Source organism: Bufo bufo, chromosome 1 (assembly GCF_905171765.1).
Source record: "Bufo bufo chromosome 1, aBufBuf1.1, whole genome shotgun sequence".
Taxonomy (NCBI): Eukaryota; Metazoa; Chordata; class Amphibia; order Anura; family Bufonidae; genus Bufo; species Bufo bufo.
The window spans coordinates 527,145,589-527,289,767 of NC_053389.1; the positions used below are offsets into that span (position 1 = coordinate 527,145,589).

The following is a 144,179-nucleotide window of genomic DNA, read 5'->3' on the forward strand; positions in this document are numbered from 1 at the left end:
GGCTCGAATTAAGGAGCAAATTGATTCTAAACAAATCATATTTGTTACGAATTTTACAAATAATCATCTGAAAAACAAATTGGAAGCTTTTCTTATTCGCTTCAGACGAATTACATACAATGGTGAGCAGCACCATTTTACTGTACATGTTGGCGGGCAAAACCACGAGGGAGAAAGAAGAAGGATGCTTATATAACACTGGGGGTGGATTCAGAACATTTAATTGCACCTATGTCTTTAAATTACAGGAAAAAAACCACCTGCAATTTTGGTATCATTTAATAATGTGTACTAAACCGGTGACTTTTCATTTATAGTCCTCATAATAAAATGACTGGAAAATGGAGAAAGATGCTAAACGAAAGACCCATGCCTCTTCTTCTCAGAATCAAAATGTGGGTAGCATCACCAGAGTAGTAGTAGTAGTAGTAGTAGTAGTAGTAGTAGTAGTAGTAGTAGTAGTCACTACTGAAGATAGTCAAGAGAGTCTCCTTGTTGATGAGTTGTATGAGAACAGTCAGAGTTTGGATTGTTTATGCATAGCTGTGTTGGGTGTGGTAATAGTGGCACCAATAGAGGCAGTGGTAGCAACAGTGGCACACAAGGAAAACACAGAGCAGGGAATCGAAAGAGGGGATAAGGAGCTCACAATGAAATATCACAGTCTCAGAAAAGTGGTGGGGAGAATGAGGACTATGACAAGGATTGTGTGTGTAAATTAAATGAGCCATAGGCATTGAAAAACAAACATAGACACCACGGCTCTATTGCAGCACACAAAGCCCAGTTATTGTGGGAAAACAGATTTGGTAGCGCAACAAGAGTGTCCTCCTTCTCCTGGTCTTCTTTACATCCATGTGCAGTACAGTGTGCTTGGCATCCTCATCATCACTTATTGACACTCCCACTCCTCTTCCTAATCAGCTCCATTGTCAGCCATCGATAATATGTGTGGCCAGGAAATAACTCCACATGCCTAGTAATCTGCTAATGCGCAGGCTTAAATCTCACCTGGCCAAGTTGCTGGCAGTGCATTCTCAGCTGTACCATTTAGTGGAATCTGCTGCCTTTAGGGAGCTGATGGTGTATGCTCAGCCTTGTTAGAAGACACCTAGCTGTTATTAATTCTCCCAAAAAGCCAACTGTGCCTTGTATTCACGTGGTGGAGAAAGTGGGCCACTCCTTGCAATTCCCGCTGTGCAAGAAGGTGCATGCCATGGTGGTTACCTGGAGCAGCTGTTATAGGAAGAGACAGTACATGTATTTCACGGCCTATTGGGTCCATGTTTTTCACAGAGAGGCTGCACAGCAGCAACAAGGCCAGGTTCTATTGACACCTCCACATTTGTCTCGGTCTGGTTTCCACACAAGCCGCTTATCCGCCTCCTCCATGGATATCCTCCTGTCCCCAGCAGCAGCATAGTAGAGCTTTGCTCCCATTCCCTCTCCCTACTATCATATATAGAGATGAGCAAAGTATTGGAAAATTCGATACTTCGTCATGAAGCACATTTCTTAGTAAGTAGTGGGTGCAAAGACAGGGAACAGCGATTGCACTGCTCCCCGCCATTATATCCCTCAGATGCCGCGTTCATAGCTGAAAATAAAATCATACTTACCCTCATCCATTTGGTCATGAAGAGCTGGCCGCCGCAATTTGAAGATCTAGCATGAAATCATGCGCGCCCGTGATGACATCATCACATCAGCCGGCGTGGTGATGTCATAGGTCACCACACACCACACAGCTCTTCACGTTCAAACAGATGAGGTAAGTATGATTTATTTATTTTTTTCCACCATTCAGGGAAAATCGATTTGTTATTACGAAGCACGAGGAAATTTGGCTTTGAGGCAAATTGAATTTTCCATGAAATTCGGATCAAGGTCCACTTTGTAGACTTCGATTCTCTCAACACTAATCATATGTATAAAGTGAAGCATTGCCATGTGATGTTAGAGCTGATCGGATTGAGCAACAGTTGCCACCAAGCTGATCACTTGCTAAATTGCATCAAGCAGCAAACAACCTGCTGTCCCTCCATCAGCAAGGTGGTCAGTGAAAATAGTTGCAGTATCATGCCTGCACTGAATAACAAATGAGGATTGCATGGTGTACATAATAAACCTAGTCGTGCAACCCTTTAAAAAAAAAGTACACTGACTTGCGAAAGGTGCTGGTAACAGGGATCTCAAGTCTCCCGGCCGTTCAGGGAGTCTCCCGCTATTAGATAGCGGCTCCCTAACACCCCCATGTGAGACAATATATCCCGGAAAGGTTCACTGATAGCAGAGCAGAGAGATAAGAGAAGTGACAGGACACAGAGTTTAGATTACAGGTTGAATTAACCCTTTAGGGTCAAATTGGCTTCTCAAGGAGATATATATGTTAAAGGCATCCCTTCTTCTGTCTCATTCAGTAGCTATAGAACTATTGAGAGAGTTGTATTTTTATTAAATACATTTACACATTTAACCCTCCATTTAAATTTTATTATTTACCCCAGTGTTAAATTCACCCCCCCGGATGCTTGATTTTTTTCCTACAGTCGGGTAGATAATTAAACACAGGGTTTTAAAGATTAAACTTCCTGACTCAGACCAAGAGCCAACTCAGCGAGTCAGCCAGTTAATCGAAGCATCCGCACATGCGCATTGCGCGACCTAAGCTTCGGTTCACTTGCTTCTTGTCAGCTCAGCGAATGAACCGAAGATTCGATTCATGAATCGGTTCATGTGAAAGATCCGAACTTCCCATCTCTAGTTTACTCGCAGTAAACCTTTCCGGCAACCTGTAGCAGTGTCCCCTTCTCGGCGTGTGCGCACAGTGCAAGAAGAAGCCGATGCCAGCAGTCCGCAATGGTGCATCAGGCTGAGCCTGTGCGCACGCGCGGGATCTCAAAGCAGGAGAGGGGGAGGGAGGGAGAGGCGGCACTGAGGAGTAGAAGTTGGCGCTGGGCACGAACGGCGATGCGTGCGGCCGGGCACCATGCATCCACAGACCTCCCCTGCTTGGGCACCTTAATTCAATGATTGACAGGTTAGTAAAACCTGTTTTTCCGCAGAATAAAGCCACAAATAGCTTTTATAAGGCCACCTTAGAAATCAGAATGCTACCCTGGACATGAGCATATGTTTAGCTCACAGGGCTTATAGGTGGTGACAGAATCCCTTTAATCATATACATAAATATGATAATTTGGGGCAGGGTAATGAGCCCAGTCCTCCACAACATAGAGCAAAGTGTGCAGATACTGCATATGTCTGGAAAATGTAATAAAAAGTTCGTGAAAGAAAAAAAAATGAAAACCTCCCTGAAATGAGAAGTGCACCTCCCTGAAATGAGTTTTTGCAGGTTGGGATGTCTGTGGTAATATCCAGGAGACTGTCCTCGCATTTCAGCCATTCTTATGTGACAAAGAATGCTTTCCTGGACTTGCAGCGACAGAACGGTCTGCCGTTACACTGCTTAATCCACAACGTTCCAACTCGCTGACATTCCAATTTGTATATGCTATAGTGTCTGTATAAGCAGCGTAGAGCCATGAATGATTTTGGCATACACCAGACCACCTCAGCAGGAAACATGTGTTGTTTCATGGTCAGGCAGTGGTGGCTCATCAGAGATGCCTGTTGAGTACTGAAGCCATGCAAAGAGGCCACAAAATTTGTCAGAAGGGACAACTGCAGCATAAAAGATGTCATCCCCTGATATTTGTTCTAGAACAGACGCTTAAGGGACCACTGCGGAAGAAGAAAAGCTTACACATCTTGCTGTCTGTCTTGCAGCTGTTTGGGACCCAAAAGGAGAAAGTCCCATGGGGATGAGGATAAGGAGCTGCCACTGGAGGAGAAGGAGAGGAAGGAGAAGTAGTCGGTGGTGGAGGAGCAGGATCATGAGGATGACGATAATACCAACAACAACACCCAATCATTTTAGTCGGGGGAAGGACTGTAAAGAACTGGCTCCATGGGCACACTGGCTAGAATAGCAATCTGTATGCTTGCTTTCTTACGTACTGACAGGTATATCATTCACACAAAGCAGTCTGATGATTACTGGAAAGCTATGCTTTTAGTCCCTTGCTATAAAAGGAATACTGTATGGGTGAATGTTTTCCTCCTGTTAAAAGAAAAGCCAAATTTACTGTAGTGCTCTGGAGCAATGGTACTTTTGACTATGGACATTTGAGGACATTTACCCTTATTGCTACTATGCAAAGCCATCCACCCCATACTTTATTGTACTGTTCTTTATGCTATTGGGTGCAGTTACCTGTATACTGTTTCATATTGTTAAACTGCATTGATATGTTTATTGTAATATATCCTTCCTGTTCATCTGCACTGCACTATGGAATGGGTTAATGCACAACCAGTTAATACTGAGCGACATTATAGCTTTCCACCTATGTAAAGTTTTGGATGGAAAAAAACAGACACTCTGACCTTCTGACTGTCTGGTTTAGCTCTGTTGTTTAGGTCTGAAGACTTGTTTATGTCTAGAAAAACTGCTTATTCATTCCCATACACTTGCATTAAAGCTCTTTACAAGTCTATAACAAAGGTAAAATTGTAACAGTGTTTCTGTTTAGGCTGTGATTCTCTACTCCACCCTCCCACTCCCAGCTAGAAACTGTATATAAGGAGAGCTGTCAGAGCAGATAGGTACCAGTGCTTAGTAGAAGAGACTCTGCCCATCTGCAGATAGGGAACAGGGTTTTGTAAGAAAGATTCTTCCAGACTGCATGAGCGACCAGAAGAAGATGCTGAGATGGTGATGCTGAGCCACAGACCCCAGGTTACCAGCCTGTTGACCAGGGATCCAGCTGGATGACTGAGTCACACACCTTGGGCCACCAGCCTCTCGCCAGGGTACCAGCATTCTGAGAGAGACAGGGACAGCTAAATCAGGCCTTTCCTCGGCATAAAACCTTCTTCTGCCCGGGAGGAGACTGGAGAAGCCAGCCCGATGCCTTGCCTGTATTGTTTTGCACTTGAGTTCATCCAGTAAAGAAGTACACTGGTTTACTGCAGACCCTAACATTCTGGACTTATTTGCCATTGAGGTGTACCATACTTTTTCATCTCTTCCAGAGGTATCAACACCTGGTGACAACACTGTGTCTGGGGGACCCAGCGTCGCGTTGACACCACCCCAAACTCAGCTACTGCACAGGAAGCACTGTGTATGCAGCTTGCCACAGCTTTTGGTGAGTAGACACCTGCCACCTGTGTGTCTTAGGCCTCCCTCTTCCTCCGCAGAGTCAATCACCTTCCGCCATCTCCACTACCACAGGCAACAGAAATTGCAGCAGCCAGTTCAGTATCATGATGGAGAAATGTGCTGCATTGGACTGAGGCAAATTAGCAAACAGACACAGTACAAAACTACTGTGAAGGTTGTACAATGAGGGCAATACTACTGTGAGGGGGTGCAATTTTTTTTAAGTATTGGGTGAGGGGGTGCCAGAGAAAGGACCTGCCCCAGGTTCTAAACACCCTAGGCACGCCACTGACTTGCGGGCATGACCAAAGTGTTAGAGTGGCATTTTATATTCAATAGCTGTTGGCAGAACGATCAGATATTTCTCCCAACTCCCTCCCAAGTTGGAAGCTCCCCACGTACTTTAGACTGGCGGTTAAACACACCATTGTGTATGAGGGCCTTTAGTTCAAAGATCTGACGCCCCCACTATCTCATGGGCAGATTGCTTAGATCCTGTAACATTACAAAGTGTAGCACACTATACTGCTCCAGTAGAACCAAATATCACAGTGCAGCACTGACTGATCTATTGAATGTGTGCTTGACAGCTAAATTGGTCACAAAAATGATGTTTTAAAATATTTAAATTAGCCTCTAGGAGCAACAGGGGCATGGCCATTACATCAAGAGGCTCAGCTTTCTCTACAACTGCCGTGCCCTCTGCACTTTGATTGACAGGGCCAGGCAGTTTAAAAGTGATCACACCTGCCTGAGCTGAGAATCTAGAAATAACAGCAAAGACCTCATTGGTCCTACAGGCTGATTTGCATATATTAAAACATTATTTTCCTTAGCAAAGCGGGCGCATATGAACCTGGGACCAACACAGATGCCTTCAGCTGCCCAGCCCACATCCAATATGTCAGCCAGTTTCATAGGTGCAAATGCTGACCAATCCCTTTTAAAGCTAGGAGCATCAGAGCATTATGTACCTAGCCTGCGACTGACTGTTCAGGGGGCTCATGTGGCTCACTGGACATTGGCCTACTGGGAGTCTTCCTGGTGAAGTCTATGGCAAGTCTGCCCCTGCTGTTGACTAATTGAACATACTGTAGGTCCTCTCCCACACGAGATTCGAGTAACTGCCTGCCAAGTCTATCTACAGGATAATGGGATTGTTTCCAAGTCTATGCTGCAATTTACCCTTAGGAACAATCATTTATCTTTTGCAAAAAATATATATCTACAACACTGTATAATCACCATGGGTGGTAAAATTTAAGAAAGAATATAAGAAGGGTTTGTTTATTATTGAGCTGATAAAATATAGCTTTTGTTTGTTACTGTTAAAATAAAGTAACCGTGTCCAAAATTAAAATCAGGGAACTAAATTGTGTTTCTGGTTCTGCAGGCTGGGTGTCCCTTCTAAATGCAAGCATATATGGCTCCTAAATGCAGGCTCACAAGTTGGTAATGGATCATTTATGTGTGAACCCTAAATGGTTGGCTGATGTTGGAGCACCTGCCCTGAGACAACGGCAATCCCAAGCCAATCAGCTTACGTTCCTCATATGGGACAGCTTCCACTCCAAACAGAAAACCCCCAACGTCTACAGTCAGGCCATCAGATATAATCATAACTCTTCAAGCCCAACAGACTGTCAAGGTCCCTCTCATGACAGAGGTGAGAAGATCAAAGAGACTGGCGAAATGTGAGGGTATTTGACAGTCTTTCTGTTTTTTCCTTTCAGTGTTATGTTTGATAATGACCACACCTCTTGTCAGGTGCAGCTTGGAGTCATTACTGAGGCCTCATTTAGTTCTGACTAACACTACTTACCTTGCGGTTGATATTTCCTGATTGAGTTGGTTGAGCTGGTGTGTTGTTATTTTGCATCTCCTGCTCCTCCATTCTGCTTTAAGCTAAGTGGATTTTGTCTTGCATTTTATTGTTAGCTTGTGTGTGTTGTTGTCTAGGTGTCAGGGAGACGCTGATTCATTCATCTGGGAAGGAACCAGTAGTCTGATTCCCTTCCACCATTCCTAGGGCCTTCCAGGGTCTTCAGGGCCTAGGTTCTGGTGTATGAGTATTTCCACCTTCAGGGAGAGGTCTAGGGATTCCTAGGAGGTCACCATACCTCTCCCTTAGCTTTGAGGCCAAGACTCCGGTATATTCCTTCTGTGTGTCATTTGGTGTTACCCCCTCCCCATTACTCGTGACACAGACAGGGATGAACATTATTAAACCATCTTAAAAGGACAATGTATGACCAAGTCATCGGAGCCACAAGGATACCCAAAAGGCAACCCCTCCAATATAGTGAAAAAGAAGATAGCAATCGAATAACTTTAATAAGACCTACAACCAGTGGCGGATCCAAGGGGGGCAACGGGGCAATTGCCCCCCCCTGAGCTGGCGGCGGCGGCGGGGCACAGGGAGATGAGCGCTTCCTCGCACTGTGGAAGCGCTCATCTCCATAGTCATCTGTATCGCCGTCCTCAGGACAGCGATACAGATGGCTGTGCTGAGGCAGGGGAGGGAGAGGCGTGTCCCTTTCCCTTCCTCTGATAGGCTGGAGGCACTAGGCTGGCAGCCTATCAGAGGCCGGCGCAGGCGGCGCAATGACGTCATCGCGCCGCCTGAGCCGTACAGCGTGGGAGTTTTTTTTTTTTTTATATATATACAATACTTTTGCTGGCACATGGGGGGGCTGTTATTAATACTGGCACATGGGGGGCTGTTATTACTGGCACATGGGGGGGCTGTTATTACTGACACATGGGGGGCTGTTATTACTGGCACATGGGGGGCTGTTATTACTGGCACATGGGGGGGATGTTATTACTGGCACATGGGGGGATGTTATTACTGGCACATGGGGGGATGTTATTACTGGCACATGGGGGGATGTTATTACTGGCTCATGGGGGGCTGTTATTACTGGCACATGGGCGGATGTTATTACTGGCACATGGGGGGATGTTATTACTGGCTCATGGGGGGCTGTTATTACTGGCACATGGGGGGATGTTATTACTGGCACATGGGGGGATGTTATTACTGGCACATGGGGGGGCTGTTATTACTGGCACATGGGGGGGCTGTTATTACTGGCACATGGGGGGGCTGTTATTACTGGCACATGGGGGGGCTGTTATTACTGGCACATGGGGGACTGTTATTACTGGCACATGGGGGGGCTGTTATTACTGGCACATGGGGGACTGTTATTACTGGCACATGGGGGGCTATTATTACTGGCACATGGGGGGCTGTTATTACTGGCACATGGGGGGCTGTTATTACTGGCACATAGGGGGACTGTTATTACTGGCACATGATTGGGGGTTGCTCTTGTTACTGGCACATTTTTTGGGGGCACTATAGGGGCATCTACTGAGGCCACAAATAAGGGGTAATTTATATGAGGCGCTCTGTACAGTACAATTTTATACTGGGACACATTATGGTGGGTACTATGGGGAAGGGGGGAGAGGAGTACTATGGGGTCATCTATGGGGGGCACTAAGCAGGGGTATTTTATACTTGCAAATTATAGGGGACACTGAGGGCATCTACTGGAGCATTTTATACTGGTACATTATGGGGGGCACTAGGAGGAAGGGGGGAGAGGAGCACTATGGGGGCATTTACTGGGGGCACTATGTAGGGGTATTTTATACTGGCACATTATGGGGGCACTATGGGGGCATTACAAGGTTTTTTTTTTGCACTGTCGGGGGGGCATTATGGTGGGCTTTATTACTCCCCATGGTATGACCCCCTAGTAGCAGCACCAGCCTCTCCCTGCTCTGCTATCCCTCCTGCCCCTTCTCCAAATCCTTATTATGAAATCTTTCTCATTAGGATAAAACACAACATCAGCTCCGCCGAGCCCCCAGCCAAAGTGTTGAAGTGGTGTCCGAGATCCCCAAGGGCCAAGCCAAGTCAAGTACTGTAATTGTAAGTTTTCATGTGAAATATGTTTGTTATATACATATAGCATACACTGTGCCCCACAATATACAGTATACCTCTACACTGTGTAGTCTATTCTATAAGCACCATTGTTTTGTGGCAGCGGACAGAAAATAATCTGGAAGTGCCCCTCCCGAGACCAGGCTCTGGATCCGCCACTGCCTACAACCCACAGCTAAGAGGTACTAATGAAAACTACAAAATGTGCTATACAAGCATGACTGTCTGAAAACAATAAGGGTCATTTGCGCTGCAATCTGGGACTTTTTCCCCTTTTCCGCCACACAGCAGGTCTAAAAAAGGGTGTGTGCCGTGGATGGGGAAAAGAGTGGGCCAGCAGGCCCATCTCATTTATCAGTTTCTACGCCCGTTTTAAGCATAGAAAATGGTCTAAAACTACACCAGCAAGGGAGCTGCCGTAGATATAGACAAGTGTAAAGTCCACCCAATTTATGTAATGGCTGGCGCCTCTACATAACTTAGGCAGATGAAAGGCCAGCGCAGGAGGGATGAAGACCAGAGTGTAAATCACCGGTTTTCATAAATGTCCCCCAATATTCCCAGACCCTCTCCTGCTATAACACAGACAACCACCAAATCTGAGAAATGTTTTGATCAGGAATTTATTGCCCTTTGATGCACAAAAAGGTAATGTAATGTAAGGATCTTCAAAACCTCTCACCATGTAATGACTAAAGTCAGAATACAGCTCCCAATACACAGCAAGACTATACGATTCCTTGGACAGTAACATACAGGGGCATTGCTATGGTCTCAAAAGATCCAGGGTCCAAGTCTCAATGCATATATGCTGACTTCTCGATTCCCATCCCCGAGCCAAAGACAAATTTTAATTTCTGGATGGATATTGCTTTTTAAATTAAATCCAGCACTGCCAAACATATTCTATAGCACTACATACCTATTACATCCAGTGACTTACTGGTGATGACTCCTCTGAGTCATCGCTCAGAGTTTGCCACACAAAGTGCCATAGAGATAGTACTAGTACTACACAAATAATGCCCACTTCATAGATTGCTGCAACACATTGCCCTCAAAAATAATTAAGCGCAGCACATAGTGCCCATTAAAGTAATGGTGCAACAAAAATGCTGTCTCACAAAAGTAATTGTGTCAAGCTGTACCCTAACAAAAATAGTACTAAAGCAGTACTTTCAAAAATAATTGTGAAAAGCAAAGAGCCCCAATAGTAATGCTGCTCACCAAGTAGCCCTAAATTTTTTGTGTTAAGCAGAGCTTCCTCAACAATTATAGTGCTCCCTTATAGTGCCCAAGAGTTACTGTGCCAATGTGCCTCATAAAATAGTGCTCCTAAAAGTTCAAACAATAGTAATAATTCTCTCTGAATGCCTTCATTTGTAATAGTACTCACTACAAAGCTTCCATTAATAATAATGTTCCCCATAGTGCCACCTCTTGGAACAGATTTCCTATGAGTCAATGTATGACTTTTTAACTAGTCTTGGAATGTGACAAGGGAAAATAGCCAGAGTGAGATGCCTTGGATGGATCTTAGGGAGGGACTGACTCCGAGACCAGCTTTGTTTGGAGACTTAATGACAATGCTCCATGGAAAAATTATATGCAAAGAGGTATTTTCCAAAGAAAGGGAACCATCTTGATAGGTGGTGCTAATGCATTTAACAAAGATGTTTCAAAAAAGTGTGTTTGAAGAAAATCATTATCTCTAAAACTGTGAGTAGACTTGCCAATATAATGTTCAAATAAATGTTACACTGAGCATGTGGCTGAACAGCAGCTTCCCCATGGTGCCAAGGAGCCACAGCAGTGAACAGAGGAGGGGGCTGGATTGTAGTATGCAAAAATACACCCTCTGATACCTGTGTTGGAAAAGTAGAAATTATCCTATTAAGGAAATCTGGTGAAAACTCCTTAAAATGATCTTGCTCTGTCTTCTCTTTGTGTCTTAATTGTTTATATATACTACACTTATAGCTTTTTGCAAAGGGGATAACAATAATACGGAGGTTTTTTTTTCCAGCTGGGGTATGGACATGGTCACCTGTGTAGATTCAGCCATTGACTAGCCTCAATGGCAACTTGTCACTTGGGGACACATCATTTCTGAAGCCAGTCATTGGCTGCAGTGCTACGTGTAAACATGTCTATACCCCAGCTGCAAGAAAATGAGCCGGGGACCAGAAGATGGATGAAAGGGAGCCAGGGAACAAGACTGGAGCAGTGGGGAGGAGGTAAGTATGAATCTTTTGATAGGCAATTCAGGCTAGGCGCAATCAATTAATAGTTTATTCATGGAAAAAACTCCTATAGGATCTTCTTGTCTTGATGAAAGCATAATGAAAGATACACTTATTATTAAATGTATTATTTTGTGGTCACTATTTCCCCGGAGACCTCCGACCTGTTCTTTTGATATCCTGCCTCGCCTATTGGTTACAATTAGGTCTAGAAGTGCCCCAATCTTGTTGGGTCCTGCAACAGTTGTGAAAGGTAATTGTCTTTTATTATTGACACATCACGCACTTACATGTCTGTAGAGATGGCCCTGCGGTTCGCCCGGCGGTTGTTTCGCGGCAAACTTTGCTAGTTCGCGGTTGGGCGAACATATGGCGATGTCCGCCGGAGTCATATTCTTTTACATTGTGAAGAACTTTGACCCATGACACATCCATCAGGTGGGACAGGACAGCCAATTGAGACGTTTCAGCACATGGACATACCCCCTACCTTATAAACCTGATCTGGCAGCCATTTTACATTCAGTCTTTTGCCAGTGTAGGGAGAGGTTGCTGTGTGGAGCAGGGACAGGCTGTTAGGGACACCAAATGCTAGCTAATAGGGCCACAAAAGTCTTTTTAAGGACTGGTATAGGTGTGCTATCGATAGGTGTGACTTACTGAGGGGTGCAATATACTTATAATATACTTTTTAACATAGAAAGTATATTATAGTGTATTTGTATTGTGCAGCAGTTGTGTGTGTTTCTGCTGCGATACTGCAGCTATACAGAGTACCAAACGCTATTGGAACAAATAATTTCAACTGGTGTGATATACCAGTTGCCCCCCCAAAAAACTGATTGAGGCAGGGGTGTGATATACCAATAATATACTTTCTATATAGTGCATTTGGGTACTGCAGCATTTGTTTGCGGTTTTGCTGCGTTACCACATCTACACAGAGTGACAAACGCTATTGGAACAAATAATTTCAACTGGTGTGATATACCAGTTGCCCCCCAAAAAAACTGATTGAGGCAGGGGTGTGATATACCTATAATATACTTTCTACTAGCCGATGACCCGGCGTTGCTCGGGTATTTATTGCAATTTTATATTAAATAACAGTGACTTTCACAATGGCCGCCTCTTTAATGGTGACTGCCCCTTTAACAGTGACTTTCACAGTGGCCGGCCCTTTAAACGTGACCGCCCTTTTAACAGTGACCTCCACGGTGCCCGCCCCTTTAACAGTGAACTCTACAGCGCCCGCCCCTTTAACAGTGAACTCCACAGCGCCCGTCCATTTAACAGTGAACACCACAGCTCCCATCCGTTTAATAGTGGCCCCTGCCCCCATGCATGTAGCAGTGTAATTGTGCCATCATACGTCATATGACTGAATATTTAAGGACCTGCAAACTGCTAAAACCTGTGATCAGTTGTTATGGCAACCTGGAGTAGGACCTGCAAGCTTCTATTGGCTGATAAGGGACATGTGACCGTGTGTAAGGCAGTTTGGATTTAAGTGAAAGGCTGGCAGGCTTGTATTGGCTAATGCAGGTCATTTTTTGGGAATATCTCGGGAATGGTACGTTCTAGAGAGCTGAGACCCCCGCTTTCCAGGTAGCAAGGGATGTGTATACTAAGTTTCGTAGAAATGGATGGTTGCGTTTTTGAGTTTTCGCTGAACATGCATACATACACACGTACGTCCTTTTTTATATATATAGATATAGTGCATTTTGGTACTGCAGTATTTGTGTGGGGTTCTGCTGCATTAACGCAGCTACACAGTGACAAACGCTATTGGAATAAATAATTTCTACTGGTGTAATTTACCAGTTGCCCCCCAAAAAAACTGATTGAGGCAGGGGTGTTATATACCTTCTTCCACAAATACTGTTTGCTTTTCTATAGGGACTTTGTCACAGGGTCATTTTGAAAATGACAGGCAGAGGAAGAGGCAGGCCATTCTGCAGGGGTGGTAGGGGTCGGGCAGGTGCACCAGGCCGGAGCCTAAGACTACTTTCACACTTGCGGCAGAGTGATCCGGCAAGCAGTTCCGTCGCCGGCAAAATGAACATTACCGGACATTTTTCATGCAACGGATCCGTCGTTCCGTCGAAGGAAATTCAAGCCGGATCCATCAATCCGTTTCATGCCGTAGACTGTTTTTGATGGATCCGTCTGCCGGATCCGTCGTAATAGCGGATCCGTCTATTCCGTTGTCTTCCGTTTTTAAACAGAAAGATGGATCCGGTATTCAAATTTTATAGATGAAAGAGATGCAATCTGATATGCAAATACTACAGTGGCTATAAAAGACAACCGAAGGTCACTTACCACTCAGAAGCTCCCTCTTAAGATTGCAAAGATGTTGCCGGACCATATTCGTTTTGGATTTCAGGCCCTAATCCTGGTTTCACGCTGGAGAAGACGTCTTCAAGCTAGACGGCGTCGTAATCATCACTATTGGGTGCAGCCAATAACCTCTGCAAGAATAAGAAGGGGAGTTTTTGAAACTCTGTTTCCTGAATTGAGGGATTATCCTGAAATTTTTTTAAATTACTTACTGATGACCGTAGAAAGTTTTGATGATCTGTTACAACGTGTGTCACCTCACATTTAAAGACAAGAGGGACTGGCTCCGCCGCTGTGTTTCCCCAGCAGAACGTCTATAGCTGACCATAAGGTAAAGAACATACTTATTATATATAGTAAAATTTATTTTGAGTATAAATTTTTTACAGATGATATTTGAGGTTTTTAGTGTGACACCATAAATCTTTTTGAACCCAAATTTGCTCTGTTATACTGGCATCACAGTACAAAGTGCATAATTTTGACCACAAAGGATGCTCAGCATTATTATTTTGACTTCTACATCTTGTATGCTAAAGTTTTCATCCATATAATGGTCATTAACGATGTAGAATGAACTGTGATCAATATTGGTCACCTTGGAGAACAAATCTTTATTGTTTCTTTTTCAAAAAAATTATATTGGCCGCATAAAAAATCTTGACCAAACAAAAGAATGGAAATAAGGTCCCATAGAATTGCGTTCGATTGATGTACCTTGTATATTATGTTTTTCGAAAATCTTTTTAATATGATTACCCTAATTTTATAAATTTTTTTAGGTTTCTGGCAAGGGGTGAAAGTTTCAGCTCACTGCATTTTCAATTTCGCCTAGGCATATCAACTGTCTCCATAATTGTGAAGGAGACATGTCGTGTTTTGTGGGAACAACTGCATGATGATTTTATTCCACATCCTACTAGACAGCATTGGACAGAAATAGCTGAAAAATTTTGGGAAGTTTGTCAGTTTCCCAACTGCATTGGTGCAGTAGACGGGAAGCATATTCGGATATCAAGCCCCAAGGAACCGGATTAGAGTTTTACAACTACAAGAAATATTTTTCGATAATCCTAATGGCCATCGCACAATATCGTTTTGTTACCGTCGACATAGGGGCCTATAGACGCACCAATGATTCAATGGTATTTAAAAATTCTTATATGGTCCGTAGTCTATATAACAGACAATTTGATTTTCCTCTGCCTCAACCACTGGCAGGTACAGATGGCCCACCCATGCCGTTTGTATTGGTTGGTAATGAGGCCTTCCAAATGTGTGTGAATCTTCTGAAACCATATTCAAGCCGCGGATTAGATTTAAAAAAAACGCACATACAACTACCGCTTGACCAGGGCTCGAAGAATGGTAGAATGCACATTTGGAATTTTGGTAGCAAAATGGAGGATTTTCACTAAACCAATTTATATGAAGGTTGAATCGGTCGATGAGGTTGTAAAGTCTGCTGTGGTGTTACACAACTACCTCCTTAAAAAGAACCACATTTGGAACAGATACCAGAGGACAGCGAAATGGCAAGCATTCAAAGTTTTGGACCTCGGTCAAATGTAACAGTTTCCAGGATGAGAGACTGTTTTGCAGAATTTTTCTGCTCTGAAGCAGGAAGGGTGGACTGGCAGGACCGATTTGTATAAACATTTTGTGATTAATTTTCAAATAACCTTTAATTTCTGTTTGTTTGCCTGTTTGTTGGTGGTTACAGTGTGTTGTATTTGTTTTCGATTGGATTTTTGGTTCAATAAATATTGTTTTGCAATGCACTTTTATTTTTTTAATTATATTTATGTGCCCACGATAGAGGAGCAACACATTCTTGCGTCGCTCCACTGGCGATGGTATATTATGTGAGGCATGTTTATAGAGACTCATTTTCAATCTCCCCACGCTAGAGAATTGACACATACTTTTGTCACTCCACTGGCGCTGGTAGATTCTGTCAGGCCTGTTATGGAGACTGAGGTTAAATCTCCGCACGCTAGAGGAGCGACACATACTTGTGTCGCTCCACTGGCGCTGGTAGATCCTGTCAGGCCTGTTATGGAGACTCAGGTTCAATCTACCCACGCTAGAGGAGTGACACATACTTGTGTCGCTCCACTGGCGCTGGTAGATTCTGTCAGGCCTGTTATAGAGACTCAGGTTCAATCTACCCACGCTAGAGGAGCGACACATACTTGTGTCGCTCCACTGGCAATTGTACATTTGTAAAGGACTGTTCTACATATGCTAAAGTTATCTCCCATCGCTGGTGGAGCGAACTGAGTATATGTCGCTTCAAAAGCGATGTGAGATGCTAGATTTTATTAAACACTTTTTAAAAAAAATACAAAAAAAATGAAATTTTTCAAACAAAAAATATTTTATTGTAAAACATAAATATTTTGAAATAATATAAATGGAAATTTTTTGCAAAAAAAAAAGGCTACAAATGCCTGTAAGTAGGACCTGTGGGAGTAGAAGGTTGGGTGGTGGAGGGCCGAACACTGGTTGGTCCCCCTCAATCCTGTTCCTGTGCCCCTGTGGACATATAAGTGTGTGTTGGGGCAAGCACAACAGAGGGAGTATGCAATCTGGAGGGGGGAGCAGGAGAAGGAGTTGACCGAGCATGAGAAGAAGGAGTGTTGAAACTGGTAGCAGGAAAGTAATGAGGAGGAGAAGGAGAAAAGTGTTGAGTAAAGTGAACGGTGGATTGGGAATGGGGATGGGGAGGCTGGGATGGGAGCTGAGGAGGTTGGAAAGGGAGGAAGGTAGTTTGGGAAGGGTGTTGTTGAGGTTGGGATGGGGGATAGGGCATGGACGGGGGATAGGATGTGGGGCGGTGCTGCACTTGCCGCAAGACACTGTCCACCTGTCTTCGGGTCTGAAACAGCTGGTCGGGCGTAAATCGTTCCATCACGGGGAGCAACGATAACCAATAGTGATGCACCGGACCCAACTGCGATGTCTACACCGCCCCCTCCTGCAGACGTCGCACTGTGTCCTCCAAAGTGGCAACTCTATTGGTGAATCCCATCAAGGACTCCTAAACGAGCATTGTGAGATCCTCGTAGTCCGCCTGACGGCTCCTACCAGTCCTCTGGCGATGCATCAATGCCTCAAAAAGTGGTGCCATTGTGGCCATTGTTGAGTCGCCAGAGGGCACAGGTAGGGGAACATTGAGGTCCCGACAAGCTGTTGGAGTGGGACGAGAGGGACCCGCTGTGGGCGGCTCTTCGGGGACCGCCTCTGGTGCGTCAGCCTCTGGAAGGACTTCACGAGGAAGTCCGGGCGTCCGAGTACTGCTAGATGTGCTGTAAAGGAAACAAAAAAAATTATTAATGAAAAAATTGAGAACTATATGTGGATGTCCCAGACAGAGTGTCAAATGACAGTCTGCCTAGGCCACACACATAGATTGGAGATTAACATTCATAATTATTATAAACATTAGAGCTTACCTTCGCAGCTGTAGGGTACCTAATGCGGCCGCATATCGGTACAGCTGCTTTTGGCTTGCTCTTGAACCACTCGGGCGCTTGACCTCCTCGTTATAGACCTTCTTATAGCGGTCCCTCATTGACCGCCACCGCACCAGGATTGTCGTTCCTGTCCACAAGAAAAAACATAAAAAAATAAAATATTATATAAGTTTTCAGACATGGTTTAGTATTTGATTGAACCTGCCACAACAACAATAAAAAAAAAAATATTGATGTTCACTATAGGTAGCAGTGACCAACTTCAACCAGACACAAAAATAATTTTGATTAAAAAGTAGACATAAGCAGTATGCAACTGTATACTTATGGCATTCCTCCCGTTTACTTTTATTGAGGTCGTCCCAATTTGGCACTATTGCCTCACATATCTCGAGCCAGAGGAAGCGGGTAGCATGATGGTCTGCGTGGCGACGGTTGGTGTGGTCCCACAGTGGTGGTTTGTCCTCCACCATCTGGATGAGGAGTTCATTGTCGATAATCAAACCGCCAAAGTCCTCCTCATCCGTTCTGGTGGAGACTCTGGAACCCTAAAAATAGAAAAAAATAAAATTAGAACCTCACACGAACACGACCACCGCGTGCTCCCCGACTTTCTCTGGCTTTTGCTTGACGACCTCTATTGGAGTCAATAGGACGAGCTGCCTGTAATAGAAATAACAATAATAAAAAAAATTCAAACATACAAATCGTAATATTGAGCTTAAAAAAAAAAATTACTAAAATTTACCGCTTGCTGTCCTCCACCACCGACTTCCTCCTCTCCTGCGGTCTCTGGGCCGGGAGGCCTCTCCTCCGCAGATGATGACTGGGAAATAAAAAAATGAAATATTTAAAATGCAATCATAATATTATAATGCTGAATGCTTAAAAAATTTGCATACCGTGTCATGTCTACGACGACGTCTTGGAGGAGAGATCCCGGCCTCAGTAGAAGATGATGAGCCTATATAAAAATAAAATAATTATTAGATTTGAACTATTATTAATACAACAAACCCACACAAATAATACTTACTTGATATTCTTGTCGAAAATTTTTAAAATATTAACATCTGGCTGGACTGTTTGGGTTTTCCCAATTGTGCAAGCGAGGCAATTCTTTATGAAATTTCTTTTCCGGTATAAACAAATTTCTTTGTATATTTTTTTGACTACATGAGAGAGAAAAAAAAAAGAGTTACCATTTTGCAGGAATACCACCCCTAGCATCCACTATGTACTTGCACCACATGCATTGCCTATGCAAAACTACTTAGGCACTGCATGTGGAGCAAGTACATAGTGGATGCTAGGGGTAGTAGTCATAAGGACTACCACCCCTAGCATCCCATCTACTATGTACTTGCACCACATGCATTGCCTATGCAAAAATACATAGGCACTGCATGTGGAGCAAGTACATAGTGGATGCTAGGGGTAGTAGTCATCAGGACTACCACCCCTAGCATCCACTATGTACTTGCACCACATGCATTGCCTACGCAAAACTACATAGGCACTGCATGTGGAGCAAGTACATAGTGGATGCTAGGGGTAGTAGTCATCAGGACTACCACCCAGGGCCGGCCTTAGGCCTTTAGGCGCCCTGTGCGAGAAAGCTTTACAGCGCCCCATAGTGACCACGCCCCCTCAGTAACCACACCCCTCAGTAACCACACCCTTTCAGTGGTCACACATTTCTCCTCCAGATGGGCAGCATCAGCACATCTCTGTCCCACCCCCGCCCCCGCGTCACCATGGCATTGGCACATTTCTCCCTGTCCCCTCCAGATGGGCAGCATCAGCACATCTCTGTGACAGAGATGTGCTGATGCTGCCCATCTGGAGGAGAAATGTGCCAATGCCATGGTGACGCGGGGGCGGGGGTGGGACAGAGATGTGCTGATGCTGCCCATCTGGAGGAGAAATGTGCCAATGCCATGGTGACGCGGGGGCGGGGGGGGGGACAGGGATGTGCTGATGCTGCCCATCTGGAGGAAAAATATGCCAATGCCATGGTGACGCGGGGGCGGGGGTGGGGACAGAGATGTGCTGATGCTGCCCATCTGGAGGGGACAGGGAGAAATGTGTCAATGCCATGGTGACTGGGGGGGTGGGGGTGGGGGTGGGGGGGGACAGAGTCTGAGATGTGCTGATGCTGCCCATCTGGAGGAGAAATGTGCCAATGCCATGGTGACGCGGGTGGGGGGGACGGGACAGAGATGTGCTGATGCTGCCCATCTGGAGGGGACAGGGAGAAATATGCCAATGCCATGGTGACTGGGGGGGGGGCAACAGAGACTCTGTCCCCCCCCCCCAGTCACCATGGCATTGGCACACTTCTCCCTGTCCCCTCCACTTGGGCAGCATCAGCACATCTCTGTCCCGTCCCCCCATCCCCCATTGCACTGTTGGCACATTCACATAAATCATAATCATTTCTCCAAATAAAAAATACCTATATGTTCTCTAGCTGTAGTGCTGCCGGCTGCCGTGTGGGCCTTGCTGTGTCTGCTGGCTGGGCGCGCTCCGTCTTCTCTCTGGGGGCGGAGCTCAGTGGCTACGCTCCAGCAGCCACTGGTCTGCTCTCTTAAAGAGACAGCAGGCAGGCCAGCCAGGCAGCAGAGCAGAGCTCAGAGCGGCCCCGAGCCCCGCCCCCTCCTCACTCCTTCAGTCCGGATCGGAGCGCAGTGTCACACACTGTGAGTGTGACTGTGTAAGTTCGCCGCCCGCCTGCAGGCCCTGCAGAATAAAGATTTGCGTCACGGCGGGCTGTCGGCCGCCCGGCGCCCCTGTTGCTATGGCGCCCTGTGCGGCCGCACAGCCCGCACACCCCAAAGGCCGGCCCTGCTACCACCCCTAGCATCCACTACGTACTTGCACCACATGCATTGCCTATGCAAAACTACATAGGCACTGCATGTGGAGCAAGTACATAGTGGATGCTAAGGGTAGTAGTCATCAGGACTTCCACCACTAGCATTCCATCCACTATGTACTTGCACCACATGCAGGCCCTATGTAAAAGTACATAGGGCCCCACAGGTGGTACAAGTACATAGTGGATGCTAGGGGTAGAAATCAACAAGACTACTACTTCTAACATGACCTATTTACGACAGCTCCTATGTATAAATACATAGGAGCTGCTTATATTTCTTTTTTACTGCAAACACAAACCAAAAAAAAAAAAACTTTCTACTCACCTCTAATGGTGTCCACCCTTCTCCCTCGCAGGCAGGATCGAAGAGAGAACAGGAAGTAGACTGCGCCCACAGCTCCTCCTATTCGATTGCGCAGGCGCAGAAAGAAAAGCCGGATCCATCACAAAGATTTCCGTCATTTGCCTGATCTACGGATCCGGCTCTAATGAATTCCTATGGAGAAAAACGCCGGATCTGTCATTCCTGCAAGTCTTCAGTTTTTTTTCGCCAGAGAAAAAAACCATAGCATGCTACGGTTTTCTTTATTGCCTGATCAGTCAAAACGACTGAACTAAAGACATCCTGATGCATCCTGAACGGATTACTCTCCATTCAGAATGCATGGGGATATGACGGATCAGTTGTTTTCCGGCATAGAGCCCTTTTGACGGAACTCTATGCTGGAAAAGAAAAACGCAAGTGTGAAAGTACCCTTAGTGGGAAGTTGCAGAAGGTGCGTGCGATTACGTCAAAGGACGCACCAGAGTTGGTTGAGTGGCTCACTCAGCCTTCCGCTTCTGCACCCTCCTTATCCTCTCTATCTGCACCCTCTTCACTCTCTGCTGTGTGCACCCCCAAAGACACCACCACCATATCCCCTCCGCTCGAGTCAGAGGAATTATTATTCCATCTATTCCAAGACCTTACCAATGCGCAGCCATTCTTGGCATCAGATCAGTCTGACGACAGTACCCAGATCAGCCCAAGGAGGGTGGTCCCCGCTGTTGCTGCCTACTTCGAGATCTCTAATGTCAGTGGTGGTGATGATGACGTGTCGATGGACGTCACGTGGGTACCCACAAAAGAGGAAGAGGAGGGGAGTTCAGAGGGAGTGACGGAGCAGCATATAGGAGGAGAAGGAGGAGAAACAGGCAGAATTTCCAGTGTACAGGAGGCAAAAAGAAGACTGCTAATGTATCTGGAACAATCCATCTACAATGCACGGTCACATCTGGCGCTCTCAGGACACCGGCACATGGCCCACAGTGTGGGCTTTTTTTAACGTGTACGCTGCTGACAATAGTGTTGCCATCTGCATTCTGTGCTGTCAACACATAAGTCGCGGTAAGCCCAATACTCACCTAGGGATGACAGCCTTAAGAAAGCACCTGGCCTCCCTTCACCGAGCCGAATGGGAGTAACACCGTCAAAACCCACAAAGCCACACTCCCGACACTCCACGTCCTGCCTCTTCTCCTCTCTCCTCCCATTTGTCCTCCACTCCACCTTCCACCGTGCTGTTGTCGTGTTCATCTGGCAAAAGGCAGGCTTCCATGACTCAAATGTTCAAGCGAAAAAAGATAATGACACCGGATAACCCTCTTGCCAAACGGCTGACTGCCAGCTTGTTGGAACTGCTAGCCTGCCAACTACTGCCATATTGTCACGGCCAGTGAGACTCCTGTTCCTCTGTGTTCAGAAGGAACAGGTCGTCTTACCCTGCTCCTAGTTTAGGGCCGTCCTGAGGGCTAGCAGGGACTACAAGGTTCCGGAGCATGAGCCCTCCTACCATCAAGGTCGGCTCATGCAGCTAGGAGTCAGGGACAGATTAGGGATGCGATTAGGAGGTGACCTGCTCCCTAAATCTGTCCTCCTGGTCGAGCAGCGACCACCATCTTCCATCATCGCATGGCTGAGGGTTTTCCCCATCCTCAGCCGTGACACATATAAACTGGTGGACTCAGAGGCCTTTAGAAAAATTGTGGCCATTGGCACACCGCAATGGAAGGTCCCCGGAAGGAAATATTTCTCCCAGAAGGGCATCCCGGAGCTATATTGCCACTTTCAGCGGCAAGTGAATGTATCTCTGGCACACCGTGTCGGTGCCAAGATACATCTGACCACAGACACGTGGTCTAGCAAACATGGGTACATAACTTTTACTGCCCACTGGGTGAACCTTCTGACGGCTGTCAAGCATGCAACCCATGGCACCCATGTGGATTTGGTGTTACCGCCATGGATTGCATGCAGACCTGCCTCTTCTTCTCCTCCTCCTACTCCATCCTCCGTCTCCTCCTCAGCTGACTTCTCCTTTTCCACTGCTACCGCCTCTCCCCCAAGCTCCCCAGAACCTATTCGATGTGCCAGGTGAGACGTTGCCATACTGTGCTGCAGCTGTAGTGCCTGGAAGCCAAGAGCCACACCGGTCCTGCACTCCTTTCAGCTTTGCGGTCACAGGCTGATCAGTGGCTAACCTCGCTCAATTTGACAGTAAAGTGGTGTGCGACAACGGTGCCAATCTGCTGAGTGCGCTGAAACAGGGCAAAATGACACACGTGCCGTGCATGTCACACATCCTGAACTTAGTCGTGCAGCAATTCGTTGCCAAATACCCCGGGGTCCAGGACATCTTGCGGCAGGGCAGGAAAATCTCTGGCCATTTTAGAAGATCCTACACGGCCATGGCTTGCCTTGCTGACGTTCAGCGGCAACAACACCTACCCGTCAGACTTGTGACTGCCCGACGCGCTGGAACTCCACCTTGCATATGCTTGATAACCTGCTCCAGCAGAAACGTGCACTTAACGACTACCTGTACGAATTCTGTGGCAGGACAGGTTCTGGGAGCTTGATTTCTTTTTCACCGCGCCAGGGGCTGCTCATGCGCGACGCATGTAGACTTCTGCGGCCATTTGATGAGATCACTAAAATGGTCAGTTGCAGCCAGGGCGTCATCAGTGACATCATACCTTACGCCTTCTTTCTGGAGCATGCATTGTGTTGTGTCATTGATCAAGCCGTCGAGGAGCAGGAGCAGGAAGATCAGGAAGTCGCAATGCTGGATGAATTCCCCCTGAGACAAGTCAACAGGAGTCAGAGGAGGATGGTTCCGGGGCAGAGGAGAAGGAGGAAGAAGAGCATGCTTTAAACTTTTCTGGGATCCTTGGTGTTATCCGTGGCTGGGGGGAGAAGACCGAGGACGACATTATCCTGGACGATGAGCAGGAGCCAGGCCACTCCACCGCTTCCAGTTTAGTGAAAATGTGGGACTTCATGCTCCAGTGTTTCAAGAGGGACCACCGTATAAAAAGTATAAAGGGCAAGGACCAGTACTGGGTGGCAACGTACTTAGACCCCCGGTACAAACACAAAATGGCGGACATGTTACCAGCATCACAGAGGGCTGTCAGAATGCAGCACTTCCAGGCCTTGCTTCGAGAAATGCTGCATTCTGCTTTTCCACTCACAGAGAAACAGTTGTGGGTACCAATCCAACAGCGCATGCAAGAAGAGGGCAGTTTGAAGATGTGTTGGTCACTTCGGATATGAGATCATTCTTGCAGCCAACCCGACAGCTGCCCATTGGATCCAGCCTCAGGGAACACCTAGACCGACAGGTGTCCGACTACATCGGGTTAACGGCCGATGTGGACGCTCTGAAAAGCGAGGAACCCTTGGACTACTGGGTGTGCAGGCTTGACCTGTGGACTGTAGACTAACTAAGATATAGACCGTTCGAGTAATAGGTACCTGGTAATTGCGTAGAAAATATATGGAAATGTGGTAACCTTTAATAATTAACTTTTATTAATACTTATAATAAAATAAATGCCCTTAGATATAGGTGCAGAAAAATGGAGAGGGGTGGACATCCACCCCACTCGTGGTGAGTATACGGTACTCCTAGGGAGGGTGTAGGGAAGAAGGGGAAGGGAATGCTGGGTCTCAGCCCCTATTATTACCCTGGTCAGAGGGCCCTTCTCCTAGTACACCGCAACCTCCTATACTACCCCTAAATGTATCCCTGTGCAGTGCTCCGACTGCCCAGCTTCGTCCTGAGGGGGTGGGAAAGGGGGGGAGGGAGTCCCTAGAGGCAGATCAGGTACACCACCCACAGATTCGCTCCCAGGTCCCTGGAAACGACTGTGAAAGGCAACACTAGACCAGTGAAGATCTGTGTCCTGCAAGAAATTGTATGTTAGGGTGTCACTTCGTGAGTCACCCAACATTCATAGATGATTTGTGCTGAAAGGATCAGTAACCATGAGATGGCCCAACGCGTTTCTCTGATGTATTTCAGTTCGTCAGGGGCCCACAGGGATTGATATCAGCAACAGTATCAATGGCCTACCCTCGGGTGGGGGCAGATCACCAAAATTTCAAACAAACTGTGCTCAACAGTGGTTAATGACAACAACTGTGTAGATATATAATTCCGACTTCACAAAACTCCCATAGTGTGGCAGTGTAACATTAGCCGCAATCACAAATGGGGGTGGAAGGATAGAACTTATCTCGTCAGGAGTGACCGGTCAGTGGACCTGTTCCCACGATACAGACTAGTTCCTGTTCCTCGCCAGTCTGTGCGCTGGATCCCGCGTGTGGTAGTACCGCAGACGACGCCGGCACCGCTGCACCATTTAAAGCCGTCCGCGTCATCATTGCTCCGCCCATCATCCCGATCAGGTGACCCATCACGTGACCACAACGTCATGGCCACGTGGGGCGTCATGTGATCGCAGGTCCTGCGACCATATTAAGACAGGGAGAGATTGATAGGGAGATTTTCACGGTAAAGGGGCGTGCTCACAGTACTTAAGTCACACCCGCTAGCCCCCTATGATGGAGTCTCATTAGAATATCTGAGTAATTAAATACTCATGAGACCACGGCGGAGATAGTGTGTGGGGATACCCTACAGGGATAGGGATACCCCACACTGTAGCAAAAGGATGAATGAAATTCCATATTCATTCAGATGGATGGTACGCCGCTGTAGCCCACACAAAAAGTGCCGCGGCGTAACCCAGAGTATTTTGGCCGGTGGAAATCAAAAGGTTAAGGCTATGTGATTAGACTAGATCCCCTATCATGTTATACAGGGGAGAACTTAATGCACTTCAGGCACTGTTGCACATTTCACAACAATGTGCCTAGATGTTAATGACATGTCAAGAAACCATGCAATGGCAAATACAAGCCCGAATGACACCAGAGTGTGCCGCTGCGCAGGAGGTAGGGGATTAACTCAAATAAAACAACTAAATGAAAGTTGTTCATTTAATCCTTGTGGGTGGACAGTTTTTAGTTGAAAGATCCACCAGGTCTCTCTTTGTAGGATCTTTTGGTCCCAGTCGCCTCCCCTATTTGGGGGTACGACGACCTCAATACCCATGAATCGAACTTGTGAGTAATCCGACACCAGAGTGTGCCGCTGCGCAAGAGGTAGGGGATTAACTCAAATAAAACAACTAAATGAAAGTTGTTCATTTAATCCTTGTGGGTGGACAGTTTTTAGTTGAAAGATCCACCAGGTCTCTCTTTGTAGGATCTTTTGGTCCCAGTCGCCTCCCCTATTTGGGGGTAGGACGACCTCAATACCCATGAATCGAACATGTGAGTAATCCGCGCGGGGGATGCCTATTACTTACTCTGCTCCTGAGGAAGGGGTTTATGTATCCCCGAAACGCGTTGAGCCCACCTGATTTAGTTACCTATTAAAGGGATTATACCAGAATACCCTTGGTGTGGACTTCCGTATTTTCCAACTATTCTACAAACGAACCAGGCGAGGGAGGTGGTTGTATTGGGTGTCTTAAGCTATATCCCTCTACACCCCTCCCTAGTGAAGTGAGTTTCGGTGCTAATTCACCTTTTACTTCATGTTTTTATGTATTTTACTGAATATATACTAGCTGCTCTCTGTAGCTCCATAGGGGCTTTTAACTATTATACATAGCAGCTTGTATACATACATTTATATATATTCATTTTAGGATATTTTACACTGTAGCATCTACTACATTTGATTAGCGGTAGGCGCCATTTGGTGATTTTTTCATTTTTATCTCTCTCCTCTTAGTTAAATACAGCAGCATAAAAGGCCTTTTCTGTCCGTTGAATGTCTAATGTTTTGGGCCTGTGACGACCACGTGTTTCAACTATTATCATTAGTTTTTTTTTCAAGAGGGGGATTTCGTTAGCCATGTTTTTAATCCAATTTTATATTTTTAGTTCTTTTAAACATATGTATTTACATGTATTTGTATTGGCCTTCAGTAAAATTTATATCCTTTGACCATCTAATAGACCTCCAACCACATACTTACTTGTTCTTTTATGTACGCTGAATGCATCATTTTTGGGGCCTGTAGTACACTGGCCTGCTGGAAAATTGATATCCAATGACCGTGTAATCTACCTTCAGCCACTTACTTACTTGTTATTTTATGTAAGCTGAATGCATAATTTTTGGGGCCTGTAGTACACTGGCCTGCTGTAAAATTGATATCCAATGACCGTGTAATCTACCTCCAGCCACATACTTACTTGTTCTTTTATGTAAGCTCAATGCATAATTTTTGGGACCTGTAGTACACTGGCCTGCTGTAAAATTGATATCCAATGACCGTGTAATCTACCTCCAGCCACATACTTACTTGTTCTTTTATGTACGCTGAATGAATAATTGTTGCGGCCTCGGAGGAATTCAACACCAATGACGACCATGTGTTATCAAATTTCAACTATTATCATTAGGGTTTTTTTCAAGAGGGGGGATTTCGTTAGCCATGTTTTTAATCCAATTTTATGTTTTTTGTTCTTTTAAACATATGTATTTGACCTGTATTTGTACTTGCCTGCAGTAAAATGTATATATCCATTGACCATGTAATATACCTCTGGCCACATAATCACTTGATCTTTTCTGTCATGTGAATACCTAATGTTTGGGGTGTGTAGTCCAGTGGCCTACAGTAAAATTTTATCCATTGACCGCATAATGTACCTCCTCGAGCTACATAATCAGAATTTCTTTTATGTCAGGTGAATGCCTGATTTTTAAGGCCTATACTCCGGTGGCCTAAAAAAAAAAAATTCTAGGCTCAAACAGGGCACATTTCAGAGAATTTCCCTTTAAGATGCATTACAATGTCCCCTGATTAAGATACATATTTTTTGTTGGAATTTTTGTCATTAATCCCCCTCTAGTATGTCACTGTCCAAGTTGTGGGACTATTTGTACACTTTTACTAAGTATTTGGTGGCTGCAAATATGAGCTGAAGGTTTTTCAGGTTCGCTTGCCATTAAAGTGAATGGGGCACGGCGCAAACTTGCAGTTCGCAAACATTTGATTGTGTTCGCAAACCGTCCCAGCCGATGTTCATCCATCACTACATGTCTGTGCTCCCGCGGTGAGTCCAGCCACAATATGGCGGCATCACTCTGTTGGTATAGCAATTAGCCCTGCTAACAGTGGAGATGCTCTACCTATCAGAGAGCCAGGATGGTGGACCAATCGGGCACTGTGCTTGCGTCATATGCCTCCTGAGTAGTGTTGATCAAGCACCAAAGTGCTCGGGTGCTAGAGTAGAACACTTTGGGATGCTCGGGTGCTCTACAGAGCACCAGAGCACATTGGAAGTCAATAGGAGAACCCAAGCATTAAACCAGGCACCCCCTGCTCTGAAGGGGATGGCATCTAGTTCATAGGAAAAAGTCAGAAATTTATGGAAACACCACTGAAATGGTTCAAGAATAATGAGAATAGTGATGAGCGTGAATATTCACACATTTTTATTTTATCTATCATTAATAAACTTTTATTATAAATATTTTACCTATCATTAATAAACTTATAAGTATTATTTTACCTACCCTTAAAGAGATTCTGTCACCAGGATTAACGATATAGCAATATTTATATGTGCCCATCAGTCTCCATGCAGCGTTTCAAATGATCCCACTGTTTATACTCTGTGTGTGTTAGATTCTTATAAAAAACGATCTTATTGATATGTAAATCACCTCCGTCAGGAGCCCAAGGAGTTGTCACACGATATGTTGGAGCCGAGCCGCGCCCATCGATCCGGAGCCCAGCACCGCCTACCACTTAATTTATTCACTCCACTATCCTTGACGTCAGTTCTTCTCAGTGCCGTAATCTCGCGCAGAGGGAGCCAGCGCATGCACAGTTGACTCGTCAAAGCCGGTGCCAGTAGTCCGCACGGGCGCAGACTACAGTGTCCACTGCGTCTGCGCAAGATTACGGCACTGAGAAGAACTGACGTCAGGGATAGTGGAGTGAATAAATTAAGTGGTAGGTGGTGCTGGGCTCCGGATGGATGGGCGCGGCTGGGCTCCAACATATCGTGGGACAAGTCCTTGGGCTCCTGACAGAGGTGATTTACATATCAATAAGATCGTTTTTTATAAGAATCTAACACACACAGAGTATAAACAGTGGGATCATTTTAAACGCTGCATGGAGACTAATGGGCACATATAAATATCGCTATATAGTTTCAGACCTGCGGTTTGCGGCTTTTATGGGTCGTTGCGGTGGGCGGGCGGCAGTGTCATCGGGTCCCCGTGCAGCATCGGCACTGCCTTCCGGTGAAGAGCCTGTGAGTGAGATCCAGCCCCCTGGATCTCACAGGCAGGAAGCTGTATGAGTAATACACACTGTATTACTCATACAGCCAATGCATTCCAATACAGAAGTATTGGAATGCATTGTAAAGAGGATCAGACTGACAAAAGTTGAAGTCCCAAAGTGGGACAAAAAATAAAGTGAAAAAAAAAGAGTTGAAAAAATTAAGTCCCCCCCCCCAAAAAATTAAAAGTTTCAAGTAAAAAAAAAATTTAAACGTCATTTCCCCCAAATAAAGTAAAAAAAAATTGGTAAAAGATAGGAAAAAAGAAAAAGTTGACATATTAGGTATCACCATGTCCGTATTTACCAGCTCTATAAACATATCACATGACCTAACCAATCAGATGAACACCGTAAAAAATAAAAACTGTGCTAAATAAACCATTTTTTTGTCACCTTACATCACTAAAAGTACAACAGCAAGCGATCAAAAAGGCGTATGCCCACCAAAATAGTACCAATCTAACCGTCACCTCATCCCGCAAAAAATGAGCCTACCTAAGACAATCGGCCAAAAAAAGTATACATATTAGGTATCGCCGCGTCCGTAATAACATGTTCTATAAAAAATAGCACATGACCTAACCCCTCAGGTGAACACCGTAAAAAATAAAAAATAAAAACGGTGTAAAAAAAGCAATTTTTTTGTCACCTTACATCACAAAAAGTGTAATAGCAAGCGATCAAAAAGTCATACGCACCCCAAAATAGTGCCAATCAAACCGTCATCTCATCCCGCAAAAATCTTACCCTATCCAAGATAATCACCCAAAAACTGAAAAAACTATGGCTCTCAGACTATGGAGACACTAAAACAAGATTTTTTTTGTTTCAAAAGTAAAATCATTGTATAAAACTTACATAAATCAAAAAAGTATACATATTAGGTATCACCGCGTCCATAATAACCTGCTCTATAAAAATATCACATGACCTAACCCCTCAGGTGAATACATCACAAAAAGTGTAATAGCAAGCGATCAGAAAGTCATACGCATCCCAAAATAGTGCCAATCAAACCGTCATCTCATCCCAAAAGAAATGAGCCCCTACACAAGACAGTCGCCCAAAAAATAAATAAAACTATGGCTTTCAGAATGTGGAGACACTAAAGAATAATTTACAAGAAAATGCTTTGTTATGTAAAACTGAAACAAACAACCAAAAAAAGTAGTCATATTTGGTATTGTCGCATCCGTGACAACCTGCTCTATAAAAATACCACATGATCTAACCTGTCAGATGAATGTTGTAAATAACAAAAAATAAAAACGGCCAAAACAGCTATTTCTTGTTACCTTGCCTCACAAAAAGTGTAATATAGACCAACCAAAAATCATATGTACCCTAAAATAGTACCAATAAAACTGCCACCCTATCCCGTAGTTTCTAAAATGGGGTCACTTTTTTAGAGTTTCTACTCTAGGGGTGCATCAGGGGGGCTTCAAATGGGACATGGTGTCAAAAAAACAGTCCAGCAAAATCTGCTTTCCAAAAACCGTATGGCCTTCCTTTCCTTCTGTGCCCTGCGGTGTGCCCGTACAGCAGTTTACGACCACATATGGGGTGTTTCTGTAAACTACAGAATCGGGGCCATAAATATTGAGTTTTATTTGGCTGGTAACCCTTGCTTTGTAACTGGAAAATAATTATTAAAATGGAAAATCTGCCAAAAAAGTGAAATTTTTTAATTTTATCTCCATTTTCCATTAATTCTTGTGGAACACCTAAAGGGTTAACAAAGTTTGTAAAATCAGTTTTCCAAAACCGTATGGCATTCCTTTCCTTCTGTGCCCTGCCGTGTGCCCGTACAGCAGTTTACAACCACATATAACAAAGTTTGTAAAATCAGTTTTGAATACCTTGAGGGGTGTAGTTTCTAGAATGGGGTCATTTTTGGGTGGTTTCTATTATGTAAGCCTCACAAAGTGACTTTAGACCTGAACTGGTCCTTAAAAAGTGGGTTTTTGAAAATTTCAGAAAAATTTCAAGATTTGCTTCTAAACTTCTAAGCCTTGTAACATCCCCAAAAAATGAATTGTCATTCCCAAAATGATGCGAAAAAAGGGGTAGTGACGTATTAAAACCTAACTTTTAATAGGATAGTTATAAATCCCAGCTGGGAAATGGACCCCTACCTGACAAACAAAACACAGACACAGAAAAACAGGGGACCTGGTGTGGCAGGTCACCCGATGGTCAAATTGACGTACACGTCCCAGGGTGGAACGGGACGCGAGCTGTATGACCAGTAGGCGTAAACAAAATAACAATAATAATGAAGACCGTGGCATGTGCCGTGGTCTATAAACATGCCAGGGAGGCGAAAATAAGGGTAGGTCTTACCGGTGGTGGGCAAGAGGACCAACCAGTCCAATGCCCTAAGGGAGGTGTTCTCGCGTGTGGATGCGTCCCCCAGTGGTGGTCACTTTGTGCAGGAGGGCCACAGAGAAGAAACTGTCCCTGGTGTTGCCCTACTTGGCCTAGAACTGCCCTAAAGTGCCTACTAATACGGGGTCCGATCCCCGCAAGGGGTGGCCCTGTCCGGAACCTAGCCCTAAAAACAATGACCCTAAATGGCCCTGTGAGGACAGGGGAGAGGGCCCTGTGGGGCTCCAATGGCCTGGGTCAGCCAATGAAAAAGAGGGAGGGGGATTAAACGCTAGTGTGGATGGCTGTAAAATATCCCATACACTAGTATAGATGGATACTCTAGGTCCCCTGTTTTTCTGTGTCTGTGTTTTGTTTGTCAGGTAGGGGTCCATTTCCCAGTTGGGATTTATAACTATCCTATTAAAAGTTAGGTTTTAATACGTCACTACCCCTTTTTTCGCATCTTTTGTCTATTTACGAGTAGATTTGTTGGGGGGCGCCTTTGCACTACCCCCAAAGGACCACCCTTTATTATTTCTCTAATTCCCAAAATGATCCAAACATGAAGTAGACATATAGGGGAATTTAAAGTAATAACTATTTTTGGAGGTATTACTATGTATTATAGAAGTAGAGAAATTGAAACTTGGAAATGTTTCCAAATTTTTGGTAAATTTTGTATTTTTTTTATAAATAAAAATGAATTTTTTGACTCCATTTTAAAAGTGTCATGAAGTACAATATGTGACGAAAAAACTCAGAATGGCCTGGATAAGTCAAAGCGTTTTAAAGTTATTCACACATAAAGTGACACTGGTCAGATTTGCAAAAAATGGCCTGGTCCTTAAGGTGAAATATGTCCGTGTCCTTAAGGGGTTAAACTGCGCCAGATTTATTACAGTGTCTAATGCTGGATGATAAATCCAGCATACCTACAGACCATCTAACTCTATAACATCTGTTTGTTGGCATAGTTTACAAAAAAAAATGCCATTTTAGCACATTTTGTAACACACAATGTTGCATTCTAAACCACATTCCTTTCTGCTAAACCATGTCCCCTGTCGGACGAGATGGAGAAAGTGTCTAAAACTGTCTTGTACAGTTAATAAATCTGGTGCAAGGCATGCACACCAGTTCTTTTAGCATATAGACTGCTAAAATTCTGGTTCATTTTTAATAGTGAATCCACTCCACTGAGTCTATGGATATTGCATGATTGTGATAAAGGTTACATGTGGAGGAATTTACTTTACTGGGTAAGCATTTTTATGGTTAATCCTGGTGCAATGGTTAATCCCGGTTTATTTTTCAGTAGATACAGTGCCTTGCAAAAGTATTCACCCCCTTGACTTTTTTCATGTTTTTGTTACACTACAGCCTTAAGTTCAATGTTTTGTTAATCTGAATTTCATGTGATAGATCAGAACACTATAGTCTAAATTGGTGAAGTGAAATGAGAAAAATATATAAATAAAACTATTGTTTAGAAATAGAAAACAGAAAATTGTCATGTGCGTATGTATTCACCCCCTTTGTTAGTAAGCCCATAAAAAGCTCTGGTGCAACCAATTACCTTCAGAAGTAACAGAATTAGTGAAATGATGTTGTCACGATCAGTGTGGGGGAAAACGACTACACTGAGCACAGGAGGGGAGGGGAACAGTAACTGGGCCTGGAAACTAAGGAAGGAACAGGACACCTCCTAAACAACCCTGATCCGGACACTAACTACCTATCAATATGAATAGACCTTGAAGGTAGGAATATTCATATGCTATATACCTAGGCCCTAATTTCCCTATAAGGTCCTGGAATAAGGTTAGGACCCATTCCTTCCCAGATGGACGAATTGAAGTCTCTGTCTCAGGCCCAGATACAAACAACAGGGAATAATGCAAAACACAAACAAACGCAACACTTAACTTCTGAAGAGAGGGACGAGCTGGAACACCAGAGACGACCTCACACAAGCTCAGCCAAACCCAAATTAAGCTATCTACCCCATAGTCAGAAGGTAGGGCTCAGACTATAAAGGGTAGAAGTGATGACCACTGAGCAACAGCTGAGAAAAGGGAAATGGTCATTAACCCTGTCAATACTGAATCAAGAGAAATCAAGGAGGCTGTTAGATTCCTCCACGCTCAGCCAGTCTTCTTGATCTCCTGACATCAGTCACCTGAGGGACCGTGACATATGTCCTCCTGTGTGCAATCTAAGTGTCATATGATCTGTCATTACATATACACACCTGTTTTAAAAGGCCCCAGAGGCTGCAACACCTAAGCAAGAGGCATCACTAACCAAACACTGCCATGAAGGACCGGGCAAGGAGGACATTAATCAGAGAGACAGCACAGAGACCTAAGGTAACCCTGAAGGAGCTGCAGAGTTCCACAGCAGAGACTGAAGTATCTGTACTAGAGATGGCCTTGCGGTTCGCCCGGCGGTCGTTTTGCGGCGAACTTTGCATGTTCGCGATTCAACGAACACGCGAACATATGGAGATATTCGCGTCTGCCATATTCTTTTACATTGTGAAGAACTTTGACCCATGACACATCCATCAGGTGGTACAGGACAGCCAATTGAGACGTTTCAGCACATGGACATACGCCCTACCTTATAAATAAACCTGATCTGGCTGCCATTTTACATTCAGTGTTTTGCCAGTGTAGGGAGAGGTTGCCGTGTGGAGCAGGGACAGGCTGTTAGGGACACCAAAACGCTAGCTAATAGGGCCACAAAAGTCATTTTAAGGACTGGTATAGGTGTGCTATCGATAGGTGTGATACACAGAGGGGTGCGATATACTTATAATATACTTTTATAATGAGTCAAAAACACATAGATCTATATAGTGATCACCTGGAAGTCAGGGGCCTAGGGGCTAGGGGCTTACTAGGGCCATTTTTATATAGGGTAAGGTTCCGGACGGGGTCGCTCTTATCAGGGCGGGTGGTCTGTGGTTAGGCTATCAGGACCAGAATAGCACCCCCCTGTAGGGCAATATCAGGGACAGTTCTTTGCCCACCCTGTCCTTCAATATCACATCATCATCTAGCCCAGGGATAGATGTTTTTTGCTTTCCCTCTGGGATTCATGGATGTGCACTGGAACCCCCCGGATTGTGGTAGGACATATGGTTTCTTATTTGGTGCCGCTGAGCACTTGTTATTGCCTACCACATCTATGCTTTTTGCTTAACTTTAATCATTTAATTTATTTTCATTTTGAGGGATATCTTTTCCATTCACACGTCTGCAAAATGGGTCTGCATCCGTTTTGCAATTTTGCAGAATAGGTGCAGCCCCATTCATTTTTAATGGTGCCGGAATGTGCTGTCCGCAACCACATTTGCGGATCCCCACTTCCGCATCCGTGCTTCCGTTTCCGCCAAAAAATAGATCATGTCCTATTCTTGTCTGCTATTACAGACAAGATTAGGCATTTTCTATTATAGTGCCGGTGATGTACGGTCCGCAAATTGCGGAATGCACATTGCCGGTGTCCCTGTTTTGCGGATCCGCAAAACACTTACGGACGTGTGAATGGAGCCTCATAGTAACATTATTAAAGGTTACGTTTTATCTTTATGTATATTCTAATGGATTGCCTTCTGTGTACAATGTTTAATATACTTTCTATGTTAGAAAGTATATTAGTGTATTTGTATTGTGCGGCAGTTGTGTGCGGTTCTGCTGCGATACTGCAGGTATATAGAGGGACAAACGTTATTGGAACAAATAATTTCTACTGGTGTGATATACCTGTCGTCCTCCCAAAAAACTGATTGAAGCGGGGTGTTATGTACCAAAATACTTTCTTTATAGTGCATTTGGGTACTGTATAGTGCATTTGCGCATGCGCGTATGAGAAAATTATATTGCCGATATTTCGCATTGAACAAAATAATGAATGAAGATCGCAAATTCGAATAATACATCTGGTATGTCACTGTCCATGTTGTGGGACTATTTGTGCACTTCTAGTAATTATTTCTTGGCTGCAAATATGAGCTGAAGGTTTTTCAGGTTCGACTGCCATTAAAATGAATAGGACCCGCCGCGAACTTGCGGTTCGCAAACATTTGATCGCATTCGCGAACCATCCCGGCAGATGTTCGTCCATCACTAATCTGTACATAGGACGACAATAAGCCGTACGCTCCATAGAGTTGGGCTTTATGGCGGAGTGGCCAGAAGAAAGCCAATACTTTCAGCAAAAAACAAAAAGGCACATTGTGAGTTTGCGAAAAGGCACGTGCGAGACTCCCAAAATGTATGGAGGAAGGTGCTCTGGTCTGATGAGACTAAAATTTGACTTTTCGGCCATCAAAGAAAATGCTATGTCTGGCGCAAATCCAACACATCACTTCACCCAAAGAACACCATCTGTGTATGCTGTGGGATGGGACTGGGAAACTGGTCAGAGTTGAGGGAAAGATAGATGGTGCTAAATACAGGGATATTCTTGAGCAAAACCTGTACCACTCTGTGTGTGATTTGAGGCTAGGACGTATACGGAACCATTCATTTCAATGGTTCCGCAAAAAAACCTGAATGTACTCCGTATGCATTCCGTTTCCGTATTTCCATTTTTCCGTTCCGTTTTAACATAGAACATGTCCTATTATTGCCCGTATCCGTTCCGTTTTTGCGGAACCATCTATTGAAAATGTTATGCCCAGCCCAATTTTTTCTATGTAATTACTGTATACTGTATATGCCATACAGAAAAACGGAACGGAAAAACGGAACAGAAACGGAAACACAACGGAAACAAAAAATGAAACAACGGATCCATGAAAAACGGACCGCAAAACACTGAAAAAGCCATACGGTCGTGTGCAATAGGCCTTAGGCTGGTGAATAGTTATGCACATTGACTTTTTTTGTTATTTTGTCCTATTTGTTGTTTGCTTTACAGTAAAAAAAAAAAAAAAAACATCTTCAAAGTTGTGGGCATGTTCTGTAAATTAAATGAAGCGAATCATCATACAATCCATGTTAATTCCAGGTTGTGAGGCACCAAAACACAATAAAAGTCAAGGGGGGTGAATACTTTTGCAAGGCACTGTATATAGGTTGGACATGCCTAGAAAAGTTTAGATATCTACTTTAATCCCATTTGGTTTATGGCATATATAGCATTACAATAAAAGAGAAATAAAATGTGAAAATATATCATATTGACTAATGTGTTTGATTGCTACCTTGAGGGAAAAAAGCATCAACAAGCACTTTGTCGGTTGCGGTTCTATCTTCAAATTCATAATGAATCATCAAAATCGTCTTGACTCATCATTTTTCCATAACTGGTATTACTAAATGTATTTCAATTATTGCTTCCAACCTCAGGATATTGCTAAGCCCAGTTAAGAAAATTTTGAGACAAGTCCGTTTATCTTCCAACCTTTCTTTTTTGGAATACAGTGCTTCTCTGTAATTCATCTGTGTCTTAATTTACACCCTCAAATACATGTAATCTTAAACATGACTGGTGCAAGTTGGTAAATCTATGGTTTACAAAGGGATAGCATAGTACCTTCAGAATTAAAACTAAAACCTTTAAATGAAGACCAGTAGTTTAATCCTGATCTGACATAGAAATGAGCTCCCAGCTAGCTAAAGGCTTTTCATTACCTACATGATAATGATGTGAATTGCTGAATGTAGCTACTATCTAAGCTAATGGAAATCCACAAAGACAACCTACAGACTGCATTTTGCAAGTACAATCCAGAATAGTCTCAGAGAATTATTCTAGTTGATGAGGACTAAACAGCATAGGCCTTTTTCATACAGTGCAGGTTTGATGAAGTTTTTAATGCGTGATGCAGGTGCGTATATAGCATATAGGAATGTGCAGCCATAGCTCATTGAGTTTATGTAAAGCAGTATGTTTTCTGCAGTAAGAAAAAAAAACACATTTGACACCAAGAGTGGAGAAAAGAGCAAAACGTTGGCGATATACACCGATCAGTGAAAACATTGAATCCTTGTGTCTAATACTGTGTAGCACCCTTGCCAGCAAAACAGCTCTTACCCCTCAAGGCATTAACTTCTAAAATCTGAAGTTGTACTATGGTATCTGACACCAAGGTGGAACCAGCAGATCCTTGATGTACCGTAATGTGTGGTGTTGTCTTCATGGATCAGACTATTTTCCATCATCCTCCATCCCACACATGCACAAAATCAAATTGAACTATGGGGAATCTGGAGGCCAAGAAAATACGAGAACTCTTTGGGGGTCATTTATGAAACAGAAATACGTCTAAATTAGGTGTTTTTCTGGTGCAGATTGCGGCGCAAAGGTTCTTTTCTCCGCCAGGTCTAAAAAAAGTGGGCGTGGTGTGTGGGCTGTCTTACATTTAGTAGTGGCAGTGGATCCGATGAAGTGATGTAGAGGCCGGCGCCTCTACATAACTGTGGCGGATCCACTGCCAGTGCAGGGCTTTATTAAGAATGACTTCTAAAACACCAGTCTTAATAAATGTGCCCTTTGTCTTTGTCAAATGATTCCTGAACTTTTTAGAAGAGTGCCAAGGCACATTATCCTGCTGAAAGAGGCCACGGCCCTTAAGAAATAGTGTTACCATGAACAGGTACATTATACTTTGCAACATCACACTGCCTCCACCAGCTTGCTTTTTTCCCCATAGTGCAGGGATGGGCAAACTGCGGCTCTCCAGCTGTTGTAAAACTACAAATGCCTTCATGCCCTGCTGTAGGCTGATAGCTGTAGGCAGACTGGGCATACTGGGATTTGTAGTTTTACAACAGCCGGAGAGCCGCAGTTTGCCCATCCCTGCCATAGTGTATCCTGGTGTCTTCTCTTCTTTGGGTAAGGGACACACAAGTACACTGGCCATTCACAGGATGCAAAAGAAAATGCCATTCATCAGACTGGTTAACCATCTTGCTGGAACTTATAATCAGTAGATTATGAATTTGTATACTACATGTGCTCTTTTTTTGTCATTTATACATATATGATCTCCTTAAACAATCGATGTAACTAGATAAATTGTTCACAATAAGATTATCTTTCTTCTACTGATTCAAGATGGTCTACAGAATTAGAATTATATTACCCCCCCCCCCCCCCCCGAGGCTTTTTCTCCGATGCTCATTGTCTTCACCAAGTTTACAATGTACTCAATGGGCCAGATTTATCATTACTCTGACAGCTCACTCCACTTTAACATATGGCTAAAGTCAGTTTTAGCCAAGTCAGATTTATGATCGGCCCTTTAAGACTGTAATAAATGTGGTTTGACGGTAGCAGTTTATCCGTCAGTAAGCAGCTTTACAAAAGTCGCACGTTTTTATGAAAAAGTCGCACGTTTTTATGAAAAAGTCGCATGTTCTATTAAAAAGTCTCATAAGATAAGCATGGTCCTCACTGGAGTGAAATTGGGACTTTTTTGCGACTTTTTTGCGACTTTTTTAAATAGTCCCAATAGTAAATCTGTCTAGAGATTCATTTACATAAGAAAACACGCCCACTTTCAGAAAACTGGCGAGCATAGTGCAGAGCAGAAAAAAGTCGCAAATTTGTGCGCAGTTTTAGCGTTTGGGACTTTTTTGGGACTTTTTCACTCCATTATTCTGACCTGAGCTAATGATAAATCTGGCCCAATGTACTTTGGATGACCTGCCAAGAAGTGTGGGAAATAAACCACTCTGCTCATGTTTCAGACTCTGAAAGGCTGATTATCTTTCATATACCAGCATTACCTTTATATAATGATATACTCTATGAAGAGAATAGATTCTTGAGCACACAGGAAACTTAGTAGAATTGATCTTTAAAGTATGTATATTCTCACAAAACAAAACCCTAAATCCTTCTTAAACAGCTGTAAAAATGTCGTGTGTAAGCTACAAATTTTGTATGTTTCCTCTCCACTCTGTTGGTACATTTTCTTTCTCCATGCATGCCGAGTAGGTTGGCTCTTCCTGATGTATTGTCAGTGTAGTGAGATCTAATTCAATCAGATGTTTCTCCTGCTGACCCTTTTCCTCATTCTGTTTCACTAAAAGACTGAGAACCTGCAGGTACCTTGCCCTACAATATGGTTTGGTATATTTCTGACCAATTACAGAGAGCCTTCAGGTTGGGACTGGGATCTACAGGGTCTATAATCAAAACGTGTAGTTTTGATTATTGGGGAAATAATATTGACAACAGCATGCTTTAAAGGATCACCTCATGTACATCGTCCCCATGCCTTTTTTCAGTTTCGACTCTCCTGAACCCGTTTTCACCATGTAAATAAGACTAGTTTCCCACTAGTGGCAAGGAACTCTGGCAGGCTGTTCCGGCGGGTGAACAGCCTGTCGGATCTGTGCTGCCGCTAGTGCACACGTGCCCCCAGACAACCACTCCGGCCCCATTGACTATAATGGCGGCGGGCCGGAGGTCCGGCGGCAGCACGCAAACAAGATGAGAGGCGGCAGGAATAAAACTACGTCCGGAATAAAACTACTCCCAGTAACACAGGAGACATGTAAAAATCAAAATAAGAAGAGTTCATCAGACTGGTTGACCTTCTTCCATTGTTTTATGGTTGACATGCACATTGTAGGCACTGTTGGAGATGGAGTCAGCATAGCAAGTCTGACTAATCAGCCCATCTATGTAGCTCCATACATAGAAGCTGTGGTCATTATAAAAATTGTGAAAACGACATATCTTAATTAAGGCCACCTGGTGCCACACAATCAAGTTCATAAATCCACCTTACCTATATATGCTCTTCTTATGTTGATTTTTACATGTCTCCTGTGTTCCTGGGAGTATTTCCCTCGCCAGTCCGTTAATTTAAAAAATAATAATATATATATATTTTTTTTGCATTTTATCCAACTATTGCTTTATACTCTGACTTCTATATTATTAGATATTATTTAATCTATTCCGTATAATGCTCATTAGCACTATGGATAATTATGTACTCTGTATTGTAATATATATGGAATTAGAACATTTCTATTTTCACCATATTTGTTCACTTATGTTTCAAACTGGGTTGCACACAGTGGCGTACTGACCGGTCGGGCACTTCGGACATGGTCCGAGGGCCCGGCCGGGATGGGGGCCCGCCGCAGAATAACAATGTGTTATGCTGGCCTGGTAATGGTGGTAATGGCAGCGGGGCCCGGTGCACTCATTGTATTCTATCGCTCCGGGCCCCGCTCACTGTAATACTAATTTTCATATGTGAACAAGAAGAGAAATCCTCTGCGATCCTCTCCCTCTCTGTACTCACAAACTCAGTAGCAGGCAGGCCAGGCAGCAGCGCCTGCTTCATTCATAAAGTGGGAGGAGCAGGCGCGTGACGTCAGTGAGTTACGCTGCCGCCCGGCCTGCCTGCTACTGAGTTTGTGAGTACAGAGAGCTCAGAGGGAGAGGATCGCAGAGGATTTGTTCACATATGAAAATTAGTATTACAGTGAGCGGGGCCCGGTGTAATAGAATACAGTGACTGCACCGGGCCCTGCTGCCATTACAACACCAGATGCCGGCCCCCAGACCCTGTATTGGGGGTCATTCACTCACAGGGACACTGTTATGGGGGGATTTGTGGATGACACATATATAGCATAAGGTGCTATATATGTGTCACCCACAGTGCCATCCACAGAGCCCCCACAACAGTGCCATCCACAGAGCCCCCACAACAGTGCCATCCACAGAGCCCCCACAACAGTGCCACCCACAGAGCCCCCACAACAATGCCATCCACAGACCCCCCACAACAGTGCCATCCACAGAGCCCCCACAACAGTGCCATCCACAGAGCCCCCACAACAGTGCCATCCACAGAGCCCCCACAACAGTGCCATCCACAGAGCCCCCACAACAGTGCCATCCACAGAGCCCCCACAGCAGTGCCATCCACAGAGCCCCCATAACAGTGCCATCCACAGACCACCATTAGTTCAAAACCCACCAAAAGCACACCTCTTGGTTGAAAATATTTTTTAATTTGGCTATTCCCCACCCCTCTTGTAATTGTTCCGCTACTTGTGGGCTGCGCGGGCATGAGTTCAGTCACTTCGGTGCGCAATCCCGTCCTGCAGCGCGTGATCCCGCGAGACCTGCCGCTGTAGGTCACGGGTCTCGCGGGATCACACGCCGCAGGATGGGATTGCCCACCGAAGTGACTGAACTCATGCCCGCGCAGCCCACAAGTAGTAGATCAGTGGAACAAGTACAAGGTGGAGGGGACTGTTTCTAACAGAGGATCACTAATGGACGCTGAGATTAGATCACCCCATACGAAAGCATTGAATCAATGCTTTCCTATGGGGAAAAATCTGACCCTGGAGGTCATCATGCAGAGTGTGAGGACGTCCAGCATCAGATACCGGACCAAAGGTCTGTTTTACTCCAGGAAGCCCTCAGGTGGCTGCCAGCGACTAGAGGCTGACTTATTGCTGGAACGTAAACAATGCAGTTTCTCTAGAACATTGCAGCTCGATTTGCAAAAGGGACACTGTACCCAGACCACATCAATGAGCTGAAGTGGTCTGGGTGCCTTTTGTGTCGCTTTAACTTTTAAATCTTATTAAAGATTGTGTAGGGTGTGGCTGGAGGCGGGACAAGGGTGGGGCTTGCAGCAGAACATGGGTGGGGCCTGTAAGGGGGCCCTTGATTTATTTTGCCCGGGGGCCCTGAGGGTTCTCAGTCCGCCCCTGGTTGCACAGCATGCTTGTCCTGTCACTTTTACTTCCCTTCACTCACACAGTTTTGTTATTTGCGTTTAAGGTGTAATATGCATCTGTATATATGACGCACATTTGTTATTAATTTAATATGAATAGTGTGTATTTTATCACATTTTAAATATTTATTCACCGATATCTTGAATTTTTATAATGCAACACTATACCATCACTTTTGATTGATGAGCATTACGGAGGTGATCCTGATTGATCGGGATTTGAATTTGCCCTTTGAGGTGTCTCATGTAGGGCTGACTTGTTTTTTGCTGATGCATATCTTAATCTATTCAAATTTGGCTGATGCGTCCTATGGCCACATTTTTTCTCTCTTTCTTTTCCCTTACAATGAAGGTCCAGGGATGCGTATGTCATCAGTCATGTGACCTTGGCTATGGATCACGTGACCAGATTGATCACATGGTGGTGCGTCACTCAGGTGGTGCACGCATCATTGGTCATGTGATCTAGACACAGGTCCTAGAAGTCATAGGATGAGGTGCTACTTGCATTATATTAGGATATCTCTATTATTCATATTTAGTTTAGCTTGCCCTCTCTGCATTGGTTACTAATATAGGACTATGGGTCTGTGGAGTATATGGTAGCGCGCTATTGTTGAGATGCGCGCACCAGTGGCCATGTGTCCCCGGTATAAGTTTAAGTTCTCAGACCTTACACAGGTCACATGATGGTGTGTCATTCAATATCACCCACCCAGTCTGGTTTTAATAAATTGATTACTAATATAGGGCCAGGATTGGCTCTGAACTAACAGCCTGTCAGATGATTTTAATCATTCTCATTAATGTAGCAATAAAAGAGGAGGTACCACTGACATCATGCATCCCCGGAAAAAGGCGAAACGGCGTTGGGTGGAGGAGGCTGAGAGGTCGACGCGCCACACACGGTAGTACAGAAAACTTTCTGGTATTTATGCTTGGTCTTTCTGTCTTTCAAGTGCTCATATTAAAAGTTTTTTTTTACCTGGAAATACTTTAATGTGCTGGTGACAGTTTATGTATACTATATTACCTTTGCTGCTACTGGTGTTGCTCGCTGACTCTGTGGCTCCCTTTTCGTTTGTCCTCTCTTTGGGGGTTTCCATTTGCTGCTAATTTTCACTGTTTGTTTTATGTGTTTTTGTCATATTTAATAAACACATTTTACTATTTTCAATATGGAGGTTGTGTTTATTTGATATCGGTTAGGGTGATTTAGCATTTAAAATGCCTCTGTTCATCAGATATTAGTATCCGAATTTTTGTTATTTAGTGTGAAACTAGCCTAAGGCCTCATGCACACGACAGTTGTTTTTCTCTGCCTCCGTTCGGGTTTTTTTTGCGGATAGGATGGGGACCCATTCACTTTAATGGGTAGTTCATCCGTTTGTGTTCCGCGTCCATTGTTCGTGTTTCCCTTCAGCAAAAAAAATAGTGCATGTCCTACTTTTTTCACATTTGCGGAAAAGGATAGGCATTTATTACAAGGGATCTGCGGAAAAAAACGGATACATACTGTATGTAGTGCTTTCTTTTGCTGTTGCCTGGCTCCCATTGTTAGACAACAAGACCAAAAATATGATGCTATTATGTATAGTGTATTTGTTTACCATATTAGGACTTGTTAGGCACATTAGGACACATTAGGCAAAATTGTATTTTTAGGATCATCTATAATGTAGTAGAAACATAGGAGTCTATGAGTTAGATCCCTACTGGAATCACTATCAGCATACACAATAAATGGGGTTATCCCATGAACAGTGTAAAAAATGGAAATCATACATAATCTAGTCATGACAACATATTTCTAACACAGTTAGAACCAGACCTGTATCCCACATGGGTCCAGAGATCTCCCCATCCATTGCTCCAATTGTTCTGCTAGATTTATTTCAAGGTGTCAGCTTAGGGGACGTGTCCATTCTACTGCATCTGGTGGCCGTTGAAGGATGGAAATTAGCACTTGTTTCGTCTCGGTGAGCAGGACAGAGAAATTTGAAAAAGACCAAACATACATTTTTAATTACATGCAATTACAAAAGTATTCAGATCAAGGTGCTGGTTTGGAAATTGTAGAATATTTTTCAAGGGACAAACCCTTTAAGTATATGTCGGGCGAGCCTCCTGTTTTGGCAGGATCAACCAACCATCTAATATGTAGGGAGGTCATTAATTCTCCCCTACAACAGATGTCATGGGAAAGAAGGATCTGGCATGTTGCCATATACACACTCGTGCTCAACTGTGCCTACATGTATGCAAGAGAACTATATGACACATCTCCATACTCGGTGGAGTACAAATTATTTTTTTGTCCCATATTTAAGATGGTGTTTGTCCAGTAATACATGAAGTAGCTGGCTGCTTGTTTCTATATGTTTCATGAGGTTGCTGTGCCTTGTAATCACATCCAAAGGTATTCCAAATTAGCTCTGGAGAATATTCTTTTCAAGAACACTAAATACAAATTTAATCAGACTCTTAAAGGGATTCACACTATTTTATTGTACTCACAGGATAAAAAACATTTACAAATGCATCATCAAAATGAAATAAAATCGGGTGACATGCTGAGTCTCAGCCCTGATCCCTATGAGAGATGGCAGAGTTACACTATTTATGTTTGTATTGTTTTTAGTGTGCTTGAAAAGGAACCTGTACCAACTTTTGATGGCACTACAAGGCACCGCAACATCACAACATGCATAGAAACAAGAAGCCAGTATCTACTGAGTGTAATACTGGACAACACTTCCTGGAAAAGGAGACAATGAGAACTTTCTACTTCTAACATTGTTGAGTGGTGAGTAGGGATGAGCGAACCCGAACTGTATAGTTCGGGTTCGTACCGAATTTTGGGGTGTCCGTGACACAGACCCAAACCCGAACATTTTCGTAAAAGTCCGGGTTCGGTGTTCGGCGCTTTCTTGGCGCTTTTTGAAAGGCTGCAAAGCAGCCAATCAACAAGCATCATACTACTTGCCCCAAGAGGCCATCACAGCCTTGCCTACTAATGGCATGGCTGTGATTGGCCAGTGCAGCATGTGACCCAGCCTCTATATAAGCTTGGGTCACGTAGCACTGCACATCACTCTGCTGATACAAGTGTAGGGAGAGGTTGCAGCTGCGACGTTAGGGCGAGATTAGGCAGTGATTAACTCCTCCAAAAGACTTCATTCAGTGAACGATCTACAGCTGTGGATCATTGAACTGCTGCTATTCAATTGCTCAGTGTTTTTAGGGTGCCCAGAGTGTTTTTCAGTCACTTTTTTCTGGGGTGATCGGTGGCCATTTTGTGGCTTGCTTGTGCGCCAGCACAAGCTGTCACCAAGTACATTTAACCATCAATAGTGTGGTTATTTTTTGCTATATCCTACATCAGGGTCAAGCTTTCATCAAGTGCATTTAGCCATCAATAGTGTGGTTATTTTTTGGCCATATACTACATCAGGTGCAGGCTGAGCCTGTGTCACCCAAGTGCATTTAACCATCAATAGTGTGGTTATTTTTTGGCCATATACTACATCAGGGGCAAGCTGACCTTGTCACCCAAGTGCATTTAACCATCAATATTGTGGTTATTTTTTGCTATATCCTACATCAGGTTCAAGCTTTCATCAAGTGCATTTAACCATCAATAGTGTGGTTATTTTTTGCCAATATACTACATCAGGGGCAAGTTGAGCCTGTCACCCAGCGCCTAAAAAATAGGCCTCACATTTATATTCATCCAAATCTGTACTGTTTTAGCTGGTCAAGTTATTTTTACTGTCCGTCAAAGCACAGTTTTTGTTCTGGGTTGAAAAACAATTCCCAAATTTGCAATTCTCAAAATTAGTAGTTTCTGCTGTATCAGGCCTACTTTAAATCTATCCCTAAAAGGGTATATTAGATTCAAGGTGCTGATAGGGTAATTCTCAAAAACTTAACACACACGCTACAGTGCAGATCAAGTCTATTTCTGTGATTAAACGTATACCTGTCACCCAGCGCCTAAAAAATAGGCCTCACATTTATATTCATCCAAATCTGTACTGTTTTAGCTGGTCAAGTTATTTTTACTGTCCGTCAAAGCACAGTTTTTGTTCTGGGTTGAAAAACAATTCCCAAATTTGCAATTCTCAAAATTAGTGGTTTCTGCTGTATCAGGCCTACTTTAAATCTATCCCTAAAAGGGTATATTAGATTCAAGGTGCTGATAGGGTAATTCTCAAGAACTTCACACACACGCTACAGTACAGATCCAAGTCTAATTCTGTCCGTAAACGTATACCTGTCACCCAGCGCCTAAATAATAGGCCTCAAATTTATATTCAGCTAAATCTGTCATTACTGGTGTGCCTGTATTAGTGTAATACGGTACCTAAATAGATAGCCAGATAGTGTTAGGTGTCTGTAAAAAAAGGCCTGAATTTTAATTCAATACATTGGCCCGAATAATATTTTTCTTATTGTGGTGAACGGTAACAATGAGGAAAACATCTAGTAAGGGACGCGGACATGGTCGTGGTGGTGTTAGTGGACCCTCTGGTGCTGGGAGAGGACGTGGCTGTTCTGCCACAGCCACACGTCCTAGTGAACCAACTACCTCAGGTCCCAGTAGCCAGCAGAATTTACAGCGATATTTTGTGGGGCCCAATGCCATTCTAAGGATGGTAAGGCCTGAGCAGGTACAGGCATTAGTCAATTGGGTGGCTGACAGTGGATCCAGCACGTTCACATTATCTCCCACCCAGTCTTCTGCAGAAAGCGCACAGATGGCGCATGAAAACCAAGCCCATCAGTCTGTCACATCACCCCCATGCATATCAGGGAAACTGTCTGAGCCTAAAGTTATGCAGCAGTCTCTTATGCGGTTTGAAGACTCTGCTGGCAGGGTTTCCCAAGGGCATCCACCTAGCCCTTCCCCAGGGGTGGAAGAGATAGAATGCACTAACGCACAACCACTTATGTTTCCTGATGATGAGGACATGGGAATACCATCTCAGCACGTCTCTGATGATGACTAAACACAGGTGCCAACTGCTGCGTCTTTCTGCAGTGTGCAGACTGAACAGGAGGTCAGGGATCAAGACTGGGTGGAAGACGATTCAGGGGACGATGAGGTCCTAGACCCCACATGGAATGAAGGTCGTGCCACTGACTTTCACAGTTCGGAGGAAGAGGCAGTGTTGAGACCGAGCCAACAGCGTAGCAAAAGACAAAGAGGGGGGAGTGGGCAAAAGCAGAACACCCGCCGCCAAGAGACTCCGCCTGCTACTGACTGCCGCCATCTGGGACCGAGCACCCCAAAGGCAGCTTCAAGGAGTTCCCTGGCATGGCACTTCTTCAAACAATGTGCTGACGACAAGACCCGAGTGGTTTGCACGCTGTGCCATCAGAGCCTGAAGCGAGGCAATAACGTTCTGAACCTTAGCACAACCTGCATGACCAGGCACCTGCATGCAAAGCATGAACTGCAGTGGAGTAAACACCTTAAAAACAAGGAAGTCACTCAGGCTCCCCCTGCTACCTCTTCTGCTGCTGCCGCCTCGGTCTCTTCTGCTGCTGCCGCCGCCTCTGCCTCTTCCTCCGCCTCTGGAGGAACGTTGGCACCTGCCGCCCAGCAAACATGGGATGTACCACCAACACTGCGTCACCAAGCATCTCAACCATGTCACACGGCAGCGTTCAGCTCTCCATCTCACAAACATTTGAGAGAAAGCGTAAATTCCCACCTAGCCACCCTCGATCCCTGGCCCTGAATGCCAGCATTTCTAAACTACTGGCCTATGAAATGCTGTCATTTAGGCTGGTGGACACAGACAGCTTCAAACAGCTCATGTCGCTTGCTGTCCCACAGTATGTTGTTCCCAGCCGCCACTACTTCTCCAAGAGAGCCGTGCCTTCCCTGCACAACCAAGTATCCGATAAAATCAAGTGTGCACCGTGCAACGCCATCTGTGGCAAGGTCCACCTAACCACAGATACGTGGACCAGTAAGCACGGCCAGGGACGCTATATCTCCCTAACTGCACACTGGGTAAATGTAGTGGCGGCTGGGCCCCAGGCGGAGAGCTGTTTGGCGCACGTCCTTCCGCCGCCAAGGATCGCAGGGCAACATTCTTTGCCTCCTGTCTCCTCCTCCTCCTACTCAGCTTTCTCCTCCTCTTCTTCCACCTGCTCAACCAGTCAGCCACACACCTTCACCACCAACTTCAGCACAGCCCGGGGTAAACGTCAGCAGGCCGTTCTGAAACTCATATGTTTGGGGGACAGGCCCCACACCGCACAGGAGTTGTGGGGGGGTATAGAACAAAAGACCGACGAGTAGTTGCTGCCGGTGAGCCTCAAGCCCGGCCTGGTGGTGTGCGATAATGGGCGAAATCTCGTTGCAGCTCTGGGACTAGCCGGTTTGACGCACATCCCTTGCCTGGCGCATGTGCTGAATTTGGTGGTGCAGAAGTTCATTCACAACTACCCCGACATGTCAGAGCTGCTGCATAAAGTGCGGGCCGTCTGTTCGCGCTTCCGGCGTTCACATCCTGCCGCTGCTCGCCTGTCTGCGCTACAGCGTAACTTCGGCCTTCCCGCTCACCGCCTCATATGCGACGTGCCCACCAGGTGGCACTCCACTTTGCACATGCTGGACAGAATGTGCGAGCGCAGCAGGCCATAGTGGAGTTTCAGCTGCAGCACGCACGGGTTAGTCGCACTGCGGAACAGCACCACTTCACCACCAATGACTGGGCCTCCATGCGAGACCTGTGTGCCCTTTTGCACTGTTTCAAGTACTCCACCAACATGGCCAGTGGCGATGACGCCGTTATCAGCGTTACAATACCACTTCTATGTCTCCTTGAGAAAACACTTAGGGCGATGATGGAAGAGGAGGTTGCCCAGGAGGAAGAGGAGGAAGAGGGGTCATTTTTAGCACTTTCAGGCCAGTCTCTTCGAAGTGACTCAGAGGGAGGTTTTTTGCAACAGCAGAGGCCAGGTACAAATGTGGCCAGACAGGGCCCACTACTGGAGGACGAGGAGGACGAGGATGAGGAGGAGGTGGAGGAGGATGAGGATGAAGCAGGTTCACAGCGGGCTGGCACCCAACGCAGCTCGGGCCCATCACTGGTGCGTGGCTGGGGGGAAATGCAGGACGATGACGATACGCCTCCCACAGAGGACAGCTTGTCCTTACCTCTGGGCAGCCTGGCACACATGAGCGACTACATGCTGCAGTGCCTGCGCAACGACAGCAGAGTTGCCCACATTTTAACGTGTGCGGACTACTGGGTTGCCACCCTGCTGGATCCCCGGTACAAAGACAATGTGCCCACCTTACTTCATGCACTGGAGCGTGATAATAAGATGCGCGAGTACAAGCGCACGTTGGTAGACGCGCTACTGAGAGCATTCCCAAATGTCACAGGGGAACAAGTGGAAGCCCAAGGCGAAGGCAGAGGAGGAGCAAGAGGCCTCCAACGCAGCTGTGTCACGGCCAGCTCCTCTGAGGGCAGGGTTAGCATGGCAGAGATGTGGAAAAGTTTTGTCACCACGCCACAGCTAGCTGCACCACCACCTGATACGGAACGTGTTAGCAGGAGGCAACATTTCAATAACATGGTGGAACAGTACATGTGCACACCCCTCCACGTACTGACTGATGGTTAGGCCCCATTCAACTTCTGGGTCTCCAAATTGTCCACGTGGCCAGAGCTAGCCTTTTATGCCTTGGAGGTGCTGGCCTGCCCGGCGGCCAGCGTTTTGTCTGAACGTGTATTCAGCACGGCAGGGGGCGTCATTACAGACAAACGCAGCCGCCTGTCTACAGCCAATGTGGACAAGCTCACGTTCATAAAAATGAACCAGGCATGGATCCCACAGGACCTGTCCATCCCTTGTGCAGATTAGACATTAACTACCTCCCCTTAACAATATATTATTGTACTCCAGGGCACTTCCTCATTCAATCCTATTTTTATTTTCATTTTACCATTATATTGCGGGGCAACCCAAAGTTGAATGAACCTCTCCTCTGTCTGGGTGCCGGGGCCTAAAAATATCTGACAGTGGCCTGTTCCAGTGGTGGGTGACATGAAGCCTGATTCTCTGCTATGACATGAAGCCTGAATCTCTGTTATGGGACCACTCTCCTCTGCCTGGGCCTAAATATGTGACAGTGGCCTGTTCCAGTGGTGGGTGACGTGAAGCCTGATTCTCTGCTATGACATGAAGACTGATTCTCTGCTGACATGAAGCCTGAATCTCTGTTATGGGACCTCTCTCCTCTGCCTGGGTGCCTGGGCCTAAATATCTGACAATGGACTGTTCCAGTGTTGGGTGACGTAAAGCCTGATTCTCTGCTATGACATGCAGACTGATTCTCTGCTGACATGAAGCCAGATTCTCTGTTACGGGACCTCTCTCCTCTGCCTGGGTGCCTGGGCCTAAATATCTGACAATGGACTGTTCCAGTGTTGGGTGACGTAAAGCATGATTCTCTGCTAGGACATGCAGACTGATTCTCTGCTGACATGAAGCCAGATTCTCTGTTACGGGACCTCTCTCCTCTGCCTGGGTGCCTGGGCCTAAATATCTGACAATGGACTGTTCCAGTGTTGGGTGACGTAAAGCATGATTCTCTGCTATGACATGCAGACTGATTCTCTGCTGACATGAAGCCAGATTCTCTGTTACGGGACCTCTCTCCTCTGCCTGGGTGCCTGGGCCTAAATATCTGACAATGGACTGTTCCAGTGTTGGGTGACGTAAAGCCTGATTCTCTGCTAGGACATGCAGACTGATTCTCTGCTGACATGAAGCCAGATTCTCTGTTACGGGACCTCTCTCCTCTGCCTGGGTGCCTGGGCCTAAATATCTGACAATGGACTGTTCCAGTGTTGGGTGACGTAAAGCCTGATTCTCTGCTATGACATGCAGACTGATTCTCTGCTGACATGAAGCCAGATTCTCTGTTACGGGACCTCTCTCCTCTGCCTGGGTGCCTGGGCCTAAATATCTGACAATGGACTGTTCCAGTGTTGGGTGACGTAAAGCATGATTCTCTGCTAGGACATGCAGACTGATTCTCTGCTGACATGAAGCCAGATTCTCTGTTACGGGACCTCTCTCCTCTGCCTGGGTGCCTGGGCCTAAATATCTGACAATGGACTGTTCCAGTGTTTGGTGACGTAAAGCATGATTCTCTGCTATGACATGCAGACTGATTCTCTGCTGACATGAAGCCAGATTCTCTGTTACGGGACCTCTCTCCTCTGCCTGGGTGCCTGGGCCTAAATATCTGACAATGGACTGTTCCAGTGTTGGGTGACGTAAAGCCTGATTCTCTGCTAGGACATGCAGACTGATTCTCTGCTGACATGAAGCCAGATTCTCTGTTACGGGACCTCTCTCCTCTGCCTGGGTGCCTGGGCCTAAATATCTGACAATGGACTGTTCCAGTGTTGGGTGACGTAAAGCATGATTCTCTGCTATGACATGCAGACTGATTCTCTGCTGACATGAAGCCAGATTCTCTGTTACGGGACCTCTCTCCTCTGCCTGGGTGCCGGGGCCTAAATATATGACAATGGACTGTTCCAGTGTTGGGTGACGTGAAGCCAGATTCTCTGCTATGGCATGAAGAGACTGATTCTCTGCTGACGTGAAGCCAGATTCTCTGCTATGGGACCTCTCTCCAATTGATATTGGTTAATTTTTATTTATTTTATTTTTATTTTTATTCATTTCCCTATCCAGATTTGTTTGCAGGGGATTTACCTACATGTTGCTGCCTTTTGCAGCCCTCTAGCTCTTTCCTGGGCTGTTTTACAGCCTTTTTAGTGCCGAAAAGTTCGGGTCCCCATTGACTTCAATGGGGTTCGTGTTCGGGACGAAGTTCGGGTCGGGTTCGGATCCCGAACCCGAACATTTCCGGGAAGTTCGGCCGAACTTCTCGAACCCGAACATCCAGGTGTTCGCTCAACTCTAGTGGTGAGATGTATCATATCGTTTTTAATATTTTATAAGGAGCTTCTTGGACTCTTCTTTAGCACACCTGCTTCAATTTTAAATAATGCCTCAAACTGTTTTTTATTCCTTTGTGTATTTTTAATTTACACAGGAGAGTCAGGAGGGATAGCTGTCAGGCAACTGCTATCTAAAGTGTAAAGTGTTAACATAGTTTAGTAAAGTCCTAATAAAGTATTTGCATTAGTGTCATTCTGAAGAAGTTCCTTTATGCTATTACTCTTTCATTTTGGGAACCTCTGTGGATGCTAATTCAAGCATGAGGTCTCAACAAGAGGTGCCATTTTCCAACATATACATCAATCATCCTTAACATTAAAACTATTAAAAGGAAGTGAAAATTCAGTTCTTGAAGTCAATGTGATGAAGGCTAATAAAATGGGCAAGCATAAAGATCTGAACAACAACCAAATTGTATTGGCTACTGAGTCCAGCATCTCATAAACAGCAAGGCTTGTGGGGTGTTCCTGATATGTAGTGGTATCTACCAAAAGTTGTCAAGGAAAGGACAACTAGTGACAGGGCACCCAAGGCTCATTGATGTGCATGGTGAGTGGAAGGTACGTAGCCTGTAAGATCCCAAAGAAGAGCTATTGTAGCATAAATAATGCTATGATAGAAAGGGTTTCAGAATACACAGTATATGGGACTGCATAGTTGAAAATGTCTACATGAACATCAGAACTGGACCATGGCAATGGATGGCCTGGTCATTATGTGGATGTTTGGGTGTGTATGCGTCTCTGGCAAATTGCTAGTTATATTATAGGAAGGAGGTAAGACAGCAGATGCAATGTGATGCTCTGGACATTTCATGTCTGATCAGTGTATGTGGTAGAGTGCTCCAGCAGAATAACCTTGTGTGACAGCCTAGAGCTCCCCTACAGATATCACGGTTCATTGTTCCATGACATGAATCTAAATAAGTGAAGATTCAGGAACCCTGGTGTTAAAGCACAGGTGTTGTACAATATTGATACATGGCCTGGACAGTAGCGTATGCTATGGTAATAGGTTTAACAAAATAAAATACACAAGTACATTTCATAAAAACAAAATAAAATTTATTCAACAGCTAATTTTGGAAATGTTAAACAAAACATTACAATATTTCATTTCAGTGCAAACCACCTTGGAGTATAATAATTGTACCTAGTTTTATATATAATATTTTAAAAAGTTACCAGTTGTGATTATCAAAAAAGCTAATGACTACCTAATTAAGGTGCAGAAACATGTTAATAGTTTCGTGGAAACATACCCTGTTAGGAGAACTAGAACATAATAAATATACAGAAGATACCAAAATTGTTCTTAGACAAGTCGAGTGTTTCATTTAAAAAATCCTGAACTAAAAATCATTTAAAATGTATATCACAGAGTATTCACAAAGAAAGTGAAAACTGACTATATATATTCAGCAGTGAGTTCCAACTGAAGCAAATGTGGACATTTCACGACGTATAGTACTGAAAGGGGAAAGTTCTAGCTCGGTTGTATATTCATTGTCATTATCATCGCTGGTTGCAGTTGAGGACTTCTGAATGCATTCATCACAACAACAACAACAGCATTCCATGAAAGCTCGGCTAAATGGCTTGCAAAGGCAAAAAAGTAGGATAGGGGTAACACATGATTTAAAGAACAAAAGAAATTGACTGATCAGATGCAGAAGATCCAAGGTCTGCCTGGAGACACTAGTGGACATATAAGCTGTTACAATGTTACAGATATTTTCAGGGATTATGCAAAAACCATACAAAATTGTAAGGGCTACTACAGTACAGTTCATTTGGCTCTCAAGTTGAATCTGGCGTTTGTTACCTCTTGTACAGGCTTTCTCAGCTCTTCTGATTTTTCTTGCTGTCACCAAAGAACATGTTATTGTGAAAAGAGTAGGTAAACAAAAATAGCAACCAAAGTACCACCATAGTCTAGCGCCATCATAGGTAAGGGCTAAAACATAGATGGTATCAGGGAGATCTGTGGAAATCTTGACAACACAGCGCTCACTGAATGTGTTGACACCCAGTGCTGACTCATCATTGGTTAATTGCCGTAGGACAACTTCAGGCAATGCTAAAAGAAGAGCGCCCACCCATATAACAGCTAGCTTGGCAGTTGTTGATGTGCAATTCTCAATCATTTCATAATACATCTGTACGTTAGTGGCAGCACGGAAGCGGTCAATGCAAAGGGCACACAGTGTAAATGTAGATACTCCAAGCGAGGCCACCTGAAAAACAAGTAAATAAGTGTCAACATACAGTACAATCAACAGAGGGGACATTTTTTAGTATATCCAAATAGAACAAGAGCTGTAAGGGCTATAAGAAATGACAAAGGTTTCATGCTCAATCACCATATACCTATATGCTTGATTGTGGCTGATTTTGACATTAAAATAAAAAACTGTAAAGCTTAATTGCTAAAATGTAGTAAATTAAATTAATAATAATGTCTCGTATACACATAATGGCAAAGGTAATTACAAATGCATAATGTAAAAAAAATAAAAATTGGAAACATTCTGTAATTTACTACAGCACAGTCAATGAAAGGCAATCCAAAAATATGTCTATATGATTTGTCGCTGAGGAGCTCTACAGCCGATCTGGATGTTTTGTGAGGTTACAATTTTATCATGTATCAATGGATTTGACTTTGCTGAAGCCAATGTATAAAAAGATGGAGGCAGAAAGATGTACTGTAGGATCACTATGTGGGTAAGGCTACGAAAAAGAGATAGAATAAAGAGTAGTAATATGGGTAAGAAGTAACAGTTATAGTGTTATTACCCTACACAATGGATTCAGTTCAAGTTTAAAAAAAATTGTCAGTGAATCAAAGTATTCTTCTAAAATGTTACTATCTATAAGCACAGCCTAAGAAAAATTCAACTGGAAAATTACATTAGTCTGTAACAATGAGGAAAGGAAACGGTCCAAAAGAATATATTTAAAAATGTATAAAGAAACATTCAATGAGGAAGGTACTATCAAAGCATTCTACTGCATGTATCACTGACATAGTAAGCTTTGTATGGTGTATGTAACATGGAGTCCAATTATGTAATTTTGATAATCATACTCAATTGCATTTTGATGCTGTGCTCCCACACACTGGCAGTAAAATGCATAGAGAGGGATCCTTTTGGAACTCTGTTCGTTATGTGCATGCTTTTGGGAATCTTCTCAATGCATTTTATTGCTGTTTTGCAAGAGTATAGCATCAGAATGCTAATATGAATATAGAAACATAGAAACATAGAATGTGTTGGCAGATAAGAACCATTTGGCCCATCTAGTCTGCCCAATTTACTAAATACTATGGATAGCCCCTGGCTTTATCTTATATGAAGGATGGCCTTATGCCTATCCCATGCATGCTTAAACTCCTCCACTGTATTTGCAGCTGCCACTTCTGCAGGAAGGCTATTCCATGCATCCACTACTCTCTCAGTAAAGTAATACTTCCTGATATTACTTTTAAACCTTTGCCCCTCTAATTTAAAACTATGTCCTCTCGTAGCAGTTTTTCTTCTTTTAACCCCTTAAGGACACAGCCTTTTTACACCTTAGGACCAGGCCATTTTTTGCAAATCTGACCAGAGTCCCTTTAAGTGCTGATAACTTTAAAACGCTTTGACTTATCCAGGCCGTTCTGAGATTGTTTTTTCGTCACATATTGTACTTCATGACACTGGTAAAATGAAGTCAAAAAATTATTTTTTTTTGCACCAAAAAATACCTAATTTAACAAAAATTTGGAAAAATTTAGCAAATTTCAAAGTTTCAGTTTCTCTACTTCTGTAATACATAGTAATACCCCCAAAAATTGTGATGACTTTACATTCCCCATATGTCTACTTCATGTTAGAATTGTTTTGGGAATGATATTTTATTTTTTGGGGATGTTATAAGGCTTAGAAGTTTAGAAGCAAATCTTGAAATTTTTCAGAAATTTACAAAAACTAAATTTTTAGGGACCAGTTCAGGTCTGAAGTCACTTTGCGAGGCTTACATAATAGAAACCACCCAAAAATGACCCCATCTAAGAAACTACACCCCTCAAGGTATTCAAAACTGATTTTACATACGTCGTTAACCCTTTAGGTGTTGCACAAGAGTTATTGGCAAATGGGGATGAAATTTGAGAATTTCATTTTTTTGTCTAATTTTCCATTTTAACCCATTTTTTCCACTAACAAAGCAAGGGTTAACAGCCAAACAAGACTGTATCTTTATTGCCCTGACTCTGCCGTTTACAGAAACACCCCATATGTGGCCGTAAACTACTGTACGGCCACACAGCGGGGCGTAGAGGGAAAGGTGCGCCGTATGGTTTTTGGAAGGCAGATTTTTATGGACTGGTTTATTTACACCATGTCCCATTTGAAGCCCCCCTGATGCACCCCTAGAGGAGAAACTCCCTAAAAGTGACCCCATCTAAGAAACTACACCCCTCAAGGTATTCAAAACTGATTTTACATACGTCGTTAACCCTTTAGGTGTTGCACAAGAGTTATTGGCAAATGGTGATGAAATTTGAGAATTTCATTTTTTTGCCTAATTTTCCATTTTAACACATTTTTTCCACTAACAAAGCAAGAGTTAACAGCCAAACAAGAATGTATCTTTATTGCCCTGACTCTGCTGTTTACAGAAACACCCCATATGTGGCCGTAAACTACTGTACGGGCACACAGTAGGGCGTAGAGTGAAAGGTGCGCCGTTTGGTTTTTGGAGGGCTGATTTTGCTGGACTGTTTTTTTGGCACCATGTCCCATTTGAAGCCCCCCTGATGCACCCCTAGATTATAAACTCCATAAAAGTGACCCCATCTAAGAAACTACACCCCTCAAGGTATTCAAAACTGATTTTACAAACTTTGTTAACCCTTTAGGTGTTGCACAAGATTTAATGGAAAATAGAGATACAATTTCAAAATTTCACTTTTTTGGCAGATTTTCCATTTTAATATTTTTTTTCCAGTTACAAAGCAAGGGTCAACAGCCAAACCAAACTCAATATTTATGGCCCTAATTCTGTAGTTTACAGAAACACCCCATATGTGGTTGTAAACTGCTGTACGGGCACACGGCAGGGCGCAGAAGGAAAGGAATGCCATACGGTTTTTGGAAGGCAGATTTTGCTGGACTGGTTTTTTGACACCATGTCCCATTTGAAGCCCCCCTGATGCAACCCTAGAGTAGAAACTCCAAAAAAGTGACCCCATTTTAGAAACTACGGGATAGGGTGGCAGTTTTGTTGGTACTAGTTTAGGGTACATATGATTTTTGGTTGCTCTATATTACACTTTTTGTGCGGCAAGGTAACAAGAAATAGCTTTTTTGGCACCGTTTTTTTTTTTGTTATTTACAACATTCATCTGACAGGTTAGATCATGTGGTAATTTTATAGAGCAGGTTGTCACGGACGCGGCGATACCTAATATGTATACAATTTTTTTTATTTATGTAAGTTTTACACAATGATTTCATTTTTAAAACCCAAAAAATGTTTTAGTGTCTCCATAGTCTAAGAGCCATAGTTTTTTCAGTTTTTGGGCGATTATCTTAAGTAGGGTCTCATTTTTTGCGGGATGAGATGACGGTTTGATTGGCATCTATTTTGGGGTGCATATGACTTTTTGATTGCTTGCTATTACACTTTTTGTGACGTAAGATGACAAAAAATGGCTTTTTTTACACCGTTTTTATTTTTATTTTTTTACGGTGGTCATCTGAGGGGTTAGATAATGTGATATTTTTATAGAGCCGGGCGATACGGACGCGGCGATACCTAATATGTATACTTTTTTTTTATTTATGTGAGTTTTACACAATGATTTCATTTTTGAAACAAAAAAAATCATGTTTTAGTGTTTCCATAGTCTAAGAGCCATAGCTTTTTCAGTTTTTGGGCGATTATCTTCGGTAGGGTATGATTTTTGCGGGATGAGATGACGGTTTGATTGTTACAATTTTGGCGTACATGCGACTTTTTTGATCACTTTTATTACCTTTTTTGGGAAGTAAGGTGGGCAAAATTTCAATTTCATCATAGTTTTTTATTTTTTATTTTTATGGTGTTCACCGTTCGGGTAAAGTAACATGACCGTTTTATAGATCAGGTCGTTACGGACGCGGCGATACCAAACATGTGTAGGGAATTTTATTTTTTTCATTTTTTATCAGTGATAAATGTGTTTTTTGATTTTTACTTTTTTTTCACTTTTATTCACTTTTTTTTGACCCAGACCCACTTGGTTCTTGAAGATCCAGTGGGTCTGATGTCTGTATAATACAGTACAGAACAATATATATTGTTCTGTACTGTATTTTACTTACACTGAACAGATCTATGCTTTCAGCACAGATCTGTTCAGCACCATGGACAGCAGGACGCCTGAGAGGCGTCCTGTTGCCATGGGAACCTTCCCCGTCTGCTCAGAACTTCGCAGACGGGGAAGGGTAAGGAGGGGATCTCTCGGGGGGCTCTCTGGGGGCTCTCTCCCTCCCCATCGGGGGGCTGCAAAGGCACAGCAGCCCCCCGATGGGAGAGGGAGGGAGCTCCCTGCGCTGTTAACCTTTTCCATACAGCGGTCCGTACGGACCGCTGTATGGAAAGGGTTAAACGGCTGACATCGCATCGCAGATGTCAGCCGTTTATACCAGGGTGCCAGCAATGTGCTGGCACCCTGGTATCCCCACTAGAAGCCAACGATTATACAAGGGGAGGCGGGCGGGGGATCGCGATCCCGCCTGCCGCACCGCCCGCCTCCCGCACCGCCCACACCGCCCGCAACCCTCCCCCTGCACCTCCCGCCACCATAAAAATCATTCGGGGGTGCAGGGGGGGGTGAATAAAACTTTTTTTAGACATATAAAGTTTCTGATCCCCGCGGTCAGGGACCGCAGCAAACAGAAATCGCAGCAAACCGCAGGTCTGAATTGACCTGCGGTTTGCCGCAATCGCCGACATGGGGGGGTCACGTGACCCCCCCGCGCATTTAGCCTAGGTGCCTGCTCAATGATTTGAGCAGGCACCGGGTTCCGATCACTGCCAGCCGCACGGCAGTGATCGGAAATACATAGGACGTACCTGTACGCCCTGTGTCCTTAAGTACCAGGGCACAAGGGCGTACCTGTACGCCCTATGTCCTTAAGAGGTTAAATATTCTTTCCTCTTTTACCTTGTTGATTCCCTTTATGTATTTAAAAGTTTCTATCATATCCCCTCTGTCTCGTCTTTCTTCCAAGCTATACATGTTAAGGTCCTTTAATCTTTCCTGGTAAGTTTTATCCTGCAATCCATGTACCAGTTTAGTAGCTTCTCTGAACTCTCTCCAAAGTATCAATATCCTTCTGGAGATATGGTCTCCAGTACTGAGCACAATACTCCAAATGAGGTCTCACTAGTGCTCTGTAGAGCGGCATGAGCACCTCCCTCTTTCTACTGGTAATTCCTCTTGCTATACACCCAAGCATTCTGCTAGCATTTCCTGCTGCTCTGTGACATTGTCTGCCTACCTTTAAGTCTTCTGAAATAATGATCCCTAAATCCCTTTCCTCAGATACTGAGGTTAGGACTGTATCACTGATTTTATATTCTGCTCTTGGGTTTTTACGTCCCAGGTGCATTATCTTGCACTTATCAACATTAAATTTTAGTTGCCAGATTTTTGACCATTCCTCTAGTTTTCCTAAGTCCTTTTCCATTTGGTGTATTCCTCCAGGAACATCAACCCTGTTACAAATCTTTGTGTCATCAGCAAAAAGACACACCCTACCATTGAGGCCTTCTGCAATTTTGCTGACAAAAGATATTAAACAATATGGGTCCCAGAACAGATCCCTGAGGTACCCCACTGGTAACAAGACCTTGGTCTGAATATACTCCATTGACTACAACCCTCTGTTGCCTGTCCCTCAGCCACTGCCTAATCCATTCAACAATATGGGAGTCCAAGCCCAATGACTGCACTTTATTGATAAGCCTTCTATGTGGGACAGTATCAAAAGCCTTACTAAAGTCTAGATAAGCGATGTCTACTGCACCTCCTCCATCTATTATTTTAGTCACCCAATCAAAAAAATCAATAAGATTAGTTTGACATGATCTCCCTGAAGTAAACCCATGCTGTTTTTCATCTTTCAATCCATGGGATTTTAGATGTTCCACAATCCTCTCCTTAAGTATGGTTTCCATTAATTTCCCCACTATTGATGTCAGGCTTACTGGCCTATAGTTGCCCGATTCCTCCCTACTACCTTTCTTGTGAATGGGCACAACATTTGCTAATTTCCAATCTTCTGGGACGACTCCTGTTGCCAGTGATTGGTTAAATAAATCTGTTAATGGTTTTGCTAGTTCACCGCCGAGCTCTTTTAATAGCTTCGGGTGTATCCCATCAGGCCCCTGTGACTTATTTGTATTAATTTTAGACAGTTGACTTAGAACCTCTTCCTCTGTAAAGACACATGCGTCAAAAGATTCATTAGTCTTCTTTCCCAACTGAGGTCCTTCTCCTTCATTTTCCTTTGTAAAAACTGAACAGAAGTATTCATTGAGGCAGTCAGCTAGTTCTTTATCTTCTTCCATATACCTTCCTTCTTTAGTTTTTAATTTGGTAATTCCTTGTTTTAGTTTCCTTTTTTCATTTATGTATCTGAAGAATGCCTTATCGCCTTTTTTCCCTGACTGAGCTAATTTCTCTTCTGCCTGTGCTTTAGAAGCTCTTATAACTTGTTTGGCCTCTCTCTGCCTAATCTTATAAATTTGTCTGTCATCCTCGTTTTTTTTTTTATTTATAATTCCTAAATGCTATCTTTTTGTTTTTAATGATTTTGGCCACTTCTGCTGAGTACCACAGTGGTTTCTTCATTTTTTTGCTTTTACTGACAAGCCTAATGCAATCTTCTGTTGCCTTCAATAGTGCCACTTTTAAGTAGTCCCATTTCTCCTGGACTCCAATGAAACTGTTCCAGTCTGATAGGGACTTGTATACCACTAATCTAATTTTAGAAAAGTCATTTTTTCTAAAATCTAAAACTTTTGTTTTTGTGTGGTGTGACTCAGTCACTGTACTTATAGTAAACCACACTGACTGGTGATCACTAGAACCCAAGCTTTCCCCTACAGTAATATCAGATACCAAATTCCCATTTGTGAATACTAAATCTAAAATGGCCTCCTTCCGGGTTGGCTCCTCCACTACTTGCTGTAGAGATAATCCCAGTAGGGAATTTAGAATATCTGTACTCTTGGCAGAGTTAGCTATTTTGGTTTTCCAGTTTACATCTGGAAGATTGAAGTCTCCCATAATGATAACTTCCCCCTTCAATGTCATTTTAGCTATTTCCTCAACTAGTAGATCATCTAATTCTTTGACTTGGGTAGGTGGTCTATATATAACACCTACACGAGTTACCTTATGATTATCAAGCTGCAAGGTAACCCAAACTGACTCTAAATTGTTCTCGCTAACTTGTATCAAATTCGATTTTATGCTATCTTTCACATACAGGGCCACCCCTCCCCCCTTCTTGCCTTCTCTGTCTTTCCTGTATAGAGAGAACCCTGGTATTGATATATCCCAGTCATTACTCCCCTTGAACCACGTCTCAGTAACAGCCACTACATCTATATTCTCAGATGCCATTATAGCCTCAAGCTCATTGATCTTATTCCCTAGACTGCGAGCATTTGTAGACAAGACTCTGAGCTTGTCATTTCTTAACCTTTGTGCTACTGGCCTCTTCTGACATTGTTCCGGGGGGCAGTTGGACTGCTGGATTATCACTCTTTTGCCCCCCTTTCCTAGTTTAAATGCTTCTTAGCAAATACTTGGAACTGTTCACCGAGGACATTCGTTCCCTTGAGAGAAAGATGCAAACCATCTTTCTTGTACAGTTCTTTTCCATTCCAACAAGAGCTATCATGAGACACAAAGCCAAACCCTTGGTTCAGACACCATTCACCAAGCCATACATTGAATTCCTTAATGCGCATCTTCCTGTCATGCTGAAGGTTATGCACAGGCAAAACTGCAGAGAATGAAACAGTTGATGCAACCTGCCGTATATCCTTTCCAAGTGTATGAAAAGCTTCTTTCACCTTTGGAACCTCATTGCTAGCCAGATCGTTTGTCCCAAGATGGACAATAACATCCACTTCCCTTTCCTGCTTTGCTTGCCTAACTATATTTAGGATCCGTCGTCTATCCCTGCTAGCGGTAGCACCAGGGAGACATCTCACAACACCATTCTCCTCAAACTTCACACCTCTTATGATGGAATCGCCCACCAACAGCTGCTTACTATCAATCCTCACCTTCTCCTTTTTGTCTTTGGCTGCAGTCTTGCATACTTTAGGCATGGGAGATGATTGTTTCTCACCCACTGTGCTTGAGCCATCCTCCATGTTGCTCTTGCACTCTGAAAGTGCTGCGAATGAATTATGGAGAGCCACAGACTGTGGGACATGCCTTCTATCCACAACTCTCAGTCTACCTGAACCTACAGTAACCCATCTTCCATTTCTAGGGGGCCTCTGTGGCAGTGGCATTGCAATGTTCTCAGCCTGAGTTTGTTTAGTGGTTAATTTCCAAATCTCATATTTCAAAAAGGTAATTTCCTGCTGCATTATGGAGAGCTGTCTACAGATCAGACAGTATCCAAACCTTTGAAGAGTGGAACCTGAAATAAAAGCACAACAATTCCTGCACAGAACCAGATCTGCCATTGTAGAGAGGGGAAAGATTTTAAACAAAAAAATCTTACTTGTTTAGATTGTATCCACCTCCAGATTACCTCCTGAGTATCTCCTGAATATATCCACTGCACTTCTACAGCAGCACTTGAACTAGCAGCCTTGGAAAAGCAGCAAGCTAAAATTACATAGCTGGAGTCTTGTTTTGGGGGGTGAGTTGACAGATACATTTAATGACAGAGGTTGTGCCATACAGAATATAAAATAAGCTGAGCTGGCAAAAGCTGGGCATATGAATCGGATAAATGTCAGCTGAACCGAGTAATTCTGGCTGAACCTGCCTCCTGACTCTGCCCTGAAGACAGATTTTGGCTGAGATAAGAATGGAGCAACTATATTTCAATTACCAGATATTTTAGTTCTCAGGGGGTAATAAGCTTGGGTCAGAGGTATCAGTCCGTAGCATTTTCTCCTTTCCCTGTTAGGGATACATCCATTGCTGACTGTGCATGTCTATTACTGGGTCAGGTGAGATAGCTTTGGGCCAGCAGCTATCTAATATATATATGGCCAGCTTAAGTGTTTCCTACATACTCAAGATGGTATAAGCTGATGCCATTGATAAGTGGTAACACTATATCAGCAACAATTAAAATTAAAGGGGTATTCAAGTTATGTAAAGATATCACCCGTCTCCATTTATTTATGTGGGAGTTCCTGAGATAGCCAAGTACATCTTTGCTGCTCCTTTCATTTAAGGGGGCCTTCACGAAGTACAGAGGCCCCATTTTAGTGAGCAGTGTGGGTCCACGTGGTAGGACCCACGTGGTTTTAACAGTTATTCCCTATCCTGTGAATAAAGGATAACGTTACATAACCAGAATACTTTTTTAATGGATATAAGGTTGATAAAACCTATGTCAGAGGAATGTGAGCCTCAGAAGTTTGTGGACACCAACAGGTTTAGGATACAAAATTTGGATTCAAGGGATCCATTACTACAGGGAGTGCAGAATTATTAGGCAAGTTGTATTTTTGAGGATTAATTTTATTATTGAACAACAACCATGTTCTCAATGAACCCAAAAAAACTCATTAATATCAAAGCTGAATATTTTTGGAAGTAGTTTTTAGTTTTAGCTATTTTAGGGGGATATCTGTGTGTGCAGGTGACTATTACTGTGCATAATTATTAGGCAACTTAACAAAAAACAAATATATACCCTTTTCAATTATTTATTTTTACCAGTGAAACCAATATAACATCTCAACATTCACAAATATACATTTCTGACATTCAAAAACAAAACAAAAACAAATCAGTGACCAATATAGCCACCTTTCTTTGCAAGGACACTCAAAAGCCTGCCATCCATGGATTCTGTCAGTGTTTTGATCTGTTCACCATCAACATTGCGTGCAGCAGCAACCACAGCCTCCCAGACACTGTTCAGAGAGGTGTACTGTTTTCCCTCCTTGTAAATCTCACATTTGATGATGGACCACAGGTTCTCAATGGCGTTCAGATCAGGTGAACAAGGAGGCCATGTCATTAGATTTTCTTCTTTTATACCCTTTCTTGCCAGCCACGCTGTGGAGTACTTGGACGCGTGTGATGGAGCATTGTCCTGCATGAAAATCATGTTTTTCTTGAAGGATGCAGACTTCTTCCTGTACCACTGCTTGAAGAAGGTGTCTTCCAGAAACTGGCAGTAGGACTGGGAGTTGAGCTTGACTCCATCCTCAACCCGAAAAGGCCCCACAAGCTCATCTTTGATGATACCAGCCCAAACCAGTACTCCACCTCCACCTTGCTGGCGTCTGAGTCGGACTGGAGCTCTCTGCCCTTTACCAATCCAGCCACGGGCCCATCCATCTGGCCCATCAAGACTCACTCTCATTTCATCAGTCCATAAAACCTTAGAAAAATCAGTCTTGAGATATTTCTTGGCCCAGTCTTGACGTTTCAGCTTGTGTGTCTTGTTCAGTGGTGGTCGTCTTTCAGCCTTTCATACCTTGGCCATGTCTCTGAGTATTGCACACCTTGTGCTTTTGGGCACTCCAGTGATGTTGCAGCTCTGAAATATGGCCAAACTGGTGGCAAGTGGCATCTTGGCAGCTGCACGCTTGACTTTTCTCAGTTCATGGGCAGTTATTTTGCGCCTTGGTTTTTCCACACGCTTCTTGCGACCCTGTTGACCATTTTGAATGAAACGCTTGATTGTTCAATGATCATGCTTCAGAAGCTTTGCAATTTTAAGAGTGCTGCATCCCTCTGCAAGATATCTCACTATTTTTGACTTTTCTGAGCCTGTCAAGTCCTTCTTTTGACCCATTTTGCCAAAGGAAAGGAAGTTGCCTAATAATTATGCACACCTAATATAGGGTGTTGATGTCATTAGACCACACCCCTTCTCATTACAGAGATGCACATCATCTAATATGCTTAATTGGTAGTAGGCTTTCGAGCCTATACAGCTTGGAGTAAGACAACATGCATAAAGAGGATGATGTGGTCAAAATACTCATTTGCCTAATAATTCTGCACGCAGTGTATATTAGAGCAATATTCGGATTAGTGATCAGTAGATATTCTAACATGGGTATAGTAGGACCGATGAACCATCATAGAATAATTTTGTAACTCTCCTGAATATAATAATTAGTATTGCATAACATTAGATCAGGTAACTGCAGTTTAGGCAATTACCTAGTACAGTGATGGCTAACCTCCGGCACTCCAGTTGTGGTGAAACTACGACTCCAAGCATGCTCCATTCATTTCTAAGGAGTTCTGAGAACAGCCAAACAAGCGTACATCTTGGGAGTTGTAGTTTTACCACAGCTGGAGTGCCGGAGGTTAGCCATCACAGACCTAGTATATTCGGAAAGCTTCCTTTTAGGAAAAATGCCAAACAATCAAATATTCTAAAAAGCAGAAATGAAGAGGGCAATACATCCCATTGTAACATCACTGTTTTATGCACCATATAATCAGCCGCCATTGTTCAAATGGGAAAGCTTCCATGGAGACAAGCTTTCCTTCCCTCCACACTTCGTCTGGCATCACAATTCCTGTCCTAATTAATGTTTATAACCAACTAACACTGTAAATATTAACAAGATAATGAATGCACTGTAAATTATTCTGCTACTATCGTGTGAGACGGTGAGTTTGTGTTTTGAAAGTGCCCCCAGTTCTAGCAGCTTTATGTATGATGTGTAAAGTATAGAAGAGGGGCTACAGTACATCCAGAAGAATTTATATTCATTGAGCATGATTGTTAATGACCATACAGTACAGGTGAAACTCGAAAAATTAGAATTTCGTGCAAAGTTACTTTATTTCAGTAATTCAACTTAAAAGGTGAAACTAATATATGAGATAGACTCATCATATGCAAAGCGAGATATTTCAAGCCTTTATTTGTTATAATTTGGATGATTATGGCTTATAGTTTATGAAACCCCAAAGTCTCAATTTTGAGGTACCCTTTGCTCAGGGGGTATGGATTAATTAGTTGACTGGAGTGTGACACTTTGAGCCTAGAATATTGAACTTTTTGACAAAATTCTCATTTTAAGCTGCATTAATGCAATTCCTTTTAATTTGCATTACTGAAATAAATGGACTTTTGCACGATATTCAAATTTTTCGAGTTTCACCTGTATATGGAATATAGTACCGCAATTTCGAAAAAAGTTTAGACACTGTGTAAAATGTAAATATATGTAAATAAAAACGGAAAGCAATGATCTGCAAATTTCAAAGACTCCTATTTTATTCACAATAGAGGGCAGGACACACATCAGATGTTCAGACATTTTACCCTTTCATGAAAAAAATTAACTCACTTAGAACTTGATGGCAGCAACACATATCAAGAAAGTTGGGACAGGGCGACAAAATGCTGGAAAAGTAAATGGTACTAATAAAAAAACAGCTGGTGGAGCAAATTGCTACAAAGTCATATGACTGAGTATAAAAAAGCAAAGTCTCTCATAAGCAAAGATAAGCAGAGGTTCACCAATCTGCAAAAAAAAAAAATGTGCCTGAAATTTGTGGAACAATTTCAGAAAAATGTTCCTCCAAGTAAAATTGCCATGACTATGAATATTCTAGCATCTACAATACATAATATCATCAAAAGATTCAGAGAATCTGAAGAAATTCATGTGCACAAGAGACAAGGCTGATGGTTATCATTGGATGCTTGTGATCTACAGGCCCTCAGGCAGCAATGCATTAAATACAGCCATGATTTTGTACTGGAAATCACCATGGGCTCAGGAACATCATTGTCTGTGAACACAGTTTGCGATGCAATCCGCAAATACACATTAAAGCTGTATCATGCAAAAAAGAAGCCATATGTCAACACGATCCAGAAATACCACCGTCTTCTCTGGGCCAAAGCTTATTTAAATTTGAATGAGTCAAAATGGAAAACTGTTCTGATAGATAAATAAAAATTGGAAATTATTTTTGGAAACCATGGAAGTGTCCTTTAGATTCAAGGAGAGGGACAATCCACCTTGTTATCTGCACACAGTTCAAAAGCTTGCATCTCTGATGGTATGGTGTTGCATTAGTGCTTATGGCATGAGTGGCTTACATATCTGGAAAGGCACTATCAATGCTGAACAGTAGATATAGGTTTTAGAACAACATATGCTCCCATCCGGATGTCTCTTTCAGGGAAGGTCTTGCATATTTCAATAAAATAATGCTAAACCACATACTGCATCCATCACGACACTTTCACCAATAGAAAACATTTGCTGCATCATGTAATGACAAATTCTAGCAAAGAAGGCCCAGAACTTGTTCCCCTCTAAAACTCCAGCAATTGGTCTCCTAACAACATGCCAGAAGTTCACAAATTGTTCTTAAAAGAGAGGATGCTACACGATGGTAGACATGACCATGTCCCAACTTTTTTGAGATGCGTTCCTGCCGTCAAGATCTAAATGAGTTTTTTTTTTTTCCATAAAATAGTAAAATGTTTCACTTTCAGCATCTGACACGCATTCTATGATTTATTGTGAATAAAATATGGGTTTATAAAATCTGCATTATGTTTGTATTTACATTTCCCACAGAGTCCCAACTTTTTGGGAATTAGGGTTGTATAAGGTGTCATTATTAGAAAATTGCACATACTGTACATGCTGCTATATGTGCAGGAGTAATTAAGGAATGGGTGCTGTGAATAAGTCAAACCATGGTAGCAGCAGAACACAATTCTGACACCTGTAGTATGGGTAACTGGCTGATAGGGGCAAGTCATTTTTTACACTAGCTTTGTTAGTAATGGGAGAAATTTTGGTCATAGCTTATTATCAAGAAGCAGCTGCTTCAATTTCTATGTCTATATCTTAAACCTGCAAGTTTTGCCACATCTAACTTACTATGCCACATATAGGGTAGATCCATGCAATCATAGCAGGCATCTCACTGTTAAAACACCTCTGTATGCATCACATTGGGGCAAGAAGAGCCAATTGGAGTGAGCTGAAATTCTCAAGTTTATGTACTGGTCTAGTGGTGCTTCTCTACAGTGCAGTACTACATGTACTATACTTCTCTCTACCAGTCCTACATTTACTGTACTGGTCCACTTTTGTGCAGTTCACTGAAGAGGTTTAATATAGAAAGTAATTTACAGTAGCTATTTCTAACTCACATTCATTTATTTAACTTTGTAGAGATAGTGAATATATAAGGCGGCTCAACTGTTCAATTGAATGGTAGAGGTGCTTATCTGCTGGTTTGACTCACCTGGGAAAGGTGACCACTCCACCGCATCTTTTGGGAAAGTGTAATATAATAGACATCATATAGATGTACTACAAGATATATGGCTAATACAGCCATATTCATCAATATAATTTTTTCTATTTTACCCATTTTTCTATTTCTATTTTTAATCGTTTTTAATTCTACACGAATCTCTATCACCATGGACTTGACCAATTAAGCTTTTTCACCAAGTCTGGTACCAGCTACTATATATTACACACCACATTTCTTTATCTACCCATCCGGAACACACATCTAGTGTCCGGTGGTCTCAGAAACTTACTTCCAATTTTATCTTCACTCTCACATTTTTATCCAACCCCAAATACGAGTGTGCCTGCTACTTTCTCTATAAAATATTTATTTTACTTGCTTATATGACACCAACATATTCCGCAGCACTTTACAGATTATTATATGTAAACAACTGCAATGTCCGGTACGGACTAAAAGGATCTTGTACACATTAGTGTATTGATTGCTGAACCTGCCAAGAATGACGGGTTCGGCAGACAGTCTAATGTGTATGGGGAACTCTCGACTTTCCCTCGATAGATGATGTTGGGGGAGAGAAGGATCAGGCAAAATGAGTACTTTTGCTTGATCCTCTTGTTCTCCCAGGAAATAAGCCACTGGAATTGTCTGGCAGCGGCTTTGTCCACTCCTCCCATTGATAACACATGCATGCTTGGCTTAAACAAATGTGCATGTGGGATTCAGTAGGGAGTCGGGAAATACATCAGCCAAGTGATCTTAGGACCGACAGCTATTAAATGTGTATGGCTAGCTTAAAATGTGTATGGCCTTGTCTGCGAAATTACCATTCACCAGATGATTGTTTGTTCAACTGCTGTTCAATCATCAACCAACCTCTATCTATTATGTATGGACACCGTAAGAGCTTGCTTTATCTATATTAGTTATCTGCTTATTTTTCTTTAATCTTTGGTGGAGAGTTTTTTTTTTTTTACTTTTGGCTGGTATTTTGGTATTTCTGAACCAAGTTCCCTAAATTGTTATGGCCTCCAGTTACAGTATTTTTTTTATTAAATACGTACTCCCATAAAATGTTTACTCTCAGGTCCGTTAGAAAGGTAAAGATGTAAATTGTGGTGGAGAGAATATTTTTACCAATGCTTGTAGTTGCTAGATGTCCACTTCCTTCTAGTGCACCACTGTGTCACTGACATACTCATTCTCCAACTGACACAGCAACTTATGTGTGGACAGGATGTGAGTTTCTCTATTCACTGCTAGGAAACCCTTGGTTCAGTCTCAATGACTAGAGAATCTGACTTCCTGTCCACAAATAAGACAGTTGGAGAGTCAGAGTACCAGTCACATGACACAGCTGAGCAACAGACCTAGATCAACTACAGCCATCAAGAACATTTCTAATGGACTAGAGAATAAACATTTTTTGTGGTAGTATGAGGAGAGAAAGAATAAACAGCGACACTCACCAAATTCCAAAATCTTTATTCTTTATTTACTCTTTATTCTTTCTTCAAAAGCCTAACAAGTTGACTCGAATGTGGATAACATAACAGGCAATGGCCTGCTCTTTGTCAGGCCTTACCCATGTCCTAGGCTGCTTGTTTGGCTTTTAATGTGCGGGATTTTGGAATTTGGTAAGTGCCGCTGTTTATTCTCTCCCTCATTATACTAGACATTTGCTTTGGGACTACTTGACTGAGCACCACCATACTGTACTGGCTCCAGTGCATTGTTTTTGTGGTATACATGGCCGTGCTGACCCTTTCTTGTTTATATTGGTTATTTCATTTTTGTGGGAGTGCTTCTTTAAGTTAGAATGGTTGTCCCGGAGCAAATTAATATTGTAACTTACGGGTAGCACTGTACATTCTCCCATTATAAATGCAATTCTTTTATACATAAAACAAACATTTGCTTTAAAATATGAAATTTCATACAACTTTGATATGTCATATTGAAATGTCAGAAGTTTTGGTGCTGAGTTCTCCACCAAATGCTATAACGAAAGGGCAGAAGCTTTCAGTTGACTGTTAGCTGATTGGATTTTAGCCGATCACAGCCAAAGGAGCTTCTGCCCTTTTGTCTCTTCAGCTGGGATCCCACCAATCAAAACTTCTGATCTCTGATGTTTACTTATTTCAAGCATATTCTATCATGAGCTGGTGACACAAGCTGGTCACTTTTTTCTTGATCAATAAAGAGAAATAAAGAACATGCTTATGGTTAAAATATACAAACTGCCTTCCGACTATTGCAATCTGTAATCTTTGATCCATAAAGTGTACATATGCCAAATTGCAATTTGCAATATTGTATAATACTACAGAGAAGTGGTGCACTATTTTATGCTTTTTGTACATTACTGCAAAGAAATTCAGTAAGCTTGTTCTTTATATAGACGGTTGGTTTGTATGTTTGACATCGAATTTAGATCAATACAAGACATTCTCACAGCTAGAAATAGAAGAAACAGGATCCAGCATGTAAATACAATCCAAAAATGTATTCAGGTAAATCCATAAAAAAAACATATCCCCTCCTCTACATCGCAGACATGTTTCAACCAACTTTAGTGGTCTTAATCGTAGCATACAAACACCAAGGGAAGGCCCATATTTTTAAAGGCTGACCACCTAAATAATCTAATAATGTGTGTGAATACCTTACTAGGCTGAAGGGTCATATAGTTGGAAACAAAATTTGAAGTGGATTGGTAAAACAATGAAACTAGAGACACAGATTGCAACATTGAGCATATTACCATAACCCAAATATATTGCATATACTGTATATATGTATGTTTTTCCACTAAACTATATTTTGTATATATATTATTAATATATGTTAATGATCCAGGAGGTGAAATTTAATATTTCCTCCTCTGGGGGTGGTTTTACTAACTTAATAGCATTTACTCTGCAAGAGTCCAGATTTCCTCTATGGCACTCTTTGAAATGCCTGTAGGCCCCAGAAATATTATGATTATCATTCTCAGAGATACCATTAAGATGTTCCAGGAACCACATTGTCTATGCATACTACCCACATATGATTTGCCGCATAATGTGCATAAAATTAGATAAACAACTGATTCTGTATTATACTTAATGTAATTCTTTATGCAAAATGTGATTGTATGATATTTTTATAGGATTGACATACATACAAGTTCTGCACGGATGTGAGCCACATTTTTGGAATTTATTTAGTCGATGGATCCTATTTCTTCTATTCCTGGATTACCTGGGCATGAGCATGCTGTTGATCCTTGCTGTGGTCTTGATTTCTGACTCAAGTATGTGCGCTGGACTTTTATTTATGAATATTCTGAAATACACTATGTACAGGTGAAACTCGAACAATTAGAATATTGTGCAAAAGTCCATTTATTTTAGTAATGCAAATCAAAAGGAATTGCATTAATGCAGCTTAAAATTAGAATTTTGTGAAAAGGTTCAATATTCTAGGCTCAAAGTGTCACACTCTAGTCAACTAATTAATCCATATCCCCTGAGCAAAGGGTACCATATGAAGGCTTGAAATATCTCGCTTTGCATGTAATGAGTCTATCTCATGTGTTAGTTTCACCTTTTAAGTTGCATTACTGAAATAAATGAACTTTGCACGATATTATAATTTTTAGAGTTTCACCTGTAGGTAAGCCTCAAATAAAAATGACTAGCCTAGACACAACAATCGCCTACACTGAATAAGGCCTCATGCACACGACCACAATTGGGATCCATGTCCGATCCGCATTCTTTGCAGGTCGGGTGCTCTTCTTATTCATTTCTATGAGGTCGGCAAAAAGAAATGGGGCACACAGATGTCATCTGTGCATCTGTTCCGCAAATGATAGAACATGTCCTATTCTTGTCTGTTTTACAGACAAGAATAGCCATTTCTATTGATGGAAGTGAATTGCGGAATGCCCATGGATGATATCGATATTTTGTGGACCACACTATGGATGCTGTCATGTTCATGAGGCCTAAACCTCAAAGTGTTTGTTGTTCATTTACTATGGTAAGGCCTGATTCACACATCAATGTTTTGGTCTGTGATTTCTATTAGTCATTTTGAGACAAAACCAAGTGCGGGTCAAAAACACAGAACAGGCACAAATCTTTTCATTACCTAATCTATGTGTAGGATCCGCTTCTGGTTTTAGCTCACAATCTCTGATGTAAATCACTGAGCAAACACTAACACGTGAAAGCGGCCTAATTCTGTCTGCATACATATGGTATATGTAAGTGAAAACAAGTATGGATGTGTAGTTTACAATACTGGGTGTGTTACATTTTCACCTGTACATAACTGAGTTGCTGTGTATATTCAGACACTGTGACCGTGAGCATATGATCTATCTACCACAGGGGTCAGCAACCTCAGCATGCACACTTGCATGGCTGTTCTCAGAACTCCCATACACATGAATTGAGCAGGCTGGGATTTGTAGTTTCAAAACAGCAGGTTTCTGACCCCTGATCTACCAAAAAGCCATGTGACAAGATTGTATGTTTCTGGCAATGTATCTGTATACACAGTAGCAAAATCTTTACTTTTAGGAACACACATATAGTATTAAGAAATAATCTTCAGGCCTGATCACTCTGCCTTGTAGGTTTGTTTCCTAACCTGTAGATGGTGGAGAAGATACTGAAGGACTACTAGATGCTGCACAAAAAACTAAGAAAATTTACCAAATATCATAAGACACATGAGACTGGTGAGTGTAGAAAAGTCATTGCCGTTATCTATAAATTATTAAGGATCATAACATGATGATATATTCCTGAGCTGCAATTGATCAGCTCAACTGTTGAATGTGGAACACTGTAATACATCATAATGACTAAAAAGATGTGACTGGTGTCAGCTGAAATGCTGACGCTGAATACATCAACATTAGACTGAAAGACAAAAGAAAACAACCTTCACTCTTTTTATGTCTAGACAATAAAAAAAAAGAAACCCCAAGTGAGGCAACTGCAAATGCAATTTTATGGTGCTTAAACTCTTTCCTGACCACAACAAATGGATCAGATCAGATTAATCCCCCAAGTAAAAACACTGTTTGCTAGAATTCTGAAAGCTTTTAGCTCAGTCTGTCTCTTACTGAGGAAAAAATAATAATTTCCAACAGTTGTCGAAAAAAATGGATCCTTCAGTCACAAAGGGTTTTACTCGAGTGAGTATGCCGCTGTCAGATTATTTTATTTTTTTTGCACATTGAGGTCATTTTTGAAACCAACATATTTTAGTATTGAATGTACATATAGACATTTATACAGTATCTAAGATTGATAAAGGATTAAACATTTCCACAATTAAATCTTCTGGGGCTGCCCAAGTTGTAAGAGTAAAAAAAATAATAATGGAAAACAATACTTTTCACAATTTTCTCGGATGAAATATCAGTGACAGTCAAGTGAATAGGGCTGTGTTGCAAATCCCAGAACACCTCTGGGTCAGAAGTGGTGCCATTGACACATCAATAATGACATAACTCTTTAACATGTAATCATTGCTTTTTGAGAGAAAGTCCTCGAATACATGTCTGGTGCCCTGAGCCCGTTTGACCCAAGACATATAGATTTATTAGCCATTCCCATAATATACATTGTTTACAGCAACCATTTTGAAATCTGCCATATTGAATTTAGCTCAGGTTTTTCCAATGGGAAGGGTCTGATGTGATATATTATTTCTGGCTACAATTTACTTAAAAATCCACTGGAAGTGTCAATTTTTACACTTCATGCACTGTTTAGGAGTTAAACATTTCCTAAAGTGCATTACATGATGTGTTCTATGTGTCTACCATTCTGCAGGTTGCACAGGGTTTAACTTTTAATCAAGTCATCATAAACACACTGAAGAATCACAGTTGATTCTTCATTCGCCATTTCAGGTGAGTCATATTGCGCAATACACAATATGGCTCACCTGAAATGGCGACTCCTACAGTGCTGTGAAAAAGTATCAACTGCGGTTCTTGAGTGTGATCACAAAGACTGAATTCAATATGGTGGATTTCAAAATAGTGCCCAAAAAGTTTTTCACCAACAAATAACATTAGAAGCCCATTTTCTACAAATTACACCAGTTAAAAGGATGTATCCAGACTTTTGCCTCGCCCTATATATTAAAGATGTTAGTCACAATTAAATTGGTACAGGTATATACCTAAATCTCATCTGGTCAATATAGATTGAATGAAATGTCTAAAGATGGATCTAGATGTGCAGATAATCAGGAATGCTTGTTCCTGACAATCTGCCTGTGTAAAGGTGCAACCAATAACCCGATAATTATCGTTTCTGGGCAGTAGATCGTGCTGTCTAAACAGTGATCTGCTGCCCAGAAACAATGCAACTGTATGAGGACGAGCGATCGCAAAAGCGATCCCTCCTTCTCATACTGTGGAGGTCATTGCTGCATGTAAATGCTTCACCCCCACTGAATGAGCCGCCAACTGTTGGGAAGGAAGTGCTCATTGGTACAGTGCCTTGCAAAAGTATTCAACCCCTTGACTTTTTTTTTTCGTGTTTTGGTGACTCACAACCTGGAATTAACATAGATTGTTTCAGGATTTATATCATTTAATTTACAGAACATGCCCACAACTTTGAAGATGTGTTTCTTTTTTATTGTAAAGCAAACAACAAATAGGACAAAATAACAGAAAAAGTCAATGTGCATAACTACTCACCCCTCCTAAAGTCAATACTTTGTAGAGCCACCTTTTGCGGCAATCACAGCTCCAAGTCACTTTGGATAGGTCTCTATGAGCTTGCCACATCTTACCACTGGGATTTTTGCCCATTGCTCCTTTCAAAACTGCTCCAGCTCCTTCAGGTTGGATTGTTTGTGCTTGCAAACAGCAATATTTAAGTCTGACCACAGATTTTCTATTGGATTGAGATCTGGGCTTTGACTAGGCCATTCCAACACATTTACATGTTTTCCCTTAAACCACTCAAGTGTTGCTTTAGCAGTGTGTTTGGAGTCATTGTCCTTCTGGAAGGTGAACCTCCGTCCTAGCCTCAGATCACGCACAGAGTGGTACAGGTTTTGCTCAAGAATATCCCTGTATTTAGCACCATCCATCTTTCCCTCAACTCTGACCAGTTTCCCAGTCCCGGCTGCTGGTGTTCTTTGGGTGATGTGATGTGTTGGGTTTGCATCAGACATAGCATTTTCTTTGATGACTGAAAAGTCAAATTTTAGTCTCATCAGACCAGAACACCTTCCTCCATACATTTTGGGAGTCTCCCATATGACTTTTCGCAAACTCACAACGTGCCTTTTTGTTTTTAGCTGAAAGTAATGGCTTTCTTCTGGCCACTCTGCCATAAAGCCCAACTCTATGGAGCGTACGGCTTATTGTCGTCCTATGTACAGATACTCCAGTCTATGCTGTGGAACTCTGCAGCTCCTCCAGGGTTACCTTAGGTCTCTGTGCTGCCTCTCTGATTAATGCCCTCCTTGCCCGGTCCGTGAGTTTTGGTGGGTGGCCGTCTCTTAGCAGGTTTGTTGCCGTGCCATGTTCTTTCCATTTGGTTATTATAGATTTGATTGTGCTCCTGAGGATCATCAAAGATTTGCATTTTTTTTTATAACCTAACCCTGACTTGTACGTCTCAACAACATTGTCCCATACTTGTTTGGAGAGTTCCTTGGTCTTTATGGCAGTGTTTGGTTAGTGATGCCTCTTGCTTAGGTGTTGCAGCCTTTGGGGCCTTTCAAAAAAGGTGTGTATATGTAATGACAGATCATGTGACACTTAGATTGCACACAGGCAGACATCAGTTCACTAATTATGTGACTTCTGAAGGTAATTGGTTGCACCAGAGCTTTTTATGGCCTTCCTAACAAAGGGGGTGAATACATATGCACATGACAATTTTCTGTTTTCTATTTCTAAACAATAGTTTTATTTATATATTTTTCTAATTTCACTTCACCAACTCAGACTATTGTGTTCTGATCCATCACACAAAATTCAGATTAACAAAACATTGACTTTAAGGCTGTAACAAAATACCAAAAAAGTCAAGGGGGTGAATACTTTTGCAAGGCACTGTACGTGTAAATCCACCTTAAAGAAAAACTCCTGCAACAATTTATATTCTCTGACCTATTAGAAAGTTACCTGATGTAATCTGTAGTGAATGTAATCTTCTCATCAGTGACTATATTTGTGAGCTATCCCCTCTCTTCTAATTTTTAGATGTGTCATGTGATCAACTCTCTGATCTCCAGCTGACACAGGACAGGAAGTCACTTACTTCTCTATTTATTCCTATGAGACATTGAGGTTCCCATAGGAATACATAGAGAAGCTGACTTCCTGTCCACACATAAGATGCTGTGTCAGTTGGAGAGTCTGATTGCTGGTCACATGAGACAGATGAGAAGCAGAGGGAGGGGATAGCTCGCAACTACAGCCACTGGTCAGATTACATTCACTACAGATTACATCATGTTCCTTTCTAGCTGGTCAGAGAATAAAATTTTTCGCTGGCGTTCTTCTTTAAGTTTCCATCAAATTTACCTTCCTCTGAAGGTCACTCTAACTTCATCTAATGCTTATTCACACATCTGTGTTCTCCACGGACAACACACATATCCATTAACTAGCATTTTTCACACCTCCTATTTTGCCAATGACCATGGCTCAATGGAAAAGAATGGAGACATGCACTTCTTTAGTCTGAATCTGTGAAAATTACGGACACGCTGTACACTTTCTGCCCATTTTTAATTGATCCATTTTTATAGAAAAAGGTTTCAGCTTTTTTTCTGGTGCAAAAAAATGTATTAACCACAGTGAAAAAACATGTTCACACATTGTGAGCTCAAACCTTTGTGAACACAAACTCAGATGCAACACGGTTTGAATTTTTGCATCCACAAAACAGATATGAATATGTTAAGTCACATTCGGAGAAAGAATGGTCTTGCATTAAGATGGCAGCAATGAGTCTCAAAAATAGGCCTTCCTATGAGTTAATTATTGTACCTATCGGGACACTGTGGGACATTTGACCTTGCTGACGTAGAACATTAAAAGTCTATGTAGCTTTCTGCCATATTTTGAACGGTATTCCGTCATGACATTTATGGCATATTTACAGGAACAAAGAATTGAGTTTTATCCACAAATTTTGTTTCCTACTGCTGAAGGTTTTGCAATCTGCTGTGTTTGCTGTGCACCTTTTGTTGTTTTGGACTAAGGCCTGGGTTGTGTAGTGTGCTGGTGGGTCTCGTTCACAATGGATAAGAAAACATAAAAAAGGCATTCTGTGCCATTAGTAATATAGTGTTTTCCTGGATATTTTCTTGCTATAGGTGGAATGCATTAAAGTGCATCAGCAGACTTGTACCTATGAAACTTGCTGACCTGTTACATGTGCACTTCCATTTCCTAAGAGGACTGAACCAGTGGCTTGTGGAAATAATTATAAACCTAGGGGATAAGAGGCTTTGCTCAGCATATTAATTATAATTCATTAGTAAAATAAACTGCCAGACAAAAGCTCTGAGGTGAAGTTGGCTGTAAATTTTTAATACCTTAAATGGCATCTGTCAGCAGATTTGTATCTATGAAACTGGCTGACCTGTTGTATGTGCTCTTGGCAGTTGAAGGCATCTGTGTTGGTCCCATGTTCATATGTGCCTGGACCTGTCAATCAAAGAGGAGTGGGAGTGGCCGTTGTGAAAAAGCAAAGCCTCTAGGAGTAACAGCAGCTCACTTGCATATATAAAAAATAATTTTTCTTACCAATGTGGGCACATATGAACATTGAACCAACACAGATGCCTTCAGCTACCAAGAGCACATACAACAGGTCAGCCAGTTTCATAGATACAAATCTGCTGACAGATGTCATTTAAGGTATTAAAAATATACAGCCAACTTCACCTCAGAGCTTTTGTCTGGCAGATTATTTTACTAATAAATTATAATTAGAGATGAACGAATTTTTCAAAAACTTGATTCGGCCGGTTCACCGAATTTTTCCCAAAAATTTGGTTCGATCCGAATTTATTCATGGTGAATCGCATTAAAAAACAGCTATTTCCTGGCTACAGAGAGCTGGTGATAGATTAAATGCATATTAAAAATAAAAATATTATGCGTGAGGATGTATTCGATAAGTGTGATGGTGAACTCATTATGTGCTCTACAGTGGATACCCCTAGTGCCCAAATATTGTGCAACCGCCTTTAGTCCTTTATCATGAGGGATACTACTATAAAGGGACTCGACGTCTATGCTAGCCAAAAGGTAAGAGGGCTCGATCTTGTTAAAAAAATCCATTGTGTCCTTAGTGTACGATGGGAGGGACAAGACAAACGATCTAAGGACTTCATACAGATATAAACTGCAATTTTGGGTGATGTAATTCACCCCTGATACTATAGGTCGACCCTTCAATTTGTTAGTCCCTTTATGGACCTTGGGAAGACCATAAAATGTGGCGATCTGTGGAGTCTCTGGTAACATGAAATTAAATTCTGCCTCACTGATCACTCTATTTCTCAGGCCAAAATCAAGGATGGATTTAAGTTTGGCAAGGAAAACAGTCGAGGGGTCACTAGATAGAATCCGATATCTTTCAATAAGTCCATACACATCTTACAGTATTTATCATGGTCCATAACAACCAAATTCCCACCCTTGTCAGAAGGTTTCACAATAATGGTTTTGTCCTTCTCTAGTGTTCTCAGAGCTCTTAATTTCTCCCCAGACATATTCATATGACGTAATTGGCTGATCTCTAGTTGTTCCAATTCCGTAGTTACCAGTTGCAAAAAAATATTAATATGCTCATTGTTAAACGGGAGGGGGGGTCCTTAGTGCTCTTAGGGCGGAGCTTATGAAAGGGCCCTCACCAGGGCTACCTGATCCCTCTTCATACAGTTCCATATATGGGGCCAAATCAGGTAAGTCACTTTCTTTGATATCTAGTTTTTCATATGTTTGATTGTTGTTACTATTAAGGAACTTCCTCCACTTTAGCATTCTGCAAAATAGGTGAAGATCCTGCACCCAAGTAAAGGACTTAAAGTCTGTGGTGGGAACAAATGATAAGCCCCTCCTAAGAACATCCAGCTCTATCTCGCTAAGGTCCCGTGAGGAGAGGTTGATCACCTGAGAATTGTCATTTATGTCCGTTGTTCGTTCACTTTGTTCCTGTAGCACAATTGATATGAAGTTTGTCCCTGCGCTAAAAAATTAACACTTGTATTGGCCGAGGATAATGCAGAGGAAGATGAAGAGGAGGTAGAGCCCCCCCGATGAATATTCACCTGTGGGTTGCCTGTTTCTCCTCCCCATCTTCGCCATTTTCTTCCTTGTTTCCTGGAGGCAGAACCGCTCTTATTGAGACCAGCCCGTTCACGATTCCCGATTTTTTCAATGTGACCAATTGACGGGTCAGGTCCTCCTCCCATAGTTTGGTCAGGGAGGAAGAGGTGATCCGTGTGGCCGGGGTGATGGGGATCCAGACACCCTTAGGAACAATTTTGTGCTACAAGAAGCTCTCTAGAGATTTAATCTCCCACCACGACTTGATAAAAGAAAAGGGGGAAATATATATTGATACAAAAGAGAAAATGTGGTGTCCCAATATAAATATAAATCACACACCCTTAAAACACAATACTTTATTTCTATTCAGATAAAAAGGTATCACAAGATAGAGATACACAAAGACAAAATATCAAACACAAACAAATCCACTATCACAGGAAAGGAAGGGGAATGTGGACAGTAGGTGTCGGGGGAGTCTGTCCCTAACAAAAACCCTCGTCTACCCTCAGTCTTACAGCTGTTACATAGACAGGAACAGCTGTGCGTCTCATTTTTCCTTCCTTCTGACAGATCAGAAGAAGGGTCAAATAAATGCAGGAAGGCAAAATAGTGGCCCAGTCATGAAGTGGAAAGGGTGGGAACAGCATGAGAAGTCCACAGAGTGGCCCTATGACATAGTGGTGAGGTGGAAGCAGAATGAGGAGACCACAGAGTGGCCCAATGACAGAGTCTGGAGGTGGCAGCAGCAGCATGAGGCGGCCACAGAGTGGCACAATGACAGTGTGGAGGTGGCAGCAGCATCAGAAGGCTACAGAGTGGCAGAATGACAGATTGTGGAGGTGGCGGCAGCAGCAGCATCAGGAGGAGGCCACAGAGTGGCACAATGACAGTGTGGAGGTGGCAGCTGCAGCATCATTAGGCCACAGATTGCCACAATGACAGAGTGTGGAGGTAACGGCAGCAGAAAAATCAGGAGGAGGCCTCAGGGTGGCACAATGACAGTGTGGAGGTGTCAGCAGCAGAATGAGGAGACCACAGAGTGGCACAATAACAGAGTATGGAGGTGGCAGCATCAAGAGGAGGCCACAGGGTGGCACAATGACAATGTGGAGGGGGCAGCAGCAGCATCAGGAAGCAACAGAGTGGCAATGTGACATAGTGTTGAGGTAGCAGCAGCATCAGGAGACCATAGAGTGGCAAGGTGAAATAGTGTGGAGGTGGCAGCAGCATCAGGAGACCACAGAGTGGCATGGTGACATAGTGTGGAGGTGGCAGCAGCATTAGGAGACCAGAGTGGCAAGGTGACATAGATGGTGGGTGAAAGAAGGAGAACTTGGCATCAGATATGTGGCATCAGCATCAGAATAGTAGCTGAGGCAGGTAGCCAGAAGAAACCGGTCTCTTTTGTCAAACTGTTGGTATGGCACCATGGATGATCTAGTCTGTTGCATCAAGTATTGGTGGGTGGAAATCCTGGCTGATCCATGCCTGATTCATCTTGACAAAGGTCAGTCTCTCCACATTTTTGGGTGGACAAGTGAGTTCTTCTTGTGGTAACTATGGCCCCCGCCGCACTAAACACCCGCTCTGATGCCACACTACTGGCTGGGCAGGAGAGCTTTTCCAGGGCAAACTCTGCCAGTTGCGGCCACAAATCCAGTTTGGCTGTCCAGTAGTCCAGCGGATCTTCAATGTGGGGTGGCAGGGTGATGTCCAAGTATGCCACCACCTGCTGGTTCAGGTCTTGCTCAAGGTCTAGCTGCTACTGCTGCTGGTGAGTAGTTTTTTCACTAGGTGGGTGAAGAAAGCTGCTCATCAGCGACTCAAGTTGCTGCTGATGGAGCTGGAACTGCTCATACCCCCCCCCCCCACCGCAGAGGAACGTTAGCGCAAAGGGTCAGACCTGCGAGAGGATGGACAATGGTGCAGATAGGCAGCTGCCAACTGACTACATAGGATGTCTCTATAGTAGTTCAGTTTATCCTCCCTCTCAGCGGGTTTAAAAAAGGCCCCCATTTTGGACCGGTAGCGAGGGTCCAACAAGGTGAAAAGCCAGAAGTCATCCCTCTGCCAAATGGTGACAATACGGCTGTCACTACGCAAGTAAGTGAGCATGCATCGGGCTATTTGTGTAAGTGACTTGAAGGGACTCCCTGCCTCCATCTCCACTGCATACTGTCATGGTGTGTCTGAGTCCTCTGCTTCGTCTTCCTCATCCCCTGTAGCTCCTCTGGCTGCTCCTGTTCCTCCTCTCCTGTCACCTGTGTAGAAAAACCACCCATTTCGCTACACATTGCTTGTGCTCTATGGTCCTCCTCCCCCTCCAGTTCAGCCCCCCAGGGCTCATGTGGCTGTGAGATCTAGGCGCCACGTCTCCAGTCCCCTGACCAGCCAGATTTACCAGCATCTGTTCCACGACATGAAGCAGTGGAATAATGTTGTTCATCCCGTAGTCCTGGCGACTGACAAATAACGTGGCCTCCTCAAAGGTCCTGAGCAAACAGCAGGTGTCACGCATGAGCTGCCACTGGCTGACATCGAAGTTACACAGGGTAGTATTCCTGTCCGCTTGGATCATCAAGAAATCATTTATGGCCTTTCTCTGTTCGTATAGTCAGTCCAACATATGGAGGGTGGAATTCCAATGGGTGGAAACGTCGCATATCAGCTTATGTTGGGGGATGCCATTCTGCCGCCGCAGCTCAAGGATGGTGTGCCTTGCGGTGTACGAGTGGCTAAAGTGCATGCAAAGTTTCCTGGCCATTTTTAGGATGTCTTGCAGATGGGTGGAAGACTTCAGGAACTGCTTGACAACCAGATTGAACACGTGTGCCATGCAGGGCGCATGGTTCAGCCCTCCTTGACGCGCCGACACCATGTTCTTTTCGAAGAACACAGAGCAGTTCCTCCCCTGTGTGACTCAGTTCGCCAGGCAAACGAGGTGCAGAACAGATGGACACCGCCATGCCCTGCCCATGTGGTATGCTGGAGGGGCACTTTGAATTGTCCTTGCAGTAGAGGCTGAGGACACGGTGGAGGATGAGGAGGCAGAGGTGTACATTGTCGCAGGACCAACGGTGTGAGAACATGGAGGCGGAAGCGGCGTCACCTGGCTAAGTTACGGGTGTTGCTGTGCAGGAAACACATTTACCCAGTGTGCCGTAAAGGACATGTATTGCGCCGTTGGATGAGTGCATGCATATTGTTGTCTCTTGGCAATTGCTTCGGTGATCAATTGCTGACGGAATGACTGACGAGGAGTAGGAGGAGGAGCAGGAGCATCAGGACCAGCAGATGATGGGAAGGACAGACAGCTCCTTTCGGCTGAGGTGGTGGAGCCTTGACTGCCTGAAATCGGGTGCGTGCCACTGGGTGATGCAGCAAGTGGTGGGGCTGGTTGGACGACCACATTGGAGCCACGGTTCTCCCAGGCCACTTTAAGGTGATGCTGCATATGTTGATGCAGGGCCCTGGTGCCAAAATTGGCACCCTGGCCACGCTTCACCTTCTGCCCACAGATTCTACAAATGGCCATGTTCACCTCCTCCGGTGGCTTAACAAAAACCTGCAACACAGCGGAGTAGGTGATTTTACTCACAAACACTCCGACTGACTGCTACCACTGCTGCTTCCGTGAACCCCTGCACCACTACTTTCCGGGCAGGTAGGCTCCTGCGAAGCGGTGGTCTGCCCCGGGCACGTTTGGCTCCTGACCTCCCACTACTGCCACCCTTCTGACTCCCGGCCACGCTAGGGACTTGCTGACTCCACCGCTGCCTCACGAGCAAGCTGCCACCCTCTTCTACCGATGATGATTAAGCCCCTAATTAACCCGGCTCCAAAGTGCGATCAGCTACATCATCATCATCGAGTACTGTCTGCCCGTCACTGATGTCCTCCTCAACGGTCTCTGGGTCAGGAGCCTCACCGCTCGCAACACCAGCTCCCACGCCATTCTCCTCATCACTACTTTCCCGCCTACCAAAGGAAGTGGCGGATGTGTCCTCCACATCTTGGCTGGACAGTAGCTGCTGACTGTCCTCTAGTATCTCATCCTCGCTGTATAGTGGAGCTGAGCCCACAGCATATAATATATTTCTGGCTGAGGGAACAGAAAAGGACAGAGGCAGGTTGAGGACAGGTGAGGGCACAGGGCCTGCTTCCAGGCCATGTCAACTAAGGGTTGTGTCTGACGAACCCACCAACTCTTGGCTGAGGATGTCTGATGTCACTTGGGATGAAGTGGATGACCGAGTCAACCATTCAAGAACCGCTGGGTTGCTGGTCAAGACACGACCGCTAGATGACACCTGGAGCTCAGGCCTTTCGCTGCGACTCCTGCTGCCACGCCCCCTTACTCTGCTGCGATCTGTGCCTGTGCCAGAAACATTTAGGCCTCTGCCACTCCCATGTGCAGGGCCTGTCACTTCTCTGTCTGGCATACTGTTAGATCAAATAAATAAATATAAAGGAAATTAAAACACCCCAAAAAAGTCTGTAATTTTCTCACTTCACCACACAACGGCTAATGAGCCCATTTTTTTCCCCCACGCCAAAGAAGGCTTTAGAACATATAACTGCACCGCTGAACGGCAAATAGGCCCTTACTTTTTTCCACTTATACACACCACAAAAGGCTTTAGAACATTTAACTGCACCGCTGAACAGCAAATGATATATATTTTTGTGCCACTAATACATGCTAAAAAGGGCTTTAGAACATATAACTGCACCGCTGAATGGCAAATATATATATTTTTTGCCACTAATAAACGCCAAAAGGGCTTTAGAACATATACAGTAACTGCACCACCATAACAAGAAGGGTTTGCTGGCATTACAAAGCTGTTTAATGGCAATTTGGATCCCCAGTCAGTGCAGCAAAGTATAATAGGATTGTTCCTATTACCCAGGCTGTAACCTGTTCTGCTTCAATTCTGTGGAACGATTCCTCCCTATCCTTTCCCTGAACTTCTATACAGCAAAATAAAAGTTTTAAAGTCTTTTCTACCACTGTCCCTAGCACCTTCTGACGTCTCTCCCTGCACTAAGTACACTGGAAAATGGCTGAATCCAAGATGGCTGAGGCTATTTATAGGGCTGTGACATCACAGGGCTGGCTGGCTGCCGATTGTCTGCATACATGGCATTGTGGGTGATCCCTTATTCTCAGAATTCCTTGCTCCATGTCCTAACACGTGCACCAGCCATTTTAGGAAAAAATGCGATTCGTTACCACTAGGGTTGTCCCGATACCGATACTAGTATCGGTATCGGGACCGATTCCGAGTTTTCTCGGCGGTACTCAGCCGCCGATACCCCGCCCCGATACATAAATAGAATACTATGGGCGTAACTATGGGCGGGGCCCGGTGCAGTCACTGTACTCTTACACCGGGCCCCGCCGCTCACCAAAGTATTTATAAACGTGAATCCTTATCCTGTTTACTAACGCTGCCCTCTCCCATGTTCCCATGTCCCCCCTGTATCCCCACAGCACTTACTTAAGCTTCCATAGCAGGCAGAGCGGACGGCACCAGTAACGTCACTCACTGACGTAGAGCGCCTGCTCCGCCCACTGACGTCGCGCGTGAGTGACGTTACTGGTGCCGTCCGCTCTGCCTGCTATGGAAGCTTAAGTAAGTGCTGTGGGGATACAGGGGAACATGGGAGAGGGCAGCGTTAGTTCAACTTAATAACAGGATAAGGATTCACGTTTATAAATACTTCGGTGAGCGGCGGGGCCCGGTGTATTGGGGGACACTGTTATGAGGGGGATCTGTGGATGACATATAGCAGTGTCATCCACAGATCCTCCCCATAACAGTTCCATCCACAGATCCCCTATAACAGCACCATCCACAGATCCCCCACCAAATAACAATGCCATCCTCAGATCCCCCCAGCCCATAACAATGCCATCCTCAGATCCCCCCACCCCATAACAATGCCATCCACAGATATCCCACCCCATAGCAGTACCATCCACAGATCCCCATAACAGTGCCATCCACAGATCCCCCATAACAGCACCATCCACAGATCCCCATAACAGTGCCATCCACAGATCCCCCATAACAGTGCCATCCACAGATCCCCCATAACAGTGCCATCCACAGATCCCCATAACAGTGCCATCCACAGATCCCCCATAACAGTGCCATCCACAGATCCCCCATAACAGTGCCATCCACAGATCCCCCATAACAGTGCCATCCACAGATCCCCCATAACAGTGCCATCCACAGATCCCCCATAACAGTGCCATCCACAGATCCCCCATAACAGTGCCATCCACAGATCCCCCATAACAGCGCCATCCACAGATCCCCCATAACAGTGCCATCCACAGATCCCCCATAACAGTGCCATCCACAGATCCCCCACATGACAGTGCGTCATCCACAGATCCACAGATCCCCCAAAACGGTCACATGACATTTAAAAAAAGTATCGGTATTCGGTATCGGTGACTACTTGAAAAAAAGTATCGGTACTTGTACTCGGTCCTAAAAAAGTGGTATCGGGACAACCCTAGTTACCACAAAGCGTGAGGAAATTTGGATTTGGTGCGAATAGAATTTTTCCTGAAATTTGGATCGAATTCCACTTAGTCAACTTCGATTCGCTCATCTCTAATTATAATTAATATGCTGAGCAAAGCTTCTCATCCCCTAGGTTTATAATTATTTCTGAAAACCACTGGTTCAGTCCTCTTAGGAAATGTACATTTTCCATTGTGAATGTTGTTACAGTATTTTAAAGTAAAAAAATAACCATATTATTTATTGTGATTTCACAATGTGTTTGAAGTGTATGTTAGAAACATATGTTTGATGATTTTCTGATGTATACTTGCAATGGATGCATCCGACAGATGCAGGGCTAGTCTCAGGGGTGTGCTACCTCTGTGCAACACAGGGCACACAACCCTTCACTCATAAAGGGGGTGCCAGACACCGGTCCCCTATCTTAGGCACCCGGTCGATTTACTTGGTGTACAGGCGACACTGCACTTTATTATATCTGTGTCCACAGGATGCAGATAGAATTGAGCACTCACCTCAGCACTGGCAGCTGTATGTTCCCTGCCCTTCCATTCAGTGCTTTGTTGTGATGCAGGAGGCACAATAATGGCTTTGCACAACCAGCAACGTTACACAGCTCCAGGCCTGGACGATTTAATATTTATATGGAACGGCGATACCCCTTCAATCGAAAACTTCATTTCACACCTAAATGCTTCCAACTGGGGTATCACCTTGTCAGGGACACACGATCATTCAAAAATTGAATATCTAGATTTGGAACTAAGTATTAATGCAAAGGAAATAGGGACCTGCACTTTTTTCAAGAAAGTTGACTGCAATAGCTATTTAGACTACTCCAGCTCTCATCATAAGAAGTGGAAGACAAAACATCCCTTTTAGTCAGTTCAGGCGGATGAGACTTAACTGCTATAGGGATGAGGATTTCACTGTTCAGAGCAAAATTATCCGCACAAGATTTATTCAAAAAGGACACCCCCCACAAATCACTGAATAAACTTTTTATAGAGCCAAAGCCCTTTCACAAAATTATTGTTTATCTAAAAACAATAGTAAAAAGAAACCTATTAACAATACCACAGGAAGCGGCAGTAATACAAAGGGAGTATGGAGTACTAACTTTATCCAAAAATAAAATTAATTATATCACCACACTGGATAAATCTGTGGTGATATCTGATTACACCCAAATAATTATCAGATTCGTTTTGTAACTGGGATTACTTTAAAACATAACATTTACTAAATCATTTAAAATAATGGTTTCATAATGATATTAGGGCCGTCCTTTCAAAACACTGGAATTTTCTCAAGCTAGATCCTCACTTAGCCAAAATTCTGCCCGCCCGACCCCCACTTACGTTCAGGAGGGCCAAGACCCTCAAGAACATACTGGCCCCTAGAACCTTACAACCTCAGAGACAGTGCACTTAGTCTCCATCTCCAACAGGGCGACCATTGGGCAAAGTTAAGTGCCACCTCCCCAAGTGTCTCTGTTGTAGATCTATTTGCACATCTACAGTTTTTCGTATCAACTGTAATGGTGACCCTTTTTCAATCTAGAGTCATCTACACTGTGGATCGGCCAATGTCATTTATCTATTGGAATGCCCGTGCGGCCTACAATATATAGGATGGACTATCCAGACTTTACGCAACAGACTCAACAAACACAGGTCTAATGTTAGGAAAAAGTATCTCCAGCACCGAGTTTCTAGGCATGCAGCGGAACATCACAAGGGCCTTTTTTCCGGCTTTAAAATTACACCCATACAGCTTGTGAATCCGGACTGCTGTAACATCATTCAAGCATTACTAAGACGGGAGATATTTTGGATGTAGAAGCTCAACTGCCTTAACCCACATGGTCTGAATGAGGGCTTTGAAATCAATCTGTAAGATATGGCCTCCACTTCCAAATATTTTATATTAATTTATTTACTTATGTTTTTAATTCAACCACAAAATACTTTTTGCTGTTATTATCATCATTTTATTAGCAGTCTCATTATTTGTCTTCACAATGACTAACTATCATTACTACTATTATTTCAGCAATCACGTAACACCTTGTTTGATAATATTGTTTTATTAATAATGTCCCTCGCATCTTATTTATTCTGGCAATAATTTATCCAACCATGTAACAATTTGACCTGTCATAGTTTTCCAATTGACCGACTGTCACGATTATTATATTTTTACTCTCATTTACCACCCGTCACCTCCATCATTCTTATTATCAGTCATCATCCCTGTTCCTTTATAATCCTTCCAGCCATCCCTTCATTCCTTCCTTCTGTGAGCTCTTGTCCCTAGTCTACACTCTTACCCCACTTTTGCGAATATAGTCTAACCCCTCAACCATTTTTATATATATATATATATATATATATATATATTTTAAATATATTATTATTTATTAATTATTATTTAATCAGTGCCCACATTATTTCATTATTTCCTTTATGAATTCATTATCTATTTAATGCCCACAGTTTGTTCCTTTTCCCCATAGGGTCCTCTTGTCACTTTAGGTGACTAGATCACACTGCCACTCCCTCCAGCTTAACCAAGCATAAAGCTTTGACATCTGTGTCAGATTGCCTAGCAATGTGGTATCCACATGACCGGCCCTGAGGTCACGTGACCACGGCACTCTGTTCCCGGCACCTCCTCCTCCCAGGTCCTCAGATCAGATAGTACATTGTACCTGTCCAGCCTAGCCTGCATACTACGCATCTGGCAACCAAGGAAACCAGACGTCACATGACCCCCTACTGCGGTCACGTGATCCCGACTTGATGATTATGTGACCCTTCTCAGCGATTTTTTTAATACTGATTTTTAGTATAGTATAAATAATTCTTATGTTTGACCATTTGAAGCACCAATGTCTTAGTGTATTTTATCGATGTGCATATTTATTTTACTATTTTGGTCTGCATTTGGTGTTTCTTCTTGGGGGACCACACCCCTGGACCCCCCCCCGACCTTTGACCCCTTTTTGGTGTTTTTTTTTAACGTGTAGATACCTGCTTTAAGTATTAATATGTTATACATGCAGTTTTTACCTGATAAAGGGGAGATAACTCCCTGAAACACATTGTATCTTTCTGCTTAATAAACTACTGACAACCTACATCAATCTGGATCTTCCGGCTGGTTCCTTGCGCCGAGGAAGGTTTTCCTGAAAGCGTACAAATAAGTCACAGGGGCCTGATGGGATACACCCAAAGCTATTAAAAGAGCTCAGCGGTGAACTAGCAAAACCATTAACAGATCTATTTAACCAATCACTGGTAACAGGAGTCGTCCCAGAAGATTGGAAATTAGCAAATGTTGTGTCCATTCACAAGAAAGGTAGTAGGGAGGAATCGGGCAACTATAGGCCAGTAAGCCTGACATCAATAGTGGGGAAATTAATGGAAACCATGCTTAAGGAGAGGATTGTGGAACATCTAAAATCCCATGGATTGAAAAATGAAAAACAGCATGGGTTTACTTCAGGGAGAAATGCCAAGCAAATTTTTTTGATTGGGTGACTAAAATAATAGATGGCGGATGTGCAGTAGACATCGCTTATCTAGACTTTAGTAAGGCTTTTGATACTGTCCCACATAGAAGGCTTATCAATAAATTGCAGTCTTTGGGCTTGGACTCCTATATTGTTGAATGGATTAGGCAGTGGCTGAGGGACAGACAACAGAGGGTTGTAGTCAATGGAGTATATTCAGACCATGGTCTTGTTACCAGTGGGGTACCTCAGGGATCTGTTCTGGGACCCATATTATTTAATATCTTTATCAGCGAAATTGCAGAAGGCCTCGATGTTAAGGTGTGTCTTTTTGATGATGACACAAAGATTTGTAACAGGGTTGATGTTCCTGGAGTGATACACCAAATGGAAAAGGATTTAGGAAAACTAGAGGAATGGTCAAAAATCTGGCAACTAAAAATTAATGTTGATAAGTGCAAGATAATGCACCTGGGGCGTAAAAACCCAAGAGCAGAATATACAATCAGTGATACAGTCCTAACCTCAGTATCTGAGGAAAGGGATTTATGGGTCATTATTTCCGAAGACTTAAAGGTAGGCAGATAATGTCATAGAGCAGTAGGAAATGTTAGCAGAATGCTTGGGTGTATAGGGAGAGGCATTACCAGTAGAAAGAGGGAGGTGCTCATGCCGCTCTACAGAGCACTAGTGAGACCTCATTTGGAGTATTGTGCTCAGTACTGGAGACCATATCTCCAGAAGGATATTGATACTTTGGAGAGAGTTCAGAGAAGAGATACTAAACTGGTACATGGATTGCAGGATAAAACTTACCAGGAAAGATTAAAGGACCTTAACATGTATAGCTTGGAAGAAAGACGAGACAGAGGGGATATGATAGAAACTTTTAAATACATAAAGGGAATCAACAAGGTAAAAAAAGGAGAGAATATTTAAAAGAAGAAAAACTTCTACGAGAGGACATAGTTTTAAATTAGAGGGGCAATGGTTTAAAAGTCATATCAGGAAGTATTACTTTACTGAGAGAGTAGTGGATGCATGGAATAGCCTTCCTGCAGAAGTGGTAGCTGCAAATACAGTGAAGGAGTTTAAGCATGCATAGGATAGGCATAAGGCCATCCTTCATATAAGATAGGGCCAGCGGCTATTCATAGTATTCAGTATATTGGGCAGACTAGATTATGACTATGTTTCTATGTTTACTTCCAAATCTTCTTGGGGAACCAGGCATCCCTGAAAAGAAGAGCAACATCCGTGGCTGCAGACTGCCCTTTCTTGGAATCAACCTTCTATGACTCAGACAAGCTTCTTCTAGAGTTGTGCTTATGGTTTGCACAACTCCTTAAGGTGAGCCTCCTATTTGGAGCCCAATACTTACCTTTCCTATACGTTATTACCCTATGGTGCGGCTCTCTTTTCTGTTTACCAACAGATGACGCCTGTACTATTAATCAGTCCTGCAGTCACTCATATGGTCTACAGAGTAATGATGGGTGGTAACATTCTCTTTTGTGAAAAAAATTCTATCATACCTTTACAACTCTTCAGGCTATACTGGGATTTATAATTTCACAATGTAGAAACTTATATGGCAAGGGCTATCCTGACTATGCAAATGGTATCTGTATTGATGCTGTATATACACTGAATTCAGAAAATCTTTAAACCCTTGTGTTAAAAAATAAAAAAAATAACCTTGTGTTAAAATAAAATAAAAATCTAAATTTTCCCCATCATTCTGTACTCTGTACCCCACAATGACAAAGTGAACACAGAATGATAAAAATCTTTGATAATTTATTGAAATGGAAAAAGTAAAATATAGCATTTTCATTTGGCAGTGATTATGATTACAGCCTCCAGTCTTCTTGGGTATGATGCCACAAGGTTTGCACATCAAGATTTGGTGATTTTCTGCCATACTTCTCTGCAAATCCTCTCAAGCTCTGTCAGGTTGCATGGGGACCGTAGTGTAAGCAGCCATTTTCAGGTCTCTCCAGATATGTTCGATTGGATTCAAGCCAGGGCTCTGGCTCGGTCACTCAAGAACATTGACATAGTTGACCCTAAGCCACTCCTGTGTTGTCTTGGCTGTGTGCTTAGGGTCATTGTCTTGTTTGAAGGTAAACCTTCGGCCCAATATCTATGTACTTTGCCCTATTAACCTTCCCCAACTTTGACCTGTACCAGTCACTAAAAAATATATTTGCAACATAATACTGCCATGATCATGTTTCACTGTAGGGATGTTATTGGTCAGTACCTGGTTTTGGCCAAACATGACCCTTAGAATTGAGGACAAAAAGTTCAATATTGGTTTCATCAGACCAGAGAATCTTGTTTCTCACAGTCTGAGGAGTCTTTTAGGTGCTTTTTTTTGCCAAACTTCATGTGTCTTTTACTGAGGAGAGGCTTCTTTCTGGCTACTCTGCCATAAAGCCCAGATTGGTGGAATGCTGTAGTAATGGTTGGCCTTCTTCAACCTTCTGAAAGTTTCTCCCATCTGCACACAGGATCTTTGGAGCTCAGCCACAGTGACCAATGGTTTCTTGGTCATCTCTCTTACCAAGGCTCTTTTACTTAGTTTGGTGTCACGGCGGATGTGCACTCAGACTCACAGATAAACCACCAACCAGGCTCTAGGCGAGAGGCAGGGGAAGGGTCACCTCCTAGCTAATCCCTGACCTCTCTCCCTGCACTGCTCAGCCCACATGCAGACCTTGGTGGTAGGTATGATGTGTCCCTGTGCCTGGGCTGAAACACCCTAAATTCCCTGAGATGGTGAAGAGGGGAAATAGGAGCAGCCTGCTCGCACAGAACCTGGATGGGAGAGATGACACAAAACAACTAAGACAGCAAACAACGAAACTTAAAACCACACTTATCTTTCTGAGCTGGAACAGACAACCTTCCTTCCTAGCTTCCAAGACCAAAGTGATTCCTATAATCCGCTCAGAGCACTGGGATGGAGTGCTATTTAAACTAATGACCCCACCCAGTGCACCTGATGAGAGGCGGATCCAGCACGGCTCCAAAAACAAAACACTAAACTCGTACTGCTATTCTGGCCGACCTCCGCACATAGTCAGGGCGGGACATGACAGTACCCCCCCTTCTACGTGTGACCTCCGGACACCCCCCGGACCAACCTTATCCGGATGGGACCTATGAAAAGCCCTCACCAGTCGGCTGGCGTTGACATCCAGCGCCGGAACCCACATCCTCTCCTCAGGGCCGTATCCCCTCCAGTGCACCAGGTACTGAAGGGAACCCCGAAGAATTCTAGAGTCGAGAATCCTGGAGATCTCGAACTCCAAGTTTCCCTCGACTAGAACAGGAGGAGGAGGCAATGGCGATGGTTCCACCGGTTTCACGTATTTTTTTAGTAAAGACCTGTGGAACACATCATGGATCCTCCAAGTTTGCGGAAGATCCAGTCGAAACGCTACAGGATTGATCAACGCAGAAATTTTATACAGACCAATAAATCTTGGACCCAGTTTCCAAGATGGCACTCTCAATTTGATATTTTTAGTGGACAACCACACCAGATCACCCACACACAGGTCCGGACCAGTCACACGTCTCTTGTCAGCCATTCGTTTATACCTCTCACCCATCTTCTCCAAATTCCCTTGAATCCTCCGCCAGATGGAGGATAAGGCAGAAGAGAATCAGTCCCAGAAAAGGTACCAAACTGAGGATGGAAACCGTATGCGCCAAAAAATGGCGACTTACCCGTGGACTCCTGCCTACGATTATTCAACGCAAATTCTGCTAAGGACAAGAATGAGGACCAGTCCTCCTGATTCTCAGCCACAAAGCACCTCAAGTAGGTCTCCAGGTTTTGATTAGTACGCTCCGTCTGACCATTCGACTGCGGATGAAAAGCCGAAGAGAATGAAAGTTGAATGCCAAGCCGAGAGCAGAACGCCCTCCAAAACCTGGAGACAAACTGCGTGCCCCTATCAGAGACCACATCCGAAGGAATACCATGCAATTTCACAATATTATCCACAAAAATCTGCGCAAGAGTCTTAGCGTTAGGCAGACTAGTTAGTGATATAAAGTGAGCCATTTTACTGAAACGGTCAACTACCACCAAAATCACTGTTCTCCCGGAGGAACTTGGCAGATCCGTAATAAAGTCCATAGACAAGTGCGTCCAAGGACGAGACGGAATAGACAATGGAAGAAGTGAACCAGCCGGTCGAGTATGAGCAACCTTTGACCGAGCGCAGGTTTCACAAGCTGTCTCGTAATTCTCAATGCTCTTACGTAACCCTGGCCACCAGAACCTCCGGGACACTAGATCACAGGTGTACTTACCACCAGGATGTCCAGCAAGGACAGTATCGTGATGTTCCTTGAACACCTTGTATCGCAGGCCCTCAGGAACAAACAACCTCCCTGGGGGACAAGAACCAGGAGCCCCCTCCTGGGCTCTCAACACCTCCATCTCCAATTCAGGGTACAGAGCGGAGACCACCACCCCATCCGCTAAAATCGGCGCAGGATCCTCTGAATCACCTCCCCCAGGAAAGCTGCGAGACAAGGCATCTGCCTTGACGTTCTTGACCCCTGGGCGAAAGGTAACCACAAAATTGAACCTGGTAAAAAACAGTGACCATCTGGCCTACCTAGGGTTCAGATGCTTGGCAGATTGCAGGTAAGCCAAATTCTTATGGTCTGTATATACCGTAACGGGGTGAGACGCCCCCTCCAACCAGTGACGCCATTCCTCAAAGGCCAACTTGATAGCCAACAACTCTCTATCTCCAACATCATAATTCCTCTCGGCGACCGAGAGCTTCTTGGAGAAAAAGGCACACGGGACCCACTTGCCAGGGGATGAACCCTGTGACAGCACCGCTCCAACCCCCAATTCTGATGCATCAACCTCCACTACGAATGGCTGAGACACATCCGGCTGCACCAGAATGGGAGCAGACGCAAAACGCTCCTTAAAGGGTTTCTACCACTTCATTTTCACATAATTAGCTTTCAGACAATAGCGATCCGCTAGTGTCTGCTCTACCGAACCATCCTAATATAATTGCTTTTGGGGCAGCCGTTTCGCTAAAAAAAGAACTTATATTGATATGCTAATGAGCCTGTAGGTGCTATGGGGGCGTCATTAGCACCTAGAGGCTCGGTCTACCTTCACAAACTGCCGCCGCCCAGCGCGTCCCTCCAGCCCGCCCATCTCCTCCGGAATGCGATCTTCCCTGTGAGCGTATGTATTCGGCGCATGCGCAGTGAATGTCTGACCGCTTCCCTGCTCAGACATCTCCACTGCGCCTGCGCCGATGACGTCATAGTGCTCCGAGGAACAGGCGCAGTGGAGATGTCTGTGCAGATTCACTAAAGAATCTCTACACGGAGGGCTACATCGCTTACACTGCTCCTGCTGAACTGCTACTAACAGGTACCGCCGAATCTGACTCAGCCCCGTGGGACGCCACCGTGTGCTATAGTCAGACGGCATTTTGCAAGAGTTAGTGATTTTTTTCGCATTGCCATACAGGGAATATTGACTGAATATTATATAATCGATAGAATAACTGCAAGTCTATATCGAATTTCAGTCTGGATATTCATTCGAAAATTTATTCCTATATTTATTCGAACATTTATTTTCCCACAGTCGATAATTTATTTTCACAGTGTCGAATAATCAAATATTGAACTGTTATCGATTCTCTCTTTTTTTCTTCTAATCAGGACATACCCTTTTATCCAAGTTGCATATATTAACCTTTTGTACACCACCGCAATTTAAGCATTGATGCTTTTTATCTGAATATTTTCCATATTATATTTCTTAATATGTATTTTTATTTTGTTATATTGTTTTAATTTTTAGATCTATATATTGGTGCAATAAATACAATAATTTTTGAATAAATTAAAATGTCATCCAGGAAAACTACTACGAACCTCCCCACCAAATGATGAAAAATGTCATTGACGAATCGCTGAAATACTGCTGGCGCGTTCGTCAACCCAAAAGGCATAACCAGGTTCTCAAAATGACCCTCGTGCGTATTGAAGGCCGTTTTCCACTCATCCCCCTCTTTGATTCTGATCAGATTGTAGGCCCCTCTCAAATCCAACTTGGAGAACACCTTGGCTCCAACAATCTGATCAAAAAGAACAGAGATCAAAGGCAGGGGATATGGATCCCGGACTGTAATACGGTTCAATTCCCGGAAATCCAAACACGGTCTCAGTGATCCATCCTTTTTCTTCACAAAGAACAAACCTACTGCCACTGGAGACTTAGATGGTCTAATATGACCTTTTGCCAAACTCTCGGCGACATACTTTCGCATGACCTCTCTTTCGAGAGAGGTTGTAAAGCCAAGACTTTGGCAACTTAGCCCCCGGAATGAGATTAACTGGACAATCATAGTCTCGATGAGGGGGAAATTCCTGAGCCCCACCCTCCGAAAAGACATCCGCAAAATCAGAGATACTGAGGTAATGCCAAACACGGTCTCAGTGATCCATCCTTTTTCCTCACAAAGAACAAACCTACTGCCACTGGAGACTTAGGTGGTCTAATATGACCTTTTGCCAAACTCTCGGCGACATACTTTCGCATGACCTCTCTTTCGAGAGAGGTTGTAAAGCCAAGACTTTGGCAACTTAGCCCCCGGAATGAGATTAACTGGACAATCATAGTCTCGATGAGGGGGCAATTCCTGAGCCCCACCCTCCGAAAATACATCTGCAAAATCTGAGAGATACTGAGGTAATGCCGTAATGGACACACCAGAGATAGATGTGCCAAGACAATTATCCGAACAAAACTCACTCCAACCAATGATTTGTCTCGCTTGCCAGTCTATAATGGGGTTATGTTTAGTCAACCATGGCAACCCCAAAACTATAGGAGCTGGCAAATCCTTCATGACAAAACAAGAAATAATTTCAACATGTGAATCACCCACCCTTAAGTGAATACCATGAACAATGTGAGTAAGGCTCCTTTGAGAAAGAGGGGAAGAATCAATTGCAAAAACACAAATCTCGTTCTCTAAAGTGCAAGTACTTAGTCCTATATTTTGAAGGAAAAGAAAGTCAATTAGGTTTACCCCAGCACCACAATCAAGGAATACTTCAACAAAAAAAATTCTTGACTCTAGTGCCACCATAGCTGGAAGTAGAAAACGGGAACTGCAGGGAGCTTGCATACCTGCCTGCTCCACCACACCATTCATGCTACCAAGTGTCAGGGAAGTTGTTTTTTTTTCTTTTTCTCTTCCACCTGCGGTTTAACATAAGGACAAGCAAAAATAAAATGACCACTCTTTCCACAATAGTAACATAGTTTGTGCAATTTCCTAAAGTCTCTACTATCAGAATGGCAAGAAACCTGACCCAACTGCATGGGTTCCTCCGCTACCCCAGAGTTACCTGTAACATCACCCGGGGAGGCAGTAGAGACGAAACCACTCACAGAAGGGATCCCTTGCGCGGAGGGAGCTTTATACCTCTCCCTGATACGTCTATCTAGCCGTACTGCTAAAGACATGGCGTTCTCCAAAGAGTCTGGGTATTCATGAAAAGCAAGGGCATCCTTCAATCTTTCAGATAACCCCTGACAAAACTGACTACGTAACGCGGGATCATTCCACTCTGATTCAGTAGTCCATCTCCTAAACTCAACACAGTAAGCCTCTGCAGTATGCTCCCCCTGAAACAAATTACGTAATCTCGACTCTGCCATCGAGACCCGATCTGGGTCATCGTAGATTAATCCCAGAGCCTTAAAAAATTCCTCCACCGACCGGAGGGCCCGAGATCCGGGTGGCAGAGAAAAGGCCCAGGATTGCGCGTCCCCTTTAAGCAGAGAAATAATTATACCTATCCTCTGACTCTCATCCCCTAACGACGATGGACGCAGCCGAAAGTACAATTTGCAGGACTCTCTAAAACGGATAAAGTCATCCGTACCCCCCGAAAATCGATCAGGAAGAGCCACTTTAGGCTCCACACAAATTTGACCTGCACCAGATGCCAGAGCATTCTGACACCGTGTGACCGAACCACGTAGCTCCACAACCTCTAGGGATAGCCCCTGCATGCGGTCAACTAATGCTTCAATTGACGCCATCACAAAACCGCTGAGCAATGACAGTCAAAGTTAAGGCGGATTATAATGTGACGGCGGACGTTCACTCAGACTCACAGATAAACCACCAACCAGGCTCTAGGCGAGAGGCAGGGGAAGGGTCACCTCCTAGCTAATCCCTGACCTCTCTCCCTGCACTGCTCAGCCCACATGCAGACCTTGGTGGTAGGTAGGATGTGTCCCCGTGCCTGGGCTGAAACACCCTAAATTCCCTGAGATGGTGAAGAGGGGAAATAGGAGCAGCCTGCTCGCACAGAACCTGGATGGTAGAGATGACACAAAACAACCAAGACAGCAAACAACGAAACTTGAAACCACACTTATCTTTCTGAGCTGGAACAGACAACCTTCCTTCCTAGCTTCCAAGACCAAAGTGATTCCTATAGTCCGCTCAGAGCACTGGGATGGAGTGCTATTTAAACTAATGACCCCACCCAGTGCACCTGATGAGAGGCGGATCCAGCACGGCTCCAAAACAAAACACTAAACACGTGCTGCTATTCTGGCCGACCTCCGCACATAGTCAGGGCGGGGCATGACATTTGGTTGGGCAGACAGCTGTAGGAAGAGATCTGGTTGTTCCAAACATTTTCTTTTTAGGAATTATAGAGGCCATTTAAGAATTATGGAAGTTCCCAAGACTGTGGTCTTGGGAACTTCAGTGCAGCAAAAATGTTTTTTGCACCCTTCTCCAGATATGTGCCTCCACAAAATCACATCTCCAGTTCTACAGCCAGTTCTTTTCTCCTCATGGCTTGATTTCTTCCCTAAAATGCATTGTCAACTGTGGGACCTTACTGTATGTAGACAGGGGTGTGTCTTTTCAAATTATGTCCAATCAACTGAATTTACCGCAGGCGGACTTCAATCAAGGTGTAGAAACATCTCAAAGATGATCAAGAGAAATGGGTGGCTTCCATGCAAAATTTCAAGTCATAGCAAAGGCTCTGAATGCTTATGTTCATGCAAAAAGTTTTGTTTTTCCTTTTTAATAAATTTGCAAGCATTTCTAAAATTCTATTTTAATTTATTTTTTTTATTAAGGGGAATTGAGGGAAGAAGGCCTCAACATAAAATGTGAAAAAAATGAAAGGGTCTGAAGACTTTTGGAATGCACTGGATATACTGAGCTTGGTCCTGGTGATATATTTATGTAATGAGCTTGGTTCAGGTGCAGTATTTATGTAAAGAGCTTGGTTCTGGTGTTGTATTTATGTGATGAGCTTGGTATGGCACAGCACAGTAGATTAAACAGCACACTGTGCATAACATCCTCTCCATTGTCTGCTGTGGGACCTCCGAAAATAGTTGAACTGGTGCTCAGCTATTTTCAGAAGTCCTATAGCAATTATCTGGTTTAGTGTCACATAAGTGCATGAAAGTTGAATAGTGCAATCCAGTACCAAAAAACTCTAAAGAGGTACAGTTTGTCAGATATTTGTTACATGGTATTAACTTATTTACTTGCAGTGTTAAAAGAAGATAAACTTGTGGCACTCACCAGATTCCTTTGCAGCTCGTTTATTCGACATAAAACATGGTTGCCGGTGCGGGCACTCACTCAGCTACAGTCGTCGGCCATTTCGCTTCGTTTGGCCTCCCACGTGAAGGCGCCAGCGTGCACGTCCTCTTATGCCCGGCCTGATGTCATCACTATGGCAACGATATACATTCTTTAAAGCCAGGCATTATTACATATCTTACTTAATGAATACTGCAAAATCGTTCTGATCATTGAGACCTAGAGGTCCCATTGTATTTGTTTTTATTATCCAAGAGGCATCTTTTTGAATAGTGAGTGATGTCTATCTCCTCCATTTTTCAATACTCCTACTACTTCTATTCCTGCACATGTGAGGACATCACTATCCCCTGTGTGCACTTCTCTAACATGTTCTATCAATCTAGGTGAGCTTATCCCTGTCTCAATGGATTTTTTTTGTTGTCTAAATCTCACATATAGGTATCTTATGGTTTTTCCTATATAAAACCTCCAACATGGGCAAAACACAACATAAACCAAATACTGTGCCTGGCATGAAATAAACTGTCTCACTATATGCCTCACTCCGCCTATGTTCAAGTATTTTGATCTAATCATAAATCTAAAGGCTGAACACTGACCACATAAAAAATTCTCTTTTGAAATATTTTATGTAAGGCACAGTGTTTGGTTTATGTTGTTGCCCATGTGGGAGGTTTTATATAGGAAAAATTCCATTAGATATATGAGATTTAGAGAACATAAAAAATCATTGAGACAGGGATAGGATCACCTAGATTGATAGAACATGTTAGGCTACTTTCACACTAGCGTTTTGGCTTTCCTTTTGTGAGATCCGTTCAGGGCTCTCAAAAGCGGTCCAAAACTGATCAGTTTTGCCCTAATGCATTCTGAATGGAAAAGGATCCACTCAAAATGCATCAGTTTGCCTCCGTTCAGTCACCATTCCGCTCTGGAGGCGGACACCAAAAAGCTGCCAGCTCTCCACCTGACGAAGCGGAGCCAAACGGATCTGTCCTGGCACACAATGTAAGTCAATGGGGACAGATCCGTTTTCTCTGACACAATCTGGCACAACAGAAAACGGATCCGTCCCCCATTGACTTTCAATGGTGTTCAAGACAAATCCTTCATGGCTATAGAAGACATAATACAACCGGATCCGTTCATGACGGATGTATGCGGTTGTATTATTGTAACGGAAGCGTTTTTGCAGATCCATGATGGATCTGCAAAAAACTCTAGTGTGAAAGTAGTCTTAGAGAAGTGCACAGAGGGGATGTGCAGGAATAGAAATAGCAGGAGTATTAAAAAATGGAGGAGATAGATGTCGCGCCCTACTTCAAAAAGAAGCCTCTTGGATAATAATGCAATGGGACCTCTAGGTCTCAAAGATGAGAACAATTTAGAAGTATTCATTTAGTAAGATATGTAATAATGCCTGGTTTTAAAGAATGTTTGTATGTCATTGCCATAGTGATGACGTCAGGCAGGGCAATGCAGGACGTGCACGCCGACGCCATCATGTAGGAGGCCATACGAAGCGTGGTTAGCGCGAAATGGCCGTTGCCTGTAGCTGAGTGAGTGCACGCACCAGGCAGCGACCATGTTTTATGTCGAATAAATGAACTGCAAAGGAATCTGGTGAGTGCCACAAGTTTATTTTCTCTTTACACTGCAAGTGAATATTGTCTATATTGCTGAGCACTACCTGAGAACCCACATGACGAGTACAAAAGTATCATATGATGCCCACATAAAGGCAGCAGTGCCGACACCGGACTATTTCTTAATATTACTGTTAAAATATTTAGTATGATGCTCTAAAGCAAAAAACTATAAAATGCCACATAAAGTTAAATGATTTGCATAATAAAAGGTTACACAAATGTTGAAAAATAAATTTTTTAAATTTTTCAATCCCTCACTAAGCTCAAAATGTCTTCTTGCAGCTAGTGGATGCTATCATTTTGTTTACATTGAGAAGCAAAAAATATGGCCTGACATAGTCCTGTTTACACAACTGATGAGCTTTTTAAGGGTCAGCCTAGATTTAAAAAATGCTCAATTACTGTAAATGGAGCAGGCACATAAAATTCATAAAAGCTGACCTTTTATTGTGTATGATAGTGCTCCTCGGAAGAAAAAGCCGCCAATAGCTTACGCTCCTCTCTCCGTTCTAAACAAATGTATGCTTGGCTGAGCCAAGTGTTCATGTGTATTGGGGTCTTCAGGAGAAATAGCTGTCAACTGATTGATCATTCAGCTGACAGTTATCTAATGTGTATGGCCGACATTAGCCTAAGAGAGAGAGGGTCGGACCATTGCTGTGTTTTTGTTCAGAGGATTGTCTATGCTGGTGGTTTGCAGCTGCAGCAATCTGCTGAGGAGTGCGTCGAGGAGAGAGTGGCAATCTAGCCTTCTGGCTCTCGATGGGGGCATGCGGTGACTGGAGGTCGCACGCTTTCTTCCCACAGGGCACACCCTGGTATTAGAGCTTATGTCTGGTGGTAGTTGTCGTGCCCTTGACGCTAGGTGTTTTGGCACAGTGCAAGGCAGGAGTATGTATGAAGTGGCTGGCGGATGGTGAAGGAGTCGTAACCAGGCCAGTAGATATCACTAGATAAGTCTCTATTTGCTAAAGTGCAGAATAGGATTATGACATAGGGTAGGAAACAGTGCAGTCCTGTGCTCCACCCGCACCACTGTCCCTACCAACTTGGACGATCCACCATAAATGGCAGCTCCTAACTTGGCGACATTCCCTAACTTAACTAGGTGGTGCAGCCTTATCCTAGTGTAACAAAAGAGTAATCAAACAGAAACAGGTCATAACCAAACAGGCAAGCCAGGACCAGATCAGAATCCAAAGCTAAGTCAAAATCAAGCCAGAGTCCAGACCACAGAGATACGTCAGAACCAACACATGATACAAACACAGTCAGGGTCAGTGCCAGGAGATAATGTCAGAGGAACAATTGGCAGTTAGGCTCAAGGTGGGGGACAATCCAAAAGTCAGAATACCAAGGATCCTAGTGAGGCTAAGAAGGCCAATCACAGGCAATTGTGGCCAGCAGTTGCCTATTTAAATAGCCCTCTGGCAGGAAGCACATGACGCCAGCGCTGAGTATCAATGGCCTGGCATCTCTGTTCTCTGATGGTCTATCAGTGGGCTGGTTGCTGCAGCAACTGAGTACATTACAAGGAGTAGTAGTATATCCAACAGTAATAAGGCACAGTTCCAAGTACGGTAGATCATAGTACACAACCAATAACCACATATGAAGGTTGTAGTTGTAGGCCTTCTTCTCTTTATCTTTCTAAAGTCTCTCAACAGAACAATAGGCTGGCAATAATGTTCTAGGTAAATAGTTCAGTAACAGTGGTGTGCCTCAGGTGATTGGCAGCACCTTTACACAGGCAGTTATCGGGAACAAACTTTCCTAGGAATACTCCAAATTGATAACTGCCCCAATCATTGCCCCCCTGTAAACGGGCCTTTATACACACTGAAACAAACCCTCATCCATGTGGAAAGTAAAGTCAGGATATGTTTCAGCCTCTGAGTAAAAAAATTAAGCTGGACAACACTTTTAAAGATCAAAACAATGTGGTTTGTTGCACATGCTATACAGTTTACTTGAAAGCCAGAGACAATGAAGGTTCAATCTAGTTTGTTTTAAAGATGTACTCCACCAATACAATGGGAATTAATCTCTTTGTCCCACTAGTCCAACGCTGTCTCTTTCCCAATGATGATGACTTCATATCTGTTGTAGCCATGGGCACAGATACAATAGTGCAGGTGAGACACGATTTCCTTGTACACCACTAGGAAAGCAATGATGGCATTTCAGGATAAACCTTAAACTCAAAATTAGTAGTTAAAAAATTCTTAAAAGGAATTTATCACCTATACTCTTTATTACTAATTTTAACCAGACTAAAAAAAATTCTAATTCCATATTTCGTACATGATTAAGGGGAAGCTATCTTGCCTGAGTTTCCGTTAAAGGGGTTTTCCCAGGATTTTCATATTGATGGCCTATCATCAGGATAAGTCAATCAATAGGAGGTTGGTGGGGTCCAACTCCCAGCAACCCCCTCATTCAGTTGTTTGAGGAAGCCATAGTGTTCACCACAGCTACGGTGAGCCCCACGGCCTCTTCGCAGCTAACCAAGCACTGCACCATTGATTTGATAGCAGATGTACTTGATATCGCAGCTAAGCCCCATTCACTTGAATGGGACTGAGCTGCTCCTAGGCAATGTGACTGATGAATGTGACACCACATGGCCTAGGAAGAGGCTTAAGCGCTCAAAGAGCATCATCGTACAGCTGACTGGTGAGGGTGCCAGGAGTCGGACTTCCTGCCAATCTCATACTGATGTCCTGAGGATAGGCCATCTGTCAGCAGATTTGACCCTAAGAAACTGGCTGACCTGTTCCAAGTGTGTTTGACAGTTTAAGGTATCTTTATTGGTCCCAGGTTCATAAGTGCCTGCATTGCTGAGAAAAATGTAAAGTTTTAATATATGCAAATGAGCCTCTAGGAGCAACGGGCGTGTTGCTGTTACACCTAGAGGCTCCGCTCTCTCTGGAAATGCTGAGCCCTTTACACTTTGATTGGCAGGGACAGACAGTGTAAACATGATCACATCTGGCCCTGTCTTCTCCTAAAGTCAAAGTGCAGAGAAAGTTGAGCCTCTAGGAGCAACAGCAATGCTCCGTTGCTCCTAGAGGTTTATTTGCCTGTATTAAAGCATAATTTTTCTCAGCAATGCAGGCACATATGAACCTGTGGGTCCTTAAATGACACTCAGAGACATTCTTTACAGCAGCCACATGGACCATAGGAACCTCTGGCCTGGAGATGATTCACTGACTTCTATGGGAGTGTGTTCTGAGCATGTTTAAATATATTAGTATTATAATGATTTCCTCTATATCTGACCTGTATCATCTACACGTCATTCTGAAATCTGTTTATGCTGGTAGTCTGATTCTGCAAGAAGTGCTGTATGACAAGAAAGAGAGAAAAAAGAAAGAACATCCGTAATGCAATTAGTTTTTGGATGGTTTCTAAAAGATTAATGGTTTGACAAAGCTTGTGTACTTTCCCACCAGTTCTGTAAAAAAGCGCATTGTTACTTGACATAGCACAGTGAAACAGAGGACTTTTGTTGTGCCATTCATTAGAACAATTCATTAATAAATGCACATCTTGACCACAAGCAAAATGCTTCAATCTGCATTATTTATGAAGTTTGTTAAACTAATTTTTAGACAGCATTTCTGCCCAAGCATAAGCAGGTCTAGTAGAGAATAATGCATTCCATAGTGGAATTTTCCACATGAATTTTAATGAACTGTAGCCTCATAACTAGCATTTATACATACAGATACATTCTCTAGCTTTTATTACTGCATTACAGCTTACATGGAATATGCAAGCTGATTACAATGCAGCACAATATGGAAAAGACCAGAATATTCAGAATTTTGTTTGCCATTTTAGCGCCCTTTATTAGACTGATTGGCTTTGCGGTCCTATGCTATGAAAAATGTAGTAAACATGCATGACATTGAGAAATGTAATCACTAACTATACTTGGAAAACAACCCTTTCTGTAATAATGAGTTATTCATGCAAAATGTCAGGGGAAGAGCATCATTTATTTTTTAATACTAACATGTATAATATGTGCATTGACCTGAATAGGCACTGAAAACCAAAGCTAAGGAAAACAGCCACAATCAGAAGGGGTGATGGAATAGGACAACACAGAGACCAGGACATGTCAAACTGTCACTCTATTTACTATAATTGTGCACACAGTGAACATGACATATAAACGTAAAGCGGTCATCCGAGCCTGGAAATGGCCCCCCCATACACCCGGGCCCCTCACACTGATTCTACTTACCTGGCTCCCTGCGCCGCTTCTGGTCCCCGCACTGCCGCAGCTGCTTTTCCGCATGAGACTCCCTAGCATCGCGGGTGACGCTAGGGAGGCTCGTCCCCGTCACCACCTGCCATTGGTTGCTCCCCCTGACACCGGATATTTTCATCCGCGCACGGGGAGAAGCAGCTGCAGCAGTGCGGGGACCAGGCGCGGAGCAGGGAGCGGGGAGCCAGGTAAGAAGAATCAGTGTCTGTGCCATTTCCAGCTTCTGATAACCCCTTTAGGCTACTTTCACACTAGCGTTTTTGCTGGATCCGGCAGGGCTCAGCAAAATCCTCCTTTACTGATAATAGAACCGTCTGCATCCGTTATGAACGGATCCGATTGTATTATCTTTAACAGTGCCAAGACGATCCATCATAAACTCCATTGAAAGTCAATAGAGGACGGATCAGTTTTCTATTGTGGCAGAGAATACGGATCTGTCCCCATTGACTTGCATTGGGGTCATGCTGGATCCGTCTTGCTCCGCATCCCAGGACGGAAAGCAAACTACAACATGTTGCGGTTTGCTCTCCGGTATGGGAACGCAACTAAACGTAACAGAATGCATTTTGGAGCATTCAGTTCTGTTCAGTTTTATCCCCATTGACAATGAATGGGGACAAAACTGAAGCGTTTCTTTCTGGGATTGAGCTCCTATGACGGATCTCAATACCGGAAAACTAAAACGCTAGTGTGAAAGTAGCCTTAAGAGAAATTGTGAAACAAAAGATCCCAGTATCAAAAGGGTCCCATCTCGCTGCATATCTAGTTACTACTGAGTTAAGATGTTATTGCCAGAGAGAGCCTAATAGGTCATATGGACAGGGACGCTAAAATGGCAGCCACTGACTTCATTGCTCCACAACTCTCCACATAACAGCAAGAATTTCCTAGATATCTACACAATCCAAAAAACTATAGCAGGATTTCATATCGCCATTATGACTTCTACACTCTCATCTCATCAGAACAACTGAATGGCATCTCTACTCTGTCATACACGCTGGCTGAAACTTGACACTGAAGCATTTACATACTGAATCTTCATACTGAGCTAGACAGATCATCCTTTTTCACCTTTACTGGAAACCTAAGGCTCAAGGCCACCAATTGACATTCTGCTCTCACTGACTTAATTGGAAGTACCTCTTCAAGATCTCAAGAAAGTTCTGTTTTTGAGATACTTTAAAATATGTTTGACTAAAATACTGTAAACCAAATTACAGCAAATACTTTAACTTCCTAAGTTTTACTTAAAGGGGTTATCCCATCACTAATGTAAAAAATGAAAATCATACATCATATAATACATAACAATCGGTTTCTAACAAATCTAGAACCATCCCTGTATCTCTCATGGATGCAGACATCTCCCCATTTATTGCTCTGCTTGATTTATATCAATCGGAAACCTCCAGGGAGTGTCTTTTCTGCTGCAGCTCAGGGGGCGTGTCCATGCTCTCCCTATCACAGCTCAGGGGGCGTGTCCATTCTGCTGTAGATCTCTCCCTATCACAGCTCAGGAGGCAGTTGAAGGATGAAACTGAGCATGTGCAACTAAACAACAATCATACATGACCTAATTGAATCCCATGATTTAACTCTTATAAAGAAAACATGGCTCGATGAAAATGCAGGTCCCATACTGGAAGCTACATTACCCCAAAAACTACTGAGTGCTGCACTGTGAGAGACAGGTATACAGCTCATGCCGTGGGAAACAAGTCCTCACACAACTACGTGAATGGAAAAATTAAGTCATGTGATGCAACAAAGAAAAAAACAAAAAAACACTTGGCCTGCTGTTGTACACCAAGGGGCATAATACACGGCAATACAGAAGTATATTATATAGGTGATCAAGGGCATCGTCAGCTACCCTAGTAGGATTCAAACTCTGTTCTCTGCTATCTTCAATACTCCAATAGACTTTGCATACATGCTCAATGACCAATGATTAGCAGCTGGATCCACAGCATGACAATCTACAAATCAGTGGCAGGAATCCAAGAGTCCACCTCAAATTCCCACTACAGATTTTTTTGTGGCAAATACATGCCAAATGTTTCCGTCCTGTATTTTATGCCATGTGAATTCACCCTTCAAGGCCCATTTAGACGTGTGAATTATTGATGAAACTATGCGACCAGCGAGTACTTGAGCGAGTCTTTAACATTTGGAGAACAAACAACTGTATGGATTATCATGTATGTGCATTTACTCATCGATTTTATAAACAATGTGAAATCATGCCAAAAAATAATGTTTGTTATGTCAGCATATAAGATGTGAATGACAAATGAAGCATCGTTTGATCATGGTATGGTTTTACACTGTTAAATAACTGGCCACTTTAGCTCAAAAATAAGATTTTTTTTAAACAATTATCCACATGTCTTAAGGGGCCTTTAGTGATATTACTTTATATATAGCAATATGCATTTGGTCAAGAAGTGTTTGCCTGGCACCCAGCAAACTCAAATTCTTCCATCAAACGTCCCTGTAGTTAACCATGAATTAGTCAGGGCAACATTTCACAATCAGCATAGTGAATTAAGTTTTTTTTGTAAGGCAGTCAACCTATAAAATGTGCATGTGGTAGCTCTAATAGAAGAAAATATGGATACATTGACCTACTGGAAATTCAACAGATCTCAGTAAAGGCGTAATCCGGTTGTTAACAGTTATCCCCTATCCACAGCATAGGGGATAAATATTAGATCGGTGCAGTCCTACTGAAGGGACACCTACCAATCACGAGAATCGGTATCCTTCAGAGCCCCCGCAAAATGAATGGAGCAGCAAGGTTGGGCATGCTCATTGCCACTCCATTCATCTCTACGGGAGTTCCAGAGACAGTTGAATACCTCGCTTAGCTATTTCCAGAACTCCCATAGAGATGAACATCCCGACCTGCTGTTCCGTCCATTTCAGCAGGCTCTGAGGGGTATAGAGTACCCCTTCTCATGATCATAGGGTTCCCGGCAGTAGGACCCTCACCACTGTAATTGTTATCCCCTATCCTGTGGATAGGAGATAAAGTTTAACAACCGGAATAATCCTTTAAGACAACCCATTCTGCATATACTTTTTTACGCAGACTGCATGGCTGTATTCTTGATATTATGTATTATACTGTATATCTTGCTATTCATGTGATCAATAACCTATTCTGTCTCTGGGTGGCAAAAGATAGGGGAAATTGTGTTGCTTAATGCAAGAGCAATTGCTTAACCTGTTAAGTCATTGATTTTCTAATAGCAGAGGAGTCCAAGTACCGTAGGTGCGCCTTAATCCCAGCATATTGCTGTATATTGGTCAACATTACAGATAACTATATATTAGATGTTATAGACATTATTTAGCTACATTAAAAGGGTTTTCCAGGAGTAAAATATTGATAGCTTATCCTCAGAATAGGTCATCAATATCTGATCAGTAGGCGTCCATCAACCGCCACCCCAGTGATCATCTGTTTGAAGAGGCTGCTGTGGCCTCTTCCTAGGCCAGTGACATCACGTTCATTGATCACATAGCCTATGTGTAGCTTAATCCCATTCATGTGAATGGGCCTGGGCTGCAATACCGATCACAGACACTATACATACAGACACAATGTACATAACTGTGTTTGGCATGCTGCAAAGACACTGCAACATTCATCCGAGTGCTGCAACATTTTCAAAGAGCTGATTGGATTGGCTGGGATCCTGGGAGTCAGACCCCCACCAATCTGATATTGATGACCTTTGTAGTTATACTGTATAAGGATTTGTTTTTTGCAAGATGATTTTTTATAAGGGTGCCATTTTGAACTACATCTAAAGCACTGAATTATTTTTTTTGCTTTAACAGAGTTCACTGTACAGTATAAATGACATGTTGCCATGTTCACCATGATAACGTTGAGGGCCGTTTTTTTGCGGGATAAGTTGATGTTTCATTGATACCATTTCGGAGTACAAATTATTTTTTTTCTCCTTTTTGGGAGGCTAGATGAACAAAAAAATATCAGGTCTGGCATTATTTTTTAAGGGCCCATTCACACGTCTGTGTGTGTTTTGCGAATCCGTGGATCCGCAAAACACGGACATCGGCGATGAGCGTTCCGCATTTTGCGGACCGCACATCGCCAGCACTTAATAGAAAATGCCTATTCTTGTCTGCAATTGCGGACAAGAATAGGACATGTTCTATTTTTTTAGGGAACGGAATTGCGGACCCGGAAGTGTGGATCCGCAATTCCGTATCCGGGCAGCACATCGTGCTGCCCCATAAAAATGAGTGGGTCCGCAATTCCGTTCCTCAAAATGCAGAACAAAATTGCGGACGTGTGAATGGACCCTTACACTATTAAAAAAATATTATCATTCATTTTATAGCTGGAGACATAACAAATGATATGTTTAAGTGCACCTTTTTTTCCCTATTTTATGACATTTATTATTATTTCTTTTTACATATATTCAGACATTTTCTCTAATTTTTGTTTTCACTTTTTATTATATTTTAGTCCCACTATGCAAAATTTCGAAATCACAGTGTAACTTGTTAGACTTTGTAAACACCAAAGTATAGGTGTAATACGATGGTAGACCTTGAGGGTTATTGTTAGTCTCTTGGCTGCCATGAAAATCCATTAGCACCCTACAACTGCTGTCTATCCCTTAGATACCACAATCAGCATTGATAAAAGCATCTGAGGGGTTAAACGGGTGAAATATCGCAACCATCATTGCTGAAGATGATGCATTCACAGTTGCTGAGCCTGTACCATCATTCTGACATACTGATACATCAATTTACAGGAATGGTACAATTTCCATAATGTAAGAAGTTAAAGGTAACATAATATCTAGTCAATATTTTTTTCATATTACCTGAATAATTGCACAATCACTCCTACAATAATGTTAGGCCTGCTTATATATCAGTTGTATCCGGCCAGACGTTTAAGGTCAGTTGCTTGACACAACTAATATATGTGTACTGCACACATACGGAGTCTATACAGCGACAGGAAAATACAGTATGCAGCGTTTTTCTGTCTAGTGCTGGATGAATATGAACGATCCCACAAAAAACTAGGGGATCAGTTCTGGCTTCAGTTCCCCTATGGCATGTTCTGCACCACTCTGGTAAGGAACTGGGCAGGATCGCCAAATATATGTGAAGCTGGCCTTACTCTACCATATGCTGCATTTTTTAAAAGCAAAACGTAGAAAGATGAATATTATTCATGAAAATATATTTTATGCTTGATAAATTGCAGTTGTTGGTCATTTTGCAGGAATATGATTTTGTTATTTCTAAACTTATATATAAAAAAAATAAATGATCTAGTAATGTATATAAAGCAGAATATATTTTGTATGACTGAATGTATGACTACAGCATTCACTGAGAAAAGCAAACAAGTTGAAGCAAGTTATAAAAATGTGCATTCCATCTTCCCATAGTTCACACCAAAGCACTGCAGAAAGTCAGAAGAGAAATATTTTACACGTATGTACTTATCGTAAATGACAAAAATCTTCAATGTATACTCTTCTGAATAAAGAAATGAAATACTGGCAGCTAAATGTTTAATAACCACGGATATGTTTTTGTCTTCCAATCATGCATAATGTGAGTGATGGTGGAGTGTAGCCAGTTAGCTGTGAGGTTGGCAGAGTTACAGGCTTAATGGCACAAAACTGGCACTGATGTAAAGCTGGTCACTTTTAAATAAGGAACAAATATGCATGGCAATTGGAGACAGGCAAAACAGCTTTAGGAGTCCATATTTAGTTCCAAAGCTGAGACAGAAACTTGGCATACTCTGTCTCTTGCTCATCTACTGCTAGATAATGTGCCATTTCTTACTTCTTAAGTGAAACTATAATAGCAGATACATGTTATTTTACACATACACAGAAGAAAAAAATATCACATATCGCAAATAAACTGCAGAAATACATTTTCAACGTTACAAATTTAATTAAACACAAGACTGTCAAACACAGGAAGGATTGTCTGTTTTTTTTTTTTGCTTAGAAATAGTGCCCTATCTATTCATGGGCTGTGTCTAGTATTGCAAGTCAACCTCATTTACTTGCATAGGGATGAACGGTGGTACCATACACAGCTCATAGACAGATGTGGCACTGTTTCTGGGAAAGAAACAGATCCTTTTATTAAAAAGTCCTGGCCAACCCCTTCAAGTGTTCATAAGAGGGATTAAACAGTCTTAAAGGTCAAATAAGGATCATGTAAGCATTATCCCTTTTACTCACAATTAATGTAAAGGGTATGCCCTACCAGGATAGGCGTGTTTACTTGTGCAATGCCAATGGATGTGATCATGGCCTCTAAATGGCCATCTTGCCCTTTGATTGATGGGAGAAGGATGCAACAGGAAGTACATGCTGTATGAAAAACATCACTTCCTTCCTGCCCATTGGCTAACGGAGATCACCTAACTGCTTTACAAGGTGCTGCTGAGGTCCTCTTCCCCCATTTGGGTTTTTCGGAGGTATTACATCTACTAACAATACTATTCATGCATTATACAGCAGGTCTAGTAATGTTGTAACAGACTCTATGAACATTACTCTAAATAATATAAAATATACAAGTCCTTACTCTATGGCAAAACATTCCGCTATGGTAATAGTATACGGTATTTAAAATGCTCAGCACGTTGTACATTAATACCAGTTGTTCACAGACTTTCCTAGTAACATACAGTACATACTCATTAAACACATTTAATAAATGTTACCTCAATATAAGGAACGATTTTGCACGAGAAATCCTCCAGCAGCCACTTTTTTGTTAGTTCGTGGAATATTACCAACGGAAGGCAGAAGAAAATAATCAAAAAATCCCAGAAGGCCAAATTTGCCAAAAGTGAGTTGGATATGCTTCTCATATAGTAGTTATGGCAAACTATGCACATTACAGCCATATTACCCATAATCCCAATAACAAATATAATGATGGATAAGCACATGACTGCATATGCTCCATACGAATCTTCTGTTAAAGGGTAAAATGGGTTCTTTATGCGCAGCTTTTGATTTGTTGTGTTCTTTGGTACTAAAGCTTGGTTAACTTCCATACTATCAGAGAACACTTTCAAATCATTAGTCGCAAAGGGTACTGATCCGTTTAAGGACAGTGCGTGAGGCTCTGTCTCTTTTCCAACATTTGAACTCTGCAAAGTTTCATTCAAATCCACTAAGAATTTTTTTTCACTGCTTGTTTTGTTTGAGCTGTCATTTGACTTCTTCCACTGATGTTCATACGTTTCCCTTTTATTTCTATCACGGATGTCTACCATGGCATTATATTCCTGATGCTGCTCAGGTGTTTTAGCTTTATACCTGGTTTCCATGGTTGTGTAGCTAAGCTTTCTCTGCTCCCGGGGAATGGTTTCAGATTGCATATTTGGTGCAGGTGTTCTCTGTTCTTGTTTGCCATTTTGCTGAAGTGAATTCTGCTCAGTTGAAGTAGAGTCTGTAGGTTTGCTTAAGCTTGGGTGTAAAAATGTACAAATAATGTTCCTTAAAACACCATCTGGAATAGACTTCTTATCAACAGTTTGACTTCTTGACCTTCTAGAATACACTCTGTCCAGAAAAAGAGATTGATCAGGGCACCAGGTTGTGCCATCTTTATCTTCCACCTTGTTTAAGTCATCTTGCAATTTATGATTGCTCACTATGGATGCTCCGAAAAATGCAAAAAATATTGTGTAAAATGGCAACTGCATGTTTAATAGAAAACATTCAGTTAAAAGCAAGAATTAAATAGCTGGTTCCGTGCATGTCACTCGATTCCAGAGCGCCAGACAAAAGCAGTCAGAACAGACAGCGAAATAATATGGTGTAAATAAATTACACACTCCCTGGAGTAGTTTCACCTTTGAAACATAGTGTAAATGACTGCAGTTCAACGAGTGGGAGTCATTCCAGCACCACTGCACAAGCTGTTAGAAGAAAAAGTTCAGGTTGGCAATGCTGTACATTCATACAAATACCAGGGCTCCACCCTTTTTGTGCCACTGTCTTTGTACGAACTGTTCGCTTTCCCTTGGCTGCTCATTTAAATTTTCTTTCAGAGCTTCATTGCAAAGACATCGAGGGACCGCTTTTGCTCCTCTTAATAATCACAAATGAAAATAATCCCTCCCAGGCTCAGAGTAAACAGGTTGCAGAGATGTCATCAGATCAGATTAAAGGCTGGACATAAAAAGACAGACAACAGGCTTCCACAGAAGGAAAGAGAGACCAGACTTGGCAATTTTCTTGAATTTTCCTTTGTCTGACTTCTGGGCAGTGTAGGTGAAGATGAGGTGAAGAAGCACTCTTGGTTGCCAAGGTGCAGAAGAAGGACCTCTGTTTCTGAAAGCTTGTCCCTGGTTGTTCTGCTGCTGTCACTGACGAGAGCCCCGCCTGCAGGGTTTACAAGCCTATTCTCTGCGCCTGTGTGTGGCTCTAAACGAGACAGCCTCTCTCCTCCCTTCTGTACACTATCTCTCCATCTAATGTCACTCTACACAATTATCACACCTTGCTGTGTGCCCTCGCATGTATCTGCTTGCATCTCCAATGAGACGGGAGACTGCTTAAAAGCCAGAATGGCATTTTGAGGCAGTATCACATGCCCGATTGGATTTTTCAAACAAAGAAAAGATAATCCTTTACCTCAGTACATTGTAGTAGTACTTGCGGCAGCGGTGCCATTCTCTGTCTGGGCATAGCTAGTTCTCCTAGCTCTGAAGCTGACACAAAGGCAATGCAGGAGGGGGAGTGGGGGAATGAACAGAAGCTGTTAATGCTGCAAGTAAGATCTAGAAGCAGCTGGCTGAATTCTGCAGTAAAAGCCAAAATGGTGATACCTTTAATGACGTAAAACTAGGGTTGTCTCGTCACACATTCACAATTGTTTATTTGTTCCATATATGCATCGTAAGTTGGGATGGAGGATATTGCATCCTTGACATGTGTGTTAATATAAAATATCAACTAGCAAAATTGTAATAAAACCAAAATGTTTCTGTACAAATCTAGCTCCTGGACAGCATTATTGAGCGCAAGATGGAAAAACAACAGCAATAACTACAGGAGGAGCTAAAATCCAAACTTCACATTGCCTGGGGACAAACACATTCATTTCTTTCTCAAGTCTACGGAGGTCAAATACACTGTGTAATGTCAAAACTAAACTGGTAATCAAGTGAAATATATATATATATATATATATATATATATATAGACAACGTGGAATCAGGGCAGCACACCTGGTGATGAATAGATGGGTGCCAGCGGTGGAAACACCTTACCAAGGTGTATAATATAGAAAAAGAAAAGACACCGCAGCACATCCGTAGGTGAAAAAATGTGGATCTTTATTCACCCTTGCGACGTTTCAGTCCACTTGCTGGGACTATTATCAAGCTTGATAATAGTCCCAGCAAGTGGACTGAAACGTCGCAAGGGTGAATAAAGATCCACATTTTTTCACCTACGGATGTGTTGCGGTGTCTTTTCTTTTTATATATATATATATATATATATATATATATATATATATATATATATAGGGAGAGAGAGAGAGAGAGAGAGAGAAAGAGATAGAAAGAGAGTATACAATATACTGTACAGACAGAATCTCAGAAGGCTAGGCTATGCTTTGTGTTTTAACAGAATGGCTGAAATGTAATAAAATGGAAACTTGCTGAACCCATCTTCAGTCAATCAGAAGGGGGTGGGGTATTTGGGTAGTCTAGTCATAACAGACTCATCAACAAAATCCATCATATTTGTCAGAACAAATAGGCCAATACTCCACTTTAGATCCTCCTCTAATACAGAGCCAGAGTCCCAAGCTCCTCTGCCGTTGTGAGTTTACATTGCTATAGCAATGACGTGCCGTACACACTGCATCCTCAAGTCTGTATGTCTTGGCTGATGTAAACTGAAATTTGTGGGGAACTAACGTATGTACATAATTTAACCACTTTTGGACCACCCATTGGCTACATATGTCCAGGTAGTCCGCATGTAACTCTGCAAGGAAATTCCTGAATGTCCATACTTGTACAGAATGTTTTTTAAAATCAGATATTTATTAAGATTTAAATCATGAATATGCAAACATAACCCAACTCCCAGACCTTCATCCTACCTCACTACTCCGGTATAAAAGATAATATGCATATCTCTTTTCATATAGAATGGAATATTTGAAGATTATACTATTCAATAACCAAAAATAGAATAATAATCTTAATGTCTACTCAAAGATCTTAAAAACATCTGTCATAACAGACGGAGACTCACAGAATAGGAAGCAAAAAGATGAAAATGGGAAATTAATCATTTTCAGATATTGTTACCAAGTGCATTGATTGAAGTTTCATTCTATTTCATATTAGACTTTTGGCAACTGTATCTGGGGTATCTATATTTTATTAATTTATTTATGAATTCTATTCTACTAGGTCCCATAAGACAAACTTTAAAGGAGTTTTCCAGGATTTTTATATTGATGACCTATACTCAGGATGGGTAAAATAAAAAGTTGAAGAGCAGCACCCACAGACCTCAGGCAGGGATCAAACAGGTAGCGGAGTCCAGGAATACAAGTACGAGTTAGGAATACAAGCAGATATCAGGAACCTTAGCAGGACACAAGGACCTTGACACTGAGGCATCTGGGAAGGGGGCTAAGCCACTTGTATATGTGCAGGAGGGCTAGGATTGGTCAGTGCGGTCACATGACCTAACCCATAAAGCACAGGAAGTGACGCACGCCGACCCTTAAGGAAGTGCTGCAGGAAACAAGCAGCATGCCTGCTGTGGCCAGGGCTAAGAGGAAACTGTGGAGCGGATCCTAGAACACCAGTACCTACACAGACAGAGCCCAGGACTGCAGCAGTGAATGGGAAGCACTGGCAGCAGATCATCGCTGAACACGGTGCCCGGGACCGTGGCGGTAAGCAGAGGAACAGCTGCGCACAGCAGCCGCTGTTACAGTATCCCCCCCCTTACGCCCCCTCTTTTTGAGTCCACAACGAGAGAGAAACCTTTTTATCAAGTTTGGAGCATGAATGTTCTCTTCTGGTTCCCAAGACCTCTCCTCAGGACCAAAGCCCTTCCAGTTCACAAGATAGTAGGTCTTCTTGCCACGCATCTTGGTGTCCAGGATGTCTTTGACCTCAAATATCTCGTCAGTATCTTCAGATACCAGAGTTGGAGTAAAAGGAGCCATTGAGAAGCGATTAAGAACTACTGGTTTTAGCAAGGACACGTGGAAGGCATTAGAAATATGCAGAGAGTAAGGCAGACGTAATTTATATGTCACTTTGTTGATCCTCCTCAATACTTCAAAGGGTCCAAGGAACCTAGGAGCAAACTTGAAACCAGGAACCCTTAAGGAGATGTATTTAGAGGAGAGCCATTTAGAGGAGAACTGAGGCAGTTTTCTTCTTCTCTTGTCTGCATTCGTTTTCATGCGAGTCATCGCTTTGTTGATGCAGTCCTTGGTGTCACACCAAATCTTAAAAAAATTCCTAAAAGAGAAATACGCAGCTGGTACCCCAGAAGATGTAGGAACAGGGAGAACAACAAAGAATGGAGAGGATCCAGTAGACTCACTAGTGGTTGTTATAGAAGAATTCAGCCCATGGTAGCAATTGTACCCAGTTGTCGTGTTGGGATGAAACAAAAATACCGGAGATAGTTATCTAATATTTGATTGACCCGCTCTACTTGCTCGCTGGTCTGGGGATGATAACCGGAAGAGAAGTCCAGCTCAATTTCAAGCAGCCGGCAAAGAGCTCTCCAGAGCTTAGAGGTAAACTGGACTCCGCGATTGGAAACAATATGCCAAGGTAGACCATGCAAGCAGAATATGTGTCTCACAGTTTATCAAGTTTGGCAGTCCAGCCAAAGGAACGAAGTGCGCCATCTTGGAGAACCGGTCCACAACCACAAAGATAGCTGTACATCCGGCAGAAGAGGGAAGATCTGTAACAAAGTCCATGGCAATGTGTTGCCATGGGGCATCAGGAACAGGAAGAGGTAACAACAGCCCTGTGGTTTGGTCCTGGAGACATTATTCTGAGAACAGACGGAGCATGCAGACACATAATTACACACATTATGGACCACCACTAGTGGTGAGACAAGTTCTGTGGTCTTGCGGATCCCTGGGTGACCAGCCAGTTGAGAGTTATGCCCCCAAGCTAGAATACGTTTTTTTGGCAGACGGCACGAATGTCTTCCCGGGAGGAGTGTCTTTTACCAGGACAGGAGACACTGTGATCAAGCGAGCAGGATCTACAATGTACTGGGGCTCCTCCTGCTGGTCGGAGAAGTCAAATGACCGAGACAGAGCACCCGCCTTGATGTTCTTCTTGGCTGGGCAAAAGTGTAGCTCAAAATCAAAATGGGAGAAGAAGAGTGCTTATCTGGCTTGGCGAAGGTTCAGACGCTGGGTGGTCTGCAGTTATATAAGGTTCTTGTGGTCGGTGAAAATTATCACTGGGTGCTGGGCCCCCTCCAATAGATAAAGCCACTCCTCCAAGGCAAGTTTTGTGGCCAGAAGCTCTCTGTCTCCTATACAGTAATTCCTCTCAGCAGGGGAGAAGAGCTTGGAAAAAAATCCACATGTAAACATCTTGCCCTTGGAACCTTTCTGTAGTAAAACAGCACCGGTTCCTATGGAGGAGGTGTCCACTTCTAAAAAGAATTGGCAGGAGACATCAGGATGACGCAGAACAGGTGCAGAAGCAAAGAACCTCTTTAATTGGATGAAGGCGGCTTCCTCCTCAGGAGTCCAGACTCTGGCATTCACCCCTTTCTTAGTAAGAGCGCAGATCAGAGATGTAAGAGCTGAAAAATTTGGGATGAACTGACGATAGAAATTAGCAAATCCAAGGAAGCACTGTATAGCACGTAGACCCTGTGGGAGAAGCCAGTCCAATACTGCATTCAATTCTTCAGGATCCACCTGCAACCCGGCATCCGAGATTATGTATCCGAGGAACGGTACGGTAGATTTTTTAAAGATGCAATTCTTGAGTTTGGCATAAAGTCGATTCTCTCTCAACCGCTGTAAAACTAAACGTACATGCTTCCGGTGAGTGGTCAAATCTGGAGAATAGATCAGTATATTATACAGCTACACTATCACGCATGACATAGAGCAGGTCCCAGAAGATATTGTTTACCAACTTCTAGAATACCACGAGGGGCATTGCATAGACCGAAGGGCATGACGAGATACTCTTAGTGTCCATCACGAGTGTTGAAAGCAGTCTTCCACTCATCGCCCTTTCGAATGCGGATAAGGTTGTATGCGCTGCGCAGGTCGAATTTTGTGAAGACCTTAGCTTCCCAGATCCTGTCAAAGATTTCAGAGATTAGCGGAAGAGCGTATTGATTCTTGACTGTAACCTTATTAAAACCTCGATAGTCGATACAGCGCCGTAAGGATTCATCTTTTTTATGCACAAAGAAGAACCAGGCACCGGCTGGTGAAGTATATTTTCGGATAAACCCCCTCTCAAGATTATCTTTGATGTAATCAGACATCTCTTGGGTCTCAGGAAGTGAGAGTGGGTACACTCAACCACGAGGAGGAGTGGCACCAGGCAGAAGGCCAATCTGACAATCATAAGGACGATTGAAGGCAGGGTCTCGGTCTCTTTGTTACTAAAGAAATCCGCAAAACTGGCATGCTGCTGTGGAAGTCCAGGCAGGTCTACAGGTACAGTAGGCAAGGAAGCAGGTCGGACCTCTGATAAGCAGGAGGACTGGCAGGATGATCCCCAACGCAGAATCTGACCGGAGTGCCAGCCATGGAAGACCAAAGAAAACCGGATTCATGGACGCTGGCAGCACATAGAAGGAGAATGCAGAACTCCTATTTGCAACTTAAGGGGCATAGTAACAGAAAGCACAGGTTCAGGGAGTGGCAGTCCATTTACGGAAGCAACTGACAGAGGCCTTTCTAGACTGATGGTACGAAGCCGGTACTGATGGACCAGAGCTTGCTGAATGAAGTTACAAGAATGCAGGCACAGATAGTGTGACTCCCTTGTGAGAGAGAGTCACTGGAACTGAAAGTTTCAGAGAGGACTTATCCTTGTCTAGGACCACCTCTCCAACTGATCCTAGAATTTGGCGTTTCCCAGCTTCTGTGGACAATTACACACAAAGTGGGCCTTGCCTCCACAATACAGACACAGGTTTTCTGCTTTGCGGCATAAACGTTCCTGGTCAGACAATCAAAGCTGCTCTATTTGCATGGACTCTTTAGATAGGATGGACACTAGAGGAAGAACCCGCCTCTGGAAAAATGCAGCCAAATGAGGTTGTTTTCTGCTGCCTACAACCTCCTTAGAATGCTCCTTGAAACGCTTATCTATCCTTGTGGCCAAGGTGATCAGGTCATTTAAGGTAGATGGACGGTCGCGACCAGCTAATTCATCCTTAATCCGGTCCAAAAAGGCCCTCCCATAACTCCGCCAGTTGAGCCTTATTGTTCCATGCGAGTTCGGCAGCCAGGGTACGAAACTGGATGGCGTACTGACCCACAGACGAGGAACCCTGTCATAGAAGCAGCAGAGATGATGCAGCGAAGGACGTGCGGCCGGGCTCTTCAAAGACCAGCCAAAGGTAGCCAGGAAAGACTGCAGCTTAGTGGTCTCTGGACCTCCAAGGGCCTCATCAGACAGCAGGGACACAATGAAGGCAACATTGGACCGCTCAGTGGGAAACTTCTGCCCATGCAACTCAAAATGGATCAGACACTGGTTCAGGAATCCACGACAGGTAGTGTGATGGCAGAGGGAGTTGCACACCAGCGAAACACAAATACAGATTCACCGGTGTGGGAATTGCAGGAGTAGCAGCAACTGGTGACCCTGCAGTAGCTGGAGAAGAGATGGCATCCAGACGAGCAGCAACATTTCGCTTGAACTGCATCATGACATCCTGACATTCGCTCTGATGCCTCACTTCATGTAACAATTCCTGAACGACAGGCTTGGGGTGACCAGCGGGGTCCATGGCCTCAGTGTACTGTCACGAACCAGCGGGTGTGAACCCACTGTGCCACATGTCCTACCTCCTCTATGGGTGTTGTCTAAGTGAACCCCTCGATCTTCACAGTACCCCTGATGGTGGGGATAGACTTTCCCGAGGGGAACACCAGGTCGCTACCTCTTGAGGAGGATTGGTACAAAAGGCAGCTGGTCCAGGTGGACCAGTAGGTACTTGAGCAAGGTACCAGAGGTACAGGCGTTGTCAGCAGGCTGAGTCGTAACCAGGAGCAACAGTGCAGGACCAAAGGATGAGGCAGAGGCAAAGTCTAACAGGCAATAGGTCAGGGCAAGCGGCACAGGTCAAGCAATCCGGGATGGCAACAGGATAGTCAAGGCAAGCAGGCAGGGATCAAACAGGTAGCGGAGAGTCCAGGAATACAAGTACAAGTCAGGAACACAAGCAGATATCAGGAACCTTAGCAGGACACAAGGACCCTGACACTGAGGCATCTGGGAAGGGGGCTGAGCCACTTATATATGGGCAGAAGGGCTAGGATTGGTCAGTGCGGTCACATAACCTAACCCATAAAGCACAGGAAGTGACGCACGCCGACCCTTAAGGAAGTGCTGCAGGAAACAAGCAGCAAGCATGCTGTGGCCAGGATTGAGAGGAAACCGTGGAGCAGATCCCAGAACAACAGTACCTACACAGACAGAGCCCAGGACTGCAGCGGTAAATGGGAAGCACTGGCAGCAGATCACCGCTGAACACGGCACCCGGGACCGCGGCGGTAAGCAGGGGAACAGCAGCTTACAGTAGCCGCTGTTACATCTAAATTCCCTAAGGGCAATATCTATAATCTTTCTGGACCTAAAAGACAGGCCATGAAAGATTATATTTATAATAGTTTAAAGAAAGGAGATATTCACCAGTCTGTATTCTCTATGGGAGCTGGGTTGTAGTATGTTAAGAAGAAAGATGGTGGATTACGCCCTTGTATGGACTATAGGAATCAAATAATATCACAGTCAGGAACCAGTACACTTTCCCCTTATTCTTGATGTATTTAATCAAATTGCTGGAATTCAGTGGTTTTCAGAGAAGTCTATAATTGGATTAGAATCCATGAGGGGGACGAATGGAAGACAACATTCAATACTCCTGAAGGGCATTTTGAATACCTTGTAATAGGACATTGTTCATCCTGTCCTATGGAGCTCTGAGTTCATGAACCTATGAGGTTCTGATCCAGCTCTTTATTTAAATCCTCTTCTGGCCATTCACATTTGCCAGTTATAGTCTTTGGACTCACTAGCTGTGTTCATGGTTCTGGTTCCTGTGCTTATTGGATTGCTTGTGCTTCTGACTCCGGCTTATCCTCTGATCTCATCTCTTCCTCTCGTATGCTACTGCAAAGCCCGTCTGGTTTTGACCCATTTACGTACGACTCTGTTAGTGCGTTTGTCTTTGTCTGTCTCTGCATTTATTTAGCATAGGGACCGTCGACCAGTTGCTGTCTAGGGCTTGTAATGCAAGTAGGTAGCGAAAGCAGGCTGGGTTCTAGCCTTAGGGTTTACAGTTGTGTTCAAAATTATTCAACCCCCACTGAAATTGAGTGTTTTGGCCAGTTTGACATTGATTTTGATCATTTCAGTCATCTTGTTTACAATTACATCAAAGAGGCCCTTGTAAGTCAGACAAATATAACATAACATTTATAATGAAATAACCACAAATGTCTTTTCTGTGCTCACTTCATTATCAGTTTTATTCAACCCCCAAGTGGCATTCAATCTTAGTACTTAGTACAACATCCTTTTCCAGTTATAACAGCTTTTAAACGTGAAGCATAGCTTGACACAAGTGTCTTGCAGCGATCTACGGGTATCTTCGCCCATTCTTCATGGGCAAAAGCCTCCAGTTCAGTCACATTCTTAGGCTTGCGCGCTGCAACTGCTTTCTTTAAGTCCCACCAGAGGTTCTCAATCAGATTTAAGTCTGGTGACTGCGATGGCCACTTCAAAATGTTCCAGCCTTTAATCTGCAACCATGCTCTAGTGGACTTGTAGTTATGCTTGGGATCATTGTCCTGTTGAAAGGTCCAACGTCTCCCAAGCCTCAGGTTTGTGACGGACTGCATCACATTTTCATCCAATATCTCCTGGTACTGAGGAGAATTCATGGTACCTTGCACACGCTGAAGCTTCCCTGTACCTGTAGAAGCAAAACAGCCCCAAAGCATGGTTGACCCCCCGCCATGCTTCACAGTAGGCAAGGTGTTCTTTTCTTCATAGGCCTTGTTCTTCCTCCTCCAAACATAGCGTTGATCCATGGGCCCAAACAGTTCTAATTTTGTTTCATCAGTCCACAGAACACTATCCCCAAACTTTTGTGGTTTGTCCACATGACTTTTGGCATACTGCAGTCGACTCTTCTTATTCTTTGGAGACAGCAAGGGGGTGCGCCTGGGAGTTCTGGCATGGAGGCCTTCATTACGCAGTGTGCGCCTTATTGTCTGAGCTGAAACTTCAGTACCCACATCTGACAAATCTTTTTTCAGTTCCTCAGCAGTCACACGGGGACTTTTCTCCACTTTGCGCTTCAGGTAGCGCACAGCAGTCGAAGTCAGCATCTTCTTTCTGCCACGACCAGGTAGCGTTTCAACAGTGCCCTTTGCCTTGAATTTGCGAATGATGCTTCCTATGGTGTCTCTTGGTATGTTTAACATCTTTGCAATCTTCTTATAGCCATTGCCCTTCCTCTTCTCTTGTCTTCCTGGACCATTCTCTTGACTTCACCATGTTTGTAAACACACCAGTAAATGTCTAGAAGGAGATGAGTATCACAGTCCTTTTACATCTGCCTAATTGGTGCTTATTATGCTTGATTGCTGCTCCTTGACATCCACATGTGTTTTCAATACCTGATCGAAAACACTTGAATGAACCTCTGTTCTTAAGAGTGGTAGTCTTTAAGGGGTTGAATAATTGTGTCAATGAAGAAATCACAAAAAAAAACATTTAATACTGTATTACAAAAACAATTGATGTCATTTTAGTTGCATTTGGTTCTTTAAAAAGTCCTTGTAAGATTTCATTCTGAACACAATTACAAATGTACACTAAATTCCCTAAAACCCTTTACAGCATTGGGGGTTGAATAATTTTGAACACAACTGTACCGTCCTTGTAAGTAACATATATAACAGTTGCAGCATCAGAACCATCTTTAATAAGTTAACTGTACTAATCACTGACGGAACAATTTATTCCAGGCAGCAATTTTTTGTTTGAATTTCTTGAGCAGTGGGGATAGATTAAGTTTCTCGAAATCACTAATTTTGTTAGTCACTTCAATACCCAGATATCAAAACTGGTACACACATTTATATTATCATTATATTAACATTTGAGACATTAGTGGTTTATGCAATGAGTCTATAGGCATCAACATCGTTTTATACTAGTTAATACCAAGACCATATATCCTACCAGAACTCTCTATAATGGACACTACTGCATTTAAATAGGGTCCTTTATCCCTCAAAAATAGTGCAGCATCTGCATATAATGCTATTTTATGTTCAGTATTACATTTAAATCATTTAACCATTAATGAGGTGCTGTAAACCTAGCATGTGGGTTGTAATAGAGTATATTAACCTAAGAGATAAAGTTAGGTTCGAAGCCCATGTGTTCAAAGACATTCCAAAGATATCGCCATTCAACACTATCAAATGCCTTAGTAGCGTCAAGTGAAAAGACAGCTTTATCCCTGCAATTATCAGATGGAATTTGAAGACTCAAAAAAGGGCATCACACACTGATAGTATTTTTCAGGCATAAAACCAGTTTGGTCTGAATATATAATGGATGGATATTTATGGCTTCCTGCATGGAGGGTGGCAAAACGTGTTCATGATACCATTCATGTATCTTTTAAATATCTCAGTAGGTAATCCATCTACTCCTGGAGCCTTTTCATTGGCCATTGTATTAATTGCCATTTCCAATTCTTCTAAACTTAAAGGGGTCTCTAAGGAGTCTCCAGCTTCCTCTGATAGTTTTGGGATACTAGCCTTTTCAAGAACAGTCTGAAACTGTTATTTTTGAGGCATAACAGGAGGAGTGGGTACTTTCACACTAGTGTTATTCTTTTCCGGCATTGAGTTCAGTCCTAGGGGCTCAATACCGGAAAAGAACGGATCAGTTTTATCCTAATGCATTCTGAATGGAGAGAAATCTGTTCAGGATGCATCAGGATGTCTTCAGTTCAGTCTTTTTGCCTTTTCAGGACGGAGATAATACCGCAGCATGCTGCGGTTTTATCTCCATCCAAAATACCAGAACACTTGCCGGAATGCCGAATCCGCCATTTTTTCCCATTGAAATGCATTAATGCTGGATCTGGCCCCGAGTGTTCCGGCAAAACGGATCCGGCATTGCGGTCTGCGCATGCTCAGACCGCAAAAAATTTGAAAAAAATAAATGCCGGATCCGTTTTTCCAGATGACACAGGAGAGACGATCCGGAATTTCAATGCATGTCAGATGGATCAGGATCCTGATCCGTCTGAAAAATGCCATCAGTTTGCATACGTTTTGACGGATCCGGTAGGCAGTTCCAGCGACGGAACTGCCAGCCGGAATCCTCTGCCGCAAGTGTGAAAGTACCCTAGTGTCCTGAACTATTTGACCACTAGAAAATTGCATGTCTCTTATATAAAAATGAATTTCTGTCTGTGTGTCTGTCTGTCTAGACGTCTGTCTGGACGTTCTTTATGCGCGATCAAACGACTGGACCGATCTTCACCAAATTTGGCACACAGGTACATCAGGTGTCCGGGAAGGTTTTAGACCAGGTCTCAGCTCTCTAGGACGTACCGTTCCTGAGATATTCCCAAAAAATCACCCACATTAGCCAATACAAGCCTGCAAGTCTTTCTCTTCAAATCCAAACTGCCATAAACACAGTTTTACTCCAGGTTTCCATAACAGCCCAGCCATGCCACAGTGCCAAGGGGCGGGCACAGTGGAGGTCACTTATTAAATGGGCGGGCACTGTGGAGGTCACTGTTATTAAAGGGGTGGGCACTGTGAAAGTCACTGTTAAAGGGGCGGTCACTGTGAAAGTCACTGTGAAAGTCACTGTTAAAGGGGCGGTCACTGTGAAAGTCACTGTTAAAGGGGCGGTGTGGCAAACCTAGCCACTTACAGAATGTCTTTCTTGTCTGTACCTCTTCACCTCCCCCCTTTTTCTGTCCCATTGTTTCCCCAGCAGGGTGTTGTCTCAGGGACACTGGGAGACCTGTGTAAACTAGCTGCAGTGTCCCCCCTCAACCTCCCATCAGCCCTTGCTATTGTCTGACCCCACTTTTCCTTGTACCATAGTAATCTATGTATTGTATGTAAATGAGGCTGTTGGCAGTTTGAAACCAGGTGCGCATGCCTAGTAAAGTCAGTTGACTCCCAAACTGTGTGTCGTCCAGTCACTGGGGAAATTGTCTCTTGGTTATTGACCTGGTTCTTCAGCTACACAGGGATTTAAGTGAAGATATTGAGGGTATACCGTGAAGCTCCGCAACAATTGGTGGCAGCGGTGGGATACAAGCCTTGCAGCAAAGCAAAGCAGCAGTTTGTTAAAACAGCCATTCGGATATACCGGAGTTCGAGAATATGTGCAGTCATTCGAACGAACGGTGAATGGAGACGAATTATGCAACATTGAAACGAACTACGTTAAAGGAATTATTGGAAGCAAGGGGAAGAATAGCCAGCAACAAAACCAAAGCTACTCTTGTGGCCGAACTCATGGAGGGGGACAGAGCGACCACTGAGGCAACTCCACAGGAGACAGAGCCAACGGAATTTACAAGAGAGCTCAATAGCAGGTTAGCTTTTTACCCAAACACCCCCTCCATGGAGACACTGGAAAGACTGATAGCAGATGTACACGAGTACATTGTAGCTAAGCAAAACGCTATTCAGCGAGTCGGGGAAGGAGCCCCAGCGCCCACCAGCACTACCCAGGGAAAAGCTAAGATTCCCTACCAAGCTTTTAAAAATTACACAGAAGGAGAAAGTGATATTGACGAATACCTACAGGATTTCGAAAGGTTGTGCCAGCTACACGACATCAGCCCAGCCAACCAAGTACCCCTGCTGGCAGGTAGATTGTCAGGCCGCGCCGCAGAGGCATACCGGACCGTCCCAGTCAAAGACATCAGGAATTATCCCAAAGTCAAACAAGCCATCTTAGCACGGTATGCCATTACCTCTGAGGCATACCGACTCAAATTCCGGGACATCAAGAAACAAACAAAAGACTCACACACTGAATGGGCACACCGACTACAACGAGCCGCCAAGGGGTGGATGGAAGCGGCTCGGGTCACCACTATGGAAGAGATGTTCCAGTTAATAGTAACGGAGCAGTTTTTTAATGGACTAACCACAGAACTTCAAAATTGGGTACGAGATCGCAAACCCCATACCCTACCAGAGGCAGCCAGGCTAGCTGACGAGTTCCAAGACACCAGGCGAGATCAACGCACACCACACTGGACCACGTTTGGATCTACCACCCCTCTGCCAGCAGTGACTACCTTGGCTCACCCACGACCAGCTGCGAGCCACAACCCGTACCCTCCTAGGTACAATACCCGACCACCGATCCGCTGCCACACCTGCAACCAACAGGGGCACATCCAGAGAGACTGCCCACGTAACCGACCTCGCCAGAACTGGAACCACCAGGGTCCTACTCCCCCCAATCGGGCTGCAGTACACTGCTGCCAAAGAGAATCTGTGCTCCCAACATCCACAGTCACCTCAAAAGAAGAGCCTCTGGGGATCCTACACGAGGTAAACCCCATATAAGCCGCCTCAGACAACCGCCAAGGGCACCGCCAGGTGGTACACATGGAGGGGAAGAGTATACAAGGATTACGTGACTCTGGGCCACGTTAACCCTGGTCCGAAATCATTTGGTGCCTAAGCACACCCTCACCAGAGACTGTGTAGCTGTACGGGTGGCAGGGGGAGCAATTTACAAAGTTCCCACTGCCAAGGTGCATTTGAATTGGGGGGCAGGGCATGGAAACGTGGAGGTGGGAATTATGCAGGATTTGCCCGCTGATGTTATTTTGGGCAACGACTTAGGGGAGCTCACCTCTGCTTTTGTCCCTCAACCAACTATCCAAGAGGCCTACCCGGTTGTTACCCGGCAGCAAACACGCACCACGGCTCCATCCGATCACACTGAGGCTCAGGTAAACAATATGCCACACACCCCTCCTATTCTCCCCTGGGATGCCCCCCTGGAATTTGGCAGTGAGGTGGCCCTAGATCCCTCCCTGCAGGTATATAAAGATAGGATAAACAAGGACCAAGGAGGGTTGGAGGGAGAGAGATATGCTTGGGACAAAGGTCTCATATACCGCTATGCAGAGAAGGTAGTAGCAGGGTCCATACCCGTGCCCACTAAGCAGTTAGTGGTACCCCGAAAGTATAGACAAGAGTTGCTGCGCATCGCGCACGATATACCATTATCAGGACATTTAGGAATCAGCCGAACGAAACATCGGCTGACGCAGAACTTCTTCTGGCCAGGTATCTCAAAGGATATTAGACAATACTGTCAAACGTGCGATACCTGCCAGAGGGTAGGGAAGAGAGGGGATCGCTATAAAGCCAAACTCAGATCCCTGCCCATAATTGAAGAACCCTTCAGTCGAGTAGCTGTAGACATAATAGGACCCCTAGCGAAACCCAGTCCCTCCGGCAAGAAATACATCTTGACCGTAGTGGACTACGCCACTAGATACCCAGAGGCAGTGGCGTTGACCAACGTACATGCAGAGACTATAGCCGATGCCCTTATGCGAATATTCTCCCGTATGGGATTTCCCCAGGAGATTATTTCGGATAGGGGCACCCAGTTCACTGCAGAGGTCACCCACCAACTCTGGAAAGTGTGTGGGGTGAAACCGATCTTAAACTCCGCCTACCACCCCCAGTCCAACGGGCTCTGTGAACGGTTTAACGGAACACTTAAACAGATGATCCGCACGTTCATAGACACTCAAAAAGACTGGGAACGGTTTTTGCCCCACTTGCTCTTTGCCTATAGGGAAGTACCCCAAGAATCCACGGGATTCTCACCTTTTGAATTATTGTTCGGGAGGAGAGTGAGGGGTCCCTTAGACCTTATCAGAGAACACTGGGAGGGAGGGGTAACTACGAATGGTACCCCTATTGTCCCATACGTGCTGGAGTTTAGGGAACGCTTGGAGGCTCTGACCCAGACGGTACGTACTAACCTCCAAGCGGCCCAACAACGACAGCGCAGATGGTACGATAAGGGGGCCAGGGACCGCAGCTTTCAGGTCGGGCAGAAGGTGTTAATCCTACGGCCAGTCCCTAATGACAAGCTGCAGGCCTCCTGGCAGGGCCCATACAAGGTGGTGGAGCAAATCTGCGATACCACCTATGTGATCGGCCCGTGCGCTGGAGCAGGGGGCAGACGCATGCTCCATGTGAACATGCTGAAGCCCTACTACGAGCGCATAGAAGAGGTGACCGCTATTTGTGCCTCTGCCGCAGAGGACTTTGACAATTTACCTCTCCCAGACCTCCTAGAGAAAGAGGGCCAGAAAGAGGACCTGGAAGAGGTTCAGTTAGGTGAACGGCTGAGTCCCCAGGAAAGGGCGCAGGCTCATAGTCTAATAAGGGAAAAGGGAACCACTTTTTCTAATCTCCCCGGGTACACCCCGTTAGCCACCCACAGAGTAGAAACACCAGGGCAGACCCCTATCCGCCAACCTCCTTACCGCATACCTGAATCCGTAAAGGATAATATGCGCAAGGAAATTGAAGAAATGCTACAACTAGGAGTCATAGAGCACTCTGAAAGCCCTTGGGCCTCCCCAGTAGTTCTGGTGCCGAAGCGGGATGGGACTACCCGCTTTTGCGTAGACTACCGGAGGCTTAATGATAAGACCGTATCCGATGCCTACCCTATGCCCCGGATAGACGAGCTCCTGGACAAAATGGCCAGGGGCCAATACCTCACCACAATAGATCTTTGTAAGGGGTATTGGCAGATTCCCCTAGCCGAAGACGCCATCCCTAAGTCGGCGTTTGTCATCCCGTTTGGCCTGTTCCAGTTTAAGGTCATGCCATTCGGGATGAAAAACGCTCCGGCTACTTTTCAGAGGATGGTGGATCGGCTATTGGATGGGTTCCAGGAGTACGCTTGCGCCTATCTAGATGATATAGCGATCTTCAGCCACTCCTGGACTGAACACCTGACCCACATAGGAGCCGTACTAGACCGTATTAGGGAGGCAGGATTAACTCTGAAGCCCAGTAAGTGCCATATAGGGATGGCAGAAGTCCAATACCTAGGACACCGGGTAGGGAGCGGCCAACAAAAACCCGAACCGGCTAAGGTAGAGGCTTTAGCCAAATGGCCAACCCCTCGTACCAAAACTCAAGTACTGGCATTCCTAGGTACCGCAGGATACTACCGTAAATTTGTACCCAACCACAGTACCCTGGCCAAACCCCTCACCGATTTGACCCGCAAGAATCTCCCTAAGATAGTAGTCTGGACCCCAGAGTGTGAGCGGGCATTCCAGCAACTAAAAACGGCTCTTGTGAATTCACCTGTACTTGCCGCCCCTGATCCAACTAAACGCTTTCTCGTCCACACAGACGCTTCTATGTTTGGATTGGGGGCAGTACTGAGCCAAGTCGGAGAAGATGGCGGCGAGCATCCAGTGGCTTACTTAAGCAGAAAACTTTTACCCCGGGAAGTAAGCTACGCCGCCATAGAAAAAGAATGCCTGGCCGTGGTGTGGGCCCTTAAAAAGCTGCAGCCCTATTTGTACGGACACCCCTTTTCCTTACTCACAGATCACAACCCGTTGGTGTGGCTGAACAGGGTGTCAGGAGACAATGCCAGGCTGCTGCGCTGGAGTTTGGCGCTGCAGCCTTTTGACTTTACCATCCACTACCGCCCTGGGAAGCAAAATAGCAACGCCGACGGGTTATCCAGACAAACTGAACTTGAAAAGTGATCTGTGAGCGCTCCTCCGGACATCCCCAAGCCGATCCGTTGGGATCAGACTGTGTATGCCGGCTTGGTTCTGGCGGAGCATTGTGGCAAACCTAGCAACTTACAGAATGTCTTTCTTGTCTGTACCTCTTCACCTCCCCCCTTTTTCTGTCCCATTGTTTCCCCAGCAGGGTGTTGTCTCAGGGACACTGGGAGACCTGTGTAAACTAGCTGCAGTGTCCCCCCTCAACCTCCCATCAGCCCTTGCTATTGTCTGACCCCACTTACTTAAATCCCCGTGTAGCTGAAGAAGCAGGTCAATAACCAAGAGACAATTTCCCCAGTGACTGGACGACACACAGTTTGGGAGTCAACTGACTTTACTAGGCATGCGCACCTGGTTTCAAACTGCCAACAGCCTCATTTACATACAATACATAGATTACTATGGTACAAGGAAAAGTGGGGTCAGACAATAGCAAGGGCTGATGGGAGGTTGAGGGGGGACACTGCAGCTAGTTTACACATGTCTCCCAGTGTCCCTGAGACAACACCCTGCTGGGGAAACAATGGGACAGAAAAAGGGGGGAGGTGAAGAGGTACAGACAAGAAAGACATTCTGTAAGTGGCTAGGTTTGCCACAATGCTCCGTGGTGTGGGCCCTTAAAAAGCTGCAGCCCTATTTGTACGGACAACTCTTTTCCTTACTCACAGATCACAACCCGTTGGTGTGGCTGAACAGGGTGTCAGGAGACAATGCCAGGCTGCTGCGCTGGAGTTTGGCGCTGCAGCCTTTTGACTTTACCATCCACTACCGCCCTGGGAAGCAAAATGGCAACGCCGACGGGCTATCCAGACAAACTGATCTTGAAAAGTGATCTGTGAGCGCTCCTCCGGACATCCCCAAGCCGATCCGTTGGGATCAGACTGTGTATGCCGGCTTGGTTCTGGGGGAGCATTGTGGCAAACCTAGCCACTTACAGAATGTCTTTCTTGTCTGTACCTCTTCACCTCCCCCCTTTTCCTGTCCCATTGTTTCCCCAGCAGGGTATTGTCTCAGGGACACTGGGAGACCTGTGTAAAATAGCTGCAGTGTCCCCCCTCAACCTCCCATCAGCCCTTGCTATTGTCTGACCCCACTTCTCCTTGTACCATAGTAATCTATGTATTGTATGTAAATGAGGCTGTTGGCAGTTTGAAACCAGGTGCGCATGCCTAGTAAAGTCAGTTGACTCCCAAACTGTGTGTCGTCCAGTCACTGGGGAAATTGTCTCTTGGTTATTGACCTGCTTCTTCAGCTACACGGGGATTTAAGTAAGTGGGGTCAGACAATAGCAAGGGCTGATGGGAGGTTGAGGGGGGACACTGCAGCTATTTTACACAGGTCTCCCAGTGTCCCTGAGACAATACCCTGCTGGGGAAACAATGGGACAGGAAAAGGGGGGAGGTGAAGAGGTACAGACAAGAAAGACATTCTGTAAGTGGCTAGGTTTGCCACAATGCTCCCCCAGAACCAAGCCGGCATACACAGTCTGATCCCAACGGATCGGCTTGGGGATGTCCGGAGGAGCGCTCACAGATCACTTTTCAAGTTCAGTTTGTCTGGATAGCCCGTCGGCGTTGCCATTTTGCTTCCCAGGGCGGTAGTGGATGGTAAAGTCAAAAGGCTGCAGCGCCAAACTCCAGCGCAGCAGCCTGGCATTGTCTCCTGACACCCTGTTCAGCCACACCAACGGGTTGTGATCTGTGAGTAAGGAAAAGAGTTGTCCGTACAAATAGGGCTGCAGCTTTTTAAGGGCCCACACCACGGAGCATTGTGGCAAACCTAGCCACTTACAGAATGTCTTTCTTGTCTGTACCTCTTCACCTCCCCCCTTTTTCTGTCCCATTGTTTCCCCAGCAGGGTGTTGTCTCAGGGACACTGGGAGACCTGTGTAAAATAGCTGCAGTGTCCCCCCTCAACCTCCCATCAGCCCTTGCTATTGTCTGACCCCACTTTTCCTTGTACCATAGTAATCTATGTATTGTATGTAAATGAGGCTGTTGGCAGTTTGAAACCAGGTGCGCATGCCTAGTAAAGTCAGTTGACTCCCAAACTGTGTGTCGTCCAGTCACTGGGGAAATTGTCTCTTGGTTATTGACCTGCTTCTTCAGCTACACAGGGATTTAAGTGAAGATATTGAGGGTATACCGTGAAGCTCCGCAACAGGCGGTCACTGTGAAAGTCACTGTTAAAGGGGCGGTCACTGTGAAAGTCACTGTTAAAGGGGCGGTCACTGTGAAAGTCACTGTTAAAAGGGCGGTCACTATAAAAGTCACTGTGAAAGTCACTTTTAAAAGGGCGGGCACTGTGAAAGTCTCTGTTAAAGGGACGGGCACTGTGGAAGTCACTGTTAAAGGGGTGGCCACTATGAAGGTCACTGTTAAAGGGTGGTCAATTCTAAAGGGGCGGTCACTGTTAAAGGGGTGGGCCCTGTGGAGGTCACTGTTAAAGGGCCAGGCACTGTGAACGTCATTGTTAAAGGGGCGGGCACTGTGGAGGTCACTGTTAAAGGGGCAGGCACTGTGAAGGTCATTGTTAAAGGGGCAGGCACTGTGAACATCATTGTTAAAGGGGCGGGCACTGTGGAGGTCACTGTTAAAGGGGCAGGCACTGTGAAGGTCATTGTTAAAGGGCGGCAACTGTGGAGGTCAATGTTAAAGGGGCAGGCACTGTGGAGGTCATTGTTAAAGGGGCAGGTACTGTAGAGGTCACTGTTATGGGGGAAACTGTCGATATCTTTTTACGACACACGGAAACATAAAATAAAATAGATGAAATATACCCATGCGAAGCCGGGTCCTTCTGCTAGTAACTAATAAAAGAGACATCTTATTGCACTTTCAATATCATTGAAAGCAGATAACCTACTTTTTCTACCGCCTTAAAGAAACTCTGTTTAAAGGGAACTTATCACGTTGAACATGGTATCTGAGCTGCATGCAGCATATTATAGAGCAGGAGGAACTGAACAAACTGAAATATAGTTTTGTGGGGGGAAAAATTCTGTAAAACTTGTATTTAATTCACTTAGTATCATGCTCATCCTGCGCTTTGAAGTTAAAGAGGCGGTCCTACCAGTGATTGACAACCTTCCCTCTATGACTATGTATACAGAAAAAGCTGTCATTCACTTTATTAAATAAATTAAATACTAATTATTACTGAATCTTTTCCCAGAAACGATACATCAATTTGCTCAGCTCCTCCTCTAAATTACACTGCATTTTCATGGTGACAGATTCCCTTTAAAGGGGAAATCTTTTCCTATCAGCTACCTCAATAAGGTGATGCTTGATCTCTGATTGAGCAGAACATAATCTATGTTGAGTAGACTTAAATGGGTTTTCTACAAATGCTGATTCTGCTTCTTGAAGTTCTAGGTGCAAACTGCATCTAATACTTTAGTCTTAGTTTTGCTGACATGAATTGCTTTACTTATTGCCCTAAGAAGATAGGCTTTCATTACCCCCCAAACTGTATAGACACTGAGCCAGTACTAATATTCTGTTAAATATATAGACTTTTCTCCATTTGTATCTATTAATGGAAGTCCGAGTGGATTTAGTTTCCATAATCTAGGGCTAACATATTGTCATCTGAAAGCATAATAGATATCTGGAAGGGTGAATGATTAGACATGATCAGTAGATATTCTGTATCACCTATCAAAGTAAGTAAACCCCAACTTAGCATTGTATACTTCAAGTACTACTAAGCCTTAAAGCTAGTTATACATATTGTATAGTATATATAGATGGGTCCGCGCTAGGTTTCCACAAGCAGGCGTTTCACTCACAGGAAGATTCTATGGAGATTCTACGATGTCACCAGTGCATCTCCAATATCAATCCCGATACCGACCAGCAAAGTTTTTTTCCTTTTCAGGAGAAACAGAACATAGTGAAATACCCAGGGTGTTTAATATTCAGTAAGATTTATTGTACTTACAAACATCCATTGGTAAAAAGCTTATATAGATGCCCGACCCGGGTTTCGCCTTTGCTTCATCGCTGTAACGCCCCAGATGAAGCAAAGGCGAAACCCGGGTCGGGCATCTATATAAGCTTTTTACCAATGGATGTTTGTAAGTATAATAAATCTTACTGAATATTAAACACCCTTGGTATTGCAATATGTTCTGTTTCTCCTGAAAAGGAAAAAAACTTTGCTGGTCGGTATCGGGATTGATATTGGAGATGCACTGGTGACATCGTGGAATCTGCTTGTGGAAACCTAGCGCGGACCCATCTATATGTACTTTGGTTGTTTTTCTGGAGAAGGGACTTACTCCATTTTTGGGACTGCTGCTTTAACCGCTCCTGATATCGCACAGAAACTTTCTTTGTGTCTTATACATATTGTATAGATATATATTAGATTTATTGTATAGCTATATCCCATTCAAAGTAACATAAGGCTACTTTCACAGTCGCGTTTGGTGCGGATCTGTCCTGGATCTGCACAGACGGATCCGTTCAGATAATACAACCGCATGCATCCGTTCAGAACGGATCAGTTTGTATTATCTTTAACATTGCCAAGATGGATCCGTCTTGAACACCATTGAAAGTCAATGGAGGATGGATCCGTTTTCTACTGTGCCAGATCGTGTCATAGAAAAGGATCCGCTCAGAATGCCTCAGTTTGCCTCCGTTCCGTCTCCATTCTTCTTTGAAGGTGGACACCAAAATGCTGCTTGCAGCGTATTGGTGTCCGGCTGACGAAACTGAGCAAAACGGATCCGTCCTGGTACACAATGTAAGTCAATGGGGACGGATCAGTTTGCTCAGGTGTCCGCCTCTAAAGCGGAATGGAGACGGAACGGAGGCAAACTGAGGCATTCTGACAGATCCTTTTCCATTCAGAATGCAGTAGGGCAAAACTGATCTGTTGTGGACCGCTTGTGAGAGCCCTGAAACAGATCTCACAAACGGAAAGCCAAAATGCCAGTGTGAAAGTAGCCTAAACTGAAAGGAAATAAATATTCAGATTGCCTTATTAACAAGAAACAAAACCTGCTCCCTATTCAGGAATAATAATATTAAAACAAACACATTAGAGTAAGTAGTTCGGAAGATAAGTCACTTTTCATGCATCAATTGAGGAACACGATTTTCCCAGGCTGTATATGGGTTTGTCGATCCACCGCAAGGCATCTTTAGGATGGTCAAAGAACTGTATTTCTCCTAAGGCAATTCAGAGTTTGGCTGGATATAGCATAGAGTAGGTAACATTTTTCCGATGACTCGTTCCCTTTAAAAAAGGCCAATAAAGAAAGGCTGTTTTATTTATTTTAATGGGAATTTACATGTGGATCATGAAGTAGTCAGTCCCTGGAACGTGCACTCAATTTAAAAAACACAAATGGGGCAATTTAATATCCCCCCTATGCCAGTTTTCTAGCATTAAAAAAAGTTGTGTTTTCAACTTTTTAAATGCGATTGAAGATAAATCTGGGCACAAGTGGTGATTCTCCATTGCCCTCACCACTTTCCTAGAAGGGGTGTGATGACAGAGGGGCAGGGCTAGGAGGCATGGCACATTTATCATCTTTTATGCCAGTTTTCTGTATGTATTTTTTTTTATGAACCCTAGAATTGTATTTGTTTCTCTTGACATGCCCTAGTTTCATAACAATACACTTATCAACCTGAATATAAGATGCACTTTTTTCCCCAAAAAGTGAAGGAGAAATGGCATTGCGTCATATAAAGCAAATAATAATAAGCGCTTACATTATGGAAGTACTAATTAGTATGCAGGAGGTGCATGGATCGTGCGCTGTTATACTTACCGCTCTCTGGTCTTTGTCTGGGCACTGGGGAGGTGTCCAGTGTCCAAACTGCGTATAGCATCAGGATGCAGTGCATGTAGGCATCAGGTCACAGTGTAGCAAGGGGTTGGAAGAAGAACAGGGATCAGTGAGTGCAGGAAGAGTCAGCTGGATCTTCAGAGTGGCAGCGCCGTCTGCATAAGGAAAGGCATATCTAGATTTTAGTAAGGCTTTTGACACTGTCCCACATAGAAGACTTATCAATAAACTGCAGTCATTGAGCATGGACTCCCATATTGTTGAATGGATTAGGCAGTGGCTGAGTGACAGACAACAGAGGGTTGTAGTCAATGGAGAACATTCAAAACAAGGTCATGTTACCAGTGGGGTTCCACAGGGATCTGTACTGGGACCAATTTTGTTTAATATCTTCATAAGTGATATTGCAAAAGGCCTCGATGGGAAGGTGTGTCTTTTTGCTGATGACACAAAGATATGTAACAGTGTTGATGTTCCTGGAGGGAAACGCCAAATGGAAAAGGATTTAGGAAAACTAGAAGAATGGTCAGAACTCTGGCAACTGAAATTTAATGTGGATAAGTGCAAGATAATGCACCTGGGGCGTAAAAACCCAAGGTCAGAATATAGAATATTTGACACAGTCCTGACCTCAGTATCTGAGGAAAGGGATTTAGGAGTAATTATTTCAGAAGACTTAAAGGTGGGAAGCCAATGTAATAGAGCAGCACGAAATGCCAGCAGAATGCTTGGATGTATAGGGAGAGGTATAAGCAGTAGAAAGAGTGAAGTGCTTATGCCGCTGTACAGAACACTGGTGAGACCTCACTTGGAGTATTGTGCGCAGTACTGGAGGCCATATCTCCAGAAGGATATAGATACTCTAGAGAGAGTTCAGAGAAGAGCTACTAAACTAGTACATGGATTGCAGGATAAAACTTACCAGGAAAGGTTAAAGGACCTTAACATGTATAGCTTGGAAGAAAGAAGAGACAGAGGGGATATGATAGAAACTTTTAAATACATAAAGGGAATCAACTCGGTAAAGGAGGAGAGCATATTTAAAAGAAGAAAAACTACCACAAGAGGACACAGTTTTAAATTAGAGGGGCAAAGGTTTAAAAGTAATAGAAGGAAGTATTACTTTACTGAGAGAGTAGTGGATGCATGGAATAGCCTTCCTGCAGAAGTGGTAGCTGCAAATACAGTGAAGGGGTTTAAGCGTGCATGGGATAGGCATAAGGCTATCCTTCATATAAGATAGGGCCAGGGGCTATCCATAGTATTCAGATATATTGGGCAGACTAGATGGGCCAAATGGTTCTTATCTGCCGACACATTCTATGTTTCTATGTTTCTATGTTTCTATTGTGTGATTGGAGGTCTGATACAGATTGGAGGTCTTATTGGGAGGTATAATAAAGATTGGGGGGTATTTTTTTTTCAGATTTTTCTCTAAAACCTAGGTGTGTCTTATAAAGCAAAAGAAAATGGTAATTAATAAATTCCATTCAGAAAACTATAAAGGGTTATTCTCATCTCAGACAATGGGGGCATATCTATAGCATATGCCCCCAATGTCTGATAGGTGCAAGACCCGCACCCATATCGAGACTGGAGCCCTGAGAACGGAGGAGGGCGCACTGCGCATGCACCCTCTATTCATTTTCTATGGAGCCACCGAAAATAGACAAGTGCTGGCTCGGCTATTTCCGTCTGGCCCATAGAAGTGAATAGGAACGGTGCCTGTTCATGCGCGGTGCGCTTCCATTCAATTCTGGCGGACTGGAGTCAGGGCTCCGTTCCAGATATATATGTGAGGGTCTCAGCGATAGGACCCATACCTATAAGACAATGGGGGCACAACCCCTTTAATGAAAAAAGAAAAGAAAATGACCTGGGCTCAATAGAAGGCACTGGCCACAGCAGTAACATAATAAATGATGAAAACCCAAATGAATCATCCTACCAGACAATACTAATGACACATGAAAATCTGTATGAAATTAATCATTAATTCCATTCACTTCATAGCTATAATTTTAAGGATTATGAACAAAAATGGATAAAAACAGTAGATATAAAATATAATAATGAACATAACAAAAATGGAAACATATGAACTTTTCTTTTGACAGTATAGACGTATAAACAAGCCGTGATTCCCCAGCAGTGCTTTTACCCTGCGATGTCTTCAGGCGGTAGACACAAGCGACAGCTGAGCTTAACAACCAGAATTCTGAGCTGATTGAAGTAGACAGTGAAGAAGCCAGAGTACGTGGATGTTTCACAGAAAGAATATACACCTGCAGCAATAAAGATAGCAGTGGGCACAATGGAAAATATCAAATATGTTTTGCTTAATGCAAGTAGTCATTTAGAGTGCTTGCAGAAAATTATAAGATGAAAAAAGACAAAGGACCACGTGAAATGACTTAAGATGTGAAAAGAATAGTCTAGAAAGTTATTTTCCTCATAAAAATCACAATTAACAAGGCAACATTTTACAGGTGATCTGTCACCACTCTTGAAATGTCTGTTTTAGTAAATACCAGCATACTTCATGGAATACTAATTCTGGATCATCTTTTCTTATGACTCTGTATGTGCTATTCCAATTATTCCTCCTATTAGTTCATAAAATATTTATAAATGGGTGCTACCATTCCTTCATGGCAAAGGGGTATGTCCCTACCAAGTCTGAAACTGATTAGACACAGCAGCATTTGTACAGACCCCCTCCCCCCAACCTGGTAACATGCGGTTATCAATTTATTCACACATTTCTAGCAGTACTAAGGGAGGAACAGTACAACTCTGAGTTCTAAGAATAGATGCTCCAGTATGGCCATTACACAGGGAATACAAATATTTACTAAAACAGGACAAGGGGAGCTGACAAGTCATCTTAACCTCTTAGGAACATATGATGTACAGGTACGGCATGATACCCCGGTACTTAAGGACACAGGACGTACCTGTACGTCATGTGTATTTCCGATCAACGCCGCACGGCTGGCGGTGATAGAAACAGAGTGCCTGCTTAAATCATTCAGCAGGCACTCTGTGAAAATGCCGAGGGGGGTCCTGTGACCCCCCCGTATCGGCGATCGCAGCAAACCGCAGGTCAATTCAGACCTGCGGTTTGCTGCGTTTCCGGCTCATTCGGGTCTCCAGTGACCCGATCACCCGGAATAGGACGGTGATCAGTAGTGTGATAATACACCACCAATCACCATCCTTAGATCCTGAGAGGTGGCGGTGATGCCACCTCTCAGGATCGCATCTGATTGGCTGGGCGAGTGGGAGATTTGAACTGCCGGAGCTCCTCTCTCCCCGCCCATAGACTTCCATGGAGCGAGGAGAGAGAGGAGTCGTCCGGTCTTCTGCCACCAACGTAAGCCTTTTTCAAAAAGTATTTTAGGGATAGTGAGGGAGAGATTAGATTAGGCAGGGATAGTGAGGGAGAGTTAGGGAAGTTTTTCTTTTGGGCTTAGCACCTGGATCGGGTCTCTGGGGTCCACAGCACCCAGCTGTGTGACCCTAGACACCCCAGGGGTGCTGCAGCTTGCTCCCCTATCCCCCCACACACATTTTTGGGGGCGCAAGTGGGTTTTTTTGTGTGCGTGTGCTGACTGTGGCCGGCACTCTTAGCGTCCGGCCAGTGTTAGCGCATCGCCCACCTCACCGCTGATCAGCGAGCTTGAATCTTTTTTTTTCACTTTTTTTAGGCTTTCAATTTATTTTTTATTTTTTTCTGTTAGGTTTAGGGTAAGTACGCGAACGCCCGTGCCCCCACACACATGCACACTAAATAAAGTTTTCCACACACACTCCCCTATGGCTCACTAGACGTTCTCGGTGTCACGGCGGACAGGAACTCAGATACACAGACAACCAAATACACAAGTGTCTAGGCTAGATGCTGGGGACAGGTCACCTCCTAGCACATCCCTGACTTCTCTCCCTATGCTGCTAAGCCCACATTCAGACCTTAATGGTAGATATGAAGTGTCCTCGTGCCTGGACTGCAAACACCCTAGAATCCCTGAGAAGGTGAAAGGGGAGAAGGGGCAGAAGACACACAAATAGCCTAGACCGCAAACAACACAAACAGAAATCAAACTTATCTGAGCTGGAACAGACAATCCTTCCTTCCTTGAATCCAAGGCTAGACTGAAAGCTATAACCCGCACAGCCCTCTGGGATTGAAGGCAATTTAAGCCAATGACCCCACCCAGAGCACCTGAAGGAAGGCGGATCCAGCATGATTCCAAAACAAACAAAAGGTTAGACATGTGCTGCCAATCTGACAGACCTCCGCACACCGTCTGAGCCGGGCATGACAGTACCCCCCCTTCTACGGGTGACCTCCGGGCACCCTGGACCAACCTCATCCGGGTGGGCTCTGTGAAAAGTCCTAACCAGTCGACTGGCGTTGACCTCCAGTGCCGGAACCCACATCCTCTCCTCGGGGCCGTATCCCCTCTAGTGTACCAGATACTGAAGGGAACCCCGAAGAACTCTAGAGTCAAGAATCCTGGAGATATTCGAACTCTAAATTCCCATCGACCAGAACAGGAGGAGGGGGCAATGGCGATGGTTCCACTGGTCTCATATTTTTTCAATAAAGATCTATGGAACACATCATGCATCTTCCAAGTCTGCGGAAGATCCAGTCGAAACGCTACTGGATTGATCAGCGCAGATATTTTGTACGGGCCGATAAATCTTGGACCCAGTTTCCAAGATGGCACTCTCAATTTAATGTTTTTAGTGGACAACCACACCAGATCACCCACACACAGGTCCGGACCAGTCACACGTCTGCTGTCAGCCATTCGCTTATATCTCTCACCCATCGTCTCCAAATTCACTTGTATCCTCCGCCAGATAGAGGATAAGGTAGAAGAAAACCTTTCCTCCTCTGGCATCCCAGAGGAACTAGTCCCAGAAAAGGTACCAAACTGAGGATGAAAACCATATGCGCCAAAAAATGGCGACTTACCCGTGGATTCCTGTCTACGGTTATTCAAAGCAAACTCCGCTAAGGGCAGGAATGAGGACCAGTCCTCCTGATTTTCCGCCACAAAGCACCTCAAGTAGGTCTCCAGGTTCTGATTAGTACGCTCCGTCTGTCCATTCGACTGTGGATAGAAAGCCGAAGAGAACGAAAGTTGAATGCCAAGCTGAGAGCAGAACGCCCTCCAGAACCTGGAGACAAACTGCGTGCCCCTATCAGAAACAACATCCGAAGGAATACCATGCAATCTCACGATATTGTCAACAAAAATTTGTGCAAGAGTCTTGGCATTAGGCAGACCAGTTAACGATATAAAATGAGTCATCTTGCTAAAACGATCAACTACCACCAAAATTACTGTTTTCCCCGAGGAACTCGGCAGATCTGTAATAAAGTCCATGGACAAGTGCGTCCAAGGACGAGACGGAATAGATAAAGGAAGGAGTGAACCAGCCGGTCGAGTATGAGCAACATTAGATCGTGCACAGGTCTCACAAGCTGCCACGTAATCCTCAATGCTCCTACGTAACCCGGGCCACCAGAACCTCCGGGACACAAGGTCACAGGTGGACTTACCACCAGGATGTCCGGCAAGGACAGTATCGTGATGTTCCTTGAAAACCTTGTATCGCAGTTCTTCGGGAGCAAATAACCTCCCTGGGGGACAGGAACCAGGAGCCCCCTCCTGGGCTCCCAACACCTCTATCTCCAATTCGGGATACAGAGCGGAAACCACAACCCCGTCGGCCAAAATCGGAGCAGGATCCTCTGAATCACCTCCCCCAGGAAAACTGCGAGACAACGCATCTGCCTTGATATTTTTGACCCCCGGACGAAAAGTGACAACAAAATTGAACCTGGTAAAAAACAGTGACCATCTAGCCTGTCTAGGGTTCAGACGCTTGGCAGATTGTAGGTAAGCCAAATTCTTATGATCCGTATAAACAGTAACGGGGTGAGAAGCCCCCTCCAACCAGTGATGCCATTCCTCAAAGGCCAATTTTATAGCCAACAACTCTCTATCTCCCACATCATAGTTCCTCTCGGCGACCGAGAGCTTCTTGGAAAAGAAAGCACACGGGACCCATTTGCCAGGAGAGGAACCCTGCGACAGCACCGCTCCCACCCCCACTTCTGATGCATCCACCTCCACCACGAATGGTTGAGACACATCGGGCTGCACCAGAATGGGAGCAGACGCGAAACACTCCTTAATAGTCGAAAAGGCCTGCAATGCCTCCTCCGACCAAACAGAGACATCAGTGCCCTTCTTTGTCATATCAGTCAGAGGTTTAACAATGGTGGAATAGTTTAGAATAAATTTTCTCTAATAGTTAGTAAACCCCAAAAATCGCATCAAAGCTTTCTGATTCTCTGGTCGGTCCCATTCCAGAACCGCCCGGACTTTTTCGGGGTCCATACAAAAACCAGAGTCGGAAAGCAGATATCCCAAAAACGGAAGCTCCTGAACAGAAAACACACATTTTTCCAATTTGGCATATAACTTATTCTCCTGAAGGATCGTCAAAACCTGTCCCACATGATCCTGATGGGTCTTCAGATCAGGAGAGTAAATTAAAATGTCATCCAAGTAAACCACCACGAACCTCCCCACCAAGTGATGAAAAGTGTCATTGACGAATCACTGAAATACCGCTGGCGCGTTCGTCAACCCAAAAGGCATAACCAGATTCTCAAAATGACCCTTGTGCGTGTTGAAGGTCGTCTTCCACTCATCCCCTTCCTTGATTCTGATCAGATTGTAGGCCCCTCTCAAATCCAACTTGGAGAACACCCTGGCACCAACAATCTGATCAAAAAGATCGGAGATCAAAGGAAGGGGATACGGATCCCGGACCATAATATGGTTCAATTCCCGAAAATCCAAACACGGTCTCAGTGATCCATCCTTTTTCTTGACAAAGAAAAAAACCTACTGCCACCGGAGACTTAGATGGCCTAATATGACCTTTTGCCAAACTCTCGGCGATATACTTTCGCATGACCTCTCTTTCAGGTTGGGAAAGATTGTAAAGGCGAGACTTTGGCAACTTAGCTCCTGGGATGAGATTAACTGGACAATCATAGTCACGATGAGGGGACAATTCCTGGGTCCCACCCTCCGAAAAGACATCCGCAAAGTCTGAGAGATATTGAGGTAGAACCGCAGTGGACACCCCTGAGATAGATGTGCCAAGACAATTCTCCGAACAAAACTCTCCCCAACCAATAATTTGTCTTGCCTGCCAATCAATAATTGGATTATGTTTTGTCAACCAAGGTAAACCTAGGACTAAAGGAGCAGGCAAATTCCTCATGACAAAACAAGAAATAAGCTCTACATGTGAATCATCCAACCTCAACTGAATATTATGTGCAATATGAGTGAGACTCCTTCGAGAAAGAGGTGAAGAATCTATTGCAAACACCGGAATCTCCCTTTCCAAAGTGCACGTACTTAGACCCAGATTTTGAAGGAAAAGAAAGTCAATAAGGTTTAGCCCAGCACCACAGTCAATGAATACCTCAACAAAGAATTTTCTTGAGTCTAGCGCCACTATGGCTGGAAGGAGAAAACGAGAATTACAGGGAGCTTGCATATTTGCTTGTTCCACTACTCCATTCACGCTTCCAAGAGTCAGGATGGTTTCTCTTTCTTTCATATCATCACGTGATTTAACATAAGGACAAGCAAAAACAAGATGGTCACTTTTACCACAGTAGTAACATAGTTTATGTAATCTCCTAAAGTTTCT

General features: G+C 43.7%; 1 protein-coding gene across 1 annotated transcript; it reads right to left on the reverse strand.

Annotated features, from left to right (window-relative positions):
* Window positions 1-53,085: 53,085 nt before the first annotated feature.
* On the reverse strand, window positions 53,086-113,965 carry GPR37 (G protein-coupled receptor 37). Its single transcript, XM_040411891.1, has 2 exons — window positions 112,231-113,965; window positions 53,086-54,195 (listed from the first exon to the last, which is right to left on the reverse strand). The coding sequence occupies exons 1-2, from the start codon at window positions 113,221-113,223 to the stop codon at window positions 53,377-53,379; spliced, it is 1,812 nt and encodes a 603-aa protein (XP_040267825.1). The 5' UTR covers window positions 113,224-113,965; the 3' UTR covers window positions 53,086-53,376.
* Window positions 113,966-144,179: the final 30,214 nt, after the last annotated feature.

What these genes read in the sequence shown, in the direction of transcription:
- GPR37 (XM_040411891.1), bottom strand. Translation starts at nt 113,223, where the DNA reads ATGCAGTTGCCATTTTACACAATATTTTTTGCATTTTTCGGAGCATCC. An exon ending in AAATCGTTCCTTATATTGAG is followed by an intron (nt 54,196 to 112,230) that starts GTAACATTTATT and finishes CTTGTTTTTCAG; the next exon opens with GTGGCCTCGCTTGGAGTATC.